The sequence below is a fragment of the Dreissena polymorpha genome, chromosome 1 (assembly GCF_020536995.1).
Source record: "Dreissena polymorpha isolate Duluth1 chromosome 1, UMN_Dpol_1.0, whole genome shotgun sequence".
NCBI lineage: Eukaryota > Metazoa > Mollusca > Bivalvia > Myida > Dreissenidae > Dreissena > Dreissena polymorpha.
The window spans coordinates 122,493,848-122,638,026 of record NC_068355.1 but is presented as its reverse complement, the minus strand read 5'-3'; the positions used below and the strand labels follow the sequence as shown (position 1 = coordinate 122,638,026).

The 144,179-nt window shown below is 35.7% G+C and overlaps 3 protein-coding genes across 14 annotated transcripts in view; 2 read left to right on the top strand and 1 right to left on the bottom strand.

The window, feature by feature from the left end:
• The window catches only part of LOC127848046 (serine/arginine-rich splicing factor 7-like), a 15,166-nt gene extending 11,312 nt beyond the window's left edge, over window positions 1–3,854 (top strand). For 2 of the 3 annotated variants that reach the window (XM_052380337.1, XM_052380331.1), the window contains exons 5-6: window positions 1,979–2,020; window positions 2,970–3,854. In XM_052380337.1, the coding sequence (XP_052236297.1) occupies window positions 1,979–2,020; window positions 2,970–3,024 (97 nt within the window). In that variant the 3' untranslated portion in view covers window positions 3,025–3,854. Of the gene's footprint in view, window positions 1–1,978; window positions 2,021–2,969 lie in introns of those variants that run through there. The other variant, XR_008034286.1, reaches the window with a different exon arrangement.
• A 24,950-nt stretch (window positions 3,855–28,804) lies between these two features.
• On the top strand, window positions 28,805–124,317 carry LOC127847506 (vinculin-like). 5 transcript variants are annotated; one of them, XM_052379516.1, is made up of 25 exons: window positions 28,806–29,127; window positions 60,292–60,399; window positions 60,767–60,938; window positions 63,101–63,246; window positions 69,345–69,413; window positions 70,357–70,456; window positions 70,938–71,089; window positions 71,661–71,733; window positions 72,108–72,137; window positions 74,219–74,367; window positions 74,975–75,167; window positions 76,169–76,314; window positions 76,554–76,716; window positions 78,727–78,878; window positions 81,063–81,240; window positions 83,306–83,503; window positions 84,680–84,771; window positions 88,441–88,546; window positions 100,182–100,229; window positions 104,638–104,750; window positions 109,161–109,276; window positions 111,590–111,713; window positions 112,208–112,298; window positions 114,441–114,479; window positions 120,265–124,317. In XM_052379516.1, exons 1-25 carry the CDS (start codon window positions 29,071–29,073, stop codon window positions 120,429–120,431), a joined length of 2,982 nt encoding a protein of 993 aa, XP_052235476.1. In that variant the 5' UTR covers window positions 28,806–29,070; the 3' UTR covers window positions 120,432–124,317. The 5 variants fall into 5 exon arrangements, with proteins under 5 accessions (XP_052235502.1, XP_052235476.1, XP_052235480.1 ...); XM_052379520.1 differs by lacking the exon at window positions 72,108–72,137; XM_052379536.1 differs by lacking the exon at window positions 100,182–100,229.
• A 1,689-nt stretch (window positions 124,318–126,006) lies between these two features.
• Window positions 126,007–144,179, bottom strand: part of LOC127847564 (nucleobindin-2-like) — a 36,822-nt gene continuing 18,649 nt past the window's right edge. For 3 of the 6 annotated variants that reach the window (XM_052379578.1, XM_052379591.1, XM_052379586.1), the window contains exons 8-15: window positions 143,488–143,546; window positions 142,118–142,300; window positions 136,867–136,986; window positions 136,355–136,409; window positions 135,628–135,774; window positions 133,607–133,837; window positions 131,654–132,004; window positions 126,007–129,758 (exon numbers count right to left, since the gene is read on the bottom strand). In XM_052379578.1, the coding sequence (XP_052235538.1) occupies window positions 129,664–129,758; window positions 131,654–132,004; window positions 133,607–133,837; window positions 135,628–135,774; window positions 136,355–136,409; window positions 136,867–136,986; window positions 142,118–142,300; window positions 143,488–143,546 (1,241 nt within the window). In that variant the 3' untranslated portion in view covers window positions 126,007–129,663. The remainder of the gene's footprint in view (window positions 129,759–131,653; window positions 132,005–133,606; window positions 133,838–135,627; window positions 135,775–136,354; window positions 136,410–136,866; window positions 136,987–142,117; window positions 142,301–143,487; window positions 143,547–144,179) is intronic. The other 3 variants (XR_008034047.1, XM_052379600.1, XM_052379609.1) reach the window with 3 other exon arrangements.

The following is a 144,179-nucleotide window of genomic DNA, read 5'->3' as shown; positions in this document are numbered from 1 at the left end:
ACTCTATTTTCGCTGTCAAGAGACTAAATTAATAATAATTAAAACTAGAAAAGGTAGAAAATGTCGTCTGTTATTTGCCTGTACAAACTGCACTGGCTAATCTGGGATTACATTTTACACACATGCCTTTAGCCCAAGAGGCTCCATATTTCTCTGTTGGCCTTTCTCCCCCAATTAGGTTTTGCTTCTTTACAGTCCATTTTATGATATGATAGAAATACCGCAAGTTTACTTGGCTATTTTATTTTTATGCGCCCGGATCGAATGCTCGGGGGCAAATTGTTTTTGGCCGGTCTGTCTGTCATTCTGTTCCAAAACTTTAACCTTGGTTAAAGTTTTGCGAAAACTTTTGCAATGTTGAAGATAGCAACTTGATATTTTGCATGCATGTGTATCTCATGAAGCTGCACATTTTGAGTGGTGAAAGGTCAAGGTCATCCTTTAAGGTCAAAAGTAAAAAAAAAAACAATCCAAGGGAAGTAATAAGCTTTAAAAGGGAGATAATTTCTAAACCTGCCAAATGATATATTGAAATTTTATTTCAAAGCGGCGCAATAGGGGGGCATTGTGTTTCTGACAAACACATTCTTGTTCTTTCCAGGTCATGCCTTTGATATGATACACATTTTACAATTTAATTGTTGCTTAAGAAATATTTGTTCCAATAGTATCTTGTGTTTTTTTCATGTTGCTGGAGATTACTTCCGTTTATTAAATTCTACAGTCTGTTAACTAAGAAAAATTCCACTTTAGAAGTCATATTTTATATTGTCTAATCTTCTGGAAACTTCTTGAGAATATTTGTCCCAATATTATATATGCAGACAGTCATTGGTGTAAAAAATTGGTTTCCATGTGAAATTAAATAAAGAGCCTCTCTAGAGGCCACATTTATTGCCAGATTTTTAGCTCACCTGAGCACAACGGCATTTTTCCTAATATGGCTATATATCATGCTTTAGTAAAACCTTGTTAACACTCTAGAGGCCACATTTGTTGTCAGGTCATCATGAAACTTGGTCAGATGATTTGTCCAAATGATATCTTGGATGGGTTTGAAAATGGTTCCGGTTGGTGGAAAAACATGGCCGCCAAGGGGGCGTGGCATTTATCCTTATATAGCTATAGTTAAACATTGTTAACACTCTAGAAGCCATATTTATTATACGATCATCATGAAACTTTGTCAGAAGATTTGTTCCAATGATTTTTTGGACAAGTTTGAAAGTGGTTCCAGTTGCTTGAAAAACATAGCCACCAGTGAGTGGGGAATTTTTCCTTATATGGACTTATGAATCTTCATGAAACTTTGTCAGTATATTTGTTCAAATGATATCTTGGATGTGTATGAAAATGGTTCTGCTCTGTTGAAAAACGTGGCTGCCAGGGTGTTCACTAGTCATGAAAGTTTGTAAGAACATATTGTTCTAATGACATATTGGGCTGCACAGAACAGGTCAGTTCCTTTGAATCTCAAGTGAGCTACTTAGGGTCTTTCAGGCCCTCTTGTTATGATAGTTTGGTAGAAAAATTCATGCCATGATATCTTGACCAAGTTTTAAACTGGGTCATGGGGGTCAAAGACAATAACAAAAGTTTGAATTTAAAAAAAGCCTGTGAACGCGTTAGTCACATTTGTGAGATATGGTTGATGTCCATAGAAAAAATTGTGCTATAAACATTAATAAATTTATTTTATCCCCTTGCAAACATGTTTAATAAGATCAATCGTTCAAGGATTTTTTAAATGCTAATAGTTCCTCCGAAAAAAAAGATAGACATTAAAATTGATACTTCCTCAAAATGGTATAAATGTCTATCTTGCACAGTCTTTAGTTTTTTTCCCAAAAGCTAGTTTAAGAATTAGGTTCTCTTCCATCAAAACCCAATGTATATCTTCAGAACAGAATATTGACATAATGTTAAATTCATGTTTGTGGTGCAGCAGTTACAATTTCTTGTAATCTTTGTTTTTCAGAAGCCGTGACAGAAGCAGGGGAAGCAGGGATCGTTATGCAAGGTAAACTTAGCCTATTTTGATTAAAAATGAAGAGCAGGATATTTAAATCTCCTTTCCTGACTTGAATAGTTTATTATCAACAGATAAGTATGAATACATAATATAAATGCTTTCTGAAAAAGACAAATGGGGTGAAATGGTGACCGATGAGATATTTAAAGACAGCTCGGCTGTTTTCAAGGTATTGTCATTGCCGTGTCGTCCATGTCGCGCTAAAACCTTAACATTTTGTTAATCTTTTGAACATTGGCTCTAAAATCAAAGTGCTTCCATCGCAACTTTGAAACTTCGTATGTAGATGCACCTTGATGAGGTCTACACGCCACACCCATTTTTGGGTCACTTGGCTCAGGGATAATGGCTTTTACAGCATGCGTATATATACGTCTGTCCCAGTCTGCACAGGCTAAGCTGGGACGGCACTTTCCTCCTTGACTGGATTTTTTCGTTGAATGATACTTTCTTTAAACGAAAATATTCATAAAAGTGATCATTTTTTTACTTGATAAGCTTGTATAACTTCACAGGCCAATTTCTTTACAAATAGTTGTAAACTACGTTTCATGATTTTAAAATGAATAGTTTTGGTTAATACAGTAGAACAGTATATTGTCCGTCCAGATTGTTTTCCCTATTTCTATTGATTTGTTTTTATGCTCACGAAGGGTGGCATATAGTTTTTGAACTGTCCATCAGTTAGTCCGTCCGTCCGAAAACTTTAACATTGGTCATAACTTTTGCAATATTGAAGATAGCAGCTTGATATTTGGCATGCATGTGTATCTCATGGAGCTGCACATTTTGAGTGGTGAAAGGTCAAGGTCATCCTTCAAGGTCAAATATATGGCTTCAAAGCGGCGCAGAAGGGGGCATTGTGTTTCTGTCAAACACATCGCTTGGTGAACTCAAATAAACAGTGTAAGCATAATTTGTTGTCTCTGCGTTTCAGCCGATCACCTGCCACACGTTCTCGATCCAGGAGTGCAGCAAGAAATGATGACTAAATGCACATGGCCTCAAAGATTGTCATTGCTTTCATTCATTGATAACATGTTAGCATCTTCATTTGTAGTCTATTCAATCATCATTTGTATTCTCTGATCACAATTCAGTTTTCTTTGTAAGACTTTGTGTTTTGTATGAGCTTTGGATAATCTTTTGACCAATTAACACTTAATACATGTAATCATTAACACTTAATACATGTAATCATTAACACTTAATACATGTAATCATTAAAATTGACCTGTTTTTTTAGCCAAGTTGTTTAATATTTGTTCAAGATACCCATGCTGAATCTTGTTACTCACTTGGATTATATAATCATTGAAAGAATGAAGTTGAACAGATTTGAGCTTTCATAGCGATACTTTTGTGAGTAAAAAAGGGAAATATCTCTCGAAACTTTAACCATGGTAATTTGACAAATGGATACAGTTTTGAAAAAAATGGTCAACTTTTTTTATTTTAGTTATTTTATTAATGTAAAGAATTTGTTGAATAGCTTAAGTTTGGTGATGCAAGAATGAAAATGTAGCCATTTAAATTATATCAACCATATATTTGTGAAGTGTCATACATGTGCGTTAGTCATGACCTTATATCAAATTAGATAAAAAAATGTGTTTAAACATTTTTGCACTCCTCAAAGGAGTCGTCACTTACGTGGCTTTTTATGACAGCACATGCATTATTTGCAAAGTGATGCCATCTATTTCTTAGACACCACTGTTACCTTAGCTTTTGTCTAAAGGACTTTTGCACATAATATTTGTGTGTTTAAGTAAATTTCATTCCTGTTTTTATATTGAACAAAATAAAATGTGAAGTTAGTCCTTTGAGTGTTTGTTTTATAATGTGAAATTTTTGGTAAGAACAATTTTAAACTCTTCATGAAATGTGTAATAGTGAGGATATTTCAATATTAGAAATCTCACTCTTTTTATCTTACCTGAGAACAACACTCTCATGGTAAGCTTTTGTGATAGCCTTCAGTCTCCCTTTCATCAAGCGTTGTCAACAATCTAGAGGCCACATTCATTGCCCAATCTTCATGAAACTTCATCAGAACATGTACCCTGATGATATTTTGGAAGAGTTCAAAAATGATTCCTATTGGTTAAAAAACATGGCTCCCAGGGGTGTTAGTAATTGTCTCTATATGACTATAGTCAAACCTTGTCTACAATCTAGAAGTCACATTTTAGTCCAATCTTCAGGAAACTTAGTCAGAAAGATCAGTTCTAATGATCTCTTGGATGACATCGAAAATTGTTCCTATATGTTGAAAACATGGCTGCAAGGGGCTAATATATGGCTGTAGTTAAACTTGTAACACTGGAAGAAACATTTATTTTCAAATCTTAATGAAACTTGTAACATTTGTTCTAATTATATATTGGATGAGTTTGAAAATGTTTCCAGTCAGTTGAAACAAAGCCACCTCTCATTTGGCTGTAGTAAAACATTGTTTACACTAGAAGTAACATAGTCCAATCTAAATCAGAAGATTTGTTCAAATGCCATCTAGGACGAGTTCGAAAATGGTTATGGTCCGTTGAAAAACATGACCACCCAGGGCTGGGGCATTTTTCCTTATATGGCTAAAGTTAAACATTGTTAACACTCTAGAAGTCACATTTGTAATCCAATATTTATGACACTTAATCAGAACATTTGTTCTAATGATATCCTGGCTGAGTTTGAAAATGGTTTGACGAAAAACATGGCAGCTAGGGGGTGGCCATTTTCCCATATATTGCCATTTTGAAACCTTGGCTAGTTTGAAAATTCTTCTGATTCGCTTTAAAACACGATTGCAAAGGGCGGGGGAAATTTCCCCATATGGCTATATTGAAAACTAACACGTTTATTGGCCAGTTGAAGTTCCTTTGGGTCTCATGTGAGTGCTTTAAGGTCTCATGTGAGTGACTTAAGGTCCACGGCCCTCTTATTAAGCTTAAATTATTATATTGATATAATTGCATTGCATTGGGTTGTGAACGTTAGATAGTCATTTAACTATAGTATACAAGATTGAAAGAACAGAATCGACCAAAATGTAAAAGAAATGTACAAATATATGTACACACCCACTACACTAGTTAAACATAAACAGGGTGCAGAATCAACGGGGTTGACACACGGGCTGGACAGAATGTAAACACGCCATTAAGAACTTTATTTTTGCAAATATCTCGTGTTACTGAAATACATTTGGAAAAAAAAGTGCATAAAAGAGTTTTTCTTGCAGTTTATGCCGATATCTTTATGTATACGAATAAATCCTTGAATATGTCTGAAAATGATGACAAAATTGTACGTTGCGTGAAACATAACCGGCCATTTACCGTGTATAACGTATGCAGTAAAAATAAAATTTTGAACAAGAACATAATAGGATCTTGCATGAGTGGTCGTTTTGTATTGAATTTATTAAACGAGTCATCTTAATAAAGATAATAAAAGGGCTGAAGGCACTGAAGTTGTTCGCTGTTGTCCTTGATTAGCTTGTGCGCATTGCACATGCTAATCAGTGTGCACAGGCTAATCTTATTTGACGTGCATTAAGCCCCGTTTTCCCTGAAAGCAGCCAATATGTACAGATTTCAATGATAAACACTAGACCGGCCAATGTCGACTTACAAGCTGATATATAAACTCACTGCTAGATGGTATATACACTCACTGCTAGAGCAGAATCATTTGTCGTCTGCTGCAGACAGGCAGCGGTAACCGTCCCTTGCAGAGTGATTTGTGGTTCTTACCGTACTTAAGGCTTCTAAGCACATACTGATTTGCAAAACATGCTCTGTAAATTTAGCTGGCCGCTAACGCGACCAACTAAAACGAGGCTTGCCGAGTTTTAATCTTTATTTAGATGATGAGTTTAATAAATTCAATACAAAATGACCACGAATCTAAGATTCTATTAATAACATGACAAACAAATTTTATTTTTATGTTATGCTCTTTTCACCGTTTATTAACCTTGTGAAAGAGTTTAAGTGAAGAAATTCGCTGGAATAATGACGCCATTTCGTCACAAAAATTCACAGTTATATAACTAGTGTAATAACACCCGTGTAATATACAAAATTGAGCACATTTATATAAATTTCACTCCTGGAGCGAAGGTCATGTTATAAACATGCGTATTAAATAAAGTAATTATGTTATATATCACATGGCCACAAGCAGCATAAAAATCTGTCGTTATGCACTAGTTGAAATTCTTAATAAAACTTGTATAAAAAAGTTATTTGAAATAAAGCACCGCTTATCGTCGTGTTAAATCTATTATAGTTAATAAGTAGAACCCCAAAAAGTCACGTGATCCTGCACCCTGATAAAGGAGCTTTAATTAAAAGACTGTTCGGATATGTATTAATTTCACTTGTATAAATGTTTTATCAAAGTTTATTCCTAAAGTTGTACTCTCACCAGTTTGCAGGTTTTGTATAATGCTCTACATTTACATAGTGTTTTTTTCGTATAATTAAATATTCTTTTCCATTGTAGAAACGCAGTTCATATGGCATTTCTAATTTTAATCTTGCCTAAAAAAGCTCTGTTTTTAAAGCGAAGAAAAGTAATGATATTGCATTTTTAAGTGATACACGTATATTATATATATAAAAGCTACACGTTTAGTAAAAGGAGCAGCTACAAAAACTAAACACTTTTATAGAGTTTGTATGTAAATAATATCAATATTTAGCTTTCATAAAATAAAAAAGTTTTGTCGTTCACATTTTTCTTGAGTTTAATGCCACCGGAAGGATGGCATATTATGGAGTTGTTTTCCTAAATGCTTTTAACATATTTTCATGACTTAAGTGTGCGAGTCTACCTGCATGACTTACAGAGCAAGTTCGAGTTTCGTACCGATCAATTGACATTTGGCGAAATTACGGGCCTTGTACTAAAGACATTTTCTCTAGAATAAAAGTGTCACGGATTTCATAAGTGCTTTTGGATAATAAACTTGTTTTTTTCGTCTTCAAACATGAATACAGACCAAGTTCGCGTTTGTTCATGACAATTGATTTTTGACGATGTTACGGGCCTGTTTACTTATCAATTTTCTCTAGAACAACAGTTTTCCGGACTATTTTTCCGAAACGGTTTCAGATACGTACCTGAATTTTGGTGTATGAGTCAAACTGCATGACTTACAGATCAAGGCTGAGTTTTGTTGTAATGAATTGCTATTTGTTAAAGTTAAGACCCTTTTTTTTAAATATACCAGTTTCCCGAACTTTTTTTTCATAAACACTATCAGATATTTACTTGGTTTTTGAATAATACATCATATCTGAATTGTGGTTTTTGTTACCGATTTCGACAAAAGCACAGACAATTGTGGGCATTATACTAACCCTGAATTAGGTCAAGGGTAAAGCTGCTGTGCGATTTCAACGTGCAGTAAAGGGCAGTGTGTTTCACAAAAGCAGCTCCTGATTTTTACTTGAGTTCAATTCTTGTGTCTTTGCATAATATTTTATATAAAAAAGAATATTTTAACTCATTTAACATATATTTGAGATATCATTAATTGTGAGACAATACCAAATGCGAGGATTTTTAGCATTGATTGCACCAGTATATTAAGCAGAGTTTTCGCCAACACGTGAAAATATCATTTTCAATGATCACTCGTGAATAAAATTCCTTATTCCACCAAAGCCAACAAATATTCTCTATTTATCTTATCAATTTAAGTCATACATTATCGGTATATTGTTCTGTTTTCTTTAAATATTTTACACTAGACAAATGCCTTAACCCCCCCCCATGTATAACATACTCTTTTCAATAATATGTCCTTCTGTTGCGCCTTGCTATTCTATAAGACTAAACTAATGGAATGCCTTATAGCATCGTGTTAGTGTATTCGATTTGTTAAAGGAGTAAATGTTGCATACTCAAAATATAAATCGTGGACATTGTATTCGTTTATAGATGCAACACAGCTATCCGGCAACTGACGGGTTATGTTCCATCTCATTTAAGACAAACGAAGTACGAATAACGGTCTCCTAACACGTAATCCCATTAATCCACATTATTCCTTTGTTACATCATCGCCTTTCTCTAGATACATAACAAAGGTCCCAGTGCTGGTTTCAGCAGAAACGATCATCTTACAAACTACATTGCCCATGTGGACTAATTGGAATCGGTTATGCGACAACAGGATGATTGTATGCCGAGCCGATTTTCGATATTATGTCGCCAAACTTGAGGTTTTGATCTACACCAAGATGTTCTAAGATGTTCGTTAGTGGCTCGAAGAATGCAACAATGGCCGTCGCAGCATATGACGTCTCTCTAACATTGTAATAATAAAGATAATAATTATAATGATACTAATGGTGCTGATAATAATACACTTACTACTAATAAATATAATGTAAATTACTAATAGTTATACTATAAAACATACATACAATAATTATAATGATACTAATGTTGTTGATAGTAATACACATACTACTGCTAATAACAGTCTTAATAATTATATTATAAATCCTGTTTGTTTTTCTCCTTATTCTTCGCGTCGGATAAAATTATCGGTAATTACTGATTTAAATTTGTTAAAACCCTGTTCCACGATATGCCCATAAGCGTTTTTATCGACCTCTAAGGATGATGTTTTTTCTTGGCTGAAATTCTGCGAGTTTTAGTTTGTTTGGATGAAATTCTTCATTAGTACATGTAACAAATATATGCCTCTCACATCTCAAATAAATTTCTGTAATCGAAAATTTTCAAATTCAATTTTTTTCACATCCAGTTGAAGTTTGTTGAAATTTCCATCCTGTCGTTTCTGATTTCGATCCATCACATTGATGGCCATATCTTTTTCGTTTACTTTTTGGTACGTTCCTTGATAGTGTCATTCTTTGAACGAATCTGTATTTTCAGATTACTAATAGCAGCCGCTTATAGCTTTTGTATTCCATATGTTGCTCATGTATGTATTCGTCCTTTGCATTCCATACGCTTCTGTAGTACTAGCAGCAGGTCATTCCAAATATTGCCATCACTTCGTTCAGGATGAAACGACTTTGCATGTATATAACGTACATTATTCACTACACGAAAAAGTAGCACAGGTACAATTTTGTATTCAATGACTCTACTCACGTTCACATCGCAATAAATACAGCGAGAACGATTATAGAACGGCCCCTTTCGTGAGAAAGCCAACTGCAGTCTTCTCGGTAGGGGTAATGCAGTGCACACGTTGCTATTCCATATACAGTGCAAGAAGACAATAAGAGATCGACGTGATAGAAACGATCATCTTGCAAGGGCATAACGGAGATATGGTTTGCAATACACGGATACAGTGAGTTCGAGTTAAGATAAAATACAACAAACATATTAATGGCCAGATATATAATCTGGCTGAACTGAAAACGTATTTGCAAAACATGGAAGATAATGGTGCAATAACGGGTGACGCTAAGATAGTGTTTCGGTCAATGCATCAGAAGCATTTTATATTCAGTTGTATGTTTGTTATGTTCTTATGAGTTATGTCGCATTATTGTTGCAGTTGGTCTATTGCCATACATAAATTTCACCAGTTCATAGGCGTCTGTGATTATAAATGTATGTTTCACTTCAACAATGGTTTAGTGATCGGTTATTTCAGTGAATTTCGACACCGACAGGTAAGAATATTCCGGTATGCCCGTCGAAAGTTTACATTGCACAGTGCGTACAGGAACGGATTGATGGTGGAGTTCAGGTAGCATAGCCATAAGGCTGAAAGGAAGACAAGCAGAAGAAAGACGTAAACATTGAAACTTTTAAATCTTTGTTCAATGAAACTGTCTGTTCTAATGAAGACATCTTAATTTGGTACATTCCATGACGATAACTTTAGATTAATCACACGTTCAGTTATAATATACAATGATGACTCATAGCGAAACCAGTGACCTTTCGAGTTACAAAAAATGCATTTAACATGAATCGAAGCACTCAATAAAATTTCGGTATACATTTTCAGCGATTGCAAAGTTTGTTATTTTATCTTATTTCAATCAAATGCATTTAACAAAAAAAACAACATGATACTTTTCTTTTCAGAACTGGAACGATATTTCGTTTTTATAATATTACATTTACAATCGGCAGCAAGTTATTATCACTATGTTATTTTTGTTTATATACACGGTGTGTTATATTGAACATGGCAATAATAACACATCGTTTTGTGCTTTACAAAGCTTACCAATATACCATGTGTTGGCGTTGACACACGTAGGACAAAAAGGCTGCAGCAAGACGAGCACTTGATACGGCGTCCACGTGATAAGATAGGTAATGAGAATGGCGCTTAGAATTTTTGCCAATTTGCGGTTCTGTGTCCGTTCTCGGCGAGAATGGTTGCGGTCCTTGTTCAAGACAATGATGCGTTCGTGTTTGTTGGTTTTATTACTTTGACTTTGCTTGATTGTTACAGTTATGGCTGTATCAGATGTTCCATCGACTTGGCTTGAATTTGACGACATCATTTCCTGATGCACTGTAGCGATTTCCGCAAAGCGTCCTTGTGTTTCTCTAGTAGTCGGATTATCGCAAGCAACATCTCCAAATCGAAAAAAACATGCCCAAATTAAACACTTTTTAAAAATGTATGAACGTATGAATGGCTCGCCGTTATACGTTAAACTTCCATTGTCTTTAATACGCTCATTGCAACACTGATTTTCATTCGATTGCAGGGTAGCTAAGTGTTTATTTTGTATTGAAGTAATGCGATATATGCACATATGCGAAACTACCATCAACGTCACTGGTATATAAAATGCGATAAGCGATGTGCATATTGTAAGGATCGGATACGTAAACTGAAACTGTGCATAACAGTCAGTTTCTGGAACCGTCCTTTGCCCTTCGATATATGGCCAAGAAATGATCCACGGTGACCATAGCAGGACCGGAACAATCCATGCAATGGATATCATTATGAAAATCTTCTTTGGTGATCGCCGTGTCCTATATTCCATAGGCCTTGAGACAGCCAGGTATCTATCCCAACAAATGGCGAGCAGGTGGGCAGACGATGCGTTGGTCAAAGTGTAATCTAGACATAACCAAATATCACACACCACAGTTCCAAACGGCCAGTAACCAATGAACATAAACACGCTGTACATAGGCATCGTGAGAAGGCCTTTGAACGTATCAGCAACCGCCAAACTGACAAGAAAATAATTACTCCATATGTTTAGACGAGGATGTAAATAAAAGGCAATGATGACAAGACTATTACCAACGAATGTAACGACGGCTAATAACACCACAAGAACCGCTTTGACGATTTGTACATCAGATTCAGAACTAATCGTTTCAGTTGACGAATCTGTTGTGTTTAGACTATTCGACATGTTTGTCCATATGTACGTGTCTTATATGCATCGGATAGCGTATGCCCATGTAATTGTCGACTCACACATCTTAATTCCATTAACCCGTCGTTATTTAATCCAGTAAATTGTAATTTGTTGAATATAAATGAATAAAATGTTTTACTGTATACAATGTAAATTGGGCAGTTTCTCGCAAAATTCTCGTTATTATTCAATCAATTTGTATAGATAATTTTTTAATTGTTCATTGGTTAAACGGGTCTTACGTTTATATTTAAAGTAAATGATTATTTCTGCACCAGAAATCATAGCGGTCACATATATTGCAATGTAACATTTTGTCACAATTTACACTAGATCTTCAAATAATCTCAGTATACTTTGATTATTAATAATGTGCTGATGACACACAATTGATTGTCATATCCGTATTAACACATTAACATTATAAATGCCACATAACAAATCCATGTTGTCGAATTTCGTACACATTGTGTTCATTATGATTGTTGTCCATTCCTGTGTCGAAGGTATTTCTCTTATTACACTTTTTATTCTTAAAAGTATTCAGACTGCATTTCAAGACCATAATTGAAACTTTGCTAAAATAAATTAAACGTCGTAACAGTAACAGCTGTTTTCAGTAACAGCTTGAAAACAGTTGCTGTGACTGCAGTTTCTGGTCTGCGGATACTAATAAATCTTATAATATCGCTCATTAAAATAATTTGATTTGTGCGCGGCATTTATCATATCTCGTTTGACATAACCTACGTTATTATCGGTAATCGATTCAACCGTGCCTATTGCGAAATAGCGTCTAAGCCTAATTGTGTATTTCTGATGACAATCACATGAATCTTTCAGAAATATATTGTTAAAACAACTATGTTAAAATAATTTAACCGGACAAAAATTACATTGCAAAAAGGAAACTCTACTCTCATGCAATCAATTAAAAACAAAAATAACTCTTCTTACAGCCAAAAAAGCATATCTTTACAAAGCGGAGTACAGTTTCAATATATATATATATATATATATATATATATATATATATATATATATATATATATATATATATATATATATATATATATATATATATAATTTATTGAATTATTCTACAAAAGCATCGGAACAGTTTCCTGTATATTATATACTTGTAAGGTTAAAATGCTACTTTTACAGATAAATGAGATTATATCTCTGATGAAGATTACATAACTATACAGGATAAGAGGTGCTTGATGTCAACAGGACTTTAGTTCTACATACGGATTCATACATTAAATGAAAGAATCACCTTTTAAACTACAAAAAGTGTCACAACATTGAATCAGGTAAACACTTTAAGTGTTACACATTTTGAGTGTTACACATTTTGATATAACTGTGTGTGATAAAGTATTTAGGAAATATAAACGAGACATTACGCAGTGTGTAAAGACTGAAAAAAAAACATGTATAACTTGTAATAACATATGCAAAAATGCATGAAAAAAAATAATTAAGTAAAGGTACGATATTAATAGCGAAGTTTTGTAGTTTTCTTACAACTGTTATTGTAAAAATTTGCAAAGAACATCAACAGACATCAAACTTAAATTCTTAGTTTGTAAGAAAATAGCATAAAACAATTCCCATTCACTGTCAAAGGATTCTGCATTGTTTGTTTGAAATTGTTATATATATTTATCAAATGCTATACCCTGTTTCCCATGTAATACAACCATTACATTTTTTTTATTACACATGCGTAATACAACATTTTTAAGCGTTTTCATTGGCTCAGTTTTCGTTTACTGACCAATCGCATTTTGTTATTTTGCTGCAATGCGTCAAATGACGTCACGAAATGTAAACAACATTCGGGATTTATCCTTTTGTTTGCGTAAATATTTATTTAATTTGCTCATTATTTGCTCATAATTTGCATGTGATAAAAAAGATCTGACACTCGTTGTCATATCATACCATATTTTTATTAAACGAGTTCAGGAATTTTGTTAGTAAGCGAGCCTGATCCTATATATATATCAAGTTATCATATTCATTATTGGTGTATTTATTGGCTCATGCTATGGTTGGAATGAATTTTCATTCTACGTTGGTTTAGGAAAAGTTATGAAACAAAATAACATTATTTATGGCTGTAGCATACTTTGTTGAATATACAAGTAGAAAGTTGTACTATACATGAAAATAATAGATAGCCCTGGTAACATAACGTCAATTACTTAAGATATCTGGCATTCCTAAATAAAATGTTGAAAATTTTCCTCACTTTGTTTGCAAAATGAACATAATGGCTCATCATTAATTTTTAATTTAATCAGAAGACTATTTGTTCTAAGTATCCTGTGAATTAATCTGTATTGGAACCTCTTAGCATTTACATCATTTATTAACACGAGTAGCTGAAATATGGAATTTCATTTTGTTAAATTAATTACGGTATTGTCCACCATTTTGCTTAAACTGGTGTCTGTTCATGATTTTTTTAAGAATTCTGTTTAGTCATTTTACAACAGATTATTGTTGAAGTATGACTGATAATAATGACGGCAAGACGGGTTGATAGTTTGTTGGGTAGAACAAGATATATTTTTTTCACAAACGTATCTATTGCGCTTGTAAACACCTGTATAATTAATGAACTTAATGTTGACATTGTTTATTAAATTTAATTCATTCACATAAATACACGTTCCGTGTTTGAATATAGCACGTATGTAGTGCACTACAACACAGAACCATGACTGAAAGAAAACAACTTTCATTTCCTATCAACATCTTTCGGTTATAAAAATTGGATAATACAAGAGGTCTTCATTTTTTATTTCTAATTTATCACAATAATAAGCTTTTAAAAACATCTTCCCAAAAGGGTTTACAATTCTGTTAGATTTAAAGCATAAGGATAATTGCAATTAACGAGTCTATATATATAATAAAATAAAGTTTTGTGATCGATACTAAAATTCATAATGAAATTAAAATGATATTTTGTGGGTTTGCAATGATATGAACAAGTGATGATTACACAATAATTTCTTTCAGAATAACGATCTTTCCAATCGGTGACGGAAGTCATCCTTCCTATTGTTTTCAGAATATTTTCCATTTTAGAAATTGTTTCATCGTGATTTATTTTAAATATATATGACGAGTCACATTATATTTTTTCCACACATTTCAAAGCTGCGTTGAACCCAATTTAATTTCTTTGTTAAAGACCCATATTGAGTACACGTGTCCATTAACTCCATATACAGGACTTGATCGCTGATTGTAAACCGCAATACACTGTGGGGAATTTCATTTATTATTTCATAATTGTTAATGGATAGAGCGTATTGAAGTTTAATTTCCTGCAAATAGCTTCTACATAATGTCTGACAGCAGAGAATAATTATGTTTCCAACGACTTAGTTTATGAGGAAAAAATGGCTAAGTTTACAGATATTATTGAGTGATCCGATTGATGACTTCTCGTTCTATTATTCTATTTTAAAAATGTTGTTATTGATACCTATAAACAAGAGTGGTTTAGATCTGTTGAAAATAGCTCTGTTTTAGATATGTACCGTGTATTCAAGCCTATGTTTGTTTACGAAAATTATTTAGATTTAGTACCTAAATCACTAAGACACTACGTCAAAAAGCTTCGAACTTCGAGTTTTCAAACTGGAGATATGCTGGTCAAAATATACCTCGAAACGAACGTTATTGCCTTAATTGTAACGAATTAGATGTCGAAGATGAGTTTCATTTTGTTTGTAAACGCCCTTTGTTCATTGATATTAGAAGAAATTACCTTAAGAAATGTTACTATGTTAGGCCTTCTGTTTATAAATTCCACCAATTGTTGAATACAACGAATAAATTTGAACTAATTAAATTAGCAAAATTTGTAAAAGATGCTATGATTTTAAGAAATAATATTTCTAATGTTGTTACCTAACTTCAAAAGTTATCCTCCATATTTAAAAGAAGTATTTTACCTTGAATTTTCGTAACCGTATACGATGCTGCTTATGTTTATAGTTTTACTATGTTTATTTCTGTGACATATTTGATTGTGAAATTTATAGTGTTTAGACGATGTTCACTGTGCAAGTCTGAATAAATATGTCTTGTCTTGTCTATTTCAGTGGACTGAACGTGTTGCAAGAAAACTTATGTGAAGAAGGCGAACCCGATAAGATCCTCCGACGAGCCAGATAACCAATCTCCATCCACGTCACCAAACTATTATTCGATTTATCATGTCACATTTATTTCCTTTTCTTTTATGTTTTTTTTTCACCGTTTATTTTCACTGTAAATAGAGAATAATTTAGGTTGGTGACGTGGACGGAGATTGGTTATCTGGCAAGTCGGGTTAATTAATCGGGTGAGCCGTAGGCGAACCCGATAAGATCCTCCGACGAGCCAGATAACCATTCTCCATCCACGTCACCAACCTATTATTCTATTTATCATGTCACATTTATATCTTTTTATTTTATGCTTTTTCACCGTTTATTTACACTGTAAAAGAGTTTAACTGGAGAGTTTCGCTGGAATAATTACGTCATTTCGTAAAAAAATGACGTCATTTCACAGTAAAACAGAGCGACTGGCGGATATTCGAGGTCACGTGGTCATCTAGCCTAATATCCTTAGGTATATTAGGTTACCTGGTTATTGGGCTGATTTAAAGGCATGTGACAGGATAAATAAGTATAACGCGATTGTTTTGTTTTAGAGTTCAAATGTTTCTCGCCTCCCTGATGATGACCTTAAACTTTATATATTGTACATTTGGTTCCTTATTCTACAGACCGTATTGTTAATCATTGTCAATATCTAAAGTCACAGTTAAAAAGGAAAGGGTGGGCACAGAGGCTTACAGCTGATACCAAATCCAAATAGCGGGAACATGTTTCATTTTCAAACCCCTGTTTGCACTAAGCTGGACAATATGGACATTATAGGCATACATGCTCGCTATTGTTTTCGTATCGCTTTTTCATAGCAACGATTTGTGAACATACTGCATTATTTTCCACAAGACAAATACATGTGATTCTATAAATTATATATGTTATTTATCGTGTACGGCTCATTTGCGTCAAATTAACGTGCTCCCTGTCTAAGATAAAACATAAAGCTCTTTCTCAACGTGATTGCATGTTTAATGGTATGATTTTTTATCATGTGATAAACTCTTTATCTAAAACATCCTGCTGCTAGTATACAAAGTAGCATATTTAAAAATGCGAGTAAATAACTCCAATGTTCTGCATTTTTGCGCTTTAGGAAACCGATCTAGCTGAAATCAAATTTGTTTATCTGAATATTTGAAGAAGCTGCTTTGGAGTTATCTTAAAATTCGCGAATGTTGTACATAAAATAGAAGTTGATACGAATGTGAATCTGTTGCATTAATGATTGTTTGATAGATTGCTTGGCTGTTTCATTAATGGATTTGTCACATAGAAAATACGGTTGCAAACGATATTGTTAATTCCCCATTGCTTTACATCAAGTATGTACTTACGCTGCCCATCTCTGAATATCGGTAATGGTTGTTGATGACTCGTCGTGCTCGCTTCTCAATAATGCATATCATACATTAATGTAAATATGGCCCGAGAGAATAAAATAACTAATTGGTTTCATTGAAGAAATTGAATGCTTTACATTGCATTCAGGTTGTTTTAATTACAAATCGTGACAATATTATATAGTTATTTGGTATTGGATTTCTTGCTGGGTGACACAAGGCACTTATCAGATGGGTGTATATGTCCGTATATGTCATTAAACAAATGTGTTTGACCCCACTAATTTGAATATTCTGAACCTATCTTTACGGTACATATATTTAAGAGAAACACATATGAAAGACACAGTAGAGAACCTAGCATATGGGAGAACAGATCATTTCGTTGTTAACATGGTAACAGGGATTCCGCACTTTGCGTAAGTCCTGGAAATGATATAAGCTACTAGTAATTAGAAATATTCTATGGACTGTAACCTTGTCCTGATCATGATAAAATAAAATGCAAAGAAGTATTCTGAGAGTTATTTGTATGAGTTATTATGTGAAAGATTTATCGATTCAATGAACGGCTATGTAACCATTTTATTAAGTTCGGACTCTCTGTGGATCCGGCCCTTTAATACGATTATAGATAGTGAGATTAATGCCATATTTATTTTCCGCCTGGTCAACCTTTGTATACACAAGGGCCTAGAACGCGATATAAACTCAACAAGGGAATGAAAATAAAGATAGAGGGATCGTGATATCGATTTCGTAATATAACTCAATACAACACCAACATACAAACATCATATCAATAAATTTGGGTTTAAAATCAGCTTTATAGCAGTTGGTTTCAGGCTGGGGTAAAGGGTTATAATGGGCGAGTCCGGTCAAACTAGCATCTGATCAAAGGAAGCAGAAAATAGAAAAGTTATCTTGCTATACAGTCACCATGCAGGCTTATAATTAAAATAAAAAGATGAACACTATTTTTAAGCGCTAAATCAATTTATTTTGTTTAATGTTGAATGAGACAAAATTGATATCGCAATAAAAATAATCAGTTGATTTAATGTGTTTAAGTATTCAGAAAAATAGTGAATATAAGAATGTTTCAGTTGATTGAATGTGTTTGTTGCACATTTAAGAAGTCAGCTAAAATGTTGAGTATAAATATGTCTCAGTTTATTTAATTTGTTTTGTGTACATTTACGTAATCAGAAAAATGTTGAATGTTTAAATTATAGAAAAATATTTTCATAACAGTGCGAACAATGGCATATTTCTTGATATTGAATATTGCATAAGAAATTTGAGGCATATATAAGATAAGATAAAATAGTTTATTAAAGTCTCATCATCATGTACCTAGTAAAACATATATAAAATAGCTTTAAAACATAGTACATAAATGCCACTAACAATTGAGTTATAAGAGACTATACAAATTATAAAAATACTGTTCAGCATCAATAGCCAAAACTTTATGAACATATTTCACTTCAACAAAGGAGAGTGTTGATCAAGTTTTCAACTTCAAATATCGGTTTTAAGTAATATAAAATATATAAGAGTAATATAAATCTTAAATCTAATTGCTATGGGTGTTATAAAGAGCATTTTGCAAATCTAGTGCCAATATAACTTCTAATTGGAGCAGAAAATTGAATAAAATTAAAGTTGTCAAGATACAAATTATAAGAAGTGTAATGTCTACAAACAAAATTAAAATGCTTAAAGGATTTTTTAGTGAGTATGGTAGTATTATGCAAAAAGAAAGGAGATTATTCTACCCCAGAAATTTCCTGTTATACTAGCGTGGAATGTATACCGTCTTATGAAAATTGAAAACTTGATATTTAACACTTATGATACAGCTGTTATAATACAATGATTATATTATGATACCAGAAGCAGCTACTAGATACTAATATTTAAATATCCATGTCAAACACTCAAAATCATGCAAGAGAAGAGGAATCCCTTCAGTATTTATGAATAGGGATGCTAAAAAAGAAAAGGAAAAAAATAACCTAAACATACTGTGTACTATCCTACAAAATTTAAAAGACATATCCATCTTTTAGTGGCTGCTTCTAGTATGTGACTAGAATAACCATGAATATCTTTTAAAAAAATGAAAAAAACAATAAAAAAACTGTGTTAGTTAACATTATTTACACACTTTTAAATTTTAAACACATTAAAAGATCAAACTCTACAATACAATTTTCTTTTTCTTTCTACTAGAATATGATGGCAGGCTTTGGCAGATAAATACAAAAGGTTTTCGTCACTGAACATTCTAACCAATTAGTCGTCATCTGACATTTTATCATTATTTGCAAACATATTATCGAGTGCAGAGACTAGGTCTTTTATAATATCACAATATAACGGACAATCAAACAACACATGCTTTTCATCTTCAACATAATCAGGACAATTAAAATATTTTCTATTTGACAGATCAATATCTTCATAGCGCCCTGTTTCTATTCTTAGTGGCGCAACACCACACCTAAACTTTGTAAAAGCTGATCTATATTGAAATGGCATATTACACATAAGATAGTTTTCTGTGCAATACTGTGATTTAAACTTTCTGTAAGTTCTTAATTTATTACCACCGTTTCCCCTTATAGCATTGTGCCTCTCTAACAATAGCTTCCACTTATTTTTTTTCAATATCTAACAATTTCTCTCCCAACATTGATATAGTAGGTTTAGCATTTCCAATATTATTCTCTAATATATGAGCACTAATAATTTCTGATAAAAGTTTCTTCAATCTATAAAAACCATTTTGAACATCGCAAGCGTTGGACCACATATATATATATTTATTAATTCTATTATTATCCATACTCATTACTCAGAAATACTGTCTAAATACTGAAACCCATTGTCTAACAATTGGTGGTTTCCAACCCATCTCTTCACTTACAGCAACATTCGGAGAGTGAAACAGAAACCGTTAATTACTTTCTTATAGTGCAAACAAGGTCTTAAATGAGACCCATGCGAGCGAACAAGTACACGCATTGAATATTTGGAAGATAAACCATTTACACATAAAACGGTTATTTATACTTTTTTAAACAAGTTACTTCAGTTCATTTCTTATATTTAATGTAAATTTTAGTATCTGGTGGCGGTTGTGGTCAAATTAAGTTAATATGTCAATTTAAAGAAAAAGCTTGTAACACTCTAGACGTCACATTTATTGTTGAATATTCATTGGGCGGACAGTTTTCCTTATGTGGATATAGTAAAATTTAGTTGACGCTATATTAGCCATATTTATTAGACAATCTTTATGAAACTTGGTATGAACATTCGTCCAAAAAAATCTTTTCGGGGTTGGAAACTGGTTCAAGTGAGCTCAAATACTAAGTCAACAACACACTAATGTTCAAGGAGTAACGTTTTAGTCAAATCTTAATTAACCTCGGTCAGAAAGAGTTTTGGAATGATATTTCAGCCGAGATATAAATCAAAGCGCTGAAGGCACTGAAGATGTTCGCTATTGCATAATTTAACACGCAATTCATTTTTCAAAATCAATCGCAAGTTTGAAATGAACACACGCCATTCAACTTTATAAAGTGTGTGTCATAGCGCACGGGTCGAGTTTTGTGTGCACTTTTTATCATCCTTATTATTTCATAGAAATAACTTAGACAAAATAAAAACAACATGTTTTGAAAGCATAGAAAGTATGATGAAAATGGTAATGAGAACTTAATATAAAGAAAATTTGCAGTCACTATCATATTAAAGGAATATTTTTCTAATACCAAATAACTATCTCACCAAGAATATAAATTCATAATGAAATTTCCGTGTACAAAACTTTTGATTTTTGACACCATATACAAATTCAAAATATACAATAATCTTCGTATCTTGTATATGGAGGAATAAAAGTATATAAACATTGCTGTTTATGCTTTACTTGTTACCCGAGCTGTTCACACGGTGTCAACAACGCTGACATAAACATAGGTATAGAGAACTAATGCGCTTTTAGGCGTAGCTGTTTTACTCAGTTTTCATCTTAGTGACTTTATATAACGCCAACAGACACGCATGAATATTTTCGAATATTTAATAAGCTGATTCGAGAAACAACCACTGAATTTTTGCTACATCACTGTGTATGTGCTCAATTTAAAGGATGAAGCACTGTTCAGTGTAAGGAATTCTGGACTACTCTCTGTATGCTCAAACGACACAAATTGTGGCCCTGTTACAATTACGCTTTACAATCCATCTCGCAGAATTTCACTTTCGCCTCAAAGATGAGAAAACAATCATTAGCGAAATAGTATATTGTCACGATAAGAGAAAATCGTTTAATTATCATACCACAAGGTTTGCCGTACTTGGTCAGCACGTCTGGAAATCATTCCTTAATGTGTGGATAGGCTGCCATTATTAACAAGTTTGCTATTTTGAATTCAATTTTGTATCAAAAAGCATTGTTCTTAAATGTGGCATTTTCAATTCGCAATGAGATTTATAATGGCCCTCGCCATGCGAAAATGGGTCTTATTCCATATGCGCCCATCATATAAATAACCCACTCAGATATCCTTCTGGTAAGGAGAAACATAACATATTGAGTGATTTTATAGCGAACAGCATCGCCTATGGTCTGACTGCGCAAAAGCACATGTTGGGTTTAACAAACGCTTGCCGAAACGCATAAGACCCATTTTCGCATGACGGCGCTATTGACGTGTTATTTAAATGTGTCGAAAGAAAACTGCGTTTAAATCAAATATCAACATACGATATATTTCGATAGTGAAGAAAGATACTCATAACAAGGCATATGAGGACACATATGAAGTGCTCTCCCGTAGTATATTTGTTATCTACTCACACTAATGTGTGGTTTGACAATGCTAACACACATTTCATGCGGTGAATATGCAACTTACAAGTGAAAAACTCAACACAATAGTTTAACTTTTGTTTAATTGTATTTATTTATTTAGAAAAGTAAATTGCAAACTTTATTTAAAAGTCAGCGTATACGCCGACTACATTTTTAAAAGATATTTATTGTTATAAATATATTTAATATAATATATTTAGTTGTTTTCGGTTTTAGCGATTATAAAGCATTTTCGAGGTTGCCTATAGTATGCATGTAGTAATTGATGAACTCATATCCAACTGTCTATGTATTGAGAACTGTGAGTATAATACAACTCTTTCTCGCGCGGATACGCGTAGTAAGCGGGTATTGGGCTCTTAGTAGCTAAGGCGTATAGACCTGAAATTAAGACTAACCACGGAGTGTATATTGACAGGAGATGAATCGAGTATTTGACCCTTACTGTAGTAAATTCAATCTTATGCAAAAACTATTCATCCGATTTTATTGGTTTATACGTTATCTTGTTGCTTATTAATTCCTCTTTCAAAAAAATATAACTTTTAGTATATTCCCGTTGTTATTGATGGATTTATAGCGAGTTAAACACAAGAAATACACATTTTATGTTTTACCACCGCGCGTTTTAACGTGTTGTGGCTATCGATCTTTTACGATTAGCGTACAGCGAAGCGCCGAGGTTATACATTTTGATGTACCCACTCACGTCTTTTGTTAAATTATAGTTTCATTTCTCGGCCGATTTTGACAAATTATATATCATTAGAAAGCTTACGTTACGTAGTAAACAGATATATCAATATATATTAAGTTTTTCTTCTGATTTCGACAGCCCGGCGAGTTATAACTTTAACTTTTGCAAATATCATACCGTTGTGGAGTTTTAGAATCTAGATTTACGGTTGACATGTTCGTACTTAATACCAATTTGTAGCGTTTATATTTGGAGTTCAGTTTTAAAAATTACATCTTGCTTAGGAGAATAGAATTCTGTATACGATAGAAAAAACATTTGTTTAAAAACGAAAGTAATTAAGGAATGAAGGCGGGAAAATGTAGCGCGCGTTCCTAACGCACTGAACTGATGCTACGGTCTTGGCGATTATGCTTTTGTTTAGAAACCGGCCATTGAATTTCTTTTGCCATCTTATTATATTTTTTATGGAATATATTGTAGTATTTTGTTCACGAAACATATCAATAAAGCTTATTATAAATGAATCTTAATAAATTAACGATTTCAGCTCTTGTTTATAACACAGAAAGGGTGTAAAATTTATGATGAAACAGCGTATATAGCGGACCCTCTCGATATTATTCGACTTTGCATGCATACTTGAAATAAAATGGGTGTCAAAAACATTCATCGTTTGCTGTTTATTATCAACAAGGTAATTATGTATAATTATTTGAAATGTTATTTACCTTAAATTATCAATTTATTAAAGATTCTTGAAAATCACGGTCGGTGTTACGCGGGTCATTTCGTATTTTGACATCAGGGCATCATGTCCAACTATTGAAAATCAGATTTTTTTCACCGGGACGATGACGGCTTGGATTTAGACAGGCAGACAGATAGTTTATTAAGACTTAAACAACAGTACATCGTCTTCAACTAAAATATATAAATTATTTTTAGACGAATTGTTAGGTGATTACACATATAGCAGTGATGATTCTGAGAATGTTGCCATGTTTCTTATCCGTGTAATCTAGAGTCCATGGTTTGAGCATTTTTATCGCGGTGTTCAATAAAAGATATCTCAATAATCTTGTTTATTGATAGATCTGTGGTTTTATTGCCCCTGTGTTCAGCACAAACCAATTATCTCGTTATGATCAGATACTGTGCCGACCAATACTAAATAACACTATGGTGTCATACGCCACAGCAGGGACCTATACTTGTATATTGGTCCCTAACCACAGGTGGCAATGTCTGGTCAGTTTACACTTTTTATGATACCTCCATGTCTTCTCGTGGTATTAGTGGTCATTTCTTGGAGTAATGTAACGCCAAATACTCAATTTTGCGTTTATAAGATATGTAGCGTATTAAAAACATTTATAGTCATCTGTCCATACAGATTGCCATAAACTAAATACTGTATACTAAGTAGATGTCAGCCAGCTAAATCACAATAATTATAAGTGCTTAATACCTATACATGTACATTTTAAACATTTAAAAAATCTAATACTTAACATTTAACGTATTAAGCGGGTACCGGTAAAAAAACTCCGTCATTTCGTAGTCCTATAAAGAGTGTATAGTAGTGTACGGAACAACATAATTAAAAACAGCATTCTCATTTGACCACAACGGGGTTAAATAATCTTTCCGAAAAATACAAATAATACAGAGTTTTAATTTAGAATTCTATATATTTATAACTCTGTTAACTTATAAAGATATTTCAATATACATGCATAGACAGTTGACCGTGATTTTCAAGAATCTTTAAATAATTTTAATTAATTGATAATTTATGGTTAATAACCTTTCATATAATTTTACATAATTACCTTTTTGATAATAAACAACAAACGATGAATGTTTTGACACCCATTATATTTGAAGTATGCAAAGCCGAAAAATATCAAGAGGGTCCGCTATACATTTGTATACGCTGTTTCATCATAAAATTAACACCCTTTCTGTGTTATAATCAAGAGCTGAAATCGTAAATTTATTAAGCTTCATTAATACTTAGCTGTATGGATATGTCTCTAGAACAAAATATTTCAATATATTTCATAAAAAATATAATAATCATGGCAAAGGAAATTCAATGGCCGGTATCTAAACAAAAGCATAATCGCCAAGACCGTAGCATCAGTTCAGTGCGATAGGAACGCGCGCTACATTTTCCCGCCTTCATTCCTTAATTACTTTCGTTTTTAAACAATTTTTTTTTCTATCGTATACAGAATTCTATTCTCCTAAGCAAGATTTTATTTTTAAAACTGAACTCCAAATATAAACGCTACAAATCGGTATAAAGTACGAACATGTCAACCGTTAATCTAGATTCTAAAACTCCAAAACGGTATGTTATTTGCAAAAGTTAAAGTTATAACTCGCCGGGCTGCCGAAATCAGAAGAAAAACTTAATATATATTTATATATCTGAAAACTACGTTACGTAAGCTTTCTAATGATATATAATTTGTCAAAATCGGCCTAGAAATGAAAATATAATTTAACAAAATACGTGAGTGGATACATCAAATTTATAACCTCGGCGCTTCGATAAAAGATCGATAGTTACGACACGGTCACGTGACTTAGACACAACAAGATATTTGGCGTAGCGGTCCCGTTTCATATCCGTGTAATCTAGAGTCCGTGGACTAACCAACTTAGACGGTCGCTAAGCGACCATCTAAAAATCAGCCGTTGGCAGTAATTGTGAACATCAGTTACTATTTTTCTCACTAACTTCACACCAGTTACTTGCGTACGATCCACCTCTGATACCGCAATATTTAACGCAAGCCAGCAGAGGACTTGAAACATCAAGCACAAGCGTATGATTATGTGGGTCACGTGTTTTGTTACTACTATCTGCCAGCTCATGCAACAGATCTGGTTTTGCCAAATCTGGATATAGCCAATGTATTCTCCATATTGTATGATAATTTGGTTTTACCAGCGGCAGTCAACCATTGAAAATATTATGCAATATATTCAAATTCAAATTTCATGCTTTACCTACAAAAAGTAGAGAATGAATTCAAAAAGTGTTACGAACTGATAGAAGCATGTTCGCAAAAGGCTAAACTCTGAAAACATACGGGCATTTTCGGACCTCTTCACGTGAAGAATATTGAATTATGTCTATGCAATTAGACAGGATTTTGGAGAACACGAGAACACTATAACCACAAGGAATGGCTGGAACGTTGGAAACATGAGTGCTATGTTAATTCTTACCGCATTTGCCGATGCAACAGTGTGCGTTTATTTATAAGGCCTACGTTAATTCGTACACCATCACGCAATAATAATTCGTGTAAATGCTGATTTCTAATCGGTTCTAAACGCTCGGACTGTTGCTTCAAACGAACAAACGGTTATCACATCCGCCATACGATCCAGTGCCTGGTTATAATATGCCTCGATAGACACAAAAAAGCTCCAAATTTAAGTGCGTGCATAAGTATGTTCATTTCTGCAGAATGACCGGTGGTCTGGTGTTATGGAGATGCTACGACGGGGACAATGCGTTCTCGTAGAGTCGGGGGCAACGTTAAAACTATAATCGGTAACATATTTGATGCTAAGATACGTTCACAACGATTGCCAGTTGGTGCTACAAGCATGGCTGTGTAGCGCTACTTCACATATGCTGTCTTCACAATTATTCTGACAATCCATGCAGTGGCCCGAGTCATTTTATCACTATGCTGGCTTGTAAGAGCAGGGGTCAAGGCTCCATTCTTTTCTTGAATAAAAATATGTTCACAAATCATCATTACTTAAAAGAAAGGTCTGTGTCTGTGAAGAAAATATGCCCGCGGCGACAATTAGATTTGGCGGCGGTTAGACGGCTACAGTAGACACTTGGGCTGTCTGGTTAGCGCAGCGATTGGTGCATGCGCGTCTCGCCAAGGCGACCACAATTGAATCCCCACTTCAGGCGCATTTGAGTTTGGTTAGTGGTTATCTATTCGGAGAGGTAGGGTTTCCTTCGAGTACTCAGATTACCCGCAACAGGATAAGACCACACCAAAAGTGAATATATCTAATAAAACTGAAATAGCTAGAAAAGTCGTCCCTACTTTCGTAAGTCTTAACACTATTTACTTATAACACCAATAATGTATACATGCTTGGACACATACCTGGTACTTACATAATAAATAATTTAGCCATATGCGCGGAAAACCCTACAAAACTCCAAAATACATGCACAGAAGCAGCAATCGTGATCCATGAACAAGTACATGATGCGTCATGAAGTCTTGGAGAATCGGCAGATAACTGCTTTAACTCTAACTCGACGTTATAAACACAGTTATGCTTTACAACCACAGAGGCTGCCCTTTTAAAATCAAAACAATAACCATTAAAGCTTTGCTCAATAAAGAAAATGACTTTCTTTCCTTCTTTTCTAACACGGTCTTCCCGGAATACTGATCAAAATGATTTTCGGTAATTTACATGTCCAATTTTTCAATTAAGTATACTTCATGCGCGCGTATGTTATTGTACAAATACGAAGTAAAAACATGAAAATATTTGGGTTAAACAGGGACTAAAATGAAAAGTCAACTTAAAAAAAAATCAAAATGGTGGGATTATATCGATGATGACATTTACAATTTCATTTTAGAATGTATCTGACATCGAAAGAATAACATTTATTATCAAATTTTGTGTCTTGAATAATCGCTTAAAAAAGAAACAATTATGCAAAAACCTTGTATTTCATTAACAAACGAAATAGGGGAAACTTCCGGACCTACACTTAAAGGGGCTTTTTCACAGATTTTGGCATATTTTGAAGTTTGTCATTAAATGCTTTATATTGATAAATGTAAACATTGGATCTCAAAAGCTCCAGTAAAAAATCATGAATAAAATTAAAAAAGGGAAAAAAAAGTAGCCGGTACCAGGGCTCGAACCAGTGACCCCCGGAGTCCTGGAGTTAGTCTGAAGTAAAAACGCATTGGCCCTCTCGGCTATTCCGCCGTGTGTGCGCAGTAATAGTATGTAATACTTTATGTAAGCAATCTTCGTAGTTTCGTAAATGTAAACGACAACAACAGAACTCTCCAAATTATTCAATCGTTTCGCGTTGCAACGCTTTATAATTTTTAGGTTTTCAAATCGTCAAAAGCTACATATAACGGCTATATTGGACTATGGTAAATGCTCAGTAATACTGTTTCCTCACAAATATCATAACTAAAACGAAAATTTTCGAATCTTAAACAACTTTTTTCAATTTTGTCGATTAACCAAACCGTGAAAAGATTCCTTTAATTAACGTCACCGCCAAACTCTCGAGCTTCATACGCTGTTGCTACATTAAAATAATGCAATTGGTAGCTGGCGTAAACGACCGCGGACAGCCGGAAGAATGCATTGCACTAAAAAAAACATCCATAAATCAACGAATCTTGTTTTTGAATGGACCTGGAGCATTTAGTTCCAATGTTTACATTAATCATTTTAAAGCACATACTGACACACTTAAATACATGTCAAAATCTGTGAAAATGGACATTTAATACAGTTAATTCATTTATCGCATTATAATTGGCCGGGTCTAACGATTTCACATACAGTTATTTTCAAAGAATTAGTTGCAGTTGAAATCAAATCTTCAAGCATCTGACTCAAACGTTGAAACTGTCCTAATTTTTAAATTTAATTTATGATTTTAAGTATCATAAATACTCAAAGTCAACGAATTGTTAGCACAATATTTCGTTAAATAAAGTTAATCTATAAAAAAAAATCTGCAATAGCCAACATTTCAACGCTAGATGTATGGTATGGTAGCATACCTTTAACGAGTTACAAAATGCTTTTTTGTGTGGCACAATTTATACATTTTAATTTCCCGCAACGATATCTATTCATACGACAAACGAACACTATTTTTTTGTTTCCCGCAAAAATGAGCATATCTTGTTAATTTGTTACCAGACTACATTTAGCGTTGGAATTTTGGCTATTGCTATAAGCAACATTGATTGTTTACATGTTAACTTTACTTTTCGAAATACTGTTCAAAATTTTCGTTGATTTTGAAGGTTTATGAGCTTTTAAAGAGCATTAGCAAAACGCTCTCAAATTGTGAGCGCTTCTGAATGAGCTGAAACCCAATGAACCGGAACAACCCCTTCACCATAAATGGTAATTTCCGGAAAGTTGCGTATCGAATTCCTCATTTATGATAACAGAATCTTTGTTCATTCCGACATCATTAATGTATGAACTTTGTTTATTATCTATATATTTTGTTTGGTTTTTGGTAAAGGAACGTCGCAAAACCACATTCTTTTTATTTAGCTGTTTCACTTTCTAAAAATAAACCAGCCTTCTGTTCGAATACATCGTGTACCTGAGTTGCTAGCTCCGAATGGTTAATTGGTCGGAAGTCGGTAGTGTAATTAGATGTGATACCTTTGTATTTAAGTGTAATTATACATGTAAAGAAACGGATTTAGATTACCAAAGGACCTAAACATGCCGGTGTTTCACACCAAAACGATTGAGAGCATTTTGGAACCAGTTGCACAACAGGTATCGCAATGTTTAATTTGTAATCTAAATATGTGTTGACTGTGGGTGGGGTACAGTTAGCTGTCAATTAATTTAAGTAAACAGAACGGTAATTATGTGGAGCGGGTTTGCTTTTTACTTTTTCTGGCAACTTCGTTTATTAACGCCAAGTAAACTATAAAGAACTAAACTTATATGTATGTAAAAATAACAAACAGATGGATGACATGCAAGCAACACATACTAATAATAGAGCAATTACCTGTATATGTCTCGAACATAAACCTTGTTACACAACTACATTATTTTCTTTTTTTTCAGACATCATCTAAATGTTTTCACACATCTTGGCATTCTTTGATTCGCCGTTTAAGGTAGCGCACCTCATATGGACACATATCCAAATATAATCTAAGTAATTATTTTCTTAATCAGCATCATTTCACTGAACTACATGCAAATTTGTAGGTAGGCTTTCCATGCTTTAAAAAAAAATATACTGATTTTTTCAAAACCACCCCCACCCTCGGCTTTTGTCCAATTTATTTTCACCCCTGGGGTATATAAAAGTTCCATAATTCATTCAAATTTCCAAATATGGGCATGCAGTTGGTGTGTACAGATGCTGTAAAGGTGTTTAAAGTTTAAACAAGATGAAATAAGTATTCTTTTACAGACATTTATTTTTTACAAATTTTTATCTATTAAAGAGCGCCATGAAATGTAAGTGATTTCAGCCAAGTAAAAATTGGGTCGGTTAAAAACAAAGTGTCATAAAATTCAAAATAGTATCATTTAAGTCATATTTTAAACTTAGTTTTTATAGAAACACTATATACAGCAAAAATACCAAGAAATAGACAGATTTACCGTTTACTTTTTGAAATAAAAATAAAAATGCAACATGCATGGTTCTTATTTTCAACAGTAAATCACCCAATTTCGCCATAACGTTGTTTTAATTTTAATAATTGAAGAATGTGCATAAAAATTGCAACATATTTAACAATAAATACAGCTTATATGGCATATTAAATCAAATTACATTAGAAAATAAATAAAACGCGTCGCAAAAAAGTAAACGTCGTCAGCAGTATTCGAACCTGCGCGGGAATATCCCAAAAGATTTCTAGTCTATCGCCTTAACCACTAGGCTACGGCACCTAATAGTAGGCTCTTCAACCTTCGAAGAAATCGCGGGAAATCATTAGAGGTGCGCTACCTTAACTGAGTGTTTAGTGCCCCATTGTTAAGCACACACACACTATCTTGTTATGATGCTGCTGGCCCGACAGTTGCTAATTTGCAACACTGGTAACATATACATGTCTGGTCATTTATCAATATTAATCATACTTCAATGTTTTGTCTGTCTAGTAGTATTATAGAGTGATTGCATGAACTTATTATTGTAAAAACTGAATAGATGCTTTAATTTTTTTTGTAGCCTTTTTTCATTTATTCTTAAAATACAATATACATAAATTTTGCTAGATTGGTCATTGTTGGCTTGATGTGTGCTTATAAGTACCACAGGTTTTCTTTAGTAATATACTACAACTTACATCAGGTACAGGAAATAAACTTTAAAGAACAGTGGCATAGTAATGTAAATTGGTCATTGTCAGCTTGAAAAAATAATCATAATGTTTTTTAATCAATATTGTGTTAAATGGCCTCAATATTATTGAAACTCATACTTAAAAAGCAAATTGAGGCAGCTTTAGTTCAAAGAATTTTTTTGTTTGTTATGTTTTAATGTTTACAACATAGCATTTTAGGTGGGAATAAAACTTGGGGTACAGTCTAATATTGGGCACGCAGGGTACTTTAAGTATATTTTAAGTACATGGGGTACATTTATGCAGTGTTTTTTTCTCCTCGTTTTGGAATGGGGCCCGGTCCCTTGAATTGGGAAAATTTGTGTGTTTTGACTAAAATTGGGAAATTATAGTGTTGTTGTTGTTTTGCTAAAAATGCGTCAAAATTAAGAAGTGTTATCAATTTTATATTAACAAAGGTTGAATGAAAAAAACACTGCCAGGGATTTTTATCTGATTTTGGGGAAAGGGCGAAATGCTGGATTTTGGGGGGAAAATCATGTGAAACGTCAGATTTTTGGGAAAATAAGGAAAGTCTTAAATAATCAATTTAACATATTTTGCTTTTTTAAAAACAAATTCAAGGCAAGAGATAATTTAATTATGCAATATGTTCTATTTTCTACACTGGATCAGGTTAACTTATGTATTTAAAGTTTAAAAAAAAAAATTGGGGGGGGGGGGGGGGGGGGGGGGAATGAAATATGGGGGAAAATTTACCTGCTGAGGGAAAACAAAAATCCGAAGGGAAAGGGCTGTTTTTCGGCTGGTCACAAAGAAGGGAAAAAAAACCTGACTTCTGTGGTATACTTAAGAGCACCTAGGGTACTTTTAAGTAGTTGTTACAAGCCCAAAATGACCATTCAAGCAGATGAATAAAAAAAATGATTTTGCAATGGTGTCGTACTGCAATAGTATTTATTCAAATTGGAACAAAAACCAATACAAAATCACAGCAAGAAGGTAGTCTAAAAAATATCAAAACTGATAAAAAAGCTTGTATTAGGAAGAAGTTTTCTTAACTATAAATATAATTATGTATATGCATGTAATTATTATAAATACTGTCTTGTTAGATGTTAATCTATAAAGTTTGAATGATAAAATCAACATATTTGTTAACATTAACATAATTATTAACATGATCTTATGGTAGCTATTTACATGCTGTATGTTGCACTTGAGATGTCTCTTGAAGCAGGAGCCTAAGCATTGAAATATTATAAATATGTGACTGCATAAGTGTGTGTGTAGTATTACTGAAATGTGGTAATGTGATAGATGATAAGTGCATGTACACACAAACACATGAGTGCACTGTTAATATACTTTTAACATGTTGGTTATGAAACTAAAAATAGAACAATCTAAACTAGTCAGATTAATAATTTAAAAAAATGTCTTTGATTTTTTTTATTTGATAGTATACTGAAGCAGCAAATTCCATATTTTGAAATCATCAATTTATTATTAAAAAGTAATTATCAATATCATCCCGCACCAAAGGCGAAGGGATGTAGAATTGGGCTGTCCTTCTGTGTGTCACAAAATCTTTAAGGGCTAAATCTCAGAAACTATATGGTATCAACATGAATTTAAAGGTGTATAGATATCAATGAGGAGAATGCACAAGAACCATAACCCTACACTTTCTTAAATAAGAGTTAGTGCCCTTAGTTTGTTTGTATGATGAATTTTTTCAGGGCCATATCTCAGATACCATGCAATATTTCGAGATGAAACTTCATGTATGTATTGATAATAATGAGGAGAAATGACATGCTTAAGAACCATAATCCTTTGCTTTCTTAAATAGGAGTAAATGCCCTTTGTTGTTTTTGCATGATTGAACTTTTTAGGGCTATATCTCAGATATGATACAACATTTCAACATGAAACTTCATGGGTGTGTAGACACAAATGGGAAGAAGTGCCATGCACAAGAACCATAACCCTGTGCTTTCTTAATCAAGAGTTATTGCCCTTTGTTAGTTTTTTATGATGTAACTTTTCAAGGCTATAATATCTCAGATAAGCTACAAGATTTCAACAAGAAACTTCATGGGTGTGTATATATCACTGAGGATAGTTCCAATTAATAAAAGCAATTTCCCTCGCTTAATTATTACCTATTAATTATTACCTCAAACTTAATGATAACATGTTATATATGATGTACATTGTATACTGTATATCAAGGGATTTGCACCGATCCATAAACAACGTTTATTTGGCGGGGATATCATTTCAACGAATTTGCTTGTTATTTATCAATTTAAAGTGTTTTATCTTTGAACAATATTCGATTCTTTTGAGAATCTGTGGGGATTGTTTATCAGCTAGCTGTGCGTCATTCAAGTGCAAAAGTGCAAAAGACCAGTCTCCACTGGCTAGACCAAAACAGTAGGAAGCAATCCACAGGTAGCTGCAAGCATAACATTTAACATTAATCTTGACTGTTTACACATTTCTGAATGGGTCTGTATGTACTAGAGCAATGAGCTAATCCTTTAAGGCTCATTATCGGGTACTTACTACATGGATTAGGATATACAAATCTGACTTGTAATTTGCTCATTAGTAAGGGTGATATGGAGTTAGACAAACAATGAACAAAAGAAGGTTTGCATTGAGCCTTATTGAAATAAGCTGTACATATATAACTGTACTTGGAGTCTTTAACCAACTTATTTGTTTAATGTGAAGTATTTATTAGAATGATAACACAATATGTGGAAAAATTTCAAAAATGGCTGTTTGTTTTTAGACAAAAATACTTTTCCAACGAATAGTCGTATATATATAAAGACCTAAGGCCAGAGGTTTTTATCTTCTGTTTAATGGGAGCGCCGTATTTTCCGAAAAGTGAAATAAAAATTAAATGGAAAAAAATATTTTTATTTTTATTTTTTCCTCCGCATCCAACAAAAAGGGTTCTTCTAAAAAAAGTTAATGGTGTATTTTAGCCTTGGCTGTTTTACACCCGGAAGTCTTAACATTTTATCGGCGAAAAAGTATGTAAGAATATAGAACACATCTGAAAAAAAGGTTGGTGTTACATCATGTTGTTTGTTTATCGCATGAAATTCATTTCGCCCTAATTTTCAAGTAAATCCATAAACAAACAATACCTGTAAAGCAACCTCCCATTTAAATTCCAGCAAACACAATTTATTCTCTCACACTCGATAAAAATAAATACAAATAATCAAATAAAAGTTAAATCTCCGATAGTTTTCACACATTGCATCTTCTATGGAGCTAATGTATTAATGCTGTATCTGACAGTACTGCATGCTTCCGGTAATGAAGTATTGATCAATGCCTTTTGGCCATTTGCCACCTGCTGAGGTGTTACAAGTTTACAGTTTTAACTCCTAGAAATCGGCCCCAATATCAAAGACCTTTGATGTCTACAGACAGCATTGACAGCTTGCTTTTTGAGGGATTGGTTTAATTGACGTCATTTGGTAACACTGTTGTGATTGTCGAAGACTTGTGTATGTAAATGTTTTTATTGTTGTTTCTACTGGAATTTGAGTAAAGGGTAATTCTAATGTTTTATTTAGAAGACGAAATAAATATTAAATATTTATGTATAATACCAAAATACCCCGCCCCCCCCCAAAAAAAAAACTTTTTTTAATTGTTGGGTGGATGGGTAGTGTATGTAAATACAATTTATATTAAGCACTTTCATGCACACTTGAATGCCGTAAGAGGGTTGTTTATTGTGTTGTTTTCTGTATACTTGATTGTTGATCTAATTAACTATAAAGAGAATTGAATAAGCAGGATTCATAATGCACATCTTGTATTCAGTAATTTAAAAGGGTAAACACTAATGCAAATAACTACAAGAAAAAAAACAAAAAAAACAAGACTTGTCATTATTTCTCCTGACTTCTCCCTAAAAAATGCCAGTCAAGACAGAAGTCACTTCTCCCTAAAATTTGACCCTAGGCCGACCACTGTAAAACTGTTAATTAGCTGTAATTGTTCTTACTATTAGCTCACCTGAGCAGGAATGCTCATGGTATGCTGTTGTGATCGACACCATCTGCTTTTTCAACAGTTTGTGTGTCCTCAAAAGTTTGCTTAAACATATAACTTCTTTTCATGTTTTTAAACTTTTTTGAGACCCCTCATACTTTATACTGACTGGACACTGTCTGGCAATACCAGGCACGTTTACAGGTAGTTATTTTTACAGTTTTTAGTAACTTCCAAAAATAAAAAATATTTTTTTTTATTATGCTTTATTTAATGTTTTTTTTCCTACGAAATTTTTATGAGTTTTTATTGTTATTTTTTTCCCTCCTCCTACTCAAACATTCAAAAAAAAAAATCCCGTTAAACAGAAAACAATAAAACTCTGGCCTAACTTAACAATTTACAGACCAGACAAAGAGAAAACATTAAAAGGCCTGTTTTAAATTCAAATCTTTGGAAGCATTTATTACCGGAAATTAAGTAGAATGATCTTGCATTTCACTGTCTCCCTCAAAAATGTTTGTTGGCAATATCCGTCAGGCCAACGATCTTTGCCATGAGTGCTATACTTTTCAACAAACAACATTATAAATTGCAAAATGATGATCTTATATGATTTAATGTTATGCCTGGGCATTTTATCATCAAAGATAAAATTTAAAAAGATAATTCCCCTTGTCAAATTTAAATTTAATTCACGATGCTATTTGGTTATTATTTTTATTATACTTTAAGGCTTCACATATATTAAAATTATACTTATCGGTATTCACAATGTCTTTAAACACTTTTAGGTTTCATTAGGAGGATTCATTTATAGACTTAACAGGATGTCATTACTTAGTAATGTTATTGGTAATATCCGTTTGCTTAAGAGTCCTTTATGTACTTACTTACTTTACGTTACTTTCCTCACAAACAGCATTGTTTTGTTGATATCAGTAGAAATATGAGTCACCACGACACACATTGCCAAGTTTACAAATCATCAAAATAAAATTGAAAGGATTGTATAAGGTTAAACACAATTTTTGAACTTTTCCCTCTAGATGGAAAGGCACCAAAATATCCATAATCAGTGCTCAAGCTGGGCCTTAACCCTTTCCACTCAGAAACGCTCTTTGACACATTTGAAGTCCTTTAGAAAATCAAATTAAATAAAGTCCTTTCTTAATCAAAGGCTTCATATCCAACCCTAAGATATTTATGAGCAGCAAACAGAATAAACCTGAACAGACTGCAATTATTTGCAGGCTGTTCTGGTTTCATGCTGTTTTATGCCATTTTCACTTTGCTTCCAAGTTTGAAAGGGTTAACAGAGGGGTGCAGCACCCTGTCGCCCCAAGTTCCAAGTGGGCCCTCCTAGACCCCAACCATGCCCTTATTTGAGCTAATGGGTCAAGTTCCCCACGGGTACTACTTTCCCATACCCCGGGTACTCTGGAATATACTTCACCGTACACCGATTTTTAGCTCACCTGATTGCTCAGGTGAGCTTTTGGGATCGGTCTTTGTCCGTCTTCCGTCAGTCCGTCTGTCCGTCCGTCGTCCACATTTGGTTTGTAAACACTCTAGAGGCCACATTTTTTGTCCGATCTTCATGAAACTTGGTCAGAAGATTTGTCCCAATGATACCTCGATGGAGTTTGAAACTGGGTCATGCTGGGTCAAAAAATAGGTCACTAGGTCAAAAAGAGAAAAACCTTGTAAACACTGTAGAAGATACATTTCATGCCCAATCTACATGTAATTTTGTGAAAATGTTTGTCTTAATGATATGTTGGTTGATTTCAAAAGTAGGTCCCGTCTGTTGAAAAACATGACCGCCAGTGTGTGGGGCAGTTTTCCTTATATGGCTGTGGAGAAACCTTGTAAACACTCTAGAGGCCATATTTATTGTCCGATCTTCATGAAACTAGGTCAGAAGATTTGTCCCAATGATGCCTCGATTGAGTTCGAAACTATGTCATGCTGGGTCAAAAACTAGGTCAATAGTTCAAAAAGAACTTGTAAACACTGTAGAAGTCACATTTCATGCCCAATCTTCATGTAACTTTGTCAAAATGATAAGTTGGTTGAGTTCAAAAGTCCATTGAAAAACATGGCCGCCAGTGGGCGGGGAAGTTTTCCTTATTTGGCTATAGAGAAACCTTGTAAACACGCTAAAGGCCACATTTCTTGTCTGATCTTCATGAAACTTGGTCAGAAGATTTGTCCCAATAATACCTCGATCAAGTTCGAAACTGGGTCATTCTGAATAAAAAACTAGGTCACTAGGTCATAAAAAAGAAAAACCTTGTTAACACTCTAGAAGTCACAATTTTTGCCCAATCATCATGAAACTTGGTCAAAACATTGGTTTTATTTATATCTCGGACGGCAGGGGCAGTTTTCTCTATATGTATATAGTGAAAACATGTGAACACTCTAGAAGTCACATTTTTGGTCCAATCTTCATGAAATTTGGTCAGAACATTTGTTTCCTAGATACGTGAGTTAAGTTCGAAAATGGTTCAGGTCTGTTTAAAAAACATGGCTGCCAGGGGAGCGGGGCAGTTTTCCTTATATTTATATAATAAAAAAGGCTTGTGAACAGTCAAGAAGTCACATTTCTTTGCCCAATCATCATGAAACTTGGTCAAAACATTGGGTTTATTGATATGTTTGAAAATGGTCCAGATTTGTGAAAAAAACATGGCCGCCAGTGGGCAGGGCAGTTTACTCTATATGTATATAGTGAAAACATGTGAACACTCTAGAAGTCACATTTTTGGCCCAATTTTTATAAAATTTGGTCAGAACATTTGTTTTTAGCTTGACTATTATATATGAAATATATATAGTGGAGCTATCCTACCGTATACGTGCGCTTATAAGACGCCCTCGCTTATAAGACGCACCCCGACTTCGGACTTTATAATGGGTGGATTTGAGACTGACCCGCGTGTAAGACGCGGTCAAATTTTGCCGTATTCATCGGCCGGAAAATGGCTGAAAAATGGCAGAATGTTAAAATTATCAATTAGTAAAACATTGAGAATTTTTCAAACTCGCGCTGCATACAATTAGTAATTCACGCAAGTCTGAAAAATAAATAATCAAACAACAAAGTAAATAATAGTTGTTTATTTTATGATATATTAGTGGGTTTTAATTTATTTTCAAGTATTATTCATGCAATAAAAATAATTATCAAATTAACAAAATTTCTAACAATTGCGTATTTAATCAATTGCAAACATATTATGTTCGTAATATCAATGCACAAGCAAAATTGATCGTGTCAGTAATCTTAATTGTATTGTTTGACAGGTATTGAAATCTAATAGGCAGATATTTTGAAAGCGTTTAGTTTTATTACCTAGATTATGCAAATTTTACGCCCATTGTCTATCAGCAATAGGTAACGCCTACTTTCATAAATTAGCCAATCGCGTGATAAAGTGATAGACTCCGAAGCGCAGATCGAAATCACGTGTCAAGAAGAAAGCCATATGCGGATAATTGCATGCGGTCGCTCTTTGCTCCCGTCGTTGTTGGCCCCTAATAAATAATGTGTCATCGGCATTAGTGGGTCGTCTGAATAAACGTGTTTATTTAACATTGACAGTTGCAAACTGGTAACTTATTTCAGAGGATACCCTAATTGCCAATTATGTCTCAATTGAAAATTAACGACGTGGAACAAAGACGATCAGGTGATACAAATTTGTCAAATAGCATTTGTAATCGGCAGCGTGTTTATTAAACAATTGACAGTTTCAAACTGAGAATTGATTTTGCTGTTGTTTTAAGCATGTTGGCATCGTGTTCCGCTTACACACGTATACTATAATGGCCAATTTATATGGCATTTAACGACGTCGCGCGCAGACAATCAGGTGATAAAAACTTTTCAAGAATAATCACGGACAATATAACGTCTTACGCCCCAAAAATAACAAAATTCAAATTAAAAATAATAGACAACAAAATCAGTAACAATACATTTTATTACAAATAAATCGGTAACTGAACATAGCGTTCCGATACAAAGTACGGGCCAATACAGACTTTAGAGAAAATGCAAATAGCTGCCGCGATGATTCAAAACAACTGACAAGTGTCCAACTTGGCTAGCATAAGCCCAGTAAACTCGATATTTTGAAAAAAAATGTTTATTTTCACCAGTATCTCGCTTATAAGACGCGACCCCAACTGTAACTTATTAAATTAAGTCTTAAAAATGCGTCTTATAAGCGCACGTATACGGTACTCACCTCGGCGTCGGCGTTGCCGTTGCCATATCCGTTCCCATGTCCGTTTGCGTGCAAATGTTTAAGTTTGCGTACTACCCCAAATATTTTCAATGTCCCTTGACATATTGCTTTTATATTTTGCATACTTGTTAACCATCATGACCCCTACCTATAAACAAGAGCAGACAACTGTATCAAGCATTTTGACAGATTTATGGCCCCTTTTATACTAAGAATATGTATATTATTGATAAATCTATGTTAAAGTTTGCGTACTACCCCGAATATTTCCTGTGTCCCTTGACATATTGCTAAAAATATTCGAGTTGTGAAAACAGCGCAATTAAGCAGACAAAAGACGCTCAATTAGGTGTGAAGTTAGTCGCAGTTTGAGAAACACTGCAAATTGTCATCCTTTGAGATGCATATCAAAGCTACACAGTTTTAATGATAATTAAATAATTACAAGCAATCGATAATTATGATAAAATGTATGGTATAAAACATAACGTACCAGATAATTTTTCATGTGCATGTACGTACCTTGTGTTCTATTTTAAATATGCTACATGTACATTGAATATTGATTGAATATTTTTAACCAGGTTTTCCGAAGGAAAAAACTGGTTATTAGATTGGCGAATGCGGGTGGGCTGGCGGGCGGGCTGGCGGGCGGGCGGAACAAGCTTGTCCGGGCCATAACTTTGTCCTTCATTGTGAGATTTTAAAATCATTTGGCACATTTGTTAACCATCATTAGACAGTGTGTTGCGCGAAAAAATTACGTCAATATCTCCAAGGTCAAGGTCACACTTTGAGTTCAAAGGCAAAAAAATAGCCATAAATGAGCTTGTCTGGGCTATAACTATGTCATTCATTATGAGATTTTAAAATCATTTGGCACATTTGTTCACCATCATGGGACTGTGTGTCACACGAAAGAATCACGTCAATATCTTCAATGTCAAGGTCGCCACGACTAAAAATAGATTTATTTTAAAACAAACTTACAAAGGGGGTTAATTTTGTTTGTTCATTTCAAAAGTTCAGTTTGAGTTGTCTCCCTTTATCAGATTTTTTTTCACAATGAAAACCTGGTTTTGTGACAATTTTGTCCCTTGTTTACTATATAATGTGTTTTGTATGTATGTTGATTAAATTAAATGAATTTACGATCATCCTTATTGTTTAGTTTATTATACTGTAATCTTAAGCGATTTTTACAAAGAATTTTCTTTCTCTAGCACCGTCTTACATGTAAATAAAATGTTTGCGGTCAGAGTTAAGTATCATCAACCGAGACAATGAAAACAAATAATACCATGGATTACTCAAAACCTGCGATAACTCGAGCATCGAGGTCAGTCCCGTGCTTCCTTGAATTATCGCAGTTTTACTGTAAATCTATGTTAACATTTGACAAAACAACACTTACCTGACATACCACAATGCACTCCACCCAAACCATCCCCCACGCCCCCCCCCCCCCCACAGAACCCCCCCCCCCCCCAAATTTTTGAAAGATCATCTATTAAATGATCACACACCCACATTATACCCCCCCCCCTCTCCATGATGGCTTACGTTATACTGTCAAGCACTCGAATAGTCGAGCGTGCTGTCCTCTGACAGCTCTTGTTTAGATATGAGAGTTGATTTCGAAAATGTTTCCGGTCCGTTGCAAAAACATGGCTGCCAGGGGGAGGGGGGGGGGCGCATTTTCCTAAAAGGGATGCAAACTAGGGCCATCTTGGCCATCTTGTTAAATGATACTTTTGGGTGCCGCGGTATACTTAAAGGTACCCCATCTTTCCTAATAAAATAAATTGTACCCTAACTTTTTCGTACCCAATTTTTTTTCGTATCAATTTTTTTTTGTACCCAATTTTTATTATCGTACCAAAAAAAAATTTGTACCCAATTTTTTTGTTCGTACCCCAAAAAGAAATTTCATACAAAATTTTGTTTGGCATAATTCTTTTGTACCCAAAATTGTCATACCCAAATTTATTTTGTACCCAAAATTTTGTACCCGCATTTTCTTGCCTACCCAAAATTGTTGTACCCATATTTTTGTTGGTACCCATTATGTGAAAAATGTGGGTGCGAAAATTTTGAGTACGAAAAAAATGTGGGTACGAAAATTTTGGGTACAAGGAGAAATTTGGTTAAGAAAATTTTGGGTACGAACAAATTATGCCAACAAAAAAATTGGGTACAAAAATAAAATTGGGTACGGGAATAATAATTGGGTACGAAATTTTTGGGTAAAAAAGAATATGCCCAAAAAAAATTGGGTACAAAAAAAAATAAGTGCAAAAATTTTGGGTAGGAAAAAATTATGCCCCAAAAAAACTTGGGTACGAATAAAAATGTGGGTAAAAAAAAATGTGGGTCCGAAAAAAATTTGGGTACGAACAAAAAAGTGGGTACGAAAAAAATTGGGTACAACAATTTTTGGGAATGATGTTTTTATAAGCTCACCTGAGCACAACGTGCTCATGGAGAGCTTTTGTGATCGCCTTTTGTCTGTCGTGCGTCGCCCGCCGTCAACATTTGCCTTGTGAACACTCTAGAGGCCACATTTATTGTCCGATCTTCATGAAACTTGGTCAGAACATTTGTCCCATTGATACCTAAACTTAGTTCGAAACTGGGTCATGCTGGGTCAAAAAAAAGAAAAACCTTGTGAACTCTGTAGAAGTCACATTTAATGCCCAATCTTCATGTAACTTTGTCAAAATGTTTGTCTCAATAATATGTTGGTTGAGTTAAAAATGTTTCCGGTTCGTTGAAAAACATGGCCGCCAGGGGGCGGGGCAGTTTTCCTTATATGGCTATAGAGAAACCTTGTGAACACTCGAGAAGTCACAATTTTTGCCCAATCATCATGAAACTTGGTCACAACATTGGTTTCATTGATATCTTGGACAAGTTCGAAAAATGGTCCAGATTGGTGAAAAAACATGGCCGCCAGGGGTGGGGCAGTTTTCTCTATATGTATATTGTGAAAACATGTGAACACTCTAGAAGTCACATTTTTGGTCCAATCTTCATGAAATTTGGTCAGAACATGTGTTTTCTGGATATGACGGTTGAGTACGAAAATGGTTCGGATCGGTAAAAAGCATGGCCACTGGGGGGGGGGTCATTTTCCTTATATTTATATAGTAAAAACAGCTTGTGAACACTCTAGTTTTTCATGTTAAGGGAAGAAACTGCAAAATGGCTTTTGAAAAATTATGTTGAAATGACAGAGTTGTCTCCCTTTTAAAATATTTTTTTCAGCACAAGAAGATTAAGTGAACTTAATTATAAATGATGGAAGATAGCAAACTTTTGAATATGTTTTTTTATCGTTTGATGATTCTGTTCAATATGGCATTCTTTTGTAAAACGATTAAAGCGAGACTATACGATTTTTATATGTGTTTAATTGTAATATATTGATAAAAACATGTAACAATAACACAAAAAAGGCAAGGCATTGAAGATGAATTTCATAAAATGCAGCAAAGACAAATTAGCGCCCCAAGCCGATGGTGACGAAAAGATATTTCGTACGTATTTTCCTACAATAACCGAAGAATTTGTCTTTTTATTAGGATCGGAGTTAGTGTTTGTGTGTCTTATGAATTAAGATTCACATCGTACTTGCATGATATACATTCTGGCGAATTTGACTGTACAGACATTTTCGATTTCAGAATTATATATGTGGCTTATTTCGCATTTTTCGAAACATGTTCTTCTTAACTTTTATTTTAAATTATATTGAAATGTATGACCTTGTTAACACTAGAGGTCACATTTATTTTCCAATCATCATGAAACTTGGTCTGAAGATTTGTCCCAATGATATCTTTGATGAGTTCGAAAATGGTTTTTGTTGCTTTAAAAACATGGCCACCAGGGGCGGGGCATTTTTCCTTATATGGCTATATATGGCTTTAGTAAAACCTTGTTAACACTCTAGAGGCCACATTTATTGTCCAATCTTCATGAAATTTGGTCAGAAGATTGGTCTCAATGATATCTTGGATGAGTTCGAAAATAATTATGTTTGCTTGAAAAACATGGCTTCCAAGGGGCGGGGCATTTTTCCTTATATGGCTATAGTAAAAACTTGTTAACACTCTAGAGGCCACATTTACTGTCTGATCTTCATGAAACTTGGTCAGAAGATTCATCCCAATAATATCTTGGAAGTGTTAAAAAATGATGCCGGTTGGTTGAAAAACATGGCTGCTAGGGGGCGGGGCATTTTTCCTTATATGGCTATAGTAAAACCTTGTTAACACTCTAGAGGTTTATTTTTCGGCGTCAGCTGTATACGCCAGCTTTTCACCTTAGCCTGACCTTTGTTAGCGTCCAATAGAATTCAAATAAAACTTCCCGCGGCCAAGTACAGATGAATACACTTCATTGACTGCATTGGCTGATTTGATAATACCACTAGAACATTGGAAACATGTCCGCGTCTTTGTAACACTGTTTTACTGCGTGTTCAGCATGAAACAGTTTTATCTCTAATAAAAAGGCTTTATAGATAGAACAGTTTTACACCCAATTTCGACATCAATACAGTTTGCGCGTACATCTTTTATTTTCAGAGGATTTTCAGCGCGAGAACGTTGTGTACTTAAAGGCCATGTTCTCATATTTAGTACTGACTTCCATATTCCTGTCAACATGTTATATGTAAAAGTATAAAGAGCAGTGGAAGCGATGCCTCACTTTAATGTGTTGCATTTCAACCCGCGAGGTATAAGGGGTCAGTTCGCGGTTAGTGTGTTTGAATGTCAGAGTTTATATACAGGTCAGACCTTCTGTGCTGTTCGGAGTTCGCGGTCAGTTATATAATAGTTATATAATAAAGACGCTATAGCGTGAACTAGGTGAACCGGAATTTTCTTTACCACCAGAAAGATGTGAAATGAAGATATCCAGCGATATTATTTTATGGCATGTCAATAATAGATTCTTAATGTGTTTTCAACAATACCATGATATTATTTTTAATTAATTAACAAGAATTATTCCATCATATTTACTAATGTATTATTGCAGCATATTGACTAATGTATTAAGTATGAGCGCGATGATTCTCGATACTGTTAATAATCGAATCAAATACACGTAGCAATTCCCGATAAACCACTCAAACAGGTTTGTTCGAAGAACGCGCGTATACATATTTAAAATATGTACGGAGACTTCGCGTGTGGCCGGTTGACTTTGGTTTTCTTTTTTGTATCTAAAGGTTTATGACCAGCAATATGTAATAATGTAAAATAAGCCGCGAAAACTCCGCGTAACATCCCGTACTGCGTTTGATGCAGCTAAAAACTGCACAGAAAAAGATATTAGCTATCCTTGATCTCATTCATTTAAATCTTTACCTTCCATAAACTCCAACCACAATCAACGCCGTATATCTTTTTAGCTCATCTATTTTTTGAAAAAAAATTATGAGCTATTGTCATCACCTTGGCGTCGGCGTTGGCGTTGGCGTTGGCGTTGGCGTTGGCGTTGGCGTCGGCGTCCGGTTAAGTTTTGCGTTTAGGTCCACTTTTCTCAGAAAGTATCAATGCTATTGCATTCAAACTTGGTACACTTACTTACTATCATGAGGGGACTAGGCAGGCAAAGTTAGATAACTCTGGCGTGCATTTTGACAGAATTATGTGCCCTTTTTGTACTTAAAAAATTGCAAATTTTGGTTAAGTTTTGCGTTTAGTTCCACTTTTCTCAGTAAGTATCAATGCTATTGCATTCAAACTTGGTACACTTACTTACTATCATGAGGGGACTGGGCAGGCAAAGTTAGATAACTCTGGCATGCATTTTGACAGAATTATGTGCCCTTTTTATACTTAGAAAATTGACAATTTTGGTTAAGTTTTGTGTTTAGGTCCATTTTATTCCTTAAGCATCAAAGCTATTGCTTTCATACTTGCAACACTTACTAACTATCATAAGGGGACTGTGCAGGCAAAGTAATGTAACTCTGACTGGCATTTTGACAGAATTATGTGCCCTTTTTATACTTAGAAAATTGAAAATTTGATTAAGTTTTGTGTTTAGGTCCACTTTATTCCTACAGTATCAAAGCTATTGCTTTCATACTTGCAAGATTTATGAACTATCATAAGGGGACGGTGCAGGCAAAGTTATGTAACTCTGACTGGCATTTGGACGGAATTATGGGCCCTTTATACTTAGAAAATTGAAAATTTGGTTAAGATTTATGTTTTGGTCACTTTACCCCTAAAGTATCATAGATATTGCTTTCATACTTGGAACACTCACAAACTATCATAAGGGTACAGTAAAAGGACAAGTTGCATAACTCTGGTTGTCATTGTTACGGAATTATGGCCCTTTTTTGACTTAGTAACTTTTAATATATGGTTAAATTTTGTGTTTCGATCCACTCGAAGTATCAAGGCTATTGCTTTCAAACTTCAAATACTTACATGCTATCATGAGGTTACTGTACCTGGCAACTTGAATTTTACTTTGACCTTTGAATGACCTTGACTCTCAAGGTCAAATTATTAAATTTTGCTAAAATTGCCATAACTTCTTTATTTATGATTAGATTTGATTGATACTTTGATGAAACTACTCTTACCTGACATACCACAATAGACTTCACCCAAACCATCCCCCGTGCCCTCCCCCCCCTCCCCCCCTCCCCCCCCCCCCTAATTTTTTTTTTTTTTTTTTTTTATAAGATCATCTCACAAATGACCACCACACCCTCACACTATACCCCCACCCCACCCCCCCACCCCCCCCCCCCAAATTTTTTTTTTGATTTTTTTTTTTTTTTTTTTTTTTTTTTTTTAAGATCATCTCACAAATTATCACCACACCCTCACACTATACCCCCCCCCCCCCCCCCCGATTTTTTTTTTTTTTTTTTTTTTTTTCGCTTTTTTGGAAGATAATGTAATAAATGTCCACAACCCCACACTATACACCCCTCTTCACTCCACTCCTCCCTCCTTTGTGATTGAAAATGAGAGTCCCTTCACCTTTAAAAAGAAAATAGATGAGCGGTCTGCACCCGCAAGGCGGTGCTCTTGTTTAAAGATATTTCTTGTTTGATCTTCATGAAACTTGGTCAGAAGATATGTCCCAATAATATCTTGTTATCTGAGGTGAGTGACTTTGGGCCTTTCAGGCCCTCTTATTAGGAAAGATGGGGTATCTGTAAGTATACCGGGTAACCCAAAAGTATCATTTGAAAATCGGTGTACAGTGAAGTGTACTTTAAAGTACCCGGGGTACCGGGAAGTAGTACCCGATGTGATCTTGACCCATTCAGCCTTATTTGATCTGAGCACATAATTATATAGGAAATTTTGTTGAAGGTTAAATTTTTTACAGTTGAAGTATTTTGAACAATTAAAGAAAGAATGGTTTAATTGAAAAACATGTAATATATACATGTATTGCACATGCTTAAGTGTAAATAGGTCATATGGAAAATAGGATAATTTGACTGTTTGCATGCTTATGTGATGTTTTGAAAAATGATTGCCCTGCCATTTGTAAATCCCAGCTGGAGTATGGCATGATTATACTGCAACCTCAAAAGAGTTTAGAGTGCTTGCTATTGAGGAAGACAACAGATACATTTCTGTTATATTTTGGCAAAGCAAAATAATTAATGACAGTTTCTAAAAATTTTGTTTTGAATTCTATGATAAAGTTCCTGGTATGAATGTTTACTAAAATCTTCCAGGGCACTTAAAACGCTAAAAAAGAATGTAAGGATGTATAACAGTTTTATCAAAATAAAGCTTCAGTGTACATTAACCTGTATAATGTAAGATCTGTTTTCTGGTGGTTGAATCATGGTTGTAAATGCTTTGCCCGTTAATCAGAGCCTGCTGCTACTCCCACACCATTAGCTCTAGTGATAAAACTGATTTGTGCTAAGGTAAATTTGTGCAACACTAGGTAAACTTCACACAGAATGGTTTATTGTGGCCGAAAAGTATGTACACTAAGGGTGTTGTCAAACAGCCATGTAAGGCTACCTGGTGCATTTCACTTTTGCGAAGAAATAAGAATGTGGCATTGTTTAAGGAAAAAATAAACTTGTCATTAAAGCATGTCAAAAAATATACACTTGGAAAAATGGAAGTCATTAAAAGTTCAGATACTTTTATAATGAATCATTTTAACTATACTTTGTAAGTTACTCTTACATGTTTACATACGGTAAGGAAGGTTTGCACACATGGAGGGCAAATGTATGCTTGTAATAATTATGTTTATGCCCCCGGATCAAATGATCGGGGGTCTGTCTGTCTGTCTGTCTGTCTGTCTGTCTGTCTGTCTGTCTGTCTGTCTGTCTGTCTGTCTGTCTGTCTGTCTGTCTGTCTGTGTGTCTGTTCCAAAACTTTAACCTTGGTCATAACTTTTGCAATTTTGATGATAGCAACTTGATATTTGGCATGCATGTGTATCTCATGGAGCTGCACTTTTTGAGTGGTAAAGGTCAAGGTCATCCTTCAAGATCAAACATGGCCTCAGAGTGGCACAGTAGGGGGCGTTGTGTTTCACAAACACAGCTCTTGTTCTAATAAAAAATAATTAAAAAATGTCACATGGCTTTAGAAAATGCCAATTAAACAGCTTTAAAACTAAAAGCTCATAAGACCAAAAGCAATTGGCCTTCATGTATTGTTCAATTTTTGGTTATAAAATTTTGAAAAAGAGAGCTTTAAAAAAATCTATATATTTTAACAGTTATTTACCAGTTAAGGAAAAGAATTAAATACTAATTTTGTCAATTTTAAGTGGTTTTATTTGTGCAATAACCATTCAAAGCTTTATATTGCCAAAAGTGATCCTTGATTGTAAAAACTATCAATGACTTATATACAACCATTTATTTTCTACTGTCTCCTATGGAGGACAAAGTAAGGGCAGAGAATAAAGTTTTGGAACAAGTTCTGCCATTTTATCAATATTTAAACTAAAGGCCTAAAACTTCAGCAATCAGTGTCGACCAAACACAGTGAGTTTTTTCATGTATGTATGTATGTATTTATTTTGACCTTGCGGTCAAGGATAACCCATGAAAGTGCAAGCACTTATTTCCAATGGGGTCCTTTGGTTTTGCTGAAGAGACAGCAAGCAGAAGAGACAGTATTGGGATACAAGGAATCAGGGTGCGATGCCCTAGCTCTTTGCGAATAGATACCTTGGTTCTTTTACGTGCTCAGTGTATAGCACTGATACACGCGAGAATTAACTGGGTTTCATACCAGTACATCTCTAGTTGGGTGGGAAACACTTGAAGCATTTCTAAAATTTCCAGTGCCCCGGCCGGGATTAGAACCGGGGACCTCTGGAATGGTAGACCAGAGTGTTACCACTCGACCACCGCACCACCCAAAAATTCAGTGCATTAAATAAAATTACCTCAGTTTTTTTTTAAAGATTGGTAATATGTTTACTCTGTCACTTTTGAGAGTGTTGTGTGAACAGATTATTATTTGCTCCTTACCACCTATCCAATTGCCTATTATTTTTATGTCCCCCACCACTATAGTGGGGGACATATTGTTTTTGCCCTGTCTGTTGGTTGGTTGGTTGGTTGGTTTGTGTGTTTGTTTGCTCATACTTAAACATTTTGCCATAACTTTTGCAATATTGAAGATAGCAACTTCATATTTGGCATGCATGTGTATCTCATGGAGCTGCACATTTTGAGTGGTGAAAGGTCAAGGTCATTTTTCAAGGTCAAAGGTCAAATATATAGCTTCAAAGCGTCGCAGAAGGGGACATAGTGTTTCTGACAAACACATATGTTGTTATTTTACAAATTGGGGGCATTTCATAGTGAGAAACAGTGACTGGAACAAAATAAATTGCAAACAATATTTTAAAAAGTCTTGAAGAGCAACTCAACAAAATACAACTTAGATTTGAGAGACCACACTAGAGATTGATGCTACCATTTTGTAGTATTAACCGTTAAATAAAAGATTAGCATTCAATGGTGTAAAAAATGAACTTAATGCAAATGAATTGAAAAATCACATTTGGCAAAAAGATGAAATCAGCTGTGAGGAAAATTTTTGATAAAAAAAAGTAATTTCACTTTACAAACTTTAGTTGTTGAAAATTCAACAACAGTCTCATTCATTTATTGTGGCCTTATCTGTCAATTTATTTTAAAGTTCATGTCTCATTATCAACTGTTTTGCATTGGTATATCGTAATATATACATGTATAAATCATATTAATGGATGCCAACTTCTTAAGTTAAAAGTTGTTAAACATTAAGAAAAAAACCCAGAATACACATTTCTAGTAATGTGTTGGATGAGGGGCAAAGAATGTATACTGTGTGTAGTTTTGCTGAAAAATAAAATAAGGATGTGCTATATTTTTTCTCGATCAAAATTGTTTGGCAGTCATTTAGCACTATTGTGACATCTATCGACTCTCTGTACAATATTGGAAATGTTAATATGTTTTAGCGGAGTATAAAAGTGTATATAAGTAAAGGGGTCAAGTTCAAGGCGCAATTTATTTATTCATGAAAGTATGTGAAATCAATAGGTGATGGACTGTCAAAACATGTCACATTGAGTGTGTTGACCTTTTGGCTTTCATTACCTGTCACACGTGTATTGATCCAATATTATAATATTAACCATGCTAGATTTTCTTATGAAAGCTCTCACTATTTCTTTGTTATTTTAGGTGTCTGGTGTTCAAGTATTTGATGAATTTTTAAACTCCTCTTGCTGCACCTTGGGTGCAAATATCGGGCATTTGAGTAATGTAATAGATTGAATTGTCCTCCTGTACTTAAATGAAATTATTCTGTACAAATACTGCATTCACCGATAAGACATATTGTATTATAAAGCTGTTTTATGGTTTTTACAATATTATTATTTTTCCATGAAGGTTCTAGTCCATCAAAATAGACATCAGCTGAACATAATACTGACAACGTTCTTCAAAGTAGTACACATATTACTGACCAAAAGATCGAAATGTACCGGTATATACTTACAGGGACCAATAGTTTGGTTGTTTTTATGCCCCCCGGATCGAATGATCGGGGGCATATTGTTTTTGGCCTGTCTGTCTGCATTCTGTCTCAAAACTTTAACCTTGGTTAAAGTTTTGCGATAACTTCTGAAATATTGAACATAGCAACTTGATATTTGGCATGCATCATGTGTATCTCATGGAGCTGCACATTTTGAATGTGAAAGGTCAAGGTCATCCTTCACGGTCAAAGGTCAACAAAAAAAGCGGCGCATTAGGGGGCATAGTGTTTCTGACAAACACATCTCTTGTTCTTTAGAACATTTCCTTTTTTGGCCCCCAATTCAATCTGAAACCGTGTTTATCTTGACTGAGCTGGAAGATATGAACAGGATATTATAAAAGCCATGTTAAATAGGGCTTTATAGCTCAGTTGGTAGAGCACTATAGACTATAAATTGCAGGATAGCAGCTTAGATCATTTGGCTCGGCTGTATATTTTGTGCTGAAATTTGTCATGAAATCCTTTTGTACATCATTCTCCCCCTGCCTCTGCTTCTATTTTGGCAGTTGTCAGTTACTGGCATTATAATGTGCACTTAAATTAGTACTGTTAACCCTTTACCACTTAGATACATATTTTAACGCATTTGTAGTCCCTTTTCTACTGGATTCAAGTTTTAAAGGCTTCATTTCTAACCCTTAGATACTGATGAGCAGCAAAAAGCATAAAACCTGAACAGACTGCCAGTTACACACAGGCTGTTCTGGTTTTATGCTGTTTGCACACAGCCATTTTCACTTTGCTTCTAAGTGAGAAAGGGATAAACCAGCTAAACAAGGAATATAGAGCCGATTATTTGCCCATGGTGATATAATTTTAATACCGTGATCACAACACAAAAGCCAAGTAAACAAACATACTAAAAGCCATGGTTCTTAATATCCTTTACTCTGGACACCATTTCCGGAAACTATTCCCCACAGTGTGTGACTGGCTTGAAACAAGCACCAGCGTGTGGCTATGGTTGTCCGGAAATAATTGATGCTTATCTGTATGATGCATATATTGATGCTATCTGCAAACTAACAGATAGTATTAATAACATCCATATGAATCAGACTCTTAGAGCATCATAAGATATGTTGCTGATATTCTTGATTTAAGGTCAGGGAAGTAGCAGAAGTAGCTAACATTTCGTTCTTTGAACCTCTGTATCTTACTTATGTTCAAAATAATAAATAATCTTAGACTGAACTTGCAAAATAAATGCCAAATAAAAAGGGTTGGAGCTTTAGAATTCCAAAAATCAAATGTTGTTATGCTGTTCCATAGTTTGATGTTACAAAGATGCAATCACAGAACTCAAAGGAGTGATCTTTGCACTTTATTTAGCTGTTAACACAAGGCTCTCAAGTCAATAAGATATTCTAATCAACTGATAAAACTTCCAAGACTGCGTAAAGGCCAGAGGCCCCCTTAGCAACTTCAGCAACAATTGCCCTGTTTGCTTTTATGTTAGACCCTCCTTTTTGTGGGGCCAATAATGGTCTGCTTACAGATTACTGGTTAAGAGATTGGTGTAAGGTTGAACTGTTGAAAAATAAACATGAATTTAAACTATTTTTTATAATCTTTCTCATGTTCTATGTAACAATGATAAAGGCTGGGATTCAGATTTAATACATTTTGGACCAATATAAATGCAGCCCCAGTTTTTCAATGGTAGCCATGAAGTAGCTCAACCTATTTCATGATCATTTTGCATGACTGGCAAATGTGTATATATCTGATAAATTACATCAGTCCCATGTAATGCTGCAGTGTAGTGTTAATTATGATACATAGGGTCTGCAAGGAAAGTGTTATATATCTATCCCATTAATAAGATCAGCCCCATGCCCTGTGCAGGGATTTGTTATTTTAAATCTGATTTGCAAATACAGCTACTGACTGGGGAGTGAGGTACATCAGTTAATCAGGTAATGTTAATGAATGTCTGCAAGGGAATGTCTGTTAACTAGCTTCACAAATAAGCTGCACTCCATAAAAACATGTCTGTATGCATGTGCGTTAAGTATCAACTTTTTGGAAGTTTTTGTTTAAAGGGACCATTTGACAGATTTGGGCAGGTATTGAAGTTTGTCATTAAATGCTTTATTTTGATATATGTAAACATTGGATCTAAACAGCACCAGTAAAAAACAAGAATAAAATTTAAGAAAGAAAAAAAAGTAACCCTCAACTGGGCTTGAACCACTGACCCCTGGAGTAAAAGTTAGACTACTCGGCCATTCGTGCTCATACAATGAGTGATGTATTTTATACTTCATTTAAGCAATCCTCATAGCATCACAAATTTAACGACAACAACAGAACTCTCCAAGTAATTCAATCGTTTCACGCTTCAACGCTTTATAATTTTCAGGTTTTTAAATCGTCAAAAGATGCATATAATGGATATTTTAGAGCATGGTAAATGTTTAGTATTACTGTTTCCTAAAAAATATCATAACTACAACTAAAATTTGCGAATCTGAAACATTTTTAGCTCATCTATTTTTTGAAAAAAAATTATGAGCTATTGTCATCACCTTGGCGTCGGCGTTGGCGTTGGCGTTGGCGTTGGCGTCGGCGTCCGGTTAAGTTTTGCGTTTAGGTCCACTTTTCTCAGAAAGTATCAATGCTATTGCATTCAAACTTGGTACACTTACTTACTATCATGAGGGGACTGGGCAGGCAAAGTTAGATAACTCTGGCGTGCATTTTGACAGAATTATGTGCCCTTTTTATACTTAAAAAATTGAAAATTTTGGTTAAGTTTTGCGTTTAGTTCCACTTTTCTCAGTAAGTATCAATGCTATTGCATTCAAACTTGGTACACTTACTTACTATCATGAGGGGACTGGGCAGGCAAAGTTAGATAACTCTGGCATGCTTTTTGACAGAATTATGTGCCCTTTTTATACTTAGAAAATTGACAATTTTGGTTAAGTTTTGTGTTTAGGTCCATTTTATTCCTTAAGCATCAAAGCTATTGCTTTCATACTTGCAACACTTACTAACTATCATAAGGGGACTGTGCAGGCAAAGTAATGTAACTCTGACTGGCATTTTGACAGAATTATGTGCCCTTTTTATACTTAGAAAATTGAAAATTTGATTAAGTTTTGTGTTTAGGTCCACTTTATTCCTACAGTATCAAAGCTATTGCTTTCATACTTGCAAGATTTATGAACTATCATAAGGGGACCGTGCAGGCAAAGTTATGTAACTCTGACTGGCATTTGGACGGAATTATGGGCCCTTTATACTTAGAAAATTGAAAATTTGGTTAAGATTTATGTTTTGGTCCACTTTACCCCTAAAGTATTATAGATATTGCTTTCATACTTGGAACACTCACAAACTATCATAAGGGTACAGTAAAAGGACAAGTTGCATAACTCTGGTTGTCATTGTTACGGAATTATGGCCCTTTTTTGACTTAGTAACTTTTAATATATGGTTAAATTTTGTGTTTCGATCCACTTTACTTCTTAAGTATCAAGGCTATTGCTTTCAAACTTCAAATACATACATGCTATCATGAGGTTACTGTACCTGGCAACTTGAATTTTACTTTGACCTTTGAATGACCTTGACTCTCAAGGTCAAATTATTAAATTTTGCTAAAATTGCCATAACTTCTTTATTTATGATTAGATTTGATGAAACTACTCTTACCTGACATACCACAATAGACTCCACCCAAACCATCCCCCGTGCCCTCCCCCCCCTCCCCCCTCCCCCCCCCCCTATTTTTTTTTTTTTTTTTTTTTTTTTAAGATCATCTCACAAATGACCACCACACCCTCACACTATACCCCCACCCACCCCCCCCCACCCCCCACACCCCCCCCCCCCCCACCCCCCCCCACCCCACCCCCCCCCAATTTTTTTTTTTTGATTTTTTTTTTTTTTTTTTTTTTTTTAAGATCATCTCACAAATTACCACCACACCCTCACACTATACCCCCCCCCCCATTTTTTTTTAAAACGGTTATGTTTGAAATACAGTCCAACCATCGCACCCAAACCCCCCCCCCCCCATCGCCCCCCCCCCCATCGCCCCCCCCCCCTCTCCCCCCTCGATTTTTTTAATGTATATAAATGTCGACAACCCCACACTATACACCCCTCTTCACTCCACTCCTCCCTCCTTTGTGATTGAAAATGAGAGTCCCTTTACCTTTAAAAAGAAAATAGATGAGCGGTCTGCACCCGCAAGGCGGTGCTCTTGTTTTTATAAATCTTGTCAATTTACCAAAAAGAGAAAGGGTCCCTTTAAAGGAAGTCTTTTCTTAGCAAAAATTCAATGTAGGTGGAAGGTATCATCCCTAATTAGACTTTGTGCATTACACTGGCTAATCTGGGACAACAGTTTATGTACATGCATAGCTGCCCTTTCTCCCAGAGTGCAAGTCAATTGTAAATAGGAAGCATGATTTGACACAGGATCATAGATATAGTTTTCATACAATTCAGTCAATATTTATTCATTTAAAACAACAGCAACTTGTGTTTCTTTGGTTCATTTTGCATTTTCTTGCTCAAAGATTTTTATGCGCCCGATAGGGTGGCATATAGCAGTTGAACTGTCCGTCAGTCCGTCCGTCCAAAAACTCTAAAATTGCCCATAAATTTTGCAATATCAAGATAGCAACTTGATATTTGGCATGCATGTGTAGCTCATGAAGCTGCACATTTTCAGTGGTGAATGTTTAAGGTCATCCTTCAAGGTCAAAGGTCAAATACATGGCTTCAAAGTGGCTCAGGAGGGGGCATTGTGTTTCTGACAAACACATCTCTTGTTTTATTATAATTTGTTGATTTTAAATAATTCTACCATAGTTTTATTTTTACTATAAAATGAGTTATTCTCAATTGTCTTTTGCACTGCCTTTTTATGTCCCCCACTATAGTAGTGGGGGACATATTGTTTTTGCCCTGTCTGTTGGTCTGTTGGTCTGTTGGTTGGTCTGTTGGTTGGTTGGTTTGCGCCAACTTTAACATTTGCAATAACTTTTGTAATATTGAAGATAGGAACTTGATATTTGGCATGCATATGTATCTCATGGAGCTGCACATTTTGAGTGGTGAAAGGTCAAGGTCATCCTTTAAGGTCAAAGGTCAAATATATGGGTCAAAATCGCACATTTAATGTACACTTTTGCAGTATTTCAATATTCAAGATAGCAACTTGATATGTGGGATGCATGTGTATCTCATGGAGCTGCACAATTTGAGTGGTGAAAGGTCAAGGTCAAGGTCATCCTTCAAGGTCAGATGTCAAATATATGTGGCCAAAATCGCTTATTTTATGAGTACTTTTGCAATATTGAAGATAGCAATTTAATATTTGGTATCCATGTGTATCTCATGGAGCTGCACATTTTGAGTGGTGAAAGGTCAAGGTCAAGGTCATCCTTCAAGGTCAGAGGTCAAATATATGTGGCCCAAATCGCTAATTATGTCCCCCACTATAGTAGTGGGGGACATATTGTTTTTGCCCTGTCTGTTGGTCTGTCTGTTTGTCTGTTGGTCTGTTTGTTGGTCTGTCTGTTTGCGCCAACTTTAACATTTTGCAATAACTTTTGCTATATTGAAGATAGCAACTTCATATTTGGCATGCATGTGTATCTCATGAAGCTGCACATTTTGAGTGGTGAAAGGTCAAGGTCAAGGTCATCCTTCAAGGTCAGAGGTCAAATATATGTGGCCAACATCGCTCATTATATGAATACTTTTGCAATATTGAAGATAGCAACTTGATATTTGGCATGCATGTGTATCTCATGGAGCTGCACATTTTGAGTGGTGAAAGGTCAAGGTCAAGGTCATCCTTCAAGGTCAGAGGTCAAATATATGTGGCCCAAATCGCTTATTTTATAAATACTTTTCCAATATTGAAGATAGCAACTTGATATTTGGCATGCATGTGCATCTCATGGGGCTGCACATTTTGAGTTGTGAAAGGTCAAGGTCAAGGTCATCCTTCAAGGTCAGAGGTCAAATATATGTGGCCCAAATCGCTTATTTTATGAATACTTTTGCAATATTGAAGATAGCAACTTGATATTTGGCATGCATGTGTATCTCATGGAGCTGCACATTTTGAGTGGTGAAAGGTCAAGGTCATCCTTCACAAGGTCAAGGTCATCTTACAAGGTCAAACATCATATAGGGGGACATTGTGTTTCACAAACACATCTTGTTTTATGAATACTTTTGCAATATTGAAGATAGCAACTTCATATTTGGCATGCATGTGTTTCTCATGGAGCTGCACATTTTTAGTGGTGAAAGGTCAAGGTCATCCTTCAAGGTCAAATATATGGGTCAAAATTGCTCATGTAATGTCACTTCTGCAATATTGAAGCTAGCAATTGTATATTTGAAATGCATGTGTATCTCATGGAGCTGCACATTTTGAGTGGTGAAGGGTCAAGGTCAAGGTCATCCTACAAGTTCAAACATCATATAGGGGGACATTGTGTTTCACAAACACATCTTGTTATAATTATTAGTGCTTTATGTGCCTAAACTAGTAAACATCTACATCATTGGCCGATACATGGTACAGTCGAGTGATGCTGCCTTGTACAAGCCGGATACATATACATTGTATATGGCCCACACAATCTGTTCATTAATGAACGTCTGTTGCCTATCCAGAACATTTTGTTTGTGTGGATAGCAAGCTCTTGTTGGCATACCTGATAAAAATCTCTGTTTTCAAGGAATCTAGTTGGTTTTATGTCTGTACTATTGGTAGGACTTTGTTGCTAACAAAACATATTAAGAAAGAGTGCAAAAACTTTCACACTTTTCAATTTTTTACAGATTGTCTTTATTTAATAGTCTTATTACCGGAAGTTTACCCTTAAGTTTTAGTAATGACACGGCAGAATAATAAAAAACAAAATTCAGATTTCATTTTACAATAACTAATGACTCAGTCACAAATAATCTGTTTGCCGGCCGATTTGTCCGATCTCCAGGCATCGGGAAGACTGGACATGTCGGAGCTGTCAGCCGTCGGATGAGTGACACATTTAAATACCTCAGTAGCAAATAGAGACTGATCACCGTCTGATCAGCGGAATACGTATTTTTCTGCTCATCGGGCTGGTGGCCGGCCAATTATAGCGCGATCACCAGGTCATTTTGAAGCATTGGCCAGCGACTTTATTAATTTTAAGTCTCAGGGGAAGGAATCAAGATGAGATTAAGAAAAGATTGTATAATAAACGCACTGTTTTTGCCCAGCGATCGCCCGACATCGAATTTGTTGTACAAGTATCATGACGAGCACCGTCCAGTGTCCGACAGTCATTGTGCGGAGGCCCTCCGACAATCAGATATTTTCCGGCTGATGTATATGTCCCTGGAAAATACCTTGATTTTTTCCGATACACGTACAGTGAATCTAATGTCTGGCGATTGTCAAATAAAGTTGTTTGTTTTCAAACACATTTGCATCAAGATGTAGGTAGGTTGTCTTAATTCATATACTCAACCTGGAGTTCCAAACACAAGTTTTGGGTCAGAGCAAACAATTAAGGTTTATCCGAGTGTGTGTATAGCGTTTGAAATTTTGAAAAAAAAATGGAGACTCGTTTGGGTGCAATTGAGGGAACACTAGTTTCCTGTTTCTGTAAAGACTCCTGTTTCTGTTCACAACAATCCTCGGAATGTGGTCTCAATTAACACCTGCTGTGCATCATCATGTGTGTTAAAAATGTTTGACCTGTTTTTCATTGACAGAATAGATGCTATTCATTATGGTAGAATGGGTCTTACTGTTCATGTTCTTTTCTTACATAAAAATTCCTTAATATTGCATTCAAGGTTATATAGGAAATGTTAGTAATTTACTGTCTTAAAATACTGATAACAGTGTTCTTATTTTCTTGAATATTCACTGTATGATCTAAACTACCTTACTCACCCTCGCCCATGTATCAGGCTCTGCATATTGATGTGGTTAATGTTAACATGCAACATCTCCATATCACTGTATCGAGTATAGGTATTAAATTGAAACTTTACACATGACCATGATGTCATGGGGGAGGGGCCAACATAAAATGTAAACACAAAACAGGCAACATCTCCATATTGCATTTTGGGCCAGTGGAGTCAATGTTTCTATTGATAAAAATTTGTAAAACATCTTCCGCTCTATACCTTTTGTTTGGCAGGTATCTTACATGCAGACCTACTTTGGTAATGCATTTGGGACTGCACAGGCTAATCTTGGACGACACTTTATACAAAGTACAGTACAGGCAACGTGTACTTTGACAAAAACGCGTGTCTGCGGTGTTCAATTTTCCCGATGGGTGACATTTCGCGGGGGGCGGACACGCTACTGACCGCGGTGTTCGGCGAACACCCAAAATCGCCGCGATTGCACGCTATCATTAACTGGAACACCCGTGATCACCGCAATGCCGCGCGGCCATTGATACATGTAATACCTGTCTGCGATGGTCATTCAAGAGTTTTAAATTTACATGTACAATGTACAAATGAACATAATAAACTACATGTATGTGCAAATGTATGCGTTTTTAAAGTGATATTATGGGCAACTAACAGTATTTGCAATATACAATGTAGGTGTGTATCGTAACCGTTGTTTGTTTTTTGTGTTTTCGCTCGATATACACTTGTATTTGTTAATGCAGCATCAACATAATTAAACAATATCCCGAAAAGAAAAATAATCCATTTGAATATCAACCGTACTTTCGTTTTGACAACTTACGACAGAAATGAATCGATGTACGATGCGAGTCTAAATGTAGTTTTCATGCAGATTCTTTCATACCACACAATGACACAATTTGGTTTTACGGATCATTTCAGGTTAGAGGGATGGGTGAGTCATGTAACATATCGAAAATAATATAAATTTTTTATAAACAACCGGTAACAAGATGAGTTGTAGATAATTTCAGATACCACATTCATTATAACTTATTGTTTTCACCCGTTTCTTTTCAGCTCAATTCAACAGTATTAAAATGCCCATCACTTTAAATTATCTACAACTCGTCTTGCTTCCAGTGGTTAATAAAAAAATATAATATTCGATATTTTTCATGACAGTTCAGTCCTCTAAGCCGAAATAATCCGTAAAACAAATTTGTGTCTTTGTGTCGTATGAATGAATCTGCACTAAAATGAAATTTAGGTTTACATCGTACCCCTAATCATAACGAAAGTACAATTGATATTCAAATGATTTTTTGATTTTTCCGGGATATCGTTTTAGAATGTTGATGATGCATTCATAGATATAAGTTTATGTAAAGTGACAACACCAAAAAATAACCGACGGTTGCGATAGACACCTATAAACATTGCATATATTGTTAGATGCGCATAATATTACGTTAAATACTTAAAATATCCTTCGACCAGCATGTACATAAAAATAGACTATATTTACTTGTATTCATTATCGCTTAAAGCGGGTATATACGATTTTTTATATGTGTTTAATTGTAATACATTGATAAAATATGTTACAATAACACAAAATAGGCAAGAAAAATTACACATTAAAGCCGAATTTCATAAAATGCAGCAAAGACAAATTAGCGCCCCGAGTCGATTGTGACGTACATATTTTCCTACAATAACCGAAGCATTCGTCTTTGCATTAGGATCGGAGTTAGTGTTCGTGTGTCGTATGAATAGATATCGTTGCAGGAATTCAAATAAACCGTTAAACTAAGTTTAGATTCACATCGTACATGTATGGTTTACATGCTAGCGAATTCGGCTGCACAGCCGTTTTAAATTTCAGAATTAAATATCTGGCTTATTTCGCATTTTTCGACACGTTCTTCTTAACTTTTATTTTAATTTATATTTAAATATATATATAATAAGTTTATTACACATTTTATATAAATTCATAAATATTTGACAACAACGTATATACCCGCTTTAAATGAAAGGGATCAATAATTTACGTTTATATTTAATTAATTTTTTTTTGCGAACACGATGAACACCGCGGTAGATATAATGGGTCCGCGGTGATTCGCGGTGTCCACCTTATTGAAAACGGCCCCCGCGAATATTTGATCTGAACACCCATCGCGGGGGTCGTTTGGTAAGCGAACACCGTAAAATGAACACCGCGACGAGTGGCGTTTGTCAAAGTACACGTTGCCTGTACTGTATTAAGCCCTGTTTTCCTCGGAGAGTGGCTCATTTTGTCACTCATGCTGATGTATTTCGGTGTGTATTCGGCAGGTTTCCAAGCTCGTGATCCTTCATGAGGAGGCGGAGGATGGCAACGCCATGCCTGACCTGTCCAGACCTATACAGGTGGTCAAGCTGGCAGTTGACAACCTGGTCAAGGTACGGCATTTTTAGCTTTTGAATTTCACCTTGTATAACACTCAGTTTTAACCCCCAAATTTTAGTTTAACAAGTTTGTGGATGTTATACATTGATACAAAGCAATTATGTGTGCTAATTTGCCAAAACCATTGTTAAATATACATAATAGATGCCATTTTTGACATTAACAAATATGTTGGGCTTAAATTATTGATGCACATTATATCTGGAAAAGAACGGTACATATCTGAAGCTTTCAGGAAATATTTCTGAAAATGATTGCAATAATTCCCTTACATCCAAGAATTGACACTGCCTAAAAAAAGTATTGCCATAATTTACACAAATTCAGATCCTTTGCATCATGTATAAAATGCTGATTCAGGTTGGGTATGAAACCATCAACAGCAGTGATGATCAGATTCTGAAGCAGGACATGCCGCCTGCTCTGAGGCGTGTGGAGGAGTCTTCCATCTTGCTTCTGCAAGCTTCTGACATGCTCAGATCAGACCCGTACTCTGCTCCGGCTCGCAAGAAGCTCATTGAAGGTTCAAGAGGTAAAATCCTTTCTTTTGCGAGTGGGAATTGGAATCATATATTAATATAATCAAACAGCACAGGCTTCTCTGGGACAACACTTAACGCAAATGCATTAAACGCAGTTTTCCCGAATGTGGACTTATATGATATACGGTCTACTCTCGTTATCTCGAAGTCGGCGGGAATAAGAAAAAATATCGAGATAACGAGAGTTCGAGATATCTAATTTGGCGTTTTCAAAGAAAAAGTGAGACGAAAATTTACCTTCTTTTTCACATCTATATACCTGCTAAGTGGTCCAACTAAAGCTGTGACCGTGTGACATGATACTCTCTACTACCCTATCTATTACCTGATATATACGCGTTTTTACGAAGCACGATTAAATTTGCTATTTAAATGCTTAAAATGACGTTTTAAGTGTTACATAATTGCAGGAATACATGCGGTTATCATTTTTATGCCCCCATTTCGAAGAAAAGGGGGTATATAGTTTTCGCACTGTCCGTCGGTCGGTCGGTTGGTCGGTCGATCGGTCGGTCGGTCACACTTCGTGTCCGCTCTCTAATTCAAATAGTTTTCATCTGATCTTTACCAAACTTGGTCAGAAGTTGTATCCAGACAATATCTAGGTCAAGTTCGAATATGGGTCATGCCGGGTCAAAAACTAGGTCACGGGGTCACTTAGTGCATTTCAAGGATTTAGCATGGTGTCCGCTCTCTAATTGAAGTAGTTTTCATCTGATCGTAACTAAACTTGGTCAGAAGTTGTATCAAGACATTATCTAGGTCAAGTTCGAATATGGGTCATGCCGTGTCAAAAACTAGGTCACTGGGTCACTAAGTGCATTTCAAGGATTAAGCATGGTGTCCGCTCTCTAATTGAAGTAGTTTTCATCTGATCTTTACTAAACTTGGTAAGAAGTTGTATCAAGACAATATCTAGGTCAAGTTCGAATATGGGTCATGCCGGGTCAAAAACTAGGTCACGGGGTCACTTAGTGCATTTCAAGGATAAAGCATGTTGTCCGCTCTCTAGTTTATGTGGCTTTCTGATTTATTTTGATATTCTAAGACATTTTTATGCCCCCAAAGGAGGGCATATAGTGATCGGACTGTCCGTTCGTCTGTCCGTCCGTCTCTCCTTCACACTTTGCGTTTAGATTTCGAAAAATGCTCATAACTTCGCTTCTGATAGCAATTTCATATTTGGCATGCATGTGTATATGGACAAGGTCTTTCCATACGCACACAAATTTTGACCCCTGTGACCTTGACCTTGAACTTAGGGTCCGTGTTTAGGTTCGAAATCTGCGTTTAGGATTTGAAAAAAAGCTAATAACTTCTACCAAGGGTTTACACAGTTATACTTTTATGTAGTGACAAAGTTACAGTTGGGGGCATCCGTGTCCTGTGGACACATTTCTTGTTCTGTCGAGTAAACAACCGGTATTGTTGCTATTTAAAGTTATGATGCAATTGACGTCCAATCACGACGAGGGTTTTCTATCTCAACATGCGTAAATCACGTTCCGGAATACTTAATTGTACTTGTACATTTTGTAGTTCTGCAACTTTGCGACGGTTTATATACGCAAAAATATTTCTCAATGCATTTTGGAATGTTGTTTGTAAAAACAATTAATCTTTCGACAGGCTGTGTATTAATTGCAGTTAAAGTGACAGTTAAAGTGACGGGCCTTACTCAAGTGTTAATGGCTAACGACATTACACTCGTGTGATCATTGATGCAATTAATGGATAAATTATCTACCGCACAGACTCGGGAGCAGCCAGCGATGCGGGACGGTGAAGTATCAAAGAAAAAAATTCTCACCTTTGCCGACACTGGGACAGTTATTCGCACTTCAAGATGAACCACAGTTAATACATGTAAAATTGGGATTCGGGACAAATTTTATATCGAGATATCAAATTATTCGACATAACAAAAATTGAGATATGCGATGTTTATTAATATATTTAAAGAAGAAACAAAGTTGGGACATTGAGCTTACTTCGACATATCGAGAAAATCGAGATATCCGATGTCGAGATAACGAGAGTAGACTGTATTTAATTTTATTTTAGCAATCATCCTTCATCACTACTTCTCCAAGTGCTTAATGCCTATTTCTGAATGGTTAAAATAATATGAAAGATTGAAATTTCATTTAAGGAATTCTTCAAGGCACCTCAGCCCTGTTGTTGGCCTTCGACGAGTCTGAAGTACGGAAGATCATTCGTGTCTGCAAGAACGTGCTGGAATACCTCGCTATCACAGAGGTTGTGGACCGCATGGAAGATTTAGTCACATATGTGAAGGTAACAATTGATTTGAGTCATGTTATGGTGGTAAATGTAATTGATATTGTGATATTTTATGTGAAGATAAGAAATTATGTAAGTCATGCTACAGTAGAACAAGATGTGATTGATATTTTCACATATATGAAAGTAAACGATGATGCTAAGGATATTGTCAAATATGGAAAGGTAAAAAAAATATGTTATTGGTATATTCATATATGTTAAGGTAAAGATGATATTACCTATGTGATTAAAGAACGAGAAGTGCTGAAAGTTAAATTGATTGTATCCTGATTACATAAATCTTATCCAAAAAAGTTTTTTTTATTTAACAAAATTTACTGAAGAGTGAAAAAAAGATATATCTTATTTCATTGGATGATAAGTTGTTAAATCTTGAATCCAGTAGGTGTGTGTTTTGTTAAATCTTGAGCCCAGTGGGTGTGTGTTTTGTTAAATCTTGAGTCCAGTGGGTGTGTGTTTTGTTAAATCTTGAGTCCATTGGGTGTGTGTTTTGTTAAATCTTGATTCCAGCGGGTGTGTGTTTTGTTAAATCTTGATTCCAGCGGGTGTGTGTTTTGTTAAATCTTGAGTCCAGCGGGTGTGTGTTTTGTTGAATCTTGTTTCCAGTGGGTGTGTGTTTTGTTAAATCTTGATTCCAGTGGGTGTGTGTTTTGTTAAATCTTGATTCCAGCGGGTGTGTTTTGTTAAATCTTGATTCCAGTGGGTGGGTGTTTTGTTAAAATCTTGATTCCAGTGGGAGTGTGTTTTGTTAAATCTTGATTTCAGTGGGTGTGTGTTTTGTTAAATCTTGAGACCAGTGGGTGTGTGTTTTGTTGAATCTTGATTCCAGTGTGTGTGTGTTTTGTTAAATCTTGATTCCAGCGGGGGTGTGTTTTGTTAAATCTTGATTCCAGTGGGTGTGTGTTTTGTTAGATCTTGATTCCAGTGGGTGTGTGTTTTGTTAAGTCTTGATTCCAGTGGGTGTGTGTTTCATTAAATCTTGAGTCCAGTGGGTGTGTGTTTTGTTATATCTTGAGTCCAGTGGGTGTGTGTTTTGTTAAATCTTGAGTCCAGCAGGTGTGTGTTTTGTTAAATCTTGAGCCCAGTGGGTGTGTGTTTTGTTAAATCTTGAGTCCAGTGGGTGTGTGTTTTTAGCTCACCTGAGCACAATGTGCTCATGGTGAGCTTTTGTGATCGCTTTTTGTCCGTCGTCCATTGTCCGTTGTGAGGCGTCAACATTTGCCTTGTTAACTCTAGTTTTTGTCCGTCGTCCGTTGTCCATTCTGCGGCATTAACATTTGCTTTGTTAACTCTCTAGAGTCCACATTTATTGTCCAATCTTCATAAAATTTGGTCAGAAGATTGGTTTCAATGATATCTTGGATGAGTTCGAAAATGGTTATGTTTGCTTGAAAAACATGGCTGCCAAGGGACGGGGCATTTTTCCTTAAATGGCTATGTATGGCTATAGTAAAATCTGGTTAACACTCTAGAGGCCACAGTTATTGTCTGATCTTCATAAAACTTGGTCAGAAGATTCATCACTATAATACCTTGGACGAGTTTGAAAATGATGCCGGTTGGTTGAAAAACATGGCCGCCAGGGAGAGGGGCATTTTTCCTTATATGGCTATAGTAAAACCTTGTTAACACTCTAGAGGCCACATTTATTGTCCAATCTTTAGTTGATGAAATAGGGTCAGAAGATTTGTCTTAATGATATCTTTGATGAGTTTGAAAATGGTTACGTTTGCTTGAAAAACATGGCCGCCAAGGGGCGGGGCATTTTTCCTTATATGGCTATATAAGGCTATGGTAAAATCTTGTTAACACTCTAGAGGCCATATTTATAGTCTGATCTTCATGAAACTTAGTCAGAAGATTCATTACAGTAATATCTTGGACGAGTTCAAAAATGATGCCGGTTGGTTGAAAAACATGGCCACCACAGGGGTGGGGCTATTTTCCTTAAATGGCTATAGTAATACCTTGTTAAACTCTAGAGGTCACATTTATTTTCCGATCATCATGAAACTTGGTCAGAAGATTTAGCCTAATAATATCTTGGATGAGATCGAAAATGGTTTTGGTTGCTTTAAAAACATGGCCACCAGGGGCGGGGCATTTTTCCTTATATGGCTATATATGGCTATAGTAAAACCTTGTTAACACTCTAGAGGCCACATTTATTGTCCAATCTTCATGACATTTGGTCAGAAGATTGGTCTCAATGATATCTTGGATGAGTTTAAAAATAATTATGTTTGCTTGAAAAAAATGGCTTCCAAGGGGCGGTGCATTTTTCCTTATATGGCTATAGTAAAATTTTGTTAACACTAGAGGCCTTATTTACTGTCCGATCTTCATGAAACTTGGTCAGAAGATTTATCCCAATAATATCTTGGAAGAGTTAAGAAATTATGCCGGTTGGTTGGAAAACATGGCTGCCAGGGGGCGGGGCATTTTTCCTTATATGGCTATAGTAAAACCTTGTTAACACTCTAGAGGCCACATTTATTTTCCGATCTTTGTGAAACTTGGTCAGAAGATTTGTCCCAATAATATCTTGTTATCTCAGGTGAGCGACTTTGGGCTTTTAAGGCCCTCTTGTGTTAAATCTTGAGTCCAGTGGGTGTGTGTTTTGTTAAATCTTGAGTCCAGTGGGTGTGTGTTTTGTTAAATCTTTAGTCCAGTAGGTGTGTGTTTTGTTAGATCTTGAGTCCAGTGGGTGTGTGTTTTGTTAAATCTTGATTCCAGCGGGTGTGTTTTGTTAAATCTTGATTCCAGTGGGTGGGTGTTTTGTTAAAATCTTGATTCCAGTGGGAGTGTGTTTTGTTAAATCTTGATTTCAGTGGGTGTGTGTTTTGTTAAATCTTGAGACCAGTGGGTGTGTGTTTTGTTGAATCTTGATTCCAGTGTGTGTGTGTTTTGTTAAATCTTGATTCCAGCGGGGGTGTGTTTTGTTAAATCTTGATTCCAGTGGGTGTGTGTTTTGTTAGATCTTGATTCCAGTGGGTGTGTGTTTTGTTAAGTCTTGATTCCAGTGGGTGTGTGTTTTATTAAATCTTGAGTCCAGTGGGTGTGTGTTTTGTTATATCTTGAGTCCAGTGGGTGTGTGTTTTGTTAAATCTTGAGTCCAGCAGGTGTGTGTTTTGTTAAATCTTGAGCCCAGTGGGTGTGTGTTTTGTTAAATCTTGAGTCCAGTGGGTGTGTGTTTTTAGCTCACCTGAGCACAATGTGCTCATGGTGAGCTTTTGTGATCGCTTTTTGTCCGTCGTCCATTGTCCGTTGTGAGGCGTCAACATTTGCCTTGTTAACTCTAGTTTTTGTCCGTCGTCCGTTGTCCATTCTGCGGCATTAACATTTGCTTTGTTAACTCTCTAGAGTCCACATTTATTGTCCAATCTTCATAAAATTTGGTCAGAAGATTGGTTTCAATGATATCTTGGATGAGTTCGAAAATGGTTATGTTTGCTTGAAAAACATGGCTGCCAAGGGACGGGGCATTTTTCCTTAAATGGCTATGTATGGCTATAGTAAAATCTGGTTAACACTCTAGAGGCCACAGTTATTGTCTGATCTTCATAAAACTTGGTCAGAAGATTCATCACTATAATACCTTGGACGAGTTTGAAAATGATGCCGGTTGGTTGAAAAACATGGCCGCCAGGGAGAGGGGCATTTTTCCTTATATGGCTATAGTAAAATCTTGTTAACACTCTAGAGGCCACATTTATTGTCCAATCTTTAGTTGATGAAATAGGGTCAGAAGATTTGTCTTAATGATATCTTTGATGAGTTCGAAAATGGTTACGTTTGCTTGAAAAACATGGCCGCCAAGGGGCGGGGCATTTTTCCTTATATGGCTATATAAGGCTATGGTAAAATCTTGTTAACACTCTAGAGGCCATATTTATAGTCTGATCTTCATGAAACTTAGTCAGAAGATTCATTACAGTAATATCTTGGACGAGTTCAAAAATGATGCCGGTTGGTTGAAAAACATGGCCACCACGGGGGCGGGGCTATTTTCCTTAAATGGCTATAGTAATACCTTGTTAAACTCTAGAGGTCACATTTATTTTCCGATCATCATGAAACTTGGTCAGAAGATTTAGCCTAATAATATCTTGGATGAGTTTGAAAATGGTTTTGGTTGCTTTAAAAACATGGCCACCAGGGGCGGGGCATTTTTCCTTATATGGCTATATATGGCTATAGTAAAACCTTGTTAACACTCTAGAGGCCACATTTATTGTCCAATCTTCATGACATTTGGTCAGAAGATTGGTCTCAATGATATCTTGGATGAGTTTAAAAATAACTAGAAATGGCGCGGCAGAGGCCGACGCGTATCCCCACGCCGAATGTTTGACCTAGGTGTGCCCCAGGGTTGGTAATGGGGCCATGCATAGCTGAGATTGACCGTATTGTCATAAGAGAAGTTCATCATCAATTAGAAGTGAATTGGTGTAGAAATGAAGAAGTTATAATAAAAGGCAATTTTGGGTGGGTGTGACATATGTGGGCAGGGCGCCCCAGGGTTGGTAATTGTGCCATGCATAGTTGAGATTGACCGTATTGTCATAAGAGAAGTTCAGTATCAATTTGAAGTGAATCGGTGTAGAAATGAAGAAATTATAGTAAAAGGCAATTTTGGGTGGGTGTGGTCTATGTGGGCGGGGCGCCCCAGGGTTGGTAATGGGGCCATGCATAGTTGAGATTGACTGTATTGTCATAAGAGAAGTTCAATATCAATTTGAAGTGAATCGGTGTAGAAATGAAGAAATTATAGTAAAGGCAATTTTGGGTGGGTGTGGTCTATGTGGGCGGGGCCCCAGGGTTGGTTATGGGGCCATGCATAGTTGAGATTGACCCTAATGTCATAAGAGAAGTTCAGTATCAATTTGAAGTGAATCCGTGTAGAAATGAAAAAATTATAGTAAATGGAATTTTTTGGTGGGTGTGGCCTATGTGGGCGGGCGCCCCAGGGTTGGGATTGGGGCCATGCATAGTTGAGATTGACCCTAATGTCATAACAAAAGTTCAGTATCAATTTGAAGTGAATCCGTGTAGAAATGAAAAAATTATAGTAAATGGAAATTTTTGGTGGGTGTGGCCTATGTGGGCGGGGCGCCCCAGGGTTGGGAATGGGGCCATGCATGGTTGAGATTGACCGTATTGTCATAAGAGAGGTCCAGTATCAATTTGAAGTGAATCGGTGTAGAAATAAAGAAGTAAATGTAAAATAACCTAAAAAAATGAGTGATAATTTCTGACGCGGCCCCACCCCAACCGCTATAACTTTTGACCCAGGGGTCAGATCAAAATTCCAAATAGTGCAGGGTCGCACATATGCTCATAGCTACCATGTGTGTAAGTTTCAAGGTTCTAGTGCTTTTAGTGTAGGAGGAGATAGTGGCCAGGACGGACGGACAGACAGACAGACATACAGACAGACAGACAGACGGACGGACGGACGGACGGACGGACGGACGGACGGACGGACGGCGGAGATAACCACAATATCCCCACCTTTTTTTCAAAAAGTGTGGGGATAATTATGTTTGCTTGAAAAAAATGGCTTCCAAGGGGCGGTGCATTTTTCCTTATATGGCTATAGTAAAATTTTGTTAACACTAGAGGCCTTATTTACTGTCCGATCTTCATGAAACTTGGTCAGAAGATTTATCCCAATAATATCTTGGAAGAGTTAAAAAATTATGCCGGTTGGTTGGAAAACATGGCTGCCAGGGGGCGGGGCATTTTTCCTTATATGGCTATAGTAAAACCTTGTTAACACTCTAGAGGCCACATTTATTTTCCGATCTTTGTGAAACTTGGTCAGAAGATTTGTCCCAACAATATCTTGTTATCTCAGGTGAGCGACTTTGGGCTTTTAAGGCCCTCTTGTGTTAAATCTTGAGTCCAGTGGGTGTGTGTTTTGTTAAATCTTGAGTCCAGTGGGTGTGTGTTTTGTTAAATCTTTAGTCCAGTAGGTGTGTGTTTTGTTAGATCTTGAGTCCAGTGGGTGTGTGTTTTGTTAAATCTTGATTCCAGTGGGTGTGTGTTTTGTTAAATCTTGATTCCAGTGGGTGTGTGTTTTGTAGAATCTGAGTCCAGTGCTGACCAGGATGACCAAGGAAGTGGATGCCCGTGAGAAGGAGCTCACCCACCAGGTACGTTTCCATGGCAGCAAATAATCAATCACAGATTGGAGTATAAGGCAAAGAATAAAGGAATCAGCTTGTCAAGGGTAAACAACATATTGTGAAATTTTGCATAAAAATCCCACCCTTTAGACCTGCCAAAAGATACACATTTTTATGTCTCCCACCACTATAGTGGGGGACATATTGTTTTTGCCCTGTCTGTTGGTTGGTTTGTTGGTTGGTTTGTGTGTTTGTTTGTGCAAACTTTAACATTTGCAATAACTTTTGCAATATTGAAGATAGCAACTTCATATTTGGCATGCATGTGTATCTCATAGAGCTGCACATTTTGAGTGTTGAAAAGTCAAGATCAAGGTCATCCTTCAAGGTCAAAGGTCAAATATATGGGTCAAAATTGCTAATTTAATGTACACTTTTGCAGTATTGAAGATAGCAGCTTGATATTAGGCATGCATGTGTATCTCATGGAGCTGCACATTGTGAGTGGTGAAAGGTCAAGGTCATCATTAAAGGTCAAAGGTCAAATATATGGGACATAGTGTTTCACAAACACATCACTTGTTATATACTAGTATACATTTGTGTATTAAGCCTGTGTTAAAAACCAGAATTTATTGAAAAAATAGACTGTATCTAATATGTTTTATTTAATTATTTACATGGACTAAAGTTCATCTCTATGACGATAACCAAAAACAAATCTGAGTGGTAAAAAGTTCAGATATTCATGGCCTGTACATGTTTGCGATAGGTTCATTGAGAGATGCTGGTGAGGTCCTTGGAATTTTTAAAGGCAAAATTTTCAAATGTAAGGTTCTGATGAGCAGCAAAGGCTGTTCTGAGATACTTGCAGGCTGTTCTGAGTTACTCGCAGGCTGTTGTGAGATACTCGCAGGCTGTTCTGGTTTATGCTTGTTGCATATGGCCATTTTAATATTCTTTGCTATAGGTTCACAGAGAGATGCTGGTTCGGTCCCTGGAGCAGGTCAAGAATCTTACCCCTGTCCTCATCTCTGGCATCAAGATCTTCATCACAGCCAAACAGTCGAGTATGTGCATGTACCTGGACCGCGTTTTATAAAGCATCTTAGGAATCTCTCAATAAATTTATTGAATGTAGTAAGAACCTAAAGTCTTTGGCTTTTTCCTAGTAAGGTCTCCTTTCGTTAGTAAATACTTAAAAAATACTTATCGTTTTGTAAGCAGCAAACATTGGATTTTCCTCCCTTCACTGAAATTAATGTGACCTTTTATTGTTATGTCTCATTGCATTAAACTGTTTGAGACTATAAAATATTACTACTTTATCCTTTTGTAACAAGAAGGCATTGGATTTTCCTCCTTAGCATGAGATGTTCTCAATCTCAACCCCTCTTAGCCTAAACATTGGAAATTAGCCAGTGCAGACTGCGGAATTATTTTAAGCTGTTTGTTATAAATAATGTTCGTGGGAGTACATTCCTTATGAAAACCTGATATTTGACCAAGTAGAGTAAGCTTTGCATACAAATATTTCATGCCCACTTCTAGACCAAGGTATTCCCGACGCTCAAACAAACCGAGACTACGTGGTTCACAAGATGTCTGATGAGATCCATGAGATAATTCGCGTGCTGCAGCTGACGACGTATGACGAGGAGGAGTGGGATGCTGATGACCTCGCCGTCATGAAGAAAGCCCAGGTATTGCATACACTTTATTGTCGCTCTTGGAAAATGGGGCTATTTGAGCCTTGCTCTGGGAAAATGGGGCTATTTGATCCTCGGTCTGGGAAAATGGGGCTTTTTGATCCTCGGTCTGGGAAAATGGGGCTATTTAATCCTCGGTCTGGGAAAATGGGGCTTTTTGATCCTGGGTCTGGGAAAATTTGGTAATTTCATCTCGCTCTGGGAAAATATGGATAGATTGCTGTGGCATAGCAAATATGGTGTCCACTTAGGGACCGGGATGTCACAGGTTTGATCCTTACTGGGGGAGCTAATGTGTCGTCCCTGATTAACCTGTGCCGTCTGCAAAGGCTATTTAGGGAAGACACTTTCCACTTTTATGTAATTTTGTGTTTAAAAGGAAATCTCCTCTAAATGTAAATCCAGTTTAGGCGGAAAGTGTTGTGCCAGACTAATCAGGAACAACACTTTATGCACATGCAGTAAGCCCAGTTTTCCTAGAACAAGGCTGTGTTAAACCATGGACCAAGTTGTTATTTGATCATTAACAGCTGTTTACACCTTTCATGTTCTGTTCTGTTTGTAGAGTGCCCTTGAGCAGAAAATGAAGCTAGCGCACGATTGGCTGGCTGACCCCTCGGCCCTTGTAGGGAGCTCAGGTGAGTTGTCACATGACCATAAGTAGGGGCCAAAGGGCGTTGTGAGGCATGCTTGTAAATAATATTGGAATCTAACATGATTTTTGTTTATGTTACATATAGATGCATCATTTGTTGCATTGCTGACTTGTAATGTTGTTAATAATCATAATACGATATACAATAATTTAATAAAATAATGAATTTTCAACTACTAGGTGTTCAGATGGTTTGTATCTCACACATTGATTGTGCAAAATCTTCATTTCTAATTCCTTTGCATCATGCTGATATGTTAAGCAATACAAGAGCTCCTCACTAGATCCTATATTAATGCTAAGATTTAACCTGTTATTGTTTTCGAAGTGTCACAGTTCTTCAGTTTGCTGTTGTAGGGGTAGTCGTTGACAACAGGGTTCTCCGAGGTTAGACTCTCAAGTGTGCAGTCTGTGTGAGATATTGACTCAAACTTGAAACCCGCTGACACTGTTTAACTGTTGACCCCTGCACAGTCATTTCCCATGCCTTAACCCAAAGCTATTCCACTGATCATGCAGGGAATGTTGTGGGGACATAATGCTTAAAGGGACTGTCAACCACGACGACGAAGAAAAGAAAAGTTGTAAAATATTGTATTGTTTTACAATTATTAGAGTATATTGATTAAAATTTCACAACTGGTATATTACATTACTTGAAAAAAGTTCATATTTTCAGTATATTTGGTAATAAAATTTCGCGATGTGAAATCAAAAGTACATCGCGAAAATAGGTGACATAACAATATATATACACTATAAATAACGCAAGTAGATTGATCATTTTATATAAAAAATATATACAATTCACTACGCATGCACAATTTGCATTCCTTGGTTTACCACGTGACAATGATGATCAATCTAGTGGCGTTATTTATAGTTAACTGGTAGTTACCTGGTAGACATACACAGTAAAATTTATAAGCAAATATACTGAAAATATGAAAACTTAACAACTTTTTTCAAGTTATGTAATATACCAGTCGTGATATTTTAATCAAAATAAACTAATAATTGTAAAACAATATGGTATTTTACAACTTTTCTTTGTCGTCGTGGTTGACAGTCCCTTTAAAGCTTGTAAATATAATTTTGTCCCTTATCAGCCTGTTTGGATGATGCCTTCTGGTAGAATGGTATTTTCTATTTAAATGAAGTCGCTTTAACCATTTTTCCAACGATTGTAGCTAAAGCTGGAAAGTGGCATCCCGAATCATATTTACAGACATTGATTAATTCTGGATTTCCCTCCGCACATTTAATTTGTTTTCACAAGTGCTAACCAACATATATTTGCTGATTCACATGTGTGAAATACCTTATCCAGTCATAATATACAATGTTTATTCTCCATTCCATCAAAAAATCATTTATGTCATCTATGTCTTAACAGATCTCATTCTGACGTCATTAAGATTTTGCAATAAATGTTTTGTTCAACCCAAATGTAACTCTATGCAATGTTGAATAACAACTTGTTGCCAAAATAATATACTGGGTGTAATTAAAGTAAAATTACAAAGAAACAATTTTAGCATTGATGGATTGATACATGATATGAGATTTTACATACACTGTATATAGTGGTTTTTTTTTACATTAAAACAGTACACAAACCAATTTTAATACTTAGTTAAGGGTTAAGGGCGTATAAACAAGTTTTTTATGCGAGGCCTAGAAACAGATGAGTGCTGTTTTATTGTTTACGACATGTTATACAATGTCACATTTATCACATATTAACAATGGAAAAGGTCCATGCATCAGTCTCTTCAGGTGGAGTAAATGAATACATTACATTCTAAAAATAGCAACTTATACATGTGCCTTAAAATGTGGATCAAAGATAAAGCAAAGTTTTATAAGATGATTTCTTATTCAATTAGTTTTAGTAATGGGATAGAATATGAGTAGGAATGGGAACGAATATCTGAATATTGGAATATTTGAAAATGGCCGAATATTGGACTGCAAAAATTATATTCGAACATTTGTTTTTTAAAGCAAACTTCCAGAAACATATGTATGTGCAATGTCTCAATTTTTGTCCAGTGCAAACAACTTTCGTGTATCAGTAATTTTTTGGATAACAGTTGACATAATGATTTAAAATTGAATATTCATATATATTTGAATAATGAAGAACGAATATTCAAAATCATTTTCAGTATTCGTTTCCATCCCTAAATATGAGCCATGTTCTTGGAGAACTTAATTCATGTGCATCGTCTTGTCCCTGAATAGTCTGAAGTCCACACAGGTTTATCAGAAGCAATACTTTCCATTGTTTGGAAATTATAGGAAGTCTTTTCTAAATGAAAATCCAAGTAAGGCCGAAATGTCATCCTTGATTAGCCTGTGCGGACAATGCTAATCTGGGATGACACTGTATGCTCATTCATTAAGCCCTGTTCTCACAGAACAAGGCTCATGTCATCTCACAATTTCCATGCTGTTTCCTGCAGGTGACAAGTCCCTTCAGCAGATCCTGGGGGATGCGAGGCGTATTGCCGAGTGCTGCACCAACCCGGAGGACCGCGACCGCATTGTGAAGGCGGTCAGCAACCTGGAGTCCATGAGTCAGGCACTAAATGAGCTCAGACAGCAGGGCAAGGTAGGCTGAGGGAAGACAATTGCCACCTAAACTGGATTTTCGTTTAGAAGAGACTTCCTGTTAATGAAAAATAAATTGTAACATATAAGATATTAATATCCTGCAATGAAAATATATTATGAAAATGTGATGTGGGAAATTCTGCACATGCTAATCAGTAAGGACACTTGTTGCCTATATGAATCTTGGTTTAGAAGAGACTCTTTTTAATGAAAATTTCTAAAAAGGTGGAAAGGGTCGTTCTTGATTAGCATATGCGAACTGCATGGGCTGAACTGGGAGGACCCTTTGCGTTCATGCATTAAGCCATGTTTTCCCAGAAGGCAACTAGTGGCATGATTTTTTAAAGGGATTTTCCTGAAAACTTCAGTTTTAAACCTTTATACTGTATACCCCAGGAAAGAAGTCTCTGGGGTATTAATCACAAACATCACACGCTCTGATTAAACAGTAAATGATAGCAAATATGTATCTATCCTGTGGCAACCATCATCATCAATGCATCTGCGTTAAAGAGTGAAAACAGATAAATATACAAAATATTACTGTGTATATGTCCCAGTATATAGTGCTTTTTGTTAATCTACAAATTGTATACACTTTATAGGGCAACAGTCCTCAGGCAATGTCCCTTGGCCGGGAAATGCAGCAAAAGCTGCGAGAGTTGCAGAATTTGACTGGCGCAGGTATCATGAACTCTGAGCGCAGTGGGATCCGTAAGCCTGCGCCCACTGTAGAGGGCAAGGTGGACCAGGCTCAGCGCTGGCTAACCAACCCGGGTATTGATGATAGAGGGCTTGGTGAGTTTGAATTCTTGTTATGTAGTCATTTATTGTGAGCTATTGGTAAATATAAGTGTTTATAAACTGTTTAAAACATTTTCTTGTGATTTATACGGACCTATCAGTGAACTAGAGTGGTTTATGCCCTGTTACAAACGTTTTCAAGTGGTTGAAACCGAACTTTTAAAGATTTAAAAAAGTTTATGCACTGTTTAAAACAGTGCAAAATTATCACTTGCTCTGGAGCGCACTGCCCTTTAGTTTAATGCAGTATAGGGAATTACTTTAAGGTTGTCAGAAACTAATACTATAAAATCATTTATTTTTTTCAGCATGAACTTTGGTGGTTTTTCAAAAAATGACTTTTGTGGACAAGTTAATTCGTGGAGGTTGGATAATGGTAAAAAAAGGAAATGTGCACCGGTTATTTTTGGACAAGTTTGTGTTAAATTCTTAGATTGTTCAACCCACCAAATCAACGAAAATTAATGTCCCATGAATAAAAATGATATTATAGTATGTGTATTAGCGTCCTTACATTTAAACTTTAACAAACATTTTAATTTGACTGCATTCAAATAGCACAAAACTTTAATTAAACAGTGTGATAAAAGAAGTTGGATTTGGTAGAAATTAATTATTAATGATGTTTTCATAAATGTGATAGATTTGCATGATCACTTGTTAAAAGTAATCCATATTTTAATTTACGCTTTCCCACTGAGAAGCATAGTGAAAATGGCTGTATGCAACCAGCATAAAACCAGACCAGCCTGAAAGTAACTCACAGGCTGTTAAGCTTTATAATGTTTGCTGCTCATTAGTAACTTGAGGTTGAAAATGACGCCTTTAAAACATGGATCTGTTAAGAAAGGTATTAAATTTAGTTTGACTTGGGGACTAAAAATCCTTTCTAAGGGAGTACAAATGGATTAAAGAGTGAATCCATGTGTAAAAGGGTCAAACACACAATGCTCATCTATATAATGCCCTTTTTCTATGTATTTCCTGTTGTTCAGGTGAGCAAGCCACCCGTATGGTCGTAGCAGATGGTCGACGGTTAGCCCAGGGTTGCCAAGGGCCTCTAAGATCAGACCTCCTACGACTTTGTGACGAGACCGAAATACTCACCAATCAGCTGTCAGACCTTATTGCTAAGGGACAGGTATGGACTTGTGAAGCATTACATAGGAAATACCTCATTCAAAATTATATTTTAGCTGCAGGCTGATAAAACAGAGCTTCATGTACTTGCCTAAAGTGTTTTTCCAGATTAGTTTTTGCTGTCTGCACAGGCGAATCTGGGACAGTTAGACTGGATTTTTGTTTAGAAGGTCTTCTTTAAAGGAAAATTTCCATTAAAGCTGTATCTCTTACATTTGATTTTACCTTTTTACACAACAGGGCAACTCCCCGCAAGCAAAGGCAATAGCTCGACACCTTTCAGAGAAGCTGCACCAGCTAAAGGGCAAGATAGAGGAGGCCCTGGTAAATCAGGTCGCTGAGGACTTCATTGACATCACCACGCCCCTCAAACAACTCACCGAGGCTGCCATTGTGCCACTTGGTAAGCTGTTTCTTGCAAAACATTTTTTTCAGATCGTTCTCCTTTCTTCTGATTTCCTCCTTTCAGCTGATTTTCTCTTTTCAGCTGATTTCCTCCTTCTGATTTCCTCCTTTTGGCTGATTTCCTCCTTTCAGCTGATTTTCTCTTTCCTTCTTATTTCCTCCTTTCAGCTTATTTCCTCCTGTTGATTGCAAAAACTGCTTCAAATAGAGAGCACTAGGTAAGAGTTAAATACAAATAAGTTAATTTAGTCAGGCTTAGTAAATGTGAACCACAAGCAATGCTGAAGTACAGCTAAATTTATTCCATAGAGGTTTATTTCCCCAATGTACACCTGCTTATGGGATAAAAATAGCTGTAAATTGGATTTTCCTCTTTTTAGGGTTTTCCAAAATCACACTACTGTGAATGTTGGAATTGCATTAATATGCACATTCTTAAAACATGAGACCATTCGCTCTTACACCATTCAATGAAAATGTTTGGCCCAGAATTTTCACTCAAGTTTCGACAAAAAAATATAGGAATATTATAACAATGATGACAGTACTATAGGATAATCTTTTAATGGGGCATTATTAATTACTCAAAACAATCTCAAAAAACAAAATCAAGTCCCTATACAATGACATATTTGATGGATTAGCAAATAATACTTAACTAGTTGGACATGTACTGTGAAACCATTATTATTCGTCCGACATTAATTTTCGCCTTTTTCGTCCTTCGACCGATGGACGAATTCAAGATCCTAACGAACAATCATGTCCCATATTTGAAACAAATAAGACTGAATTACCGTAGGCACGAGGCATTTAAATCCAGCGTAATCCACGCATATACAAAGGGCTCGAAATTAACACTCGCACACTCGCAAAATGCGGGAAAAAAAGATTGCAAGGTAAGTTATAAGCCACTAGTATTTTTTGCAAGTAAAGAAATAGTGAAAAAAAACAATTTATATTGCTTAATGCGTTCGACGGCGTGAACGCTAAACCGTAGGTCAATTTTTTGAACGTCCGAATACCCATATGCGAAAGCGCGCACCTTGTTTGTTGACTGGTATACTTGTAATACAGATACACAGATTGTATTGATACAAAGAACATGAAACAGTCGACTATTCACACTCAAGTTAAATCCGGTTTTGACACAAATGGGTGTTCATTATACAGTGTACTGACAACTGACATTTCCTGTAAAACGCGAATGCAATAAGGCTGTATCGAATGCGTCGACTTCGTTTAATAGTGTTGATTAGCGCTAATTGTTAACAACTTTATTACCCATTGTGTGTGACTAATTGGCAATTGGCTTTGTTGTTTAAAACACTCGTTAACGATTATTCAGTCCCACTTATCCGCTAATCATAACAAAGAATGTGTCAATGACATAAAATAATAAGGGACAGTTACTATCACCTAAAATAACAGACTTGTTAATTGGCATATGCCAAACAAGGCCCACCTCCTGCAAGTGACTACCAAGTGTCACCTCTCTTTCCCCAGCACGATTTTTTCGCAACCGCGTATTACATGTATTACAAACAAATCGGACGTTTTTTTTGTTTTTTTTTCAAAACCAGAAATGGACGAATTTAAGAGCGGACGAAATAGTCATTTTTATGAAAAGGGCGAAATTTTGTGCCGACGAAAATAAATGATTTCACAGTATTCAGATATGCAGAAGAGGCGTGTCATCATGCTGGATTATTAATAGTTTTCTTTCACCCTTGCACACTATTTATCACAATTTATATGACCCACATTCTGGGAAAGCTAGGCTTAATGCAAGTGCGTCCCAGATTAGCAATATAGACTGCACAGAGACTACACTGGATTTTTGATAAGAAGAGATGTCCTTTAAACAAAAAACTCCATAAAAGCGGAAAGTGTCATTCCTGAATAGCCTGTGTGGACTGCACAGGCCAATCTGAGATGACAATTTTCGCACATGCATTAAGCCGAGTTTCCCCAGAAAGTAGCTCATATAATTCATTTCCTCTTACAGGTACCCCTGGCAGGGATGCCAATTTTGCTGACAAGCGGCGTAACTTTGAAGCCCACTCAGCCAAACTTGCAGACACTGCAAACATGGTGGCCACTGCTGGTGGTTGTCGCACAAAGAAAACTGTCGAAGAAATATTTAAATCCTCAAAACAGGTACACTTGGTCAAGGACTAGGTTTATGCTTTAACCCTTTAACACTTAGAAACGTGTTTTGACGCATTTGTAGTCCCTAAGAAAGTTTTATTATGTGGTTATCTCCGCCGTCTTTCTGTCTGTCTGTCTGTCCATCCGTCCGTCCTGGCCACCATCTCCTCCTACGCTAGTAGCACTAGATCCTTGAAACTTACACACATGGAAGCTATGAGCATATGTGCGACCCTGCACTAGTTGGAATTTTGATCTGACCCCTGGGTAAAAAGTTATAGGGGTTGGGGTGGGGCTGGGTCAGAGATTTTCACTCATTTTTTGAGGTTATTTTACATTAACTTCATTTCTACACTGATTTACTTCAAATTGATACTGAACCTCTCTTATGACAATATAGTCAATCTCAACTATGCATGGCCCCTTTACCAACCCTGGGGCCCACATGGACCACACCCACCCAAAATTGCATTTTACTATAATTTCTTCATTTCTACACAGATTCACTTCAAATTGATACTGAACCTTTCTTATGACAATATAGTCAATCTCAACTATGCATGGCCCCTTTACCAAACAAGGGGCCCACATAGACCACACCCACCCAAAATTGCCTTTTACTATAATTTCTTCATTTCTACACAGATTCACTTCAAATTGATACTGAACCTTTCTTATGACAATACGGTCAATTTCAACTATGCATGGCCCCATTACCAACCCTGGGGCGCCCCGCCCACATAGACCACACCCACCCAAAATTTACTCTTACTATAATTTCTTCATTTCTACACCGATTTACTTCAAATTGATACTGAACTTCTCTTATGACAAAACAGTCAATCTCAACTATGCATGGGCCCATTACCAAGCCTGGGGTGCCCTGTACACTTAGGCCACGCCCACCCAAAATTGCCTTTTTCTATAACTTCTTCATTTGTACACTGATTCACTTCTAATTGATACTGAACTTCTCTAATGACAATACGGTTAATGTCAACTATGCATGGCCCCATTACCAACCCTGGGGCACCCCACCCACATAGGCCACACCCACCCAAAATTGCCTTTTACTATAACTTCTTCATTTTACACCGATTCACTTTTAATTGATACTGAACTTCTCTTATGACAATTTGGTCAATCTCAACTATGCATGGCCCCATTACCAACCCTGGGGCACCCCTGGGTCAAACATGCGGGGTGGGGATACGAGTCGGCCTCTGCCGCGCCATTTCTAGTTCAATTAAAGATCTTTCTTACTAGATTCAAGTTTTAAAGGCTTCATTTCAAGCTTAAAATACTGATGAGCAGCAAACAGCATAAAACCTGAACAGACTGCAAGTAATTGGCATGCTGTTCTGGTGTTATGCTGTTTGCACATAGCCATTTTACACATTTTCACTTTGCTTCTGAGGGGGGAAAGGGTTAAGGGTAGGTGGGGGGTTAATAACATTAAATTTAGTGCAACTGTGTAAGTTTTGATACAAACTTGTTTTTGTTTAGATTGTGATCTCTGTAGGTTATTTATTAGAACAGCTTGGTACTCAAGTACACGGTTTATACAATCCATGAGGAGTCCTTGAAGACATGTTTTATCTTGAATGATTACTGTATTAAATGATTAAACCTTGAAAAAAGTAAATTTTTCTTCCAGAATTTCACTAAAAATCTTTGAATTTTCAAAACAGTGCTGATAAAAATTGACCATGTGTTAGTGTATTGTATATATGACTATCAAAAATAAAAACAAGCATTTTCTCACAGTTAAATTGTTGTCAATTTTGAAGTGAATCAGAATCAGAAAGCTCATTGGCCACAAAGATCAAGTTCAGTTAATCCTGACAACTCTTCTTGACATGATTTATTCAAAACTGAAGAGATTAAGAACATTTGAGTTGCCTGCTGGAAAAACTGGGCTAAATGCACGTGCGTTAAGTGTTGTTTCAGATTAATCAGGTACAATACTTTCCTCTTTTTATGCTTTTTTTTGTGGTAAGAAAGTCTATTTTAAACGAAAATCCAGCTTAGGAGGAAAAAGTTGTCCCTGATTAGCCTATTTGCACAGGGGAATCTGCAATGGTCTTTACACACATGCATTAAGCTGATATATTCCAGAACGCGGCTCATTTTATAGCTAAACATCTCCAGCAAACGCAGAATAAACCCTCACACTTCTTGTTGTCTCCTCAGGTGAACGATCTGACCCCACAAGTGTCGACGGCGGCCAAGATCGTGTTCAGCAACCCTGACAGCCAGGCGGCCGTGGAACACTTTGAGCTGCTCAAGAAGCAGTGGAGTGACAACATGGAGAGGCTGCGCGGACTAGTGGACGAGGCCATAGACACGCCTGCCCTCATCAAGGCTGAAGGTGAGAACGGCAGTGACTTGTTTGATGATTTTTCGCAGTTAAAGAAAATTATTCTTAAAATAAATAATAATTTTACCCCAGCAAACAGTTTGAAGAAGTTAATTGGACTCACTTTGTTACCGTAAAAATGCAGTCATAGTTCTACCTGTACATAAGTCGGGGGTATAAAAATGGTTTGAAAATGTGACTTTTTTGTGTATGTTTACTTCATAAGTCGGGTAAAAATACAGACAATTGGAAAATCAGCGTTAATAAAATTGCGACCCCATCAAATTTATTTCCGATTTTGTGACGCAACTATCTTGATTAACATGTTTATTATATTAAGCAAACCTGATATTATAGTACCAGTAGTTAAAAAAAGTTTTACCTTGCAATTTGATAATTAGTAATAATCCAACAACACACTGCACCATTATTAACGATATTATGTGTATAGGAATTTTGTAAACACAAGCGTCGGCCATTGTAAGGAACTGTACATGAAGTTTGTAAATTGGAACTTATCTGTATTTCTCGAAAAATCATAGATAAATGTATTCGTCGTTTTAATGCTTAGGCCGAGTAATTACGGCAAATCGGAACTCAACTTGCGTAAAACACTTGCTCAATTAACCGTTAAACTCCACCTCCGTTCTCTGTAAAAGATTCGAAAGGCGGAGCTATGCACGTGCTTTTATTTAATTGGACGATTGCCATTAATGAACAAAAATACGATTGGTTCAGCATATTGATTGCTAGACAAGGGAAGCTAATTTTGTCGGTGAGAAATTTGTCGGTTTATGGCTATAGACAGGAAGCGGCTTTCCTTTGATGACGTCAAACTGTCAATTCACGCTGAGTGCAAATTTTACTAACTCTTTGTTTACAATTCCAGTACAAAAAACACACTTGCTAACATTAAACTTTGGTTTAAATTATCAAAATAAAGCAGAAGTTGAGTTGACAAATATGATTTAATTAATTCGCGTCAGTTAAAATAAGACTTTTTGCACTGTAAATCAACGAGTTTTCGTGACAACAACAACTTAAACAACCATTACTGCGGGGATCGATATACCTCGATTTTTTTGATTTTTTTTCATGAACGATCTCATAAGTCAAGACTATAATTTTAATCAATTTTTTAAGGAAAAAAATCTCGACTTATGACTGCATATTTACGGTAGTTGACATGCCAGCGCTTATCAAGACTGATGGTAAGAACGGAAGTGACTTGTTCAATCATTGTCACAATTTAAGAAAATTCTTCTGAACATTTTCTCCAGAAGCAAAGTTGAAATGGCTATATGTTACCAGCATCAAACCAGACAGCCTGCAAGTTACAGGTTTTACGCTGTTTGCTTCTCATCAGTATCTTAGGGTTGGAAATTAAGCTTTTAAAACTTGAATCTATGAGGAAATGTTTTTAATTAATTAAGTGTAATTTTCTAAGGGACTACACATTCATCAAAGTATGTATGGAAGTGGTAAAGAGTTAAGAAAACTATTCTTTTTGTTTGAAAGTGTATATTGAAGTCACTATTTTAAAGATATTGTAGCTATCTACATTTACATTTTTAAGTGATTGAAAAAAATCTTCATATTTGTCATCACCTTCAAGTATAAATGTGCAAATTATTTTTTTTAATGGCAATAAGTTTTTATACCCTTTTTATGAGGTTAAAAGAGGTGTACATGAATCACTCAGAAGATCTGTCGGTCTGTTTGTCAGACTATCAAGATGTTTAATATTTATTATGTAGCATGAAATTGTGGTCCTTTACGCAGTTTGTTAAAAAATGCTTCCAGTGTCAAAACTGGCCATACCTCCAGGGGTTGCATGATTTATATACCCATTGACTTACATACAAAAATAACTTTAAAATAAAATTCCCAAGAACCATTGTACTTATTGGTTCATTAGATTGTATAGTTGTCCTCTAGAACACAATATTTTAAATCATGATCGTGCAGTCAAGACTTTATCAAGCCTAATGGGTAATTTTTTGTATGAACTTGCTTCTAATAACTGCATGCAATATTGGAGGGTTTACCTTCTCACCTTCTGTTGCACTATTTTCAGAGGATGGCATATTGCGAGACACAGACCGAGTGGAAGATGGTATTCGCACGTTAGACTCACCAAAAATTGTTACAAGCGCGTCAAACATCGCACGCCGCGCAAACCGAGTCCTGCAGGTGGCGCAGCAAGAGGCTGAAAACAGCGAGGATCCGGCCTTTGTTGACAACGTGAACAGGGCTTCAGAACAACTGAGATCCAGTTAGTTAAATCATGTTGATATTTAATTTGGAATTATAAAGCATTTTTCTGCACATTATCAACTATAAATAAATTGTGGGATTGAAAGGGAATAGCATTTTCCTGCATTTATGTCTAAATTAGGTGTAATTTTCAGACATTATTATATAATATTACACCGATGACATTCAGAAAAACGCATGTCAATACTTCAATTTCCAACAGTAGGACAATAATACTGTTTCATTGTTTTAGAGGTCCGTAACCCTGTGATGTGTTAATTATTATTAACCAGGTTTTCCGAAGGAAAAAACTGGTTATTAGATTGGCGAATGCGGGCAGGCTGGCGGGCTGGCTGGCTGGCTGGCTGGCTGGCGGGCTGGCGGGCTGGCGGAATAAGCTTGTCCGGGCCATAACTATGTCGTTCATTGTCAGATTTTAAAATCATTTGGCACATTTGTTCACCATCATTGGACGGTGTGTCGCGCGAAATAATTACGTCGATATCTCCAAGGTCAAGGTCACACTTTGAGTTCAAAGGTCAAAAATGGCCATAAATGAGCTTGTCCGAGCCATAACTATGTCGTTCATCGTCAGATTTTAAAATCATTTGGCACATTTGTTCACCATCATTGGACAGTGTGTCGCGCGAAATAATTACGTCGATATCTCCAAGGTCAAGGTCACACTTTGAGTTCAAAGGTCAAAAATGGCCATAAATGAGCTTGTCCTGGCCATAACTATGTCATTCATTGTGAGATTTTAAAATCATTTGGCACATTTGTTCACCATCATGGGACGGTGTGTCCCACGAAAGAATCACGTCAATATCTCCAATGTCAAGGTCGCCACGACTAAAAATAGATTTAAAAAAAAAAAAAAACTTACAAAGGGGGTTAATTTTTTTTGGTCATTTCAAAAGTTCAGTTTGAGTTTTCTCCCTTTATCAGATTTTTTTTTCACAATGAAAACCTGGTTTTGTGACAATTTTGTCCCTTGTTATATAATAATTAAATTGTATGTATACTGGAAACTCAAAGCCACCAAATTTCACTACTGTTGTCCTGTTACACAATTGCAACTTTTTGTTCAAGCACAACATATCTGGCTGAGTATAATCAGGCAACATATAGGCAGCATGCACACATGTTTGACCATGTTTTATTATATCCCATGTTAATATATTGTCTATTTTAGCTATTGCCCCAATGGTTCAGTGTGCCAAGGTGGTATCCATGTCGCCCAAGGACCATAATGCTGCCAGCAACTGGAGGAAAGCAAATTCAGGGGTAAGAATACTGCAGTATCCACAGGCTTATCTGTGACAAAACTGTTTCCACTCTTATGGTATTTTTTGTTTTACAAGGAAGTGTCGTCAAAATAAAAATCCAGCCGGGGCAGAAAGTTTCATTTTCTTATTAACCTGTACGGTCTTCACACGCTAATCTGGGACGACACTTTAAGCACATGTATAAGGACCCATTTTCCTAGAGTGTGGCTTATTTGTTATGCTAACCTCTGATTTGTTTTCTATAGTAATGCATGTAAAAAGATTTGGCATTTTTTTAATTCAGTGAACAGCAAGTTTCTATATTTTTCGTCAAAAAGGGCCATATTTATGTTAATAGAAAGTCAATGACATTATATATGTTAAGTATTATCTTTAGTAAAACTTGTAGAAAGACTTGTATATGATAAATCACTATGGAATTTTATAATCATGACCATCAAGGTTTATCTACATCAAACGCAAGTCTTTTATATGTGTTATGTTCTGAGAAAACTGGGTTTAATGCATGTGCGTAAAGTGTCGTTCCAGATTAGCCTGTGCAGTCTGCACAGGCTAATCAGGGACGACACTTTCCGCTTAAACTTGATTTTCGATAAGGAGGGACGTCCTTGAAACTAAAAAAAACATAAAAGCGGAAAGTATCGTCCCTCTTTAGCCTGTGCGGACTGCACAGGCTAATCTGGGACGACACTTTACGCACATGCATTAAGCCCAGTTTTCTCAGAATGCAGCTCATATGATGTATAGATGTTTTGATGTGAAATCTCTGCTGATCAGTGAAGATTGTTAAGGGAATATCTGAAAGGCATCATTAGTGGAAAAAACATCAAATAACCTAGAATAATAAATTGTTTGAAAATATAAGCTGTGTTCTGGGAAAACTGGGCTAACTGCATGTGTGTGAAGTGTTGTGTGAAAACTGGGCTAACTGCATGTGTGTGAAGTGTTGTGGGAAAACTGGGCTAACTGCATGTGTGTGAAGTGTTGTGTGAAAACTGGGCTTACTGCATGTGTGTGAAGTGTTGTGGGAAAACTGGGCTAACTGCATGTGTGTGAAGTGTTGTGGGAAAACTGGGCTAACTGCATGTGTGTGAAGTGTTGTGGGAAAACTGGGCTAACTGCATGTGTGTGAAGTGTTGTGGGAAAACTGGGCTAACTGCATGTGTGTGAAGTGTTCTGGGAAAACTGGGCTAACTGCATGTGTGAAGTGTTCTGGGAAAACTGGGCTAACTGCATGTGTGTGAAGTGTTCTGGGAAAACTGGGCTAACTGCATGTGTGTGAAGTGTTCTGGGAAAACCGGGCTAACTGCATGTGTGTGAAGTGTTCTGGGAAAACTGGGCTAACTGCATGTGTGTGAAGTGTTCTGGGAAAACTGGGCTAACTGCATGTGTGTGAAGTGTTCTGGGAAAACTGGGCTAACTGCATGTGTGTGAAGTGTTCTGGGAAAACTGGGCTAACTGCATGTGTGAAGTGTTCTGGGAAAACTGGGCTAACTGCATGTGTGTGAAGTGTTCTGGGAAAACTGGGCTAACTGCATGTGTGTGAAGTGTTCTGGGAAAACTGGGCTAACTGCATGTGTGTGAAGTGTTCTGGGAAAACTGGGCTAACTGCATGTGTGTGAAGTGTTCTGGGAAACTGGGCTAACTGCATGTGTGTGAAGTGTTCTGGGAAAACTGGGCTAACTGCATGTGTGTGAAGTATTGTGGGAAAACTGGGCTAACTGCATGTGTGTGAAGTATTGTGGGAAAGCTGGGCTAACTGCATGTGTGTGAAGTATTGTGGGAAAACTGGGCTAACTGCATGTGTGTGAAGTGTTGTGGGAAAGCTGGGCTAACTGCATGTGTGTGAAGTGTTGTGGGAAAACTGGGCTAACTGCATGTGTGAAGTGTTGTGGGAATACTGGGCTAAATGCATGTGTGTGAAGTGTTGTGGGAATACTGGGCTAACTGCATGTGTGAAGTGTTGTGGGAAGACTGGGTTAACTGCATGTGTGTGAAGTGTTGTGGGAAAACTGGGCTAAATGCATGTGTGTGAAGTGTTGTGGGAATACTGGGCTAACTGCATGTGTGAAGTGTTGTGGGAATACTGGGCTAACTGCATGTGTGTGAAGTGTTGTGGGAAAACTGGGCTAACTGCATGTGTGTGAAGTGTTGTGGGAAAACTGGGCTAACTGCATGTGTGTGAAGTGTTGTGGGAAAACTGGGCTAACTGCATGTGTGTGAAGTGTTGTGGGAAAACTGGGCTAACTGCATGTGTGAAGTGTTCTGGGAAAACTGGGCTAACTGCATGTGTGAAGTGTTGTGGGAAAACTGGGCTAACTGCATGTGTGTGAAGTGTTGTGGGAAAACTGGGCTAACTGCATGCGTGTGAAGTGTTCTGGGAAAACTGGGCTTACTGCATGTGTGTGAAGTGTTGTGGGAAAACTGGGCTAACTGCATGTGTGAAGTGTTGTGGGAAAACTGGGCTAACTGCATGTGTGTGAAGTGTTCTGGGAAAACTGGGCTTACTGCATGTGTGTGAAGTGTTCTGGGAAAACTGGGCTTACTGCATGTGTGTGAAGTGTTGTGGGAAAACTGGGCTAACTGCATGCGTGTGAAGTGTTCTGGGAAAACTGGGCTAACTGCATGTGTGTGAAGTGTTGTGGGAAAACTGGGCTAACTGCATGTGTGAAGTGTTGTGGGAAAACTGGGCTAACTGCATGTGTGAAGTGTTGTGGGAATACTGGGCTAACTGCATGTGTGAAGTGTTGTGGGAATACTGGGCTAACTGCATGTGTGAAGTGTTGTGGGAATACTGGGCTAACTGCATGTGTGTGAAGTGTTGTCCAAGATTAGCCTGTGCAGTCTGCCTCACACTGTGCATCAAAAGTGGATATTTTGTTTAAAAGAGACTTACTTTAATTGAAAAATTCTATAAAGGTTGAAAGTGTAGTCCCTAATTAGCCTGTGCCGACTGAAGAGGCTTATCTGGGACGACACTTAACACAATGCTTATAACCTTGTTTTTATAGAGCTAGGCTCACATAGGTTCCACTTATCCAGAAGAACCTGGCCCCACAACTTGGAAAGATCACAAACTCGGTCTTCATTGCAAAATAATAATCAATAATAAATGAAACGGTATGACTATAGTGGCAATAAGAATGACCAAACTACAATATGTTTCATAAAAAAGGAAGGAATTTGAAATTAATATCAAATTTTGTATTTGTAGTTTGTCTACCGGCTTTCAAATGTGGTCAAACACTTTGATGGATTACCCATCCTAGCAACTGTTTTTCTGCTAATGCACTGTACATGGTTTATATTGAAATGAGATGTGCTCTGTGAAAAGGGGGTTTAATGAATGTGCGTAAAGTGTTGTCCCAGATTTGCCTGTGCAGTCCAGATAGGCTAATCAGGGACAACACTTTGCCTAAACTGGATTTTTGCTAAGAATAGACTTTCTTGACACGAAAAATATTACAAAAGCAGAAAGTGTCGTCCCTGATTAGCAGACTGCACAGGCTCATCTAGGACAACACTTAACGCACATGCATTAAACCCCCTTTTCACAGAGCATGGCTCATATCAATTTACTGGGGGCTAATTTATTATTTCCATGCATGAATTTATCTGTTTGAATCCACGTAATTACTGCAGAAACAGCTTTCTGGATTATTCACAGCTGATAGATGCAGTAGGCGAGGTGAAAAAAGCAGTACAGCCCGATGACCACAGGGCGGAGGAGATGTTCCCCCCACCCCCAGACCTCTCACAGCTCCAGATATCAGGTAGGCATGGCAATTTAAACTGGGTCAAGAACATGTATCTGTAATTGTATTGTGGCTAGCCGTGTTGGTGTGATGTTTGTGTAGTAGTGGTGGAGAGTAGAATAAGGCGCTGAAGTTGATATTGGGTTGAGCGTGAAACTGTGGTTTCTGCTTTCAAATGTCCATGTCACTTATCATAGTTTTACCCTCTATTCATCATTTTCGAAATATGATAAAGATGACATTTGTTTTCAGGTCCTTTTTTTAGGCCAGGCAATAAAAGTACTTATTTTTAGTAAAACGTTTACACGTTTGTGATTTATTTATGTCATACATTAATAATTGATAATTGTCACTAATTTGTTATGAATCTTTGCCATGTACTTTCCAATTCTTGTGTCAGACCGTTGTGTGGATTTTTTTTTTAATCATTCACTTGTGACAAATCAAACATTTTAGATGCTCAAGTGTCAATGTCACACATTTGTGGTATGATATACATTTAATGTGACAAATTCATCTCTTACTATTGTGATATTACAACCTGACAAATCTTTGTTATGTAAACATAACACATGCGTGTGATACAAGATTCTTACATTGTATGTTTATTTTTAGAATTTCTTGAAGATTATGTTTAGACATTGTCTTTTATGTTGCCTGGCAAATTGTCTTAATTATCTTATAATTATAAATAATTATAACAAGACAGTAAAAAATTATACAACAGCAATAATGTTGTATGATATAGCTATACTAATTATATAATGTAGGTCTATATATGCATTTATATTGTTTACTTGGTTTAAGTGAGCTTGTAGTATGATTTCAACTTATGCTTATTTATTATACAACAATATTGATTACTAAAACTGGTAGCCAACATAATTTGAAATTTGAATTCTTGGTTTTTACTTTATCGACATTGATTATGTTTGTGTTGTGACACAGTTTCTTGTGCTCTTTATACCATTATATACTGTTTTATATATTTATTGAGACATTGCATTTTGTCATTAATTAATACTTATTTATACATTCATGATATATATTTTACTAGATATAAGGATACATGTATTGCAAGCATTCAGGAAGGTTCATTTTAAAATAAAAAAAACATAATTTTCTAATATCATGTCGTAATGACCATTCATGGCCATCATTTAATCTTACTGAAGGCTCAGCTTTACACATATTTCAATATTTATAGCATTGGTTTATTTTAACCCTTTCCCATTTCGATGCGTATTTTAACCTATTTGTAGTCACTGAGAAAGTAAAATTTAATTAAAGAACTTTCTTACTAGATTCAAGTTTTAAAGGCTTCATTTCCAAACCTAAGATGCTGATGAGCAGCAAACAGCATAAAACCTCAACAGACTGTGACTGATTAGCAGCAAACAACATATAACCTGAACAGACTGCGAGTTACTCGCAGGCTGTTCTGGTTTTATGCTGTTTTCACATAGCCATTTTTACTTGCTTCTGAGTGGGAAAGGGTTAATTACAACATATTCAATGTACTTCTAGCTGAACGTTTACATTGTTATTATAGTAAGGGTGTTTTCTTTATTGTTTAATGTGTGCGCTTTTAGCCATATGTCCATACTTAAATTATAATTATGGATGGCAAAATCAATTGTATATATCTGTGTTGATTAACTACTGTCCTATATTATTACTGTTCTTACATCAACCTATGCAAAAGTAAAAAAAGTCTTATAAAACATGAGGCAAGATAACTTAATTTTTTTTATCAGACCTCACCAGATTTTACTGGACGTTCGTTAACCAAACAGTAGAAAATACCTTTTAAAGAGTTATTTTTATTATTATGACGTTAACATTGTTTAACAATTCTAAATTCAATAGAATAACAATTAAATTTAAACCCGTTGAACACAAATGGTAAAACTCTCAATGAAAAGTAAAGAAAGCTTTGTGATTTTAAACAGCAAAATGAATCACTTTTACTGCTGACTTTCGAATCATCTTGACACAGAACAGGCAAAGGTAGTGTGGTTCCCTGCTTTTGATTTACAGCCATCACAAGGATTGAAACCAGTAAAATTCAATTCAACCAATCAAAAATAAATGTATTGCCTATGTCACTAAACAAGGTTCAAAATATTGCTGAGGTCTGTCGTCAAACACAGAAAATTGTATTCGTAAACAAATTATGAAATAGATAAGTGATGCAATACAAGATTTTACCATCTATAGTTTTCATTTTTCATTATAATACATTTTGTCTCATAACTGTATCCATATGTGCTTGTTATAGTATTTATACTCTTTGTCTTCTGCTTGGCTTCGTTGTAGAGCCGTACTTTGTGGCGCCCCCTAGGTCAGTTCCTCCGCCACCCCCACCCTCACGGGAATTTAGTGATAATTTCCGGCGTGGTGGGCAGTTGGCACAACACCAACAACCAGATGGGCCCGACCCAATAGTTTACAATAGCCCTCGTAGCACACTTAGATTTTTTCCGTCACCAGGTAGATAGTTTGTGCTGAGTTGAGTGTTTCCAATATATAGCCAACCCGTGATATGCACTTTATTTATGGATGATGATTATAGTGTAGCATATTTGAGTCGCGTTCTGAGAAAACTGGGCATAATGCTTGTGCGTAAAGTGTCGTCCCAGATTAGCCTGTGCAGTCCGCACAGGCTAATCAGGGACGATACTTTCCGCTTTTATGACATTTTTCATTTAAAAGAAGTCTCTTCTTAGTAAAAATCCAATCATGGCGGAAAGTGTCTTCCCTGATTAGCATGTGCGTACTGCACAGGCTAATCTGGGACGAAACTTTACGCACATGCATTATGCCCAGTTTTCTCAAAACACGACTCATTTATTTATCAAAACCCCACTCACTGTTTCTATACTGTTCAATAAGTATTATGCAGTTGGCATTTTCAACAAGTCCTCTACAGAAAACAGGTTTTCTTAGCAAAATATGATGCAGCATTAGTCGTCAAAAAGTTGCATTGTCTGGGTCTGTAACTTAAATGTTTTATTTATCTTTTCTGTGAACAATTCAAGTGTATAGACTTATGATTAAGATTCAATTGTAACTCCACTTGTTTAAAATACTGGAAATTATATTAATTCTAGCTTCAATAAGTAATACAATGATTGTAACCACTCTGTGCTCATACAAAACAGAGCTTAATGCATTTGAGTCAAGTGTTTTCTCAAATTAGCCTGTGCAGTCTGCACTGGCTAATCAGGAATGACATTTTCAACTTTTAAACAATATTTTGCTATACGGAAGTCTCTTCTTAACACAAATCCAGTACAAGCAAACAGTGTTGTACCTGATAAGCCTGTATAGACTGCACAGGATAATCATTGACAATACTTTACACACATGCATTCAGGTTGTACCAGAGTGCAGAGGAAATGTTAACATTTGATGCATTTTGTTGCATATTGGTATTTTAGAGCGTGAATGGCTTACTGCTTTGTATTTTGCTAATGAACCTGTTTGCCAGAGGAATATTGATAGTGAAATGCTGACAAAAATCCCATACATAAATCAATTTTACTCCAAAATAACTGTGATTCCTTGAAATCTCTCAACAGAATTACATAGTTGGATACTGTAAAACCATTATTATTCATAGTATACTAATTTTTGCTGTCTGAATCACCTATATTTTTAATTTAAAGAATTTGAGGTTGCATGGGGCTGATTGACATTTTGCACTTATCTTTTTATTGTATATTTGGCATTAAGCCCCATTTTCCCAGAACACGCATCATATTCAGGTACCATGGTTTGATTGGCTATAAGAAAGAGTGTGTTTTGTTTTTTTCACGAAAAATTGAAAATCCACGAATTAAAAAAAAAAAAATCCAAGAAATTTAGTACCTATGTAATTTAATGGTTAGACAGTTTCATATATTTGATATTCACCATTTCTGAACTCTCCTAATTTATTATGTTGTAATTTGATTCTTAAAAATTATGTGGTTTTTAAAGTTATTTCAGACTTCAAATTTATTTCTATTTAAGTAGCATCTAAATCTTTATATATTATATTAATTCATTCCGCACATTCTAAATTAAAACAAAGATAGCAAGTTACAGAAAACAAGTGAAGTGTGAGATCTGCAGCACTTAATTCATGAACAGCAAGCTTTTAAGCAATTTTGTACTTTAAGTTACAGATAAAAAGTGCATAACCAAATGCATGTGCCGAACCTAGTTAATTGTTTTTTCTTTTTGGCCAAAATTCTTTTATTTATTAATAAAATTCAGTGTTGTTTTTTTCAACCTTTGTAGAAAATAGTGTGTTTTTGATTTTGTCGTTTGTTTCCTATTATGTTATTTTGTTTTCTTATTTAATTAAGAATTTTCAGGTGAAGATGAGCTATTTACAGAGGCTACACACAACTCTTCTCCCACATCCAGACCTAAACAATACGTGCATTATAAGAGCTTTATGGTCTCTGGCCCTCAGTCTTATTCCTCTAGCAAAGTTGAAACATCAAGCACTGTAACTAAATCAAGCTCAGCTGATTTGCCTGATGTATGTGAACAGATTAATTCAGACTCACATGTTGAACACCCAAAGATTAATTCAGAATCTTACGTTGAACACTCAAAGATAAATTCAGAACCACAAGTTGAACAGCAAAGTGATAATGATAATTCTGAAGATATTCTGATCCCTATTATTAGAGAAGATGATACCTACGATAACCCGCAAGCTTTCCAGTTGGTTCCCTTGAACCAGGGTATGGATTTCAGGCCGCAATTTCCCAATCCTCGTCTTTTCCATGACATACCACCTTTTGGGTTTGCAGGATTTCCTCCACCATTGCCCATGGCATTTGACGTTAACTTTGGCCCTGGGTTTGCCCCAATCAGTATGGCCACCCCATTCCCATTTCCCGACCCCAACTGGTCAACAGGTTCTTTTAATCAAAGGACTGAGAGGATTCAGAGTTCCTCACAGTGGTCTGAGGGCACCAATACCTTCACCTCTGCTAAGGCAGTGTCAGAAAATAAAGAATCAGGTCACAAAAATGAAGCCAGCTTTCCAACATTACCTCAACAAATAAGGACTCCTAACCAGTCGGTGCCACTACAGGAGTGTTTCAAAAGTTCCTCTCAAGAAGATAGAAAATTGGAGAAAATCTCTGAACAGCCTCTAACTGTTGACGCAGTTAAAGTTATCCGTAATACTCTGGTGAAATCCATGAAATCACCTGAGCGGAATGAAGATAGTACTAATACTGGGTCTCTCACTCACAAAAAAGTTACCAGAACTGAGTCAGTTAAAATATTGGAACAGCCTCTTACTGTTGATGCAGTGAAAATTATCCGAAATACTAAGGTGAAATCTATGAAATCACCTGAATCTAATGAATATAGTACTAATACTGGGTCTCTTTCAAACAAAAAGGTTAACATGACTGAGTTCAAGAAAATGCCAGAACAGCCTCTTACTGTTGATGCAGTGAAAATTATCAGTAATACTATGGTCAAATCCAGCAAAACACCTGAGCCTAAGAAAGATAATACTAATGCTAAGTCTCATTCTCACAAAAAAGTTACCAGAACTGATCAGAAGTGCTCATCTGAGTCAGAGCCTTCTGTGGTAGATGAAGAGAAAATTACTGAAAGCATTGCGAAAAGAACTGGTGCTGACTTAAGGACATACCTTGCAAAACTGGATCTACCCCTTGAAACAGGTCGCACACATGTCACCCAACTCAGAAGCATTTATCAACCATCTCTTGAAACCAGTAGCTCAAAGGTCACTCAACGCAGAAGCCTTTATATACCACTTACTTCAGATACAGTTAGAAATGTAAGAACAATATCAAAGACCGGACCTCAGGTGGAAGTTATGGCCACATTGTCAGGTTTACAGGCTTTGAAATCCCAACCTGAAATGCCTAGTAGACAAACAGTTAAGTTGAAACCAAAAGGAGGTGAAACTGAAACTTCAGTTACAAGTAGTAAATGTCTGTCCAGCGATGTTGTTAAACCTCAGGTTTCTTCCAATCATCGCAGCAGCTTGTACCTTAAACCAAAACATGTTTCAAAAAGAATAACATTTGCCCCAGCCCCAAGGCGATTTGTTTCCAAACTAGAAAAAATTAACTTGTCGTACCCAAGAAGAAAATTCACCTTCATTTCACCTCAGAGCAGCCGTTATCAAAGCTCATTAACGGCTAGAGTGTCCCATGAGAAGAAATCTCCAAAACCATCTGAGAAAAAAGATAACTCAAAGAAAACTGTCTCATTTCACCCTAGTTCAAAAGTAAAAAAATCCAACCATACAACCGTTAGCATACCACCAAAATTCCTGAAAAACTCTGTTTATGAGAGAAGTAGCCAGTATCTAGTTCCCAAGCAACCAATGAATGTGATGTCAAGAGCTCCCATGTTAATGGCAGTGCGACCAGCTAGCCATTTCTCTCCTCAAACTTTCATAGGTAGTTTTGTAATGTCCCTTTTGAGTTTGTTGTCCCAAGTATGTCCCAGAGAAGAAATTGCGTCCATTAACAATATGGCTTCTTTGTTTTAAAAAACTAGTGGGATTTTTTGTTTAAGTTAGCTAACGTTATTTTTGTATGGATATTTATTTGATGTTCTATCATTCAACCATGCTCTAATGTATATTAGTGAACTTTAAGGCTCACTTGATTGATTTGTATGTGTTGCCTTTTTATTAAGTTTCAAGAACAGAATTTATATTTCGAAAAATGGGACTTCTTCTCTCTGTAAAATGTGATACACCAAAATGATTGGATGCGATTTCTTCTTGAATGCTTGGTTTCAGTTCTGTTCAGTTTATAATTATGAGCTTAGCTCTGGTAAAACTGAGCTAAACTCTTTTAGTGCTGGAACCGAATTTTGAAGAACATGGCGTCTCATCAGGATCCAAACTGTTTGCTATTCTGATAGTATTCTTTGAAAAAAATCTAAGAAATACTGATGCATAGGTGTCATCCCTGATTAGCCTGGGCTATTCTTTCTTCAAGATTAGGTGGAAAGTGCCATCCCTGCAGTGGGTATAGGCAAATCTGGGATGACACTTCATGCACATGCACCCTTTCCCACTTAGAAGCAAAGTGAAAATGGCTATGTGCAAACAGCATAAAAACCAGAACAGCCTGCGAGTTACTTGCAGTCTGTTCAGGTTTTATGCTGTTTGCTGCTCATCAGTATCTAAGGGTTGGAAATGAAGCCTTTAAAAATTGAATCAAGTGAGTCAGGTCTTTAATTAAATAAAATTTTCTAAGGGACTACAAAAGCGTAACAATACGTTTCTCAGTGTTAAAGGTTTAAGCCCAGTTTTACAGGACGAGGCTTGTAGTAGATCATCATCCATCAAACCCTGCCTGTTGTCCTGCATGGCTGTAGAGGCTGATGGCTGCCTTCCGTTAATTGTTTGTGTGTGATTTAACACCATGTATTTCATTGCAGGGCAAAGAATAAAACTATATTGTATGATGAATAGTCACACATCAGTATAATGTATTAACGTAATGTTTAATATAAGTATGTTTTTCAGAGGTGAACAATAAAATTTGAAATTAATTAAAAGATCAATAAAAATAGCCATAGCTATTTATATTTTTTATTTGAAGTGCATGATTTGGTAAAAACAGTTTCAGAGTTGAAAATTGTTTTTGTTATATTAACCGTTTTTGCCTCTATGCTGTTTCCAAACATCCATGTATAATATTCATTTGTTGGTATGATAATACAAGTTTAAATAATGAGAACTATTGGTGTGAGTTCATTCATGTTTTTGCATTTCAAAGTACTGGTAGTAGATGGTACTTCTGGAAAGGAATTACATTATGTAACCTTAGGAAACTGAACACTTGGCCATCTCTCTGGGACAATAGGCAAAGTGCATGTGTGATAAGCCTTCAGTCTGTACAGACTAAACAGGGACAGCACTTTCTGCTGATATGGTATTTTGCGTTTTAACCCTTAAAGCGCTGGAGCTGAATTTTAAAGGCCTTTGCAAACAGTTTGGATCCAGATGAGACGCCACAGAACGTGGCGTCTCATCTGGATCCAAACTGTTTGCTATTCTGATAGTATCCTTTGAAAAAAAATGAAGAAAATGCTTATTTTAGAAATTCAGCAGACGACATTTTAGCAGAAGACAAATTACCCAGCATGCAAAGGGTTAAGGAAGTTTCTTCTTGGCAGAAAGCCAGTTTAAGCTGAAAGTCTCATTCCTGTTTTGTGTGTGCGGCTTGTCTGATAAAACACTTAAAGCACATGCATTAAACCTCTTTCCAAGAGCATGGCTGGTTATATTTGGGAGTAAAATTCCTCTTTAATGATACTTATTTTTTATATTTTTGTCTCAGGTGACAAACATATAATATAAAATAAAAATAAAATAAAAATATAATATATTATTCCAGTGGAATAATAATAATGCTGAGAAATGGAAATAGCAACTAGTTTGTGGTTGCTTAAATGACTTGTTTATGACTGTAACCAAATGATGATGTTTTTAATTATCTGTTAAAATGATGTCAGAAAATTCTGAGACAAAATTAGGGATACAAAATTAGGGATACAATACATGAAATTCCTTTTGGTGCTTACTATATTAATTTTGGATGTCTTTTGGATTTCCAAACTATATGCAAAAAGAAATCGATGAATTTGTTCAAACTTACATTTATTTCAACGTCTTGTTACCATGTAAAGTTCCAGATGAATTTGCCGACCAGTCATCTCATGCAGTAAATAATCATATTCTTCAAGGTATTCCTCTTAGTGACCACACCGCGTACTTTGCACCCTGATCTTTTGTTTAATATGATTTCATATTTTATTAACTTTCTGGTAGATATCTGATCAACTAGATTAGTTTAGTGTTTGAAATAAAATAATATGGTTGCATAATTACATAGTATATAATTATATTTATATAGCAGTGATTAATAATTTATTTATTCACTCACTTTTGTATGGTACAATTACACAAACTGTAGAAGGTTATAGAATAATTAAAGCAATAACAATATATTTTATTACTAATAGTCCCACTGCTGGTAGAAAGTGGGCCTTTATAGAAAACACTTGGTCATATTAGTCTGTTGGTCTGACTGTTTATCCTGATTGATTTGTCTCCAGTGTAACTTCTCCATGGTTACAACATTTCAAATTACCAGTTGCAGTGTTAACCTACATGAGGAGGTAGTACACAGGCTTTCATCAAGGTCATACTTCGAGGTCGAAGTCCATATATCACTTTATTTCTAAGTTAAATAAAATTTGACCTTTCATTCAAGAATTTCTTAATAACTTGGCACAAATGATTATCTGTTTGTCAGGATCTATATAAATGGGACAACCTTCATTGTTAAATTTAGAGGTCAAAATGAATGACTTTTGTCAAACTAAGGCTAATCTATTCTGAATGACCGTCATGCATTTTTAACCAGATTAGATTGGTGAATGTCGGCGGGCGGGCGGGTGGAACAAGCTTGTCCGGGCCATAACTATGTCATTCATTGTGTGATTAAAAAATCATTTGGCACATTTGTTCACCATCATTGGACGGTGTGTGATGTGAAATAATTACGTCAATATCTGCAACGTCAAGGTCACACTTTGAGTTCAAAGTTAAAAAATGGCCATAAATGATCTTGTCCGAGCCATAACTATTTAATTCATTGTGAGATTTTAAAATTACTTGGCACATTTGTTCACAATCATTGGACAGTGTGTCATACAAAAGAATAACGTCGATATCTCCAAGGTCAAGGTTGCCACAACTAAAAATAGATTGAATTTGACACAAGGGGTAACTAGGAACAATCGGTAACAATGCACATTTTGAATTGTCTCCCTTTATCAGACCTTTTTTTTTTCAAATTGAAAACCTGGTTTTGTGACAATTTTGTCCCAAATAAATATTTGCCTGTAAAAGATAGCATGTTGCTCAATGGAACTACTTGGCTAGCTTAAAGGTCAAGGTCAAACTATGAGGTTAAAGGTTACTTAAAAAGTATTCTATTGTCCAAAAAGGTCTTTCTCTTCTTACTGAATCCTCTTTTTAATGAAGAATTTGGACATCTGCAAAAACATTTGTATATATGAGACAGTGTGTTAAGGACAAGAACTACATTGTTATCCTTGAAAATCATACTTCATACTTCAATGGACATTAAAATTAAGAATACAACTGTGATTGTCATAGGTCTACATCTGTATGAAATGGGTATTTGTGGATTTATATCACTAACAGGTACAGTTCTGGTTTTTAATCGATTGTAAATTTTAAGTTCACTTTAAATTTTAATCATGGTTTGTAATACCAAATAACTGTGATCAAACATTTTAAAATTATAGTTGATTATGTTAACCAAATTTCAGTTACATTAAATTTGAGATTTTATTATTTGGTAGACTGAATTATGGTTGCAATAAAATCACCGATATTAGTCCATTTTACTTGAGCGGTGGTCTGGGAATACTGTGTGTAATTCATGTACGCAAATTGTTGTCCCAGATTAGCCTGAGCAATTTGCCGTGCTAATAAGAGACAACACTTTCTGTACACATGTAAATTGCAATTCTGTCTAGAAGATACTTTCTTAATGCGAAAAAAATTATTACAAGATAAAAGTATTGTCAACCACACACTGTGCAGACTACGAAGGCTCTGGCACAACACTAAAGGCAAATGAATTAAACCCAGTTTTTCCAGAAAAAGGCTTGCTAGTGATTAGGAGTTTCCAACAGCTGAATCCGACATGTTACATTGGGAAGTCATTATTGCCGCCACCAAGTTGCAGGCATATTGGGGGATTGTGCTTGTCCCTCCATCTTTCTGAATGTACCTACATCTTTATATATGCCTTAAATGTTTTGTTTTCAGCTCCTCTTTAATAACTTTTTTGCTTAAACTTTCACAATGACCTTAATGTGTAGTAATTGTTCAGAAAAGAATTTTGGCTGCGATCATTTTTAAGTACTGGATCATCTTGCTTAAACTTTCACATATTATGAGCTTAATTTTTATATTGTACTTAAATAGGAATATCGGATTTAACAAGTTTTTCCTGCATTATGGCTGATTGTCTTTTTGTTCACTGTAGAATATAATTTGGATTTGTCCGTGTCCAAGTATGTGTTGTGGGGGTATTATTCTCTGCAACACATTTCTGATTTGTAATCCTCCATTTTTAGCAGGAATGGGTATGGTTGCTTTTTGATGTCTTTAACCCTTTCCCACTTAGAAGATAGTGAAAATGGCTATGTGCAAACAGCATAAAACCAGAACAGCCTGCGAGTAACTCGCAGTCTGTTCAGGTTTTATGCTGTTTTCTGCTCATCAGTATCTAAATGTTGGAATGGAAGCCTTAACAACATGAATCTAGTAAGAAAGGTCTTAAATTAAATAAAACTTTCTAAGGCACTACAAATGTGTCAAAGTACGTTTCAAGTGGTAAAGGGTAAAGTATTGTAAGGGGTCATGAATAGAAGTGAGCGTCATGTTCAGTCTTATAAACGTATTTATGCATTTCACCAAAGTGGAACCATGAATGAGAAAGGAATTAAGTTTGGAGTATGCAATGTGGAAACAATAAGGTCTACATTTTAAGCAACAATTTCTGTTTAAAAAAAACCCTCAAAAATTCCTGTTTTGTAGAAGAAGGAGTTTTAGAAGTAACTGAGTTTGCGGTTGTTGATGGATTTGGTAATTAAACTTTAAAATTCAAGCATGCCGTATGTTTTCTTATGGGTCTTTAATATTTTCTTCTTAACTGCACAATCTAGGTCATTATTCATTAATTGCAACTTGCAATGCAATACAGTATATGCTATGAATATCAATCTCTATGCATCCTTTCAAATTACATCTTTAAATATATTGCTATTATGTTATGCTATTTTGATAATGATATGTTTTCAGTATGCAATATAGATTTATGCAATGCACTTCTCCTTGTCAAATAATCTAATAAGATATTTTCGCATAAAGATTATTTGTCAATTGCAGCACCTTTTCAAATGAAATTTGTGTTATACAGAAGTGTACATGTACATTAAATATTTATTATTGATAATCATTTTTTTAGAAACAATTGTCTAATGACTATTATATGTCAGTGGTATTCAATAAACATCTAACAAAGTAAAAGAAAAAATAAATCTGCCAAATGATAGGGCAATGATATTGGGACGCCTTGTAAACACTACCTGCTCGTACTGTAAAGTTTCTAGGGGTTACAGGTGAGCATATTAGGGCCTTTGGCTCTCTTGCTGAAACACTTTTGTCAGTAAGGTTTGTATATGTTTTTCAAATAGGTCTCTCCATGTTTATATGAGATCTATCCGGTTATGGACATGCACTGAGTATGCTTGTTTTTATTTCAGCAAGCATTCTGATTATGTGAGGCTTGGTTTTAAATGTTATTACACTTCAATGTTCAATATGTTTGATGGTTTCATTTCATTTCTTGTTCTGTCTTTGTTTGTTCACTTCATGTTGGAGAGATATGTTTGATTTTTCTTTGTTTTGGATTTTGCTATTTGCATGCTTATTAAGTGTTTTTGCTCTTAAAACTGGTTAGCTTTTTTACTTTATATTAAATAAATATTAATACAGAACTTTATACCTTTTTAGCATCTTAATTGAAACATTTGATAAGTATTATATTCAAGACATTCCTTTTTTTACAGAAGTGTAGAGTGTAACATCAGAAACATTTTCATTTTGTAAATACAAATATTGTTGTAGTCTTTACAAAATAATAATCAACAGCCTGGCATGTTGGCCTGTAAACTGTAATTATTCTTCATACCATGTGTCTGAATCTCTTTCACCTTTTCTTTGGGTTAAGCAAATGTATACACGATTTACAGCAGCGTCCAAAAAGGAGCTCCCACCTGTCCCGGTGCGTTCCGTCGCCCCTCCAGTGGTACCGGCACCACCTATACCTCCACCACCTGCCTACAGGGCATACTACCAAGGTCAAATTTGGAATGGCGTGCTGGAATGTTGTTCATCATTAATTTCAGTTGTTGTTTATCATATTTTTGTACCACCCACCAGATGATGTTGCCGTCCCCTTTCTTTGCTATGCAGCGTTGATAATGGTAATACTACCAAGGTCACGGTCAAAATTAGAATGGCGTGCTGGAATGTTGTTCATCATTTATTTCAGTTGTTGTTTATAATATTTTTTCCCCGCCCACCAGATGATGTTGCCGCCCCCTTTCTTTGCTATGCAGCATTGATAATGGTAATACTACCAAGGTCACGGTCAAAATTAGAATGGCGTGCTGGAATGTTGTTCATCATTTATTTCAGTTGTTGTTTATAATATTTTTTACCCGCCCACCAGATGATGTTGCCGCCCCCTTACTTTGCTATGCAACGTTGATAATGGTTATTTCCCTTACCTTGTATACTTTAACACAGATTTTGCAGTGTCTTTTCCATAGTTGATATATTTGTCATGCAACTGTTCAGCTAAAAAGATACAATTATTGTTCAGAGTTAAATATTATTGGGAAACGTGGATGTACAGATCAGTGTTGATTCTTAAGTCATCATTAATTGCAACATTAAACATTGGTCTTACATACTCAAATCCAGACTATTTCGATTCTAACACGATTTCATTAATACCGGTAAGTTATCCACGATTTAAAGGTTATAAATGAGAACTATATTAACCGAATGTCCTCCACTTTTCCGCGAAAACTAGTCACCACAACAATGACAATCAAATGACGTATTCTTCATTCATAAACAGTGTGCGGACAATCAAAGGGACGTCATACTTATCTCCTTTGGTATATCGGGGTAATAACCCATGGTATTTTTCCTTCTCTGTATATAGAAAACAAGTTACGTGCCGTGGTAGAATAATAAATATATTTTTGTAAATATCACAGTATTTCAATTGTCAGGCTTTTCATGTCAATTAAAATGACTATTTGCATAAGTTAAGCTATAGTGTTTTAGTTTTGAGTATGATTACACCTAAGTGGCAGTTAATATTCTAATTGTTATTAGAAAATAATTGTTGAATAGTAAGGGAATAACAGACAGTACTAAGTATGGGCCTTGCTCAGTAAAAAGGGGTGTAGTCCCAGATTAGCCTGTGCAGTCTGCACAGAATTATACTGCTCATGTAAATGATGCTTCCTGTCCATAGAGCATGTCCCATCATCTTGCATTCTTGTCTTAAGATTAAGTGATTGCATATTGAATACCCTCCAGTTGTGATTTGCAAAACAATACAGTCCAACTTGATAACAGCGGTCAGTCAAGGGAAATGACAAAAGTTACCGTTGTAGATAGGTGACCGTTGTTCTCAGTGTCCACTTTTTAGATGGTTGGTCAGTTGGTAGTATTGCTAGTTTGTAGCACCTATCAAGTTGTTTGCATACAGTGCAATGTAAATAAAGGCTTATTGCCAAAAAATTCATTCAGTAAATAAGACAGTCTAATCGTATTACGTTCATTTGAAAATATTTTTAAGTAACAGTCGTCACATTTCATTGATGTCACGCCAGAAAACGTATGAATAGCACTTTGTTGGTATAAACCAAAATGAATGCATAGCGGTATCGTTCTCATTCAAAGAAATTGACACTGAGTTTTTTAAATTGAAAATGGCATTTTTATAACAGAAGTTTTACGTAACAAAATGTCCACATGCATAAATGCTTGAAATTTGCAAAAAAAGTTGCATACAATGTCTGTTTTCCCACAATAGACGACTTATCCTTGTATCGCCTTCTAATACCAATACTTGCTAGCTAAATGTTGTTGTTGACACTTTATCAGCGACAAAGATCTATTGATTTTGTCCAGTGCTCTTTCTATGGGCTTATGACTGGGACACTAATTGGTTCTTATACACATCGCTATTGTTACTTGCACATGTTTCATGCAATCAGAAATGAACTTGTTGATAGCTAGTTATAATTTATTTGAAAAATATCCAGATAAACTTTTGTTTCGTCCTCAGGTGGTCAAAATACATACAAATGAAATTGTACTGATAATTGAATGACAATTATACCAACAAGTGATTGATGCACATATGGTGACTGTGATGCGTTGTTTCGAGCGCTTGCAACCAGCACAGGTATCCCCCCTATTCAACACACTGTTTTCTCGCAGAGGTTCGCATTTATCACATCAAAGGCATTTACTGCAATCACATTATTTAGCCGCAAAATAGAAGAGCATAGACGCTATGATGTCAGTTTTAAGAAATAACATCAACGCGTTTTTAAATGTTTATTTCTATACCACGAAACTACTGACTCTTGACCACTATTCTGGTGTGATTAGGGCTTTGTGATAGAAATATAGTGAATGTTGACCATTGTAGACTGGTGACGGTTATTCTCAGGTTTATATAGAAGGATATTTATTATGGGGAATCCACACTGACCTTTGTCAACAGTTGACCGTTGTTCTCAGGTGACCGTTAAACCAGGTTGGACTGTACATATTAATAAGTATGATGTTATATGTTAATGTTAATGTTATAATACGATAATGTTAATGTTATAATACGACCCCATAACAGCCAAAATGTGATTTATGAATGCATTGTTAAATATGCTGTTTGCATGTGGAATATGCATTGTTTCTGACTATCCATTTACAGACTGGGAATGCAACATGCATGAATAATTTAAAAGAAATCATGATGCAATTTATGCATTTGGAACAAAATTAATAATCACACATACTTAGAATGGATGGTTCTTTTGTTTACTGTACATGATAGTGTAATTTAAATATTTATACTTAATAGAATTCATTTAAATTGATTATTTAAAATGTGTATATTTCATGTATATTTAATAATGGTAACAAAAGTGTACTGTTTGATTTGTTTTTATAAATACGCTGGTTTTGTTTAAAATATATGCCTATTTTATTTTATGTGCATTTCACATACATTTTTTCTCTTCATGCTCCTGTACCATAGCAAGTATGTTTAAATATAATCAATGCAATATTCTAGAAAATGCTGTGTGCTTCATGTGTTCTTACCAGTGATCACGCCAGTGTTACTCAGTGTTACTCAGTCAATGCAACAAAGTCCCCTCAAGTTTGCCTTCAATTTCAGATGGTCCCCCCCGCCCCCCGTTGCCATCGAATACTATGCCTCCCCGCCCTCCTCCCCCAGACACAGATGATGAGGAAGACTTCCCCATACCCCAGGAGAATCAGCCAATCATGGTGCGTCTGCTTGTTTATCAAATTTTTGTTTTAACAATTGAGTCTTGTTCTTGGAAAACTGGTCTGAATGCATGTGTGTCAAGTGTTGTCCAAAATTAGCCTGTGCAGGCTGCAGAGGCTTATCAGCCACAATACTTTTCCCCTAAACTGGATTCATTAAAAAATACTTCCTTTAAATGCTTAAAATACCATCAACATGTATGACCTGGTTAGCCTGTGCAAACTGCAAGCTGATGGTCTTGTATGCAGACATTGAAAAGGAAAGTAACAATATACAGACCAGACGGTCTTACGATGAACAACAATGTACAGGCCAGTTTTAAATTTAACCGACCTCAATTATGTAAATGTTCAACCCAGCCATTGGAAAAATGTGGTATGCTACATGTGTGTATAGCAATACAAAATCATTTTTGTCTGACTAAACCGCGAAACAGTAGTAGTTAAGTCTGATGCGGTTTTAAGACAACTTAATATGATCCGTTGACTTTCCAATCATTCTCATAATTACCCTGCAATGTTTAAGTACAGGTATAATACACAGTATTAAAAAATGTTGACCAAAATGCTCTGATTTTCTTGAAATACACTGTAACTCCAATGTAACGCGGATGACGGGGTCCAAGCCACGCAACAGCGTTATAAACGGACAGCCTTATAAGTTTTGAGCTTATTTATGTTAGGGGCTTTAAAAACAGGTATAGAATAGCCTATAATATAGGTCCTGTGTATGTGTTGTCATCCGCAAATACATGCATATAATCCGAATCGAACTTTAACAGTATACATACCGCTTTTCTAATGTGCACATTTATCCGATAATCCAATATAATTACATCACTTACAAAAAAATAATGTTTAACATTTATGACACGAAATATGTTTACAAATTTCGTAAACAAATTCATATGCCTACGCCATTTTTCAGAAAAATTAGTACAGTGCATTATGGGACACAGCTTTCATTGGACGAGCGAATTTAAATTTAGATTGAATGCAATACGATACATGTACAAAGAAATGTTTTATTGCGTCATACGCAGCATGTAAAAATGTGCTTTCCGTGGACTTTCTGATAACGTGCAAAAATTTAAGTGCATCTCTGTTAACTATTACACTGCCTTAGCATGTAAATAAATCGTCAGGATTTTTAAGTTTATTGTATACGTATTGAAACATTAAACACACACAAAGATATGTGTGTAGCATATAATAAACTATAACACACTTACACAACCATAGTTTATACAATGAAATACAACACACGATAAATACAAAACATAAACAGGTAATCGTTTTAAATAACTTTAATTTGATAATTATTCCGCTTGCACTTGCCTTATTGAAATTAGCGCACCGAACCGCTCTGATAGGGAATACATGTAATAAACACCGCCTCGCGAGTTTTCACACCTTTATTGGCATTAGACGACAGATTAACACCAATAAGCTGTCGAGTGTTGCTAAACCTCTAATCGATTAAAATCAGTTAAACGGACGGAAAAAGCAATCAAGCTGTGATCGCCGGCTTCTTTGAATTTATGAAAATACATGAAGTTGCATAACATGGATTTGAATCAGAAAAGGAAGGTTGGAGAAAAAAACGGGATCCAAGGATCCCCCGCGTTATATTGGACACAGCGTTATAAGGGACCGCACTATATTGGAGTTACAGTGTATCAGTAACAGGTAACTGGGAACAGGAAAAATACAAGAGAGTAACAGTCTTAGTCCGACAATCTTGCATGAAACTTAGGCAGAAGATTTGTCCCAACTATATCTTGGATGAGATTAAAAATGGTACAAGTTGGTTGAAAACCAGGGGACAGAGCATTTTTCCTTATATGGCTAAAGTAAAAACTTGTTAACACTCACATTTATCGTCCTAACTTCATGAAACTTGGTCAAAACGTTTGTTATCCCCCGCCATAGGCAGAGGGATATTATCCCCCCGCCATAGGCGGAGGGATATTGTTTTGGCATTGTCCGTCCATCAGTCCGTCTTTCCATCCGTCCTTCCGTCCGTCTTTCTGTCCGTCCGGTACTTTTGTGTCCGGAGACATATCTTGGAATTGCTTTTGCGGATTTCATTGACTTGGTATGAGTATATATATATGGATAAGAGGAGGATGCACGCCAAATGGCATTGTACACCGTCTGTTAATAAAGGAGTTATGGCCCTTTGTATCTTGAAAACATGCTTTTTTGAGTGTCAAATATAACACTTTTGTGTCCAGAAGCATATTGGCGGGGGATTTCAATTCAACGAATTTGCTTGTGTCAATTATATCTTGTTGGTATGTGTGTCTACCGACATGACCTAAAAATTTAGCTGATTTGGGGTATGTGAGTTTACCTATATATACCTACAGATGAAGTGTGAAATTTGTTCCAGTCCATTGATTTTTGGCGAAGTTATGGGCCTTGTTTTCTCTAAAATAACTACTGTGGGACTTCAAAGTGCAGTAGGGGTTATTGTGTTACACAAAAGTAGCTGTTTTTAAACATAACATTTAATGTTATGTGCCCATATTTTAGGAATATTTTTTTGTTTATCAATATATTGTTTTTTTAATGATATCTGTTAACTGTTGAACGTTTTGTTTAAATGATATTTATAAGCTTTCTGTTAAAGCATTATGACAATTATTCCGTAATCTATTATAATGCAATAAAACATTCTTTTGTTTTTGCTAATTTTTACAAAATGAGGTGGTCAGTTAACAAAAGATGAAAACAGAATGGCCCTAGACTGACACTAGTATGTTCAGTAAACTTTCAGTAAAATTTAAAGGATTTTAACAAATGTATGGTATTAGCTCCAATACAAACATAGATTTTGTGGTACAATTAATAAATATATATAATATATAATAAATAGATAAATAATATGCTTATAAAATATTTTGAGCAATACCTGTCTACAATACGACTGTAGTCATGATAAAATAATAAATTTTTTTGCGCTCTTCACACAGTCAAAGCAGGTAATTCCAGTTAACTAACTCTTCAATTTAATTGCTCCACATTAACCCTGTCTGCCGATAAATTTATGGGGTTTTCTTATCCATAATGATCTAGTCTTTTAATGATCATAGAAGATTTGTTAAAATTTGTTCACAAAGGAAGAATGCTGGAACAAAAAATATCTTGACCAATAACAAATAAGAAGTATTTAATAGATTAGAACGAATTAGGAAAAGGCTATTCAGAATCATAAAAAATCACAATAAGCAATTTACAGCAAATAATTAGTAAGAGAATGAAACATAAATGGTTCTTCCAGCTGAAGCATTTGAGCAAATTCCTCTGGGGAAACACAGATGTGTTGATGTGCAAAAGTAAGAACAATAGCCACAAAGCCTTTTCTAACAAGTGAATATATGTAAGACTTTATCTGTGGAAAGGGGTTTTAATTCACAGCTTTAAGTGTTGTCCCAGATTATCCTGTGCAATCCCCAGGTCCCAGATTAGCCTGTGCAATCCCCAGGTCCCAGATTAGCCTGTGCAATCCCCAGGTCCCAGATTAGCCTGTGCAATCCCCAGGTCCCAGATTAGCCTGTGCAATCCCCAGGTCCCAGATTAGCCTGTGCAATCCCCAGGTCCCAGATTAGCCTGTGCAATCCCCAGGTCCCAGATTAGCCTGTGCAATCCTCAGGTCCCAGATTAGCCTGTGCAATCCTCAGGTCCCAGATTAGCCTGTGCAATCCCCAGGTCCCAGATTAGCCTGTGCAATCCCCAGGTCCCAGATTAGCCTGTGCAATCCTCAGGTCCCAGATTAGCCTGTGCAATCCCCAGGTCCCAGATTAGCCTGTGCAATCCCCAGGTCCCAGATTAGCCTGTGCAATCCTCAGGTCCCAGATTAGCCTGTGCAATCCCCAGGTCCCAGATTAGCCTGTGCAATCCCCAGGTCCCAGATTAGCCTGTGCAATCCTCAGGTCCCAGATTAGCCTGTGCAATCCCCAGGTCCCAGATTAGCCTGTGCAATCCCCAGGTCCCAGATTAGCCTGTGCAATCCTCAGGTCCCAGATTAGCCTGTGCAATCCTCAGAGGTTAATCAGCCACAACACTTTCCATTTTTATTGTCACTATCTTACAATGAAGTATCTTCTTAGCAACAAAGCGCTAATCAGGGACGACATTTTCTGTTTGGACTGGATTTTTTTTTTAGAACAGGATTCTTTTAACTAAATTTTATTAAAGAGAAAAGTGTGTTCCTTGATTTGCCTTTGCAGACTTTGCACAGGCATAAATGCCTGTTTTTTCATGGCTCCTCTTAAGTGTTTTCTGCTGTTGCAGATGGCCATCCATATGCTTCATTAAAACGAAAACGTGTCATCCCTGTGTGCACTGCTTATCTGGGATGACATTTTACCCTCGTGCATTAAGCCCTGTTTTCTGCTGTTGTAGATGGCTGCCCACATGCTCCATGAGGAAGCCAAGCAGTGGTCCAGCAAGGATAATGAGATCATCGGTGCGGCCAAACGTATGGCCTTCCTCATGGTCAAGCTCAGTCAGCTCGTCAGGTATGCTACTGGTATTTCCCACTCCTCATTTACCTTATGGCATTTTCAGTGTGACATTTACCTTACGGCATACCCCTTGGGTCAATTACCTTAAGGAATTTACAGTGTGTCATATCACTAAGGTCACTTACCTTAAGGCTTTTACAGTGTTTCAATTACCCAAAGGCATTGATAGTGTGTCGTAAACCTTATGGCATTACCCTGACGTCATTTACCTTAAGGCATTTACAGTGTGTCATTTACCTTAAGGCATTGATAGTGTGATGTAAACCTTATGGCATTACCCTGATGTAATTTACCTTAAGGCATATACGGTGTATCATTTACCTAAAGGCATTGATAGTGTGTTGTAAACCTTACTGCATTACCCTGATGTAATTTACGGTAAGGCATTTACAGTGTGTCATTTACCTTAAGGCATTACCTTAATGTTATTTACCTTAAGGCATTGATAGTGTGTTGTAAACCTTATGGCATTACCCTAAAGTCATTTAACTTAAGGCATTTACAGTGTGTCATTTACCTTAAGGCATTGATAGTGTGATGTAAACCTTATGGCATTGCCCTGATGTCATTTACATTAAGGCATTTATGGTGTATCATTAACCTTAAGGCATTACCCAAATGTAATTTACCTTAAGGCATTTACAGTGTGTCATTTACCTTAAGGCTTTACCCTGAAGTCATTTAACTTAAAACATTTACAGTGTATCATTTACCTTAAGGCATTTCCCTCAAGTCATTTACCTTTAGGCATTTCCCTAAGGTCATTTACCTTAAGGCATATCCCCTAAGTCAATTTCCTTAAGGCATTTCCCTTAGGTCATTTACCTTTAGGCATTTGTCTAAGGTCATTTACCTTAAGGCATTTCCCTTAGGCCATTGCCTTTACCTTTTGCCACTAAGACGCGTTCTTTGAATGAATATCAAATTGAATTTAAGAACCTGTCTTACCAGATTAAAGTTTTAAAGGCTTTACTTCCCAACCCTATGCTAATGGGCAACAAACAGCATAACACCTGAACAGATTGCTAGTTATTGGCTGGCTGGTTACAAAGCCATTTTCACTTAGCTTCTGACGGGGGAAAGGGTTCAGGCATTTAAAGTCTGATATTTACTTCAGGCATTGCCATTATGTAATCAGCCTTAGAGAATTTGCCTTTTTATGCTTACCTTTTGGCATTTGCTTTTAAGCATGTGCATTGCCATGTTTACTTTATGATTATGTATGGTCAATAACTTTGTAATGCATTATGGGAATTTGCAATAAATTAGCACAAATAATAATAATTTATTGACAATGTTTTGTGGGGAAAAACATGTTGAATGTTACAAGGTCAATGTTACAGCGGTTGCTTGCAATTTGCAAGTTTGTGTATAGTCTGTTAATGGTAATAGTGGTAATGTTGGTAATAGTGGTAGTGTTGGTAATAGTGGTAATGGTGGTAATGCTTGTAATAGTGGTAATAGTGGTAATGGTGGTAATATTGGTTATGGTGATAATGGTGGTAATAGTGGTATTGGTGGTAATAGTTGTAAAAGTGGTAATGGATGTTCATGGGACTGTCAGTTTAATTTCTGTATAGTGCATTTGCAAATATTTTTATAAGTTCAAGATGTCATGTTTATATCTATAGTTTTGACTGATATGTCAAAATCACATGAGTGAAAAAGGTTTTATTTGAAGTAACCATTGCAATAAACTGGTATATACATACTGAATGAATTGTACACATTTTCTGCAAAACACTACACTTTTTTCTGTGTCCACTGAAATAAAACATGAAAATGTATGTCCTTTGGACACATTAATTGTTAACACATATCACATTATATATTTCTAGTTTATATTTCTATATTTGATTACCTACCACAATGTTCCAATCTCATCAGTTTCACTGTTTTATGACAGTTTGTTACATATCTCAGTGTGTAAATCTTTTCAGTAACTCTTTTAATCATTGGCTGTTACCTTTCCCAAGGTTTCCTCTATCTCTAGAACACTTTGTGTGATTATTTCTTTGCTTCCGTAACACTGTTTATAATTGGTAGTTTCAAACCCCTCAGTAACACTGTTTGTGATTGGTCGTTTCAGACCCCTCAGTAACACTGTTTGTGATTGATTTTTGCAAATCTTTCAGTGACACTGTTTGTGAATGGTTGTTTCAGACCCCTCAGTAACACTGTTTGTGAATGATTGTTTCAAACCCCTCAGTAACACTGTTTATGAATGGTTGTTTTAGACCCCTTAGTAACACCTTTTGTTATTGGTTGTTTCAAACTTATCAGTGACACTGTAATGGATTATTTCAGAGGGGAGGGTGGAAGCAAAAAGGACTTGATTTCCACCGCCAAGTTAATCGCTGAAGCCTCAGAGGAAGTAACAAGACTAGCAAAGAAACTTGCTGCTGAATGTACTGATAAGAAAATGAGAACTGTAAGTCTTCAGTAACAACATTAAGATAAAAATCATAGCAAAACAGACTTGTTCAATATTTAAGCTTACTTTTTATGTTGAGTGCCATCACAAAGATTAAAATGTGGTCTAAATTAGATAGATTGATGGATGGATGGATGGATGGATGATAGACAGATATAAACCCAGACAGATAGATAGGGAATATATTAATGTTGAAATGTTAAAAAAAGATACATGTAATATCAATGACTGATTTACAATATATTGGTTGTTGGTAATAATGGTTTACACTAGGCATGAAGCCGATATCAAGTTCTTTTAATATGTTTTACCATCTCTTTTTATGCAGTTAGATTACTTAATTGTCCATGTACTATTTACATGTCAGGACAGCATCCATTTTAAAATGAACTGAAGAAAGCATGATTTAATTGTTATGAACTCATGGAGCAAAATCATTTCAACATTTTGAATTCCGTTTGAGCAATAAAACTTCTTTTATGATATTTCAGAACCTTCTGCAAGTGTGTGAAAGAATACCCACGATTGGTACCCAGCTGAAAATACTCTCCACTGTAAAGGCTACAATGCTAGGAGCTCAGGGTAGGTAACTCTTGGCAATTTATAAGGGGAGGGTACTCTTGTTGCTGCTTTATTAGTTTTCAGCCAGGCGCCTATTGTTTCGGGGTCATTGTATAATAACATGATGTTAACTTCTGTATTTATGATTCATCTGATTTACACGAGTTGTATGATTTGAAATCATTACAAAATCCTTTATGTAACTGAAAACCAAGAATGTGTTCATCATCAGAAGTGTTATTGTTTTTATAATTGTGTTATATTGTTATTAAAGTTTTATTGCATAACATTGTGTGATTTTTTTCTATAAAGCAGTAAACATTCTAATATTTACTTGTACCATTGCAAAGGTCTTTCAACGTTCCAAATCGGATAGATTTTTTACACTTTTAATTTTTGAGTAATTAATGCACTACATAAAAAAGTGTGTTCAAACTTTTTTGATAGAGTATATAAGACTTTTTTGAATTGGCAAGCCTCATTTTAAAGAGAGCACTTTTACAGATGAAGCTGCAGGTATCTGCACACTACAAATTAGGGGGCACACATGTTTAGTAGTGTCTTCTTACCTCCTGTTTCAGTCTTTGTATATATTTATATATCATGCAAATACTCGTGTAATTATCATAGTTCTTTCAAGCCTCTTTCTTGGAAAATTGGTTTAAAGGCATGTTCGTAAAGTGTCATCCTGGGTAAGCCTGTGCAGTACGTACAGTCTAATCAGGGACAACACCTTCTGCCTTTACTGGATTTTCGTTAAGAAGAGACTCTTTGAACTTAAAACTCCATCAAAGCAGAAAGTGTCATCCCTGATAAGCCTATGTGGACAGCAAAGGCTAATCTGGGGCGATGCTTAAAGCACATGCAATAAGCCCAGTTTTTCAGAAGGAGGCTCATCTTGTTAGCAGAGAAATATCTCACAAAGATAATAAAAAATAATCTGTCACACTAGCTTAATTTAAACAAATATGGTCATACACGAGACACATTGCTGCGGGAGAGATAGGGAGTGGCAGGTTTATACAGTATTATGAATTAAAACCATTCCTATTGTTGATGAATTAGAACGCCAACATTTGTTTAGACTTGAGGAAATACACTTCAGTTGTTTTTATGCCCCTGGTAGGGTGGCATATAGCATTTGAACTGTCTGTCTGTCCGTCTGTCAGTCCGTCCGAAAACTTTAACATTGGCCATAACTTTTGCAATATTGAAGATAGCAACTTGATATTTGGCATGCATGTGTATCTCATGGAGCTGCACAATTTGAGTGGTGAAAGGTCAAGGTCAATGTCATCCTTCAAGGTCAAATGTCAAAAAATACAATCCAAGGGAAGTAAAACGCTTTAAAAGGGAGATAACTTCTAAACCTGCCAAATGATGTATTTAAATTTTATTTCAAAGCGGCGCAATAGGGGGCATTGTGTTTCTGACAAACACATCTCTTGTTATGTTTCTCTTTCAAAAACGGGCGTACCTAGCAATAAATTTGGACACATGTCAGGATGATTCATTTGAAAAATCCTGTGTCAGCTTCTTGGCTATACATTGTAATTATTTGTATGGAAGGTCAAGATCACAGTAAGAGGTCAAATCTTTTAACAAGGCCATTATACTTTTTTTGTCTCAGTTACTTAATGCAATTGTTTAATATTGTAAGAAGAAACTTCATGTGCAACACCTGTCTCCCTACCATAAAGGTCACGGTCACAGAGGTCAAAGATAAAATTTGAAAATTTAAGTTGAATGTATGTGGGTTTTGTTTGTCTCATTCATATTCCTCCTAACGCTTGGGCATTTGATGTGTCTTTTATTGCTGGTTTTTGACAAAAATCGTTGTGACTCAGAGCTAGGGCATTAGATGAAAAAAGTCACATTCCAACTGAATAAACCTGCCATTCACCCATGTGGGGATATCATGATTTATCACAGATATAAGCTTTCTGTGGTTTATTTTTATGTTAGTAGTACTTATTAATAATTGTGCGTTTTACACCAAAGTCATTTGTTTTATTTACTGCATATTATGATATCATGACAAGAGCTTCAGTGGTCTGTGATGTCATAGTAGACTGTGGTGTCATAACTGTGGTCTTGATAGCAACTATTTCATGATATACACAAAAATCACAACAATGTCATAACCACCTCTCTGTACTGTAGAACCCATCCCAGCCCCAGACGGCAGTGAAATAGCCTGTGGTAATAATACAGTACAAGTACAAGCATGGGCCAGCTATGTCACCTTAAAGGCTGGTTGTCAAATTCATGTTTCCTGTCTGTTATAGTCAGATTTGTTTATTTAGTAATTGAACAATAAGTATGTTTATATTGTTCACTAAAGTTCTTCAGGTCTTTTACTTGAAAAACATTACTTATGTTCAGCAACAAGACCATTTCAAATTTATTTAATTATTATTTCACCACAGTTTTAGCTAGGCAAATCAGTTGAAAACAAAACATTTTGGTAAAGATCTTTATTCAGTGAGGCAAATTTTGTTGAAAGACAGAATAAGACTGTAAGGTCATCAAGGTGACATAGTTGTACGACTTACCAATCATTCTGGCATTACAAAAACCATGCCTTGAGATTTGTGACCTTTTGGTTGAAATCAATAATAAGGAATATTATTTTTGTGGTAATGGCTTTGACATTTTCGGACTAATTACTTGAGACTAATTACTCGAGATAGTCGGAAGTGAACTACCTTTCCACTGATACTGGGAATATTTCATAAACATTACATTAAAGATTTATTTCTTTCATCCCACATACATGTCAGTGCTTTATGCATGTGCGTACAGTGTTATCCCAGATAAGCCTGTGCAGCCTGATCAACAGGCATATCTGGGAATGCAGTGCAGCCTGATCAACAGGCATATCTGGGAATGCAGTGCAGCCTGATCAACAGGCATATCTGGGAATGCAGTGCAGCCTGATCAACAGGCATATCTGGGAATGCAGTGCAGCCTGATCAACAGGCATATCTGGGAATGCAGTGCAGCCTGATCAACAGGCATATCTGGGAATGCAGTGCAGCCTGATCAACAGGCATATCTGGGAATGCAGTGCAGCCTGATCAACAGGCATATCTGGGAATGCAGTGCAGCCTGATCAACAGGCATATCTGGGAATGCAGTGCAGCCTGATCAACAGGCATATCTGGGAATGCAGTGCAGCCTGATCAACAGGCATATCTGGGAATGCAGTGCAGCCTGATCAACAGGCATATCTGGGAATGCATTTCCATTTGCTTTTATGGTATTTTGTGCAGACTGCACTGGCTAATCTGGGACAACACTACCCATATGCATCAAGCCCTGTTTTCCAATGCGGGAAGATAAAGTGTTCATTAAAAATGTACTCGTTTGTATGGTCACATGTTTCAAGGTTATGCCAGACCTGAGAGTCAACAGTGTCTGCCACCCATAACATTTGTGCCATTCCCCACCTACTAATTCAGAGGTATCAAACTATTAATTGTGATTTCAGGACTTGATGGCAACTATTTAAATTAATGTATGATCTTATCTTGTATCACTAACCACTGTGAAGCATTAGTTTTCAGCATCTGATTTCTACTGTATAACATACCATGTCAATATGTATGGCTAACAGCACAGAAGAAATAGTATTAATTATCTTTATTTGCAGATAAACTTGCATGAAATGGCTTTTGATTCGTTGTTTTGTTGTAGATATAGTGTATAGTGATTATAATTTGTAAACAGCTTGTATGTTAACAATTTTAATAACTTTGACATTTCACTGCTGATATGTTTTCCAGAATGTAATAACATTCTAGAACATATTTATACAATTCAGGATTTTACTTTGAGATTTTACTGGAACTGAAAATGGAACTTGTTCCCATAATACATTAAGATTCATAGCCACGACATAGCCACGGGTAAACTATGTTGTGGCCAAAAACTTTTCCAACATGTAGCGCCTTATACTTTAAAAGATGTGACAGAGTAATTCTTTTAAATTGTTTGTAAATAGATGTGAGTGGTAAGTAACTTCTGGAATGTGGGATGTACATGATCAGTTCTGTAAAATGAACTTGTTAAAAATACTCTTCACAACATATGCCTATTGTGCATTTCATGTCTTTTGTGTAGTAATTGCTACAAATATCTTCCGTTTGTGGTGGTTAACCCTTAACCACTTAGATAAGTATTTTTACTCATTTGTAGTCCCTTAGAAAGTAACATTTAATTTAAGGCCTTTATCACTAGATTCAAGTTTTAAAGGCTTCATTACCAACCTTTAGATACTGATGAGCAGCAAACAGCATAAAACCTTAACAGACTGCAAGTTACACACAGACTGTTCTGGTTTTATGCTGTTTGCATATAGCCATTTTCACTTTGCTTCTGAAGGGGGAAAGGGTTAACTGATAATGATATGCATAATAATATCTTTAAGAATTACAGTGTCTCTGCCTTTTTTATATACTGATTCCCTTTTCAGTTTAGAATTGAGAATTGTCTAGTCAGAAATTATGATTTTTTTATTTTGTTACCAGATTTGTGTAATTCCTTTTTTTTTTTAATATATACAAAAAGATATCAGTTGGGATGGAAATGGATTAAATATGTACTCAATATTTGAAATAAAAAGCTTTTACTCTCATTCCTGAATAGTGTACATGTGTAAACAATTTAACAAAAATTGGACATTCTCCAATATCCCATTGTATATAAAAAATAAATGTACATACAGTTCTTTATAGAACCTGATTGTCTCTGTTTGCCTTTTGCAAATTTTATCATGTTCATGTACACCTAACGTAGCACTGCGCTTCATTGTCAGCCTGATGCATAAAACTTACCATGCTTTGTATTGCTTTTCTCTTTTCCCGCCTTCTATTGTCTGGTTACCATGGATGCAGAGTCCAGTAAGTTCAAGTGTAGAATATACTGTAGCTTTTTAATTACAGAACATCCCATATTTATCACTAATTACTGCCACATTACTGTACTTTGAACAGGGATGGTGAAATCAATAATTTTAAATATTGCCAAACAATTGTTAAATAGGACATTTATGTAAAAAAAAAGACACATACTGCAAATATTTTGCCACCCCTGTTTCCTTTTAATTGGAAAATATATAAATTTGACAAATTTATGATATAATATTATTGGTGATTTGATGGGTATGCCTTTCAAATACAATTTAAAAAGATTCTATTTTTAATCACCTGCGCAATAATGGGGAATTCTTGTGCCTGCCTTTTGTCAGTCATTCTTAACCCTTTGCATGCTGGGATATTTGTCGTCAGCTAAAATGTCGTCTGCTGCATTTCTAAAATAAGCATTTTCTTCGATTTTTTTCAAAGAATACTATCAGAATAGCAAACAGTTTGGATCCTGATGAGACGCCACGTTTTGTGGCATCTCATCTAGATCCAAACTGTTTGCAAAGGCCTTCAAAATTCGGTTCCAGCACTGAAAGGGTTAAAATGCTTGTGAACACTTCAGAGGCCACATTATTGCTTAGTCTTCAAGGAACTTGGTAAGAAGATTTGTAACAATTATATCTTGATCTGGTTTCAAACTGCATAACATGGGGTCATAAAAAAGGTCACTTGGTCAAATAAAAGAAAAAGCTTGTGAACAATAGAGGCCACATTAATCAGATGAATTTGAATCGGGATATGTGGAGTCAACAACTAGGTCACTTGGAAGAAAAAAACTTTGCACACTCCAGAAATCAAGTTTGTTTTCACAATCTTCATCAAACTTGCTGTGAAAATATGTTGAAATAATTACTTATACTAGCTAGATATTCTTCCTATCCATTGAAAAACATGGCACCTATGAGGCTGAAATGTAACCACTTGAGGACTGAAAGAGTGTTATGTTTTACCTGTGACCTTTGGTGTGTAGGTAGGTTAACTGAGTTGAGATGTGCACAATTATTTTAGTAAAATTCATGTGTTAAACATTGAAGATCTGGTTTAATTACATTGCCATGTTTCTTGTTGTGTCCAGTATTTCCTGTGCAATCATTTCAGAAGGGAATTTATTGCTACATATTTGGGAAATCAATTTTACGCAGACCTTTAAATGGGAATTTTTTTATTGATGTAAGAAGTTATACAAGTAAAATCGACAATTATTTTTTATCAATGTCTAAGTGTCTCCGTGACCCCAACACTTCATCAATATATTTAATAAAACATTGGATGTTTTTCATAATACTTTGGTATTTAATAGATCAAATCATTCATATACTATTATCTGTTTTTGATTGAAGTATGAATTTATATAAACGCTGTCATAAAATTTAATTATTCAAGTGTAAACATAATCAGGCGTGACATTGCTAAAATTTGTGACAGATGTTGATTCGTTATGTGTGATGTTTCAAAATAATAGAAATAGCTAGTTATATATTTCTGCAACAGGTAATTTTCGTGGTGAACATACATTTAGTGCCAAATATATAACTATTAGAATGAAATATTCAAGTTTAATTGGAATTTGTCTAAAAGCATTTTTCCATCAACATGCTCCCTGCATTCGATTCAACCTTTTGTAAGTTCCCAACTGCATGCGATAGTTAATTGTCCATGTCAATACCATCTTACCTTGTTTCTGTCATATATCTATTATGTGTATGCCTGTTTTATGTATACACCATTTGTTAAGTAATTACAACATGAATACTTTTCTTGACAATGCTCTCCACATGTTGCCAAAAGGCATCTGGTTCTATGAAGATGCACTACTTGTATTGTTAAATACTTGTGTTGACTGACTTGCATCATGTTGATATGCCCTGGCATCAGTAGATGTTGAGAAACAAAGTAATTGTCATGTGCATTTGTTAATTAGTCTATTTTGCCATCTATCTGTCTGATCGTAATAAGTTCACCAATAATGACTAGTTTTGTCTAATATCAATCATGCTTCCTTCAAAGATTGGATACTTGCACTTGACTTTTACCTACTTTTGGACTTAGACTTATTTAGAAAGTCCAAATTGTTTGTTATTCCATAAGGACTGGTTTGTCCTTAATACCCTTTGCTTCAAAGCTTTGATACTTCCATTGATGTAACTTATAAACACATTCAATACAAACACATCACAAGACCCCATTTTGAGCTTGACTTTGACCTACTTTTGGACTAATTCAGACCTTTAATAAATTCATAAATACTACTTCACAAAAAGATTAAATGCTTCCATTAAATACTCAGCATACACATTTTATAATACATGATTTTCAGCTTGACATTGACCTCATTTTGATGCCAATATATCCCTAATGGAAAGGCTTCAACCATGCAATTTTTAAACACTGGATCATCTTCTTTTATAGATGTGATGTGCATTTTGTCAATGATGTTATTTATACTTTAACACTTTACTTTTATAGCATTGTGTGCAATCATATGTTAATGTTGTTTCATGTTGTTGTTCTTCAAATTGCTTGTTATACGTTGTAAATATATCTTTTGAAATAACTACAATGAAAATCATCAAATTATTTCCTAATAGGTTGTGAGAATATTAATATGGATGTCACTAAGCTCTATTGTTTTTTATGAAATTTATTATCTTCTCATTTACACGTAAAAAGGTTGTCCATGTGCTATTCTTCAGGCCTTAAGTTAACCATAATGTTCTAACAAAGGATATAAAACACTGATTATAATTTGTTATTGATTCTGAAATCATATTGTAATTTATTTGTAGAATACATGTATAACATCAGCATGTTGAGTTATAAAAATGCCTTTATACATCTTGATATTACCGTGTAATTCAATTCTGGAGTCGGACATAAATGTTTTGCTATTTATAGTCGCTGATGTCATATTGTGTCTATTTAAAGATGCTGACTCTAAACAGTTGCTATATTTAGGTTCTTCTGCATCTATTTATAGATGCTGACTCTAAACTGTTGCTAAGTAAAGGTTCTGATGTGTCTATTTATAGATGCTTACACTATACTGTTGCTATTTATAGGTTCAGAGGAGGACCAGGAAGCGACTGAGATGTTGGTAGGAAATGCACAGAATCTCATGCAGGCCGTGAAGGAGACGGTGCGAGCAGCCGAAGCAGCGTCCATTAAAATTAGGGTTGATTCTGGCTACACCATCCGCTGGCTGAGAAAACGACCTTGGTACACTTGAACCTGAGAGTCCTATAGTTACCATGACAGCAATTGAACAAAGACCTGCAATCGGACTTCATGGAGAGAAAATTGGAATGTTTTCTTTTAGTTTTCGTTGATTGATTTTGATATTGTTTCAGAAAATTCATGTTATTTGAGATTGTTAATAAATGCCTTAGAATGCATTTATGGTGCTTTTTTGGTAGATATATATATTGTTGAAAGCTATGCCTTGAGAAACGAGAACGTCATTGGGTTATTAATTTAATTGCAATTAACACTTTTTGAGTTACGAAGCAAATAAATGACTTGGACATCAAGGTATTAAAAAAAAAAATACAGTGTTAAAGTTTGAAACATTACATTAATCTAAAATGGTTAAAGTATGGATCATGCTTTTAAAATATATTGCAGAGTACTGGTAAAGACATAGTTTGTAGGAATGTGAGTCAAAGTATTTTTTAGTATTAGTGCTTTCATGTACTTATAGATATCGCTGATCAGTAGTTTGATTACTACTATTAGTAACTATGCAATATTTGTCGGAGTTTTCGTTTTCTCAGATAGGGTGTTCTTTGGGTCGCTTATTGAGTATCAGGTACATGTATATTGTTTTGCAATATATCAATTAACTGTACCCATAAGTGTTTTGTTTATCAGACTGCTTGTTCCGTTGTTGAAAAACCCATACCCTTATGTTATTAAAATGTTAATGTTTTCTCTCAAGTAGCATTATGGTAATTTGTACTATTTCCTCGAGGGTGTGCAATTCACAAGTTCAGTTATATGAGAGTGCTTCAGTCACAAGTTCAGTTATATGAGATTGCTTCAGTCACAAGTTCAGTTATATGAGAGTGCTTCAGTCACATTTTGAAGTTCAGTTATATGAGAGTGCTTCAGTCACAAGTTCAGTTATATGAGAGTGCTTCAGTCATGTGTTGTCTATTAGGGTCATATTGATAGGAACCTAGCTCTAGGAACACATTGCTTAACCCTTTGCATGCTGGGAAATTTGTCGTCTGCTAAAATGTCATCTGCTGAATTTCTAAAATTAGCATTTTCTTCGATTTTTTATGCCCCCCTTCGAAGAAGAGGGGGTATATTGCTTTGCTCATGTCGGTCGGTCTGTCGGTCTGTCCACCAGGTGGTTGTCAGATGATAACTCAAGAACGCTTGGGCCTAGGATCATGAAACTTCAGTGGTACATTGATCATGACTCGCAGATGACCCCTATTGATTTTGAGGTCACTAGGTCAAAGGTCAAGGTCACGGTGACCAGAAATAGTAAAATGGTTTTTGAATGATAACTCAAGAACGCATACGCCTAGGATCATGAAACTTTATGGGTAGATTGATCATGACTTGCAGATGATCCCTATTGATTTTGAGGTCACTAGGTCAAAGGTCAAGGTCACGGTGACCCGAAATAGTAAAATGGTTTCCGGATGATAACTCAAGAACGCATACGCCTAGGATCATGAAACTTAATGGGTAGATTGATCATGACTCGCAGATGACCCCTATTGATTTTGAGGTCACTAGGTCAAAGGTCAAGGTAACGGTGACCCGAAATAGTAAAATGGTTTTCGGATGATAACTCAAAAACGCATACACCTAGGATCATGAAACTTCATAGGTAGATTGATTATGACTTGCAGATGACCCCTATTGATTTTCAGGTCACTAGGTCAAAGGTCAAGGTCACGTGACAAAAATCGTATTCACACAATGGCTGCCACTACAACGGACAGCCCATATGGGGGGCATGCATGTTTTACAAACAGCCCTTGTTTTTCAAAGAATATTATCAGAATAGCAAACAGTTTGGATCCTGATGAGACGCCACGTTCTGTGGCGTCTCATCTGGATCCAGACTGTTTGCAAAGGCCTTCAAAATTCGGTTCCTGCACTGAAAGGGTTAATGCTTGTGCATAAAATGTCGTCCCAGATTAGCCTGTGCAGTTAGAATAGGCTAATTAGGGAAGACATTTCCTGCTTTTGTTGGATTTTTTTGTTAAAGTAGCTCCTTAATTAAAATATAATTTAGGCCGCAGTGTCATCCTTGATATACCTGTGTGAACTGTACTGACTAATCTTGAACAGCTGACTTTAATCACATGCATTAGAACATGTTGTCTAAGAGCATGGCTCATAATGTTAGATTGCAGCTCAATTATTTCTTTTTAAAATATCTCTTTAATGACAAAATTCTGTTCGGGACTAAGCATGTTAAGTAAATAAATTGAAACATATTTCCAACCGCTTTATTAGTATTTGAGAGTTAATTATAAACAAATTATATATTGTTTAGTTTTAATGAATTGTAAAGTCATCTGCCGGTATAAAAAGGCTTGTTATTTGTTACATGTATAATTATACCATTGTTATGCATGATGCCATAGTAGTTTAGTGTATATTTGTTAGGCTTGATATTAAAGTTTTTATCCTTTATATTTTCCATTACCCTTTCATATTTATCTTGTATCTTGATGTTATATGTACATTAAAAGGCATTTTGCTGTATTTATAAAATGTTGATTTTGGAAACAAGCTTACCCCTTCTTTGTTTACCTATTTCTTATTGGAAAGACTATTTAACCTTTTCAGTCAGAAAATGCTTTGAGCTAGAACATTTTATGGCATGATACCACATGTCTGTAACTTGCATGAAACATGGAGGGTAAGTAACCATGACATAGAACATAGAGGTCTTGACACAATATATCACTTTCTGATTATAGTGAATAAATATGACTTCAAATAACAATAAAGGCAGTCAGTTAATTTTTTAGCATTTTACATTGAAATATTCAAGTTTATTTTCGAAGTTATAAATTGATGTTGCTTATGGTTTAGGACTAGGTTTTAAAATAGTCCCCGTAACTGACAATGTATAGCATGCAACATTTTATAGACACACCCATTTATTTATGCCAAAATGGCCAGAATGGAAGAAGAAAAACTGTTTCCTAGTCAAGAAAAGAAGCAAACCGTACCTCAAATGTATTTAACAATATCACAGATCATGTGACTGAAAGATTGATCAGTGTTGCAGAACATTATTTCATCATTAAAAAAGTGCACATTTTCTCTTTACAGTGTCCTTTTAAAAAGTAATTTTATAATTTCATTATTTAACAATCTAGGGTTTGCTCAACGATATTAAAAATTATTATAAATTATTGGAGAGAACATTTGTAACTGGATGGAACTTGTGGGTATGGAGAAGAAATCTAAGTAATATTAAAAGTCAAGCTTTTAACCTGGTGCTGTTAAATTAACAGACAAGCCGTAACATCATGCTTAAAAAACATGTTGTGATTCCTTTTTTTACACCCTCATTGGTCATGTTTTCATTTCCACAGATTTATCTGTGCAAATTCAATATTGAATTAAACATTTTCTTTAAGATGAATTATAATTTTGACAAACATGTAATTCACCATAGTCAGTATTATATTGGGTTTGAAAAATAGCAAGAGCTACTGAAACATTTGATAAACTAATTACTTGGTATGTACTTTTATATTTGGCAAAAGTTGTTAAATATAATTGCCCACAATTTATGTTAATAAAAATTATTGAAGTTTTGGTTTAAGAAAAATGTCTTCAATATAATTTCACAAAAGCAAATTTAAAGCAATGTTATAAATACCAAATAAATAAATAATTACAGCTATTAATCTATTTGGTCATGCCACACACATTTCAATGTATCAATAAATGTTTGTTTCTCAATGTGCAATTTGAAGGCTTGTAGAAACACCATGGTCATACTGCACAGAAATGAGGAAGTTTTTGTACCACTGTATTAATCTGTATTAATTACTATGGAATGTATGTTGCAGAAAACGTGTTGAATAACAATTATGTCTGTTATTGGAATAATAAATTATTGTATTGAAGTGTGCATTTTTGCTCTTGAGTTGCCCCAATAGGTCAGAAAAACATGGTCCAGTAGACCATGTGCATGAGCTACATACATGGTCTAATCTTATTTATGGTAATATGAATATTAATGAACACTTAAGTAGATATATGGTTTAGTCAATTTAATTCTCTTCTTAGCAAAACTCCAGTTTGGGCAGTAAATGCCATTCCTGATTAGCCTGTTAGGACTGCATACACTCATCTGGATTGACACTTCACGCACATTCATTTAACCCCCTTGTCACAGAGCGCGGCTCAAATGGTCCAGCTACTTTTGTGGTAATGATGTTGAATGTAAATCAACACAGAAGCAGATAAATTGGGCAGTCACTTTATAATGTTACCACACTTGCCTCTGACACAAACTGTCTCAAGATGAAACCAAGGTATAAAATATGCATTATACATTGTAATTTAAAATCCAAGATCTCTCCTACAATAGAATACCATGCCTTAACAGTCCAATCAATATCACATCTTAAGAGGGCAAAAAAACCAATGCTATTGTCAAGCAATATGGTCCCCTTACGGCTCCACCATTGTCAGAAATTCCACCATTTTCAGATTTTTTTATTTGGTTGCCATAGCAACCACATTTTTTGAAGTAGGAACAAAATGAAATGATGTGCATAATGTCCATATTGCCATCTATGCATGTTTCATGAAAAAATATTAAGAACTTTTAAAGTTATCGCAGTATCCAAGTGTGACAGACTGACATGACTGACAGACAGATGGTTTGCAAACCATAAGTCCCCTCCAGTTTGACCGGTAGGGGACAACAAAAAGGAACACGTTCATTGACTGCGCATATTTGAGCTATATCTGTAGAGATTTTGAGCTTTGGCTGCCCAGAAAGAGCAGTGGTTAGTACCCACTCTTTTCATCCAAGTGTCCCTGGTTTAATCCCCGAAACCAGTAGCATGTGAGTTTGGTTGATGTTCACCATGCAAGACAGGTGGGGTTTACTCTGGCTGAAAATAATACAAGACCGCTCCAAAATTGAAAATCTTTCAGTAACAACTAAATGGCTGAACATTTCATATACAATTCCAAATTCGTCCCAACTTTGTTGGGTTTAGTAAGGAAATAAGTTAGGAGTGCTTGGAAACACTCTGGTCCTCACATACTGCAGCCTCACTCGGGTCCTCACAGTCTGCAGCCTCAAGCGTTGAACAACATAATAAACTTTGAAATTCACACACACACGCTAGGGACAAACGGGTGTGATTTAAGAATAAATTAAGGGGATAAAAAGTCCCTACCCCCTTACAAGGATCAACATAATGCTTTCTATATAAATCCAGTCAAGTATATAACTATTTGTAAAAGTTAGACATTGAAAAGGTGGAAATCAGCTGAAAGTAGGAAAAATCACACCCCTGACAAGTGTTGTGTACTACATGCTGTTCTACACTGATAATTTATGACAAGCTTTCAAAAATAGCGTGCAAGGTAACAGACAAGTCATTCTATACAGATGGCCCATCAATAATCTGTTATTGTTTTAATAATCTTTAACTTTTAAACAGGTTAGTTGTAAATTGCCTGAGTATAAATAAAGACTTTCCAGTCAAGCTTCACCCAGTGTTCTGGGCATGAAATGTCTCCTCATTTACGGCCATTGGTATTATTGCAGAAGATTGGACCAGCAAAATCATAGATTTCACTTCAAAATATTTATTTTTCAACAAAATTGTAATAATTACATCCAATAAAATTTTCTTCACATTATTTTGTTTTTAAAATGCACCTTATATCTCTTGTATTAAACGGCTTTGCCCTAACAAAGAAGAATTGAAATCTCTAACTAGACTAGATCATTAAAATATGTGTGCTAATGTAATACTTTCATTTACTAGTATTTTAAAGGCACTACAATATCGTAATGAGTACACAGTGTAAGTAAATGTTCCACCATTTATGAGTAAAATTATTTCCTTTCATTTAAATATTAATTTTTCAAACAAAGCAATATCAATAAACGTTTTCTACATGTACATTTGTCATTGATCTTTTTCTATTTGTGAAATTGATGTTGAAGTTGTATAATCAATTAACCTTTATACAAAATTTTAACATGTGTTTTTTTCAAATTAGAACTATATCACTCATTATAATATATGACTCAATCAAAAGGACGTGAACAAGTTCTGAAATTAATGAAGATGAAAAAGTGCTAGTGGTGGTAAATAAACAGCCTCATAAGTGAGTGAAAAAAACACAAAAATAGTGAAATATAATAAAACATAGTAAATATTTTTATTATGTCCTAGATATCTTGTTTTACAACACTTAAAATTCAACGTAAACTGAAAGTCAAAAAAAGTAAGCTTTTGAAACATATATTTTACTGAAAGCAAATTCAGAAAAATAAACAGCACGTATTGTAGGTAAAAGGTCTGTGGCATAGAATAATAATTATGCAAGTATTTATAAGAAAGGGGAGTAAACATCATATCATATTTACATGACAATAAACCTTTATCAAGGTAGATGCTTTTTGTAATTATTTAACAAATTTAATTGCTAAAAATAATATTTCATGGCTAGCATAAGAAGTCTTTTAATTTGAATTATATTGGAAAAAAGGGCCGTGCTGTGTGAAAAAGGGGTTAAATTAATGTGCATAAAGTGTTGTCTGCACAGGCTAATCAGGGATGATACTTTCCACTTTTATGATATTTTTTGTTTAAAAGTCTCTTCTTAGCAAAAATCAAATTAAGGCGGAAAGTGTCGTCCCTGATTAACCTGTGTGGACTGCACAGGCTAATCTGGGACGACACTTTTCACAAAGCGGGGCTCAAATAGGGAATGAAACTATATTGTCATTGATATGGAAACTATAGGTAGTTACAGCAGATTCTTATCTGAACAATCAATGGGGACTAATATTCACAAACACACTCCAGGAGTATTTACAAGACAGAAATAACAAGACTATTGTCAAGCAATATGGTCCCCTTACCAGTGAAACTCCATTGTCAGAATAAAAAAAAAAAATTGTTGCCATAGCAACCAGAATTTTCGACGTAGGAACAAAATGAAATGACGTGCACAATCTCCATATTGCCATCTATCCATGTTTCAAGTTTCATGAAAAAATATGAAGAACATTTAAAGTTATCGCAGGATCCTGAAAAGTGTGACGGACAGACTGACTGACTGACACACAGAGCGCAAACCACAAGTCCCCTCCAGTTTCACCGGTAGGGGACAATAAAAACAATCATGCTATCAACTACAGGAAAAAAATGCATGTAAATATTACATTATTACACTTTGAGACTATAAGACATTTTTATGTCTGAAATACACATACTCTGAATCTGAATAACATTTTTATATAAAAAAATTAACAATAAATAGCAAGGCAAAAATCATATTATAAAAGTTATAAACATACTTATTTATTTCAAGATTCATACATTTTTCCTCAATATTGAAAATAACATAAAAATGTGAAGACACAATGCAGGTATCATTAAGTAGTAAGGTATCTTGTTTCAAAAAACTAATTTGTTCATTCACAGACTAAAGGAGAGCTTACTTAGTCAATACAAATGCATACTTAATACTGCTCCTGGAATGTTTTTTTACAAGGGCTGTTTGTAAAACACGCATGCCCCCCAAATGGGCTGTAAGTTGTAGTGGCTTCAGGTCACTGTGACCTTGAACTTTGACCTAGAGTCCTGAAAATCAATAGGGGTGCATCTGCCAGTCATGATCAATGTACCTATGAAGTTTAATGATCCTAGGCCTAAGTGTCTTGAGTTATCATCGAGTAACCATTTTACTGTTTCAAGTCACTGTGACCTTGACCTTTAACCTAGTGACGTGAAAATTAATAGGGGCCATCTGCCAGTCATGATCAATGTACATGTACCTATGAAGTTTCATGATCCTAGGCCTAAGCGTTCTTGAGTTATCATCCGCAAACCATTTTACTGTGTCTAGTCACAGTGACCTTGACCTTTGACCTAGTGACCTGAAAATCAATAGGGGTCATCTGCCAGTCATGATCAATGTACCTATGAAGTGTCATGATCCTAGGCCTTAGCGTTCTTGAGTTATCATCCGGAAACCATTTGGTGGACGGACCGACCGACATGTGCAAAACAATATACCCCCTCTTCTTCGAAGGGGGGCATAATAACAAAGGTAAAGCAATTTAAAGAACAAATATATTAAGACCCAGTCCAACAAAAGTAAATGACTTGATGATTACTTTATTTTAAACAACGTATTTTTGTGTTTGAAGCATGTTTGAAGCCAAAGAAACATATGCTGTACAGTACGCTGTAAAAATATATTAAGCAATGTATGACAAATTGTTACCAAATCGTTATTTTTTTACCAGCTTTCGTTGCGATACTTTTTAATTTTGATTCGTAGAATGTTCAAGAGAAATAATTTTTGCTTAGTTGTTGTTGTTTTTTTATTTTTTTTATTTTAGGAATTGACATTTAAAATGTATGAAGATAAGAAAGCTAAAAAATCTTCTGCAAAAAATGATGACTAGAAAATAAGAGCATAAAATAGACACCTGAAGCCAAAATCTTATTTTGTTCATGCAATAAAAATCATTTGATTGGTTACTTTTATAGGTAGCATTTTTCGTCTAATTCATGCCTTTTAAAGTGAATAATCAGATTTAAATACAAGCATACTTAAAGATCCATGCTTTTTCCAATGAGTTAATATTGCTATCTTCCAGACGCATTTTTAGTCTCTGAGTTTTGTGGTACTGAAAATTTGATTGCAAAAACAGCATAGAATATTAGGACAGCATGTTTTGCTATACCAAGAACACATAACAAAGCACTTATTTATGGTGACAATTTGACACGAAAAAATAAGAAAATGCTATCTGACTGACTTATAAAGAACAATCTTTGTAAAGTTATTGTTCCATATTTTAAGGTTTATAAAACTTTATAAATACCTATTTGTATACATCAAGATTAATCTGTTAACATATTTTCTTTAAAAAAATAGACAAAATGTCTATATTATTTTAACAAAAAAGACCGAAATTACCAAACCATAATCACTATTACCTTTTAAAATGATTGAGCATCAAATTTAATATACATTTTTCTCAATTTCGAAGTACATTTTTTGTAATATCACCCAACACCAGACAGAATGTTAACTATGTTTAATATTTTTAATATGTATCAAAGCCAGCATAAAAGTTAAATAATTAACAGATCTCTGTAATAGAAAATGTCACAAGAAATATTTAACATATCTGTTAACATGTATTTTAAAAGAGTGCAAAGACCACCATAGGTAACATGTGTCTTCATGACCAGGTGTTAAGCCATTGGCTGTTGTCCTCCGTGACCTTGAAATTTGAGGGTATCTTGACCTGCAGCCTGCTGACCTTGGACCTGCTGGTTGGGTGGCTGACCTGTGAACAGCAGGGTCAAATGGTCAAATAAAGAACATGATTTATATGAACACTCGGTACGCAAATTGAAAGACTACAACACTTTGGCATTCTACACCACAAAAATAAACAATTGATCGACCACAACAATATATGGTATTTTACAATAATGTTGATAATATATATAAAATACAAGGAGTACTGAATTATCTGAACCACCACTTTTCAAAATGTTACATATATATATGTATATAAATGGTTTTATTTTGCATACATGCAAACAGTACCAGTTTGGTTGTTCAAGAGATTGGAATCTTATCTATCATAATAATTTTGTCAAACTTTATTTATTAAATATTAAGGGTTACAGTTACAAGTTATCTCAGGAAAACACAAACATTTGACAACAAGACACTGGTGCATATAAATGCTACAGTAATAAAACGCAAATCATTGGTTTGAAAAATAGGACCTGGTTAAAATAAAGACTGGGGGTATTGCAGGTAAATGCCACAAAGAAATGTGTCCCAGACACTGACGTTCGTACAACTCAAGTTTAGATATACACAGACAAATCCACAATTTACTATACAGTAACAGCTAACAAAATGACAAAGGGCCAATACTGGTCTCTGCTAAAATTCTTTTCTTTACAATAATCTTCACATTTAGCAGTGAAAATGTGAACAAAGTCAGCCAAAAGTGTGAGGAGTTGAACATAATTATATATTCTACAGAGTAAAACAGACAAAGGGCCTATAATTCTGCCAAAACTTGATGCAGCCAAAATTCCTCTCTCAACAATCATCTACATATTCATGTTATTAAACTGTGAAAGTGTGCGCGAGATCCATCCAGTAGTTAAAGAGAAGTAGAAAACAACAAATGTTTTACATATATTCTAAAGTGAATATTAAACAGACAAAGGGACATAATTGTACCAAAAATTGTAGCAACTTATACCATTTAACAATGAAAGTATCAGTTAAAATAACACAGTACTTAAATACAACTATAAAATTAAGTTCAGGAAAGGCAATATGTGCGGACATAAATATGTACTAATGGACAGTCCCACCACTCGGAGGTGGCATAAAACTGGAGAGAGTAAGCAAATAAAACTTAGACAACAACTCAAAATAGTTTGCATATATACAGGAAGGGGAAAAATATGTGCTGACAAAATAATCACACTGCTAGAGGTTTATGTGCTGACAAAATAATCACACTGCTAGAGGTTTATGTGCTGACAAAATAATCACACTGCTAGAGGTTTATGTGCTGACAAAATAATCACACTGCTAGAGGTTTATGTGCTGACAAAATAATCACACTGCTAGAGGTTTATGTGCTGACAAAATAATCACACTGCTAGAGGTTTATGTGCTGACAAAATAATCACACTGCTAGAGGTTTATCATAATCACACTGCTAGAGGTTTATCATAATCACACTGCTAGAGGTTTATCATAATCACGCTGCTAGAGGTTTATCATTTGCTCACATCATAAATAATATTAAATTATTTTTGGCACTGGTGAAATAGTTTGTAAACAATAATTTAATATTATATGAATAATGATTAATTTAAGAAATAAAAAATAAATTATAATTTAAATTTATTTCTGAAATATAAAGTCAATTTATGAAAAAAAGAGAGCTTTGTGGATAAATTCTCTATTCAAACATATTGATACGTTAAGATCTTCAGAAATTGACTTACTTAAACTTGCTAATATTAAGGAGTTGCTAAAAAAGTTTTTTTCTAAGAACTATCATGACATACATCTGTAATGGACTCATTACATTCCCACACCAGGTAAGTAAACGCTGTTAGTTCCCAAATGAAGCTGGTAACTATGCAAATCTCTGGTTGTTCTGGTTACACTTAAAGGTCAAATGTCAAGGCTACTCACCACCCACTTCATGTTGGCCTTCATGCACGACCTTCTCTTGGTTCCCTTCAGGAACCGCTACTTTTTCACCTTGTAAATTGTTAGTATCTACCTTCTGCACATCAACATTTGCATGCATACCAACATTTGTATTGTCAAGCACTATTTTAGAATTATCATGCACAACATTTTGACCTTGACCTTGGTCAGTATTCAAATTTGTATTTTCACCTTGATGATTTTCTGCTGGTTTTGCGGCATTGTCAGTATTTAAATGTTGAACTTGAGCATTTTCAGCAGGCTTTCCATGTTGGTCACCTTGACCTTGGACAGGGGGCTGTTGACCCCCATGAACTTCTGCCTTAACTTGTGCTGCAAACAAATTTCCCAGCATCTATCAAATATGAGCATTGCTTTGTTCGAACTGAGCAATACATGTCATCTGAGATTAGCCAGTGCAGTCCACACAGGCTTATCTTGGATGACAATTTCCCCCTAAACTTGATCATTATTAAAAAGATATTTTCTTAAAACAAAAAACTCTATACAAGCAGAAAGTGTTGTCCCTAATTAGCCAGTGCAGACTGCACAGGCATATCTGCAGAACGCACATGCATTTAGCCCTGTTTTCCCAGTATGAAGCTCTTATATACATGTATACAGCTTGCAGTGTTGCTATGTATATGTGTCTTGTTCTGAGAAAACTGGGCTTAATTCATGTGCGTAAAGTGTCGTCCCAGATTAGCCTGTGCAGTCCGCACAGGCTATTAAGGGACGACACTTTCCGCTTTAATGGTATTTTTAGTTTCAAGGAAGTCCCTCCTTACCAAAAATCAAGTTTAGGCGGAAAGTGTCGTCCCTGATTAGCCTGTGGATTAGACTTTAAGGCTAATCTGTGACGACACTTTACGCACATGTATCATGCCCAGTTTTATCAGAACAAGACACATATAGTCCTTCGTGTGGCTCAATAAATAGATATTGTGTATTATTTTAGAATTGTATGATGTTAAACACACTGACAGATTACTTGATTGTATTTTAAGGCCATTTTATTGTAGCTTTGTGGAGAAAATGACCTATGATAATTAAAAATGTGACAGCATATTATCACTTCTGAACAAGTCGAAATAAACTTCAAACATTAAACAAATGTCATTTTGTTTCTTATATGCAAACTTAACCAACAAACTTTTTATGTTTTTGTTGTGCTGTGGTATATAGGGGATTGTAAGGGTAATATAGGTTTTTTTAATTGATTATTCAAAGTTTCAAGTCTTTGCAAAAAGTTATTAAATAATGACATCACCAGATGTTTTAAAACAAATGGAGGAAACATGATCAAGAAAATATGTTGACTTACAAAGAATCAAATTGTAAACAATCCAATAATGATCATACAAAAACACATTTGCTATGATCTCTAATGAATTAAAATTAATAATCTATCAAAATTAACACATGCTTATTTTCAAAATTGTAAAGTCATAGAAAACATCAGAGAAAAACATAACGTTGAAGGGTCACAATTATCTCAAACTTCCATTTCGACTACTCAAAACTAAATTGTGTTATCTTATCTGAAACCTTGTTATTTTACTTGAGCCACAAATTCAGTGCAATTAATCTAGAATATAAGTACAGATCTACAATACAATGACGCATATTGTACCACAAAGCGGCATGCAAGAATGCAAATAATACATTCACTGAAGTAAAAATGTTCATTATGACTAAGGAATAAAAATAATATGTCTAGATAGAGTCATTAAAGACGAGACAATCATTTTTTGCATCATATGTTGTTGTTGTTGTTGTATTGAAAAATACAATGTTATGATAGTCTAAATCAGTGATGTAATATTATCAAAAGATTTACAGCTAATAAAATAAAGTAGAAGATGAATCGCAGTGTCAGCCCTTATACTTAAAAGAAAAAGTTATAGTTCTATGAAAAAACAAAATTCCACCAACCTTGACCAATTGGCACTTGACCTTGCATCTGACCTTGGCCCATATGCACCTGCCCTTGACCCATGGGTACCGGACCTTGGCCCATATTCATCTGACCTTGGCCCATATTCATTTGACCTTGGCCCATATTCATCTGACCTTGGCCCATATTCATCTGACCTTGGCCCATATTCATCTGACCCATTTGACCTTGGTTCATTGCTGGAGGCCCACCCTGCATGGGCACGTGACCTGAAAGAAACAAGAGCTTTGTCACAGACGTGACAAATACCTCCACATGCCGCATTGACACATAATATTTTGCATGTCGTCTTCACAAAAAACAGGGGACACCATGCTCAATTTTTAAATCGCACTAAGTGACCCCTTGACCTAGTTTTTGACCCAGAAAGGCCCATGTTCTAAATTGGCCTTAAGATCATCTTCATAAAACTTCTGACCAAGTTTTGTGAAGATTGGATGTAAACTAGTTGAATTAGAGAGCGGACACCATGCTGAATGTTAAAAAACGCACTAAGTGACCCCGTGACCTAGTTTTAGGCCCGGAATGACCCATGTTCAAACTTGTCCTAGAGATCATTTAGATAAAACTTGTGACCAAGTTTGGTGAGGATTGGATGAAAACTACTTGAATTAGAGAGCGGACAACATGGTGAGGCTTAAAACGCACTAAGATACCCCGTGACCTAGTTTTTGACCTGGCATGACCCATATTCAAACTTGACCTAGACATCATCTAGATACAACTTTTGACCAAGTTTGGTGAAGATTGGATGAAAACTACTTGAATTAGGGTCGGACAACATTGTGATGTTAAAAACGCACTAAGTGACCCTGTGACCTTGTTTTTGACCCGACATGACCCATATTCTAACTTGCTCTAGACATTATCAAGATACAACTTCTGACCAATTTTGGAGAAGATTGGATAAAAACTACTTGAATTAGAGAGCAAACAACATGGTGAAGTTTAAAACAAGCTAAGTGACCCTGTGACCTAGTTTTTGACCCGGCATGGCACATGTTCGAACTTGACCTACACATCATCTAGTTACAACTTCTGACCAAGTGTGGTGAAGATCGGATTCAATTTTCTTGAAATAGAGAGCGGACACCATGCTCAATGTGTAAAACGTACTAAGTGACCCTGTGACCTAGTTTTTGATCTGGCATGGCCCATGTTCGAAATTGGCCTTCAGATCATCTAGATAAAATTTCTGACCAAGTTTGGTGAAGATCGGATGAAAGCTACTTGAATAAGAGAGAGGACACCATGCTGAATGTTAAAAAAGCACTAAGTGACCCCGTGACCTAGTTTTTGACCCAGCAAGGCCCATGTTCGAAAATGGCCTTAAGATCATCTAGATACAACTTCTGACCAAGTTTGGTGAAGATTGGATGAAAACTATTGAATTAGAGAGCGGACAACATGCTGAATGTTTAAAACGCACTAAGTGACCCCGTGACCTAGTTTTTGACCCAGCAAAGGCCCATGTTCGAACTTGGCCTAGACATCATGTAGATACAACTTCTGACCAAGATTGGTAAAGATTGGATGAAAACTACTTGAATTAGAGAGCAGACACTTAATACTGACCGACAGACAGACCGACAGAATGACCGACCGACAGACAGACAAGGTCACTCCTATATACCCCCCTAAACTTCTTTTGTGGGGGTATAATTATAACATTTAAAACACCTATTTGTAACAAGAATATTTCAACAAAGCACTACATTTTCTGTTTATGAAGAAGAAATTGTTTAATCTCTATTACGTTGTGTTGTTTCAGTCTTTAGTTAGTTATTTTAGGGCAAACCAACCAAATAAGTACATTTCATAGTGGTTCATTCTAAATCCCAGATAATGCCGCAGAAATATACACATATTATAGTATTTGTAAGCAATGTATATTGTCCTCAACATCAGAATTTTACAAATAAATATTTGTTTTAAAACAGCTCATTTAAATCAATGAATATTTTCATAACAACAAAAGTATGTGATCCCTCTATTGTACCTGGTGGTGCCCCACCCTGAAATCCACCGGGCGGTCCCCCTTGGGGATAACCTTGACCTCCCTGGAACTGTTGCTGTCGTTGGAACTGCTGCTGCTGGTTAAATTGCTGCTGTTGCTGATTAAACTGCTGGCCTTGGGGGTGCATTCCTGAAAACATAGGCAATTGCTTGAGTATATCATAGAACTACTTTGACTTACATTTATTTATTCAAGCTTGATTGCATCACAATATGAGATTTAACCAATCAGAATTTGAGATAAGTTCCGCTAATACAAGATTTGACCAATCAAAATTCAGGATTAGCTTCACCAATATAATTTAACATTCTTCAGAAACCATTTAAACGAGTTTCAGTGTCATGGGCGTTTTTTAATATCAAAATGCTTTTGCCATTTTTCTTGATGATTCCAATTGTTTTAGAATATATTTATTTATATCATGTTTGTTATGGAAACGGCATTTCTCCTTTAAAATTCAAATTTTTATAACATTTACTTTTAATTCAAATGACATGAAGCAGCCAAAATATTTTAAGCAAGTTCAGAAGAAGGTCAACTGGGAACCGGTAATGTGAAGTTTTGTTCCAATCTGCTTAGCATTTTCTGCATATTGTTTTAGAGGAAATTTTACGCACAGACGAAAGACAAAAGGCAGTCCCAAAAGTTAACCATGTGAAAGGCACAGGTGAGCTAAAAAATACATAAATAAGGCTAAACTCTAGAATACCTTGACCTCCTAGTGGTATCTGCATGTGCTGAACATTAGGGTCCTGTCCTACTGGCTGAAACAAATAAACACAAGAAGCTGTCACATACAGAGTGTCCCCTTCCATATGTGCTTTGTTGTCAAAAGAGTACAGTTTAAATTATTTCTGTTGCCATAACATTTCAAAAATTTGTCCGATGAAAAATCTGAAATAAAGTGCATATTCCCTTTATGGCCCTCTATCCACATACTAAGTTTCATCCAAATGCAAGGCCTACTCTGCAAAGTATGCCGGTTGGACAGACATTTAGAGTGCTATATGCCACCCTTCTGGGGACATGAAAAGGGCCTAGTTTCCTTTCCAAGTCACCCTGCATTTAGAGACAACCAGTGTTTAAAGACCACCATTCAAATAAATCATCCACAATATTTCAAGACAGCTTAGATCGTACTTACAATCAAGCCACATTTACTTAACTTGCAAGATTCATAGTGTCTATCCTAACAAATCACTCTTCGGTGTCTCTACTTACAATCATGCCTGGCTGGTTTGGGTTGAAGCCCTGGGACCTCATGCGTTCTTCATGTTCTCGTAACATCTGTTCATAACGCTGATACTCTTCCTCTGTGAAGTTCTGCTGCTCATCAACAGTCTGGAATTCAACATTGTCAGCAAATATAAATTAGCCGTGCTTTGTGAAAAGGGGGTTTAATGCATGTGCATAAAGTTATCCCATATTAGCCTTTGCAGTCCACACAGGCTCATCAGGAATGACACTTTCCGCCTAAACTGTGTTTTTTGCTTAGAAGAGACTTTCTTAAAACAAAACAAGAGGGCCAAGATGACCCTAGTTCCCTCACCTGAGAGGAGTCGGTTCATTCAATCTTTACCAAATGTCAAACTTGATCTAGATATTGTCCAGACAAACTTCCTATTCAAGTTTCATCATTATTTCATCTGCAAGTCATGATCAATGTACCTATGAAGTTTCATGATCCTATGCGTAAGCATTCTTGAGTTATCATCCGGAAACCATTTTTCTAAGTTGAGTCACCGTGACCTTGACAGCCATTGTGTGAATACGTTTTTTTGCACTGTGACCTTGACCTTTGACCTAGTGACCTAATAGTCAATAGGGGCCATCTGCGAGTCATGATCAATATACCTATGAAGTTTCATGAACCTAGGCATAAGCGTTCTTGAGTTATCATCCAGACACCATTTTACTATTTCAGGTCACCGTGACCTTGACCTTGGACCTAGTGACCTGAAAATCAATAGGGGTCATCTGGGAGTCATGATCATTGAACCTATGAAGTTTCATGATCCTAGGCATATGCGTTCTTGAGTTATCATCCAGAAAACATTTTACTATTTCAGGTCACCGTGACCTTGACCTTTGACCTAGTGACCTGAAAATCAATAGGGGTCATCTTCGAGTCATGATCAATGTACCTATGAAGTTTTATGATCCTAGGCATAAGCTATCTTGATTTATCATCTGGAAACCATTTCACTATTTCGGGTCACCGTGACCTTTGACCTAGTGACCTGAAAATCAATAGGGGTCATCTATGAGTCATGATCAATGTACCTATGAAGTTTCATGATCCTAGGCGTAAGCATTCTTGAGTTATCATCCGGAAACCATTTTTCTAAGTTGAGTCACCATGACCTTGACAGCCATTGTGTGAATACGTTTTTTGGCACTGTGACCTTTACCTTTGACCTAGTGACCTGATAATCAATAGGGGTCATCTGCAGGTCATGATCAATATACCTATGAAGTTTCATGAACCTAGGCATAAGCGTTCTTGAGTTATCATCCAGAAACCATTTTACTATTTCAGGTAACCGTGACCTTGACCTTTGACTCAGTGACCTGAAAATCAATAGGGGTAATCTGCAAGTCATGATTATTGTATCTATGAAGTTTCATGATCCTAGGCATAAGCGTTCTTGAGTTATCATCCAGAAACCATTTTACTATTTCAGGTCACCGTGACCTTGACCTTTAACCTAGTGACCTGCAAATCAATAGGGGTCATCTGTGAGTCATGATCATTGTACCTATGAAGTTTCATGATCCTAGGCATAAGCGTTCTTGAGTTATCATCCAGAAACCATTTTACTATTTCAGGTCACCGTGACCTTGACCTTTGACCTAGTGATCTGAAAATCAATAGGGGTCATCTTCTAGTCATGATCAATGTACCTATGAAGTTTCATGATCCTAGGCATAAGCGTTCTTGAGTTATCATCCAGAAACCATTTTACTATTTCTGGTCACCGTGACCTTGACCTTTGACTCAGTGACCTGAAAATCAATAGGGGTAATCTGCAAGTCATGATTATTTTATCTATGAAGTTTCATGATCATAGGCATAAGCGTTCTTGAGTTATCATCCAGAAACCATTTTACTATTTCAGGTCACCGTGACCTTGACCTTTGACCAAGTGACCTGCAAATCAATAGGGGTCATCTGCGAGTCATGATCATAGTACCTATGAAGTTTCATGATCCTAGGCATAAGCGTTCTTGAGTTATCATCCGGAAACCATTTTACTATTTCTGGTCATCGTGACCTTGACCTTTGACCTAGTGACCTGAAAATCAATAGGGGTCATCTGCGAGTCATGATCAATGTACCTATAAAATTTCATGATTCTTGGCATAAGTGCTCTTGAGTTATCATCCGGTGGACTGACGGACCAACATGAGCAAAACAATATACCCTCTCTTCTTCGAAAGGGGGGGGGGGGGGGCATAATGAGAAAACTGCCCCCCCTTCCAGCAGCCATGTTATTCAACTGACCGGAACCATTTTCAAACTCAACTCTCATATCAAAGAAACAAATGTTCTGACCAAATTTCATGACAAGAGTTCCGCGGTCGGACATGACCGCATTGAAGCCGGATTTTTGATTTAAATGACAGGAAAGTACCTTTCGTGTTTTTGTCAATGCAATACTTAAATTACTGAAATATTGTTCAAAGGTCAAAATGAAATGTAAGTACTTTTCAAGGCATGAGCAAACCTTGTGTTATGTTTTGAATGCATGCATATACATGAACAACAATAACATTTAAGGTCACAAATATGAACTTGAATTGACAATTAGGAAAGTTTTATCTAGTACTGGCCAATCTTTATTTCAAGTTTGAAGACTCTAGGTACAAGCATACCAAAGTTATAACATGAAATAAGAACTTTAACATTTTTACATTCAAGGTCACAGTGACCTTGACCTTCAAATGAATGACCTTGAAATGTCCAGTGGTTACTTACTAGTTCTGGCCAACCTTCATGTCAAGTTTCAAGACTCTAGGTCCAAGCATACCAAAGTTATAACAACTTTAACATTTTTACATTCAAGGTCACAGTGACCTTGACCTTCAAATGAATGACCTTGAAATGTCCAGTGGTTACTTACTAGTTCTGGCCAACCTTCATGTCAAGTTTCAAGACTCTAGGTCCAAGCATACCAAAGTTATAACAACTTTAACATTTTTATATTGAAGGTCACAGTGACCTTGACCTTCAAATGAATGACCTTGAAATGACCAGTGGTCATCTGTTAATCCTGGCCAACCTTCATGTCAAGTTTAAAGACTCTAGGTCCAAGCATACCAAAGTTATACCATGAAATAAGAACTTTAACATTTTTACATTCAAGGTCACAGTGACCTTGACCTTCAAATGAATGACCTTGAAATGACCAGTGGTTACTAACTAGTTATGGCCAACCTTCATGTCAAGTTTCAAGACTCTAGGTCCAAGCATACCAAAGTTATAAGAACTTTAACATTTTTTATATTGAAGGTCACAGTGACCTTGACCTTCAAATGAATGACCTTGAAATGACCAGTGGTCATCTGTTAATCCTGGCCAACCTTCATGTCAAGTTTGAAGACTCTAGGTCCAAGCATACCAAAGTTATACCATGAAATAAGAACTTTAACATTTTCGAGCACGCCGCCACCCCGCCCGCCCCCCCCGCCCGCCCCCCCGCCCGCCCGACAACATCAATCTATAAGCCGAGATTTTTTCGAAAAAAATCCGGCTAAAAATTGGGCCAAAAATGTGACTTCTAGAGTGTTCACATGTTTTCACTATCTACATATAGAGAAAAATGCCCCGCCCACTGGCGACCATGTTTTTTCACCGATCTGGACCATTTTCAAACTCGTCCGTGATATCAATAAAACCAATGTTTTGACCAACTTTCATGATCATTGGGCAAAAATTGTGACTTCTAGAGTGTTTACAAGGTTTCTCTATAGCCAAATAAGGAAAACTGCCCCGCCCACTGGCGGCCATGTTTTTCAATGGACCGGAACCACTTTTGAACTCGACCAACATATCATTATGGCAAACATTTTGACAAAGTTACATGAAGATTGGGCATGAAATGTGACTTCTACAGTGTTTACAAGGTTTTTCTTTTTTTTGACCTAGTGACCTAGTTTTTGACCCGGCACAACCCAGTTTCGAACTCGGCCGAGATTTTATTGGGGAAAAGCTTTTGATCAAGTTTCATGAAGATGGGACAAGAAATGTGGCCTCTAGAGTGTTTACGAGCAAATGTTAACGGACGGACGGACAGACGGACATACATCGGACAAAGACCGGTCAGAAAAGCTCACCTGAGCCATCAGGTGAGCTAAAAATATCATAAAAGCGGAAAGTGTCATCCCTGATTAGCCTGTGAGGACTGCACAGGCTTATTTGGTACAACACTTTAGGCACCTGCATTAAACCCACTTTTCACAGAGCACGGCCCAATACATGTATAATAGATTTTTTAACACTTATATTATACTCATTTTTATAATAGTAACATTGTAAGTCCACCCTTTAGCTGTTTAGGGATACAGCATATATCAAATTTCATCAATTTCAGAGACTAGGTGTCTGAGATTTTTTGCAGAAACCCAAAGTGACATATTAATAATCAAAGGGAAATAACTCCATTAAAATCGTTTGAAAGACCTCACAAGGATGCACATTGCCAAAATATTCCTTTTAAAATGGAAGTTGTAATTGGGATTATCTGGTAGAGGAGAGTAAGGGAAAAAGGTAAGTGTCTAGTAATCCATACAGTTAGGTTTAAATGTATGTATTCCCATACATCTGTGTTCTAATGGACTTCAAGTGTATTGTAAATTGTTAGTTTACAATGAGTTATTGTGCATGCTTAGTTTAATAAACTTCTGATGTAAAACATAATGCTTTATTAGGTTATACAATGACTGAAAATTACACCTACAACTAAGTTATATTTTAAAGTCAAGACAAGTGACTTTTTGGTCACAAAAAAAAGAAAGTGTGCTTGTTCAAATGGACAAGAGGAGTTAAAAGTACATGTACGGCCCAGTAGGTGGGAAACCATTCTGAGAGAAATTTGTGTAAGACCCATGAAAACTAAACCAAATCAAAATTAGACCCACAGACAAAGCAGTGATTACATTTGCATTTCAAGCAGCATACAAACAAAAAACAAACAGGATCAGTAATAAAAATTAGCAGTTCAACAAAGCGAACCAGAAATCTTATATTTTAAATCTAACAAAAAAGTTCCCCAAACAGTATATACCACTGAGAATATGAGCAAATCCAATTTATACTGTTTGCTGCTCATCAGTATCTAAAGGGTTGGAAATGAAGCCTTTAGAACTTGAATCTAGCTAGAAAGTTATTTAATTTAAATTTATTTTCTATGTGACTAAGGGCTTGATATAATTTTAATGGCTGCAAGATTAAAAAGGGAGACAACCATACCTTCCACCCCTCATCCTTCTCGAACTCATTTGACTTTGTGTACTTCATAAACTCCTCCTGGCTGATGAGGCGATCTTTGTCAAGGTCAATCTCCGAGAACACGTGTTCACGCATGCGTGCCATCTCCTCGTAACGTTCTCGCATGTCGTCTTCGGGCCTGTTAGGATCATACACCTGATCCAACTGTATGAAAGAACATGCAAGGACGATCTATTATTCCACATACTTAATTTACATAATAGTTATTCAGAGCTCAGTGAAAACAGTTTTTCTGCTAATTTACATGAGGTTCAAACAACAATGACCTCATTCAGGAGGTATTTTATTTTCATTTAAATTTAAGTGATTTCAAGACTTTAGACAATATTTGAATATTCTTGTGACACCAGTTCATATAACATCTAGTTTGTTGCCTGTTGGATTTCTCTATGTGTTGTAACTGGTGAATGGATGATTGAATGTCATTAACAGATGTTATGGGACTTTCATAACAATAATGAAAAAATAATGTTAATCATGAAATCATATATCCTATTTTGTTTGGCAATTAAATAGAACAAATAGTGTACAAACGCACATATATTCAAGATTCTAAGATTGACAAATTTAAGATCAAAGATTCAACTGTAAAGGTTTTCAATCATTTCATTTTCCAAATCCATCCATCAACAGGCCAAAACAGGCCAAACATCCCACGAAATTGTCCTCGAGGAAAAACCTAAGCGTGAAATAAAATCAATATCTGATTGGACCTTTTAATTTTAATGTACACATGACAAAAACATGACTTCTTTGTTCAGTGAAAATGTTCATGTTTTTTTATGTCATCCTTCATTCTGCTACACTGTCTTGTTTAGTGTATTGTCACCTCAATGATTTTAAATAGAAACAAGAGCTTGGTAACAAACATGTCTAAATCTACTGCTTGGTAATAGGTACAACAGCCATGTCCGTGGGGAATATCAAGGGTACCTCACTCATAAATAAATATAATACTGCATATCAAAATATCTTGCATGTCTACACTTACTGATGATGACATATTTAAAGTTTTCATTCAATCAATTGAGATATGGTGAAGAAGTTATCTCTGCAGACTATTTAATGTTCAAGCACATACTGTAGGAACCTATGGATCACAATGCAAGAAAATTGTACATCTTCACTTCATTATGAAAACATATTTCAAGTTTCAATTCAATCTGTGAAAAATGTAGAAGTAGTTGGCTCCACAAGCTTATAACATCTTTAAAGGACAGAAGGTGACAAACCAACCACCCACCAGTGTGACTCATATATACCTCTTGTCAAACTGCATTTGCTGGGGTAGTTCACAATTTAATAAAAACAACAACACTCCAAGCCGTTACCTCCTTCTGGAAGAGTGCTTCCACTTCATCCTGGTCTAGGTATCCATTGCCATCCAAATCTGATAACAAAGTAACACAACATATAATAATATATAATGCTGGTTATCATATGAGGCATATAAGCAGTCTGTACATGCTAATCAACGACGACACTCCACCACTCAACTAGATCATATGAGGCATATAAGCAGTCTGTACATGCTAATCAACGACGACACTCCACCACTCAACTAGACGACACTCCACCACTCAACTAGACGACACTCCACCACTCAACTAGACGACACTCCACCACTCAACTAGACGACACTCCACCACTCAACTACATTTTTGTTTAGAGGAGACTTCCTGTAAACAAAAACAAGACGGCCTGAAAGGCCCAAAGTCGCTCACCTGAAATAACAAGATATTATTGGGACAAATCTTCTTACCAAGTTTCATGAAGATCAGAAAATAAATGTGGCCTCTTGAGTGTTAACAAGGTTTTACTATAGGCAAATACGGAAAAATGCCCCGCCCCCTGGCAGCCATGTTTTTCAACCAACCGGCATCCTTTTTGAACTCTTCCAAGATATTATCCGGATGAATCTTCTGACCCAGTTTCATGAAGATCGGAAAGTAAATGTGTCCTCTAGAGTGTAAAGAGTGTTCAGACTGCACAGGCTTATCTGGGATGACACTTTACCCACAGA

Coding starts and splice junctions, on each gene's coding strand:
- LOC127847506 (XM_052379516.1), top strand. CDS start 29,071: ATGCCGGTGTTTCACACCAAAACGATTGAGAGCATTTTGGAACCAGTT. Junction 72,138..74,218: donor TGACAACAGGGTTCTCCGAG/GTTAGACTCTCA, acceptor TGTTTCCTGCAG/GTGACAAGTCCCTTCAGCAG. Junction 81,241..83,305: donor TGCCCTCATCAAGGCTGAAG/GTGAGAACGGCA, acceptor CACTATTTTCAG/AGGATGGCATATTGCGAGAC.